This window comes from Rattus norvegicus, chromosome 2 (genome assembly GCF_021556685.1).
Source record: "Rattus norvegicus strain SHRSP/BbbUtx chromosome 2, alternate assembly SHRSP_T2T, whole genome shotgun sequence".
NCBI lineage: Eukaryota > Metazoa > Chordata > Mammalia > Rodentia > Muridae > Rattus > Rattus norvegicus.
Window position 1 is genome coordinate 223,963,251 of NC_141535.1, and position 144,179 is coordinate 224,107,429.

Below are 144,179 nucleotides of genomic sequence, written 5' to 3' on the forward strand. Positions count from 1 at the left end.
CGTGCGTGCATGTATGTATGCCTTTCATTGGCGAATCCAGAGGGCTCTGGCGGGTGGCTGGGAGCGCGACCCACCGAGAGCACAAAGTGGTTTAGCTAAATTTACTGCAACACCTTTGCCCATCAGTATGTCCAGAAAGGCCTGTTAAAGCGTTTACATCCTCAGCTGATGAGAAGAGACCAAGCGATGTTCACTGTCAGTTAACAGAGTCTGCTTTGGACTCTGTGTTGTTATATACTCTCCCACTCCTCCCCAACCACCCTCCACCACCCCACACACTTTACCCACCCCCCACTTCCACCACCCTACCACCCCAAATCCCTCACTCCCACCTCCCAACCCCCTCCCGAGCCCATGCTCTAAACTTCAATCCTCCTTCTGCGTTCCTTCAGTGTTCTTTACAATCTGCCTTGGAAGTGATCATCTCAGCACCTTCTCCTTTGTAGAAATCCAAGCTGAGGCAATGTGTATTTACTGCCACAAATGTTTTATCGGCAAGTATTTCTCAAATAAATACTGCCTCCGGACCTTTGTGACTTCTCTGTCCCATGGCTGCCTTTCCATTGGCCAACTACTGAAGTGGCATGTCCAAACAGAAGCCTCAGCCTTAGTCCAAACTGTCGGCTGTTCTGACAGCTCCTGAACTTTCTACCGTGACACTTAGTTCAGTTTTAAACTCTATTCATAGGCTGAAATGGTTATTTGTTTTAATGCCTGAATTCACCAGTGGACAGATTTTTTTTTCTATTTTTCCATTGTTTTATATACATTTGCTGTCTTACTTCTGACCAATAGTGATGTTTTCAAACAAATGTTAGTTAAATGAATGAAAATTTGATTACAGGAGGAGAGAGAAACTGTAATATTTTTTAAAAAATCATGTTTTTTTTAAATAAAGAAAACTTCCCAGTTACTTGGATTTTACCCTTCTCTTCATAAAAAAAAAATTGAAAACTTTACGACCCCTGGACTATTTCAGGGGCGTGGCTGAGGTTCTCTTGGGGTCAGCATGAGGTGAGGTCTGATATAAATTAATCCTGTCCACATCTTTTAATGTGTTACATAAAATTTATTTGAAAGAACTGCCTTTAGAACCCAGTTCTTCTGAATTCAATTTGAAACCCATTCTTCCATGTAATTAGAATATGTATAAGAAATGGGGGGGGGAGAAGTTCTGTAGTTAAATCACTTAAAAACAAAATTAATCCCCATTGCTCGAGGCCTAAAGGGAAAAATCTACAAAGTGGGCAGAGGAGAGGGGTTGTCTCATTAGATTTTGTTCAGGGGCCATTATTACCAATTTACTGGCTCAACCCCTGAATTGGATTGAAATATCCCTACGGTTTCTATATTTATTATAAGAAATTTATAATGTGTCACTGGGCTAAAATTTTTTCATGCTTACATTAGCTTAAAAGCAGTCATAATACTTCGTCAAGCAAAACTTTTTGTTTTTCTCATGCTGTTTAGTAGTATGTAGTTAGCGCACACGTGATTCGCATACGGTGGATAAATATTACTATGTCCAATTTAGTGGGGAGCCAGAAAGGCTGGGCCTTAACCACCAAGCACACTCTGCAAATCCCTGGGACGTGTGTAAAAGTAATGTCTGCTCCGTTCAGTTCTTAAGAGGTGTGTGAGCCTCAGGACATAGGCTTGGTATGACCCAGACGAAGTCTCTCTGGCAAGAGTTTCGACGTGCTAACAGTTCTCTTTCTGTCCCCAGATGGGAGGGAGAATTAAACTAATTTCTCAACTCCCAACCTGCTTCTATTTGCTTGATCAGTCTGCTTTGGGACTCACTTCTTTCCTTGAGGGTTGGGTCATAATCTTTTTAGCATAAGGAAAATAGGAAACTATTTATAGAATATGAACATAGGAACATTGTTGGATTTTCATGACCGTTTTTAGGAAGAAACCAAAGCATCAGTGGGGCTGCTTCTCTCTCCCCCTCCCCCTCCCCCTCCTTTCCCTCCCCCCTTCCTTCTTCCCCTCCCCCTCTCTCTTTCCATCTCATCTTTCATTGTTCTCTACTGAGCTCACCACCACTCTTACCGAAGCACTTCTGCATGTACAGGAGGAGCAGCCCTGGAGAGGTGGCTCAGTGGTTAACAGCACTGACTGCTCTTCCAGAGGTCCTGAGTTCAAATCCCAGCAGCCATGTGGTGGCTCACAACCATCTGTAATGAAATCTGATGCCCTTTTCTGGTGTGTCTGAAGACACTGACAGTGTATACAGATACATAAAACAAAGAAATAAATGAAAGAGCATATGTCCCCTTCCTTTAGTTTTTGTTTACAATTCTAGGAGGCTGGACAGAAAACTTAGATTTGAAAATGAATTCATCTTTGTTTTCATTGGCTTCTACAAAAATGTAGCATTTACAAATGGAGGTGACAAAGTATTGTAGTATTAGTGATTCCTATGATTTTTGACTGCATTATAAGTGTAACATTATTGTATCATGTATTCTTTGGTCTCTTGGGCGGTTAGAGGAACCAAACCTTTGGCATTCTTAAATGAAATATAAATATAAAATAAGTATATAAATATTTAAAATATAAACATTTATATATATATATATATATATATATATATATATATATATATATATATATATTTCGAGGCATCCAGAGTTACAGTCGAATAATAAATTGAGCCATCTTTTCAAGAATTTTCATGGAACTGAAAGACTTACAAGGCTTATGAAATACACAAAATGATTACTAATGAAATTACTGCCTCATTCAGAAGCATCCTATCTATATTTAAATCATGTAAAGTTGGAGCTAAAATTAGTTGCTATATAATAAATAGCTCTGTATTTTTAAAAATAAGTCTAATATTTTTAAGGTAGGGGTTCAAAAGGGGGGTTTAAGAGTTTAAGTTTCGTTCATTAAGAGAGGTGTGAATGATTAAGATGAGTAAAGATCTGTGAAATGAAAAATATTTGCTTAAAAATAAAGCTAAACGACTGCTCACCCCTGCCCACATCCCTGGCCCAAGAGGAAACTGTATAAGGCCTCTGGGCTCCCGTGGGGGAGGGCCCAGGAGTGGCAGGACCCCTGCCACAGACACCGCCGGACCCTGAAGGAAACAGACCGGATAAACAGTTCTCTGCACCAAATCCCGTGGGAGGGAGAGCTAAACCTTCAGAGAGGCAGACAGGCCTGGGAAACCAGAAGAGACTGCTCCCTGCACACACATCTCGGACGCCAGAGGAAAAAGCCAAAGACCATCTGGAACCCTGGTGCACTGAAGCTCCCGGAAGGGGCGGCACAGGTCTTCCTGGTTGCTGCCGCTGCAGAGAGCCCCTGGGCAGCACCCCACGAGCGAACCTGAGCCTCGGGACCACAGGTAAGACCAAATTTTCTGCTGCAAGAAAGCTGCCTGGTGAGCTTGGGACACACGGAAGCAGAATTTCTCTAGAACCGGGCACGTTCTGTGTTTACCGGAAGTCCCACACCCGCGGATCCTGGCCCGCAGCAGCTCTCTGCTCCCAGACCCGGTGAGAGAGAGACCCAACCGCCTGGTCAGGTGGGCACTCCTGAGGCTGCAGAGCGGAAGAGACCACCAACACTGCTCACCCCTGCCCACATCCCTGGCCCAAGAGGAAACTGTATAAGGCCTCTGGGCTCCCGTGGGGGAGGGCCCAGGAGCGGCAGGACCCCTGCCGGAGACACCGCCAGACCCTGAAGGAAACAGACCGGATAAACAGTTCTCTGCACCCAAATCCCGTGGGAGGGAGAGCTAAACCTTCAGAGAGGCAGACAGGCCTGGGAAACCAGAAGAGACTGCTCCCTGCACACACATCTCGGACGCCAGAGGAAAAAGCCAAAGACCATCTGGAACCCTGGTGCACTGAAGCTCCCGGAAGGGGCGGCACAGGTCTTCCTGGTTGCCGCCGCTGCAGAGAGCCCCTGGACAGCACCCCACGAGCAAACCTGAGCCTCGGGACCACAGGTAAGACCAAATTTTCTGCTGCAAGAAAGCTGCCTGGTGAACTCAAGACACAGGCCCACAGGAACAGCTGAAGACCTGTAGAGAGGAAAAACTACACGCCCGAAAGCAGAACACTCTGTCCCCATAACTGACTGAAAGAGAGGAAAACAGGTATACAGCACTCCTGACACACAGGCTTATAGGACAGTCTAGCCACTGTCAGAAATAGCAGAACAAAGTAACACTAGAGATAATCTGATGGCGAGAGGCAAGCGCAGGAACCCAAGCAACAGAAACCAAGACTACATGCCATCATCGGAGCCCAATTCTCCCACCAAAACAAACATGGAATATCCAAACACACCAGAAAAGCAAGATCTAGTTTCAAAATCATATTTGATCATGATGCTGGAGGACTTCAGGAAAGACCTGAACACACTTAGGGAAGCACAGGAAAACATTAATAAACAAGTAAAAGCCTACAGAGAGGAATCGCAAAAATCCCTGAAAGAATTCCAGGAAAACACAATCAAACAGTTGAAGGAATTAAAAATGGAAATAGAAGCAATCAAGAAAGAACACATGGAAACAACCCTGGATATAGAAAACCAAAAGAAGAGACAAGGAGCTGTAGATACAAGCTTCACCAACAGAATACAAGAGATGGAAGAGAGAATCTCAGGAGCAGAAGATTCCATAGAAATCATTGACTCAACTGTCAAAGATAATGTAAAGCGGAAAAAGCTACTGGTCCAAAACATACAGGAAATCCAGGACTCAATGAGAAGATCAAACCTAAGGATAATAGGTATAGAAGAGAGTGAAGACTCCCAGCTCAAAGGACCAGTAAATATCTTCAACAAAATCATAGAAGAAAACTTCCCTAACCTAAAAAAAGAGATACCCATAGACATACAGGAAGCCTACAGAACTCCAAATAGATTGGACCAGAAAAGAAACACCTCCCGTCACATAATTGTCAAAACACCAAACGCACAAAATAAAGAAAGAATATTAAAAGCAGTAAGGGAAAAAGGTCAAGTAACATATAAAGGGAGACCTATCAGAATCACACCAGACTTCTCGCCAGAAACTATGAAGGCCAGAAGATCCTGGACTGATGTTATACAGACCCTAAGAGAACACAAATGCCAGCCCAGATTACTGTATCCAGCAAAACTCTCAATTAACATTGATGGAGAAACCAAGATATTCCATGACAAAACCAAATTTACACAATATCTTTCTACAAATCCAGCACTACAAAGGATAATAAATGGTAAAGCCCAACATAAGGAGGCAAGCTATACCCTAGAAGAAGCAAGAAACTAATCGTCTTGGCAACAAAACAAAGAGAATGAAAGCACACAAACATAACCTCACATCAAATATGAATATAACGGGAAGCAATAATCACTATTCCTTAATATCTCTCAATATCAATGGCCTCAACTCCCCAATAAAAAGACATAGATTAACAAACTGGATACGCAACGAGGACCCTGCATTCTGCTGCCTACAGGAAACACACCTCAGAGACAAAGACAGACACTACCTCAGAGTGAAAGGCTGGAAAACAACTTTCCAAGCAAATGGTCAGAAGAAGCAAGCTGGAGTAGCCATTCTAATATCAAATAAAATCAATTTCCAACTAAAAGTCATCAAAAAAGATAAGGAAGGACACTTCATATTCATCAAAGGAAAAATCCACCAAGATGAACTCTCAATCCTAAATATCTATGCCCCAAATACAAGGGCACCTACATATGTAAAAGAAACCTTACTAAAGCTCAAAACACACATTGCACCTCACACAATAATAGTGGGAGATTTCAACACCCCACTCTCATCAATGGACAGATCATGGAAACAGAAATTAAACAGTGATGTAGACAGACTAAGAGAAGTCATGAGCCAAATGGACTTAACGGATATTTATAGAACATTCTATCCTAAAGCAAAAGGATATACCTTCTTCTCAGCTCCTCATGGTACTTTCTCCAAAATTGACCATATAATTGGTCAAAAAACGGGCCTCAACAGGTACAGAAAGATAGAAATAATCCCATGCGTGCTATCGGACCACCACGGCCTAAAACTGGTCTTCAATAACAATAAGGGAAGAATGCCCACATATACGTGGAAATTGAACAATGCTCTACTCAATGATAACCTGGTCAAGGAAGAAATAAAGAAAGAAATTAAAAACTTTTTAGAATTTAATGAAAATGAAGATACAACATACTCAAACTTATGGGACACAATGAAAGCTGTGCTAAGAGGAAAACTCATAGCGCTGAGTGCCTGCAGAAAGAAACAGGAAAGAGCATATGTCAGCAGCTTGACAGCACACCTAAAAGCTCTAGAACAAAAAGAAGCAAATACACCCAGGAGGAGTAGAAGGCAGGAAATAATCAAACTCAGAGCTGAAATCAACCAAGTAGAAACAAAAAGGACCATAGAAAGAATCAACAGAACCAAAAGTTGGTTCTTTGAGAAAATCAACAAGATAGATAAACCCTTAGCCAGACTAACGAGAGGACACAGAGAGTGTGTCCAAATTAACAAAATCAGAAATGAAAAGGGAGACATAACTACAGATTCGGAGGAAATTCAAAAAATCATCAGATCTTACTATAAAAACCTATATTCAACAAAATTTGAAAATCTTCAGGAAATGGACAATTTCCTAGACAGATACCAGGTATCGAAGTTAAATCAGGAACAGATAAACCAGTTAAACAACCCCATAACTCCTAAGGAAATAGAAGCAGTCATTAAAGGTCTCCCAACCAAAAAGAGCCCAGGTCCAGACGGGTTTAGTGCAGAATTCTATCAAACCTTCATAGAAGACCTCATACCAATATTATCCAAACTATTCCACAAAATTGAAACAGATGGAGCCCTACCGAATTCCTTCTACGAAGCCACAATTACTCTTATACCTAAACCACACAAAGACACAACAAAGAAAGAGAACTTCAGACCAATTTCCCTTATGAATATCGACGCAAAAATACTCAATAAAATTCTGGCAAACCGAATTCAAGAGCACATCAAAACAATCATCCACCATGATCAAGTAGGCTTCATCCCAGGCATGCAGGGATGGTTTAATATACGGAAAACCATCAACGTGATCCATTATATAAACAAACTGAAAGAACAGAACCACATGATCATTTCATTAGATGCTGAGAAAGCATTTGACAAAATTCAACACCCCTTCATGATAAAAGTCCTGGAAAGAATAGGAATTCAAGGCCCATACCTAAACATAGTAAAAGCCATATACAGCAAACCAGTTGCTAACATTAAACTAAATGGAGAGAAACTTGAAGCAATCCCACTAAAATCAGGGACTAGACAAGGCTGCCCACTCTCTCCCTACTTATTCAATATAGTTCTTGAAGTTCTAGCCAGAGCAATCAGACAACAAAAGGAGATCAAAGGGATACAGATCGGAAAAGAAGAGGTCAAAATATCACTATTTGCAGATGACATGATAGTATATTTAAGTGATCCCAAAAGTTCCACCAGAGAACTACTAAAGCTGATAAACAACTTCAGCAAAGTGGCTGGGTATAAAATTAACTCAAATAAATCAGTTGCCTTCCTCTATACAAAAGAGAAACAAGCCGAGAAAGAAATTAGGGAAACGACACCCTTCATAATAGACCCAAATAATATAAAGTACCTCGGTGTGACTTTAACCAAGCAAGTAAAAGATCTGTACAATAAGAACTTCAAGACACTGAGGAAAGAAATTGAAGAAGACCTCAGAAGATGGAAAGATCTCCCATGCTCATGGATTGGCAGGATTAATATGGTAAAAATGGCCATTTTACCAAAAGCAATCTACAGATTCAATGCAATCCCCATCAAAATACCAATCCAATTCTTCAAAGAGTTAGACAGAACAATTTGCAAATTCATCTGGAATAACAAAAAACCCAGGATAGCTAAAGCTATCCTCAACAATAAAAGGACTTCAGGGGGAATCACTATCCCTGAACTCAAGCAGTATTACAGAGCAATAGTGATAAAAACTGCATGGTATTGGTACAGAGACAGACAGATAGACCAATGGAATAGAATTGAAGACCCAGAAATGAACCCACACACCTATGGTCACTTGATTTTTGACAAAGGAGCCAAAACCATCCAATGGAAAAAAGATAGTATTTTCAGCAAATGGTGCTGGTTCAACTGGAGGGCAACATGTAGAAGAATGCAGATCGATCCATCCTTATCACCCTGTACAAAGCTTAAGTCCAAGTGGATCAAGGACCTCCACATCAAACCAGACACACTCAAACTAATAGAAGAAAAACTAGGGAAGCATCTGGAACACATGGGCACTGGAAAAAATTTCCTGAACAAAACACCAATGGCTTATGCTCTAAGATCAAGAATCGACAAATGGGATCTCATAAAACTGCAAAGCTTCTGTAAGGCAAAGGACACTGTGGTTAGGACAAAACGGCAACCAACAGATTGGGAAAAGATCTTTACCAATCCTACAACAGATAGAGGCCTTATTTCCAAAATATACAAAGAACTCAAGAAGTTAGACCGCAGGGAAACAAATAACCCTATTAAAAAATGGGGTTCAGAGCTAAACAAAGAATTCACAGCTGAGGAATGCCGAATGGCTGAGAAACACCTAAAGAAATGTTCAACATCTTTAGTCATAAGGGAAATGCAAATCAAAACAACCCTGAGATTTCACCTCACACCAGTGCGATTGGCTAAGATCAAAAACTCAGGTGACAGCAGATGCTGGCGAGGATGTGGAGAAAGAGGAACACTCCTCCATTGTTGGTGGGATTGCAGACTGGTAAAACCATTCTGGAAATCAGTCTGGAGGTTCCTCAGAAAATTGGACATTGAACTGCCTGATGATCCAGCTATACCTCTCTTGGGCATATACCCAAAAGATGCCTCAACATATAAAAGAGACACGTGCTCCACTATATTCATCGCAGCCTTATTTATAATAGCCAGAAGCTGGAAAGAACCCAGATGCCCTTCAACAGAGGAATGGATACAGAAAATGTGGTACATCTACACAATGGAATATTACTCAGCTATCAAAAACGAGTTTATGAAATTCGTAGGCAAATGGTTGGAACTGGAAAATATCATCCTGAGTGAGCTAACCCAATCACAGAAAGACATACATGGTATGCACTCATTGATAAGTGGCTATTAGCCCAAATGCTTGAATTACCCTAGATCCCTAGAACAAACGAAACTCAAGACGGATGATCAAAATGTGAATGCTTCACTCCTTCTTTAAATGAGGAAAAAGAATACCCTTGGCAGGGAAGGGAGAGGCAAAGATTAAAACAGAGACTGAAGGAACACCCATTCAGAGCCTGCCCCACATGTGGCCCATACATATACAGCCACCCAATTAGACAAGATGGATGAAGCAAAGAAGTGCAGACCGACAGGAGCCGGATGTAGATCGCTCCTGAGAGACACAGCCAGAATACAGCAAATATAGAGGCGAATGCCAGCAGCAAACCACTGAACTGAGAATAGGTCCCCTATTGAAGGAATCAGAGAAAGAACTGGAAGAGCTTGAAGGGGCTCGAGACCCCAAAAGTACAACAATGCCAAGCAACCAGAGCTTCCAGGGACTAAGCCACTACCTAAAGACTATACATGGACTGACCCTGGACTCTGACCCCATAGGTAGCAATGAATATCCTAGTAAGAGCACCAGTGGAAGGGGAAGCCCTGGGTCCTGCTAAGACTGAACCCACAGTGAACTAGTCTATGGGGGGAGGGCGGCAATGGGGGGAGGGTTGGGAGGGGAACACCCATAAGGAAGGGGAGGGGGGAGGGGGATGTTTGCCCGGAAACCGGGAAAGGGAATAACACTCGAAATGTATATAAGAAATACTCAAGTTAATAAAAAAAAAAAATAAAGCTAAACAAATTTGCTATTGGTACTAATAAAGGATGGTATATTAAAAACCTCTCGGAGAATGGAAGCACTCATGAAAGGACGCAGTCACATCGCTCCATTAACATTCATGGGTAATGGCTGTTCTCGGGTCGGCAGTCAGTGCATGGAGCTGAATAGACAGATGCTCATGAAAGCGAGTCTGAGTCGGAAGCAAATGTATGCCAGGGGCGGGGCATCTGACAATAACAGCATTAGGGGCTGTGAGTCAGGAAGCCACGAGAGTGCTGCTTACTAGGTGATAGAGCCAGACGTAGCAACTAATAAGGAAAAAGGAATGTAAGCATCTAAGCTTAAATGAGTGTACTCGCTACTGGTAATGCCAGCAGTAGGGGCGCCGCGGCCAGCCTAGGCTACACAGTGAGGCTCCGTTTGAAGACGCGGCAGAAGAAAAAGAAAGAAGGGGTGGAGAGAACAGTAGAAGGAAAAGAAAAGCGATTCTACAGTTTTCGAGACATGTCTTTTGCCATCACTGTCCAGTCGTGTGGCTTTTTTTTTTTTTTTTTTTTTTTTAGAAAACGGGCCTCTAAAAAAGGGGAGCAGTTTTCTGTTCACAGAAAACCTGAGCGGAACGCACAGACAATTCGGTAGTATATTAGACACGTTTATCCGTGCTGTGAAACTGAGAAAAGCCACTTAAGGAGGACAGTGGTGTTTCGGCTTAGAGATGTGGGTACAGTCTATCACGGTGGGGAGGGCTTGCAGGCATCTAGTCACAGAGTCATGCTTGCTGTCATGGCAGCAAGCAGAGATGAACGCTGACGGTCAGCTCACCTTCTTTGTCCCAAGACCCTAGTCCGTGGGATAGTGCCATTCACATTCAGGTCAGGTTCTTCTCGTTCTCCTCCTCTCCCTACTCCCACTCCTCCCTCTCCCCTCCCCCTCCTCTAGTTGAGCATCTCTGGAAATAATATCATAGTGATAATTAGATGTGTGTCTCTTTGGTGTTCTAAAACCTAGTTGACAGGTCAACTCTCAAGAGTCTGTTCCGCCTACACACCGTCCAAACGTCACTTTGAGATCATGATAGTCCACCTCTACCCCGGAAAAATAATCCCATGTTAATTTTATGACACGAAATGTATTTATTACATTTCATGAAGTACCCAACATATTAAAGTTCCAGGAGTATTCAAGAGTATAAGCATAAAGCTTGTCCAGGCTCAATCGATCTCTTATGATGAGGCCCTGTAAATGAAAGGTATGTATTTTTAATATATAATGGCACAAGGTTCAACAAAAAGAAATAAGGCACAGTTAGGAATGATGAGACCATAGCAAGTCCTACCTAAACCCAGGAGGCGAACTCCAAATTCTGCAGCCCCGGATCTGGCGTCATCCTAGAATTGTCTGGACCTTGTCTAGGGTGGTGGGTACCCCTGCCCACTCAGCTCTCCAACCTAGAGTACATATGACGTCTTACTTGGACCACCTTCTCTCACATTTAGTTGGAAAACTGACAGCATCTGCTCCACACATACTCCAGGAAAAGGAAAGTCATTTAATTGAAAATCTGAAGACCTAAGAAGTTATCTTTGATGTTAGCAACCTGGTATTTTACTTATTGGGAAGTGTCTGTAAACTAAATTTTGATAGACTAAAAGCTACTTAATATACTAAGAGTCCTGGGCTCTACATTGGACTGGTTCCTGGACATCTCACTACCCCTAGATACGTAATCAGAACGATGGCTAAGCTTGGCTACCTACCAGACACCCCAACCTCCAAAACCAATGAGTTTTGTATTTTATTTGTAAATTCTGGAGATGTGTTCAAGAGCTTTTTTTTTTTTTTTTTTTTTTTTTTGCACATTTGCCTTTATCCCCATCTTGTAAAGTCCTAGAATTAAGAATTAAAACACATACTCGTTGTGTTAGTTTGGGTTTCATTGCTGTGAAGAGACATCATGACCAAGGCGACCCTTTAAAAGTAAACATTGAGTTGGGGCTGGCTAACAGTTTCAGAGGTTTAGTCCATTATTATCATGGTGGGATGCATGGCAGTGTGCAGGCAGATGCGCTAGAGAAACTGAAGCCAAGAGCTCGACATCTTTATTGGAAGGCAACCAGACTGTGTTCCACACTGGGCTTGAACACCGCAAAGCCAAGCCCCTACAATGATATGCTTCCTCCGACAAGGCCACACCTACTCCGACAAGGCCACACCTACTCCGACAAGGCCACACCTACTCCGACAAGGCCACACCTCCTAACAGTGCTACTCCTTATGGTTAGCCAAAGATTCAAACACAGGAGTCTATGGGGGCCATTCCTATTCAAACCTTCACACTTGCTACATGATGGTCACAGATGTTCACCGAGGAAAGCCAGTGAGTTAGGCTCCAAACATCTACATTTGAGATGGGCAAGCATTGTTGAATAAACACCTTTGGAAATTTGTATTTTAAAGTTAACCAGTAAAGTCAACCTTGTTCTCATAACATGTATCGTATATTCGGTTTTGATCCACAAATATTGCAGCAAATTATAGAAAACAAAAGACGGGAATTTACACGGTTCCAAAACAAGCCATTTTTTAATGGCATAAAGTTATATACTCCTAAATCACATATCTGGAGTTTAAGAATCTTGACTAGTAGACGGCCCAGAACCTTGTTTCAGTAGGAATTTCTTTCCCAAGATTTGAAGTTTAAGTGAAATTTTAAGCTTTCTTTTTTACACATAAGCAAAATTACATAAATCAATGAGATAAAGGCAGGAAGGAAATGCCCCCCCCCCTTTTTTAAAAATAGGACAACTTAGCTTGCAGTTCAGTCTAATCAGGTTGACATGTTACAAAGACACTGTCAAAATGTTTTTAGGGACTAGGCTGAGCAATGTCTAAGTGGCTAGTGGCATTTCTAAGAGGTCCTTTCTGGAACCTAGGTAAAACCGGTTTTGATTTTAACTATCACAGTTTAGGTGCAGAAAGAATCCAGTAGGTGCCCAGGATGTAAGCCCTGCTCAGAGTTGGAAGGGAAACTGGTAGAGGTCTCCGGAAGCAGCTGGTCTACAGAAAAGGAAAATGGCAGCCCCACGGCTGGTTCCTTCCCCAGAACCATAGCTCCCATTGCTAGCTGGACCAAAGACTGCTTTAGTAACTAGTTGTGGCCACTGGACCGGACAGAAACACTTGTGATGTTTGCAACTGCAGAGAAGTTAGAAGTTACCTGTACTTGGGTTAAATATTAAAGGGCCTTATGGAGGAAGTGGCGTTTGAGGGAATTACAGATTTAGGATAAGTCTGTGTCAAATGTCTTCACAAGGAGGCTCAATCGTTATACATTAGAGTCGTGTGTGTGTGTGTGTGTGTGTGTGTGTGTGTGTGTGTATTTCATTAATGTATGAAATTTGGTTCGAAGATACTGTGTGAGTGGGTGCGTGATGGTGAATTCCTGGGGCTACCAAGGCCCTTATCTCCTTGTCTTGATGGTCTTAGGCCTCTGAGGGCAGTGGAGGAAAGTGGAGGAAAGTGGAGGTAGGTGGCCCCAGTAATCCAGAAGAGGGTGGGACGTGCTGCCACTTGAGGCCGACCGTGGAGGCAGTGCGGGCTCCGGGCGGCAGGGGGCGCCGCCGTGCAGTCGCGCCGGGCCCAGCAACGACCCTCCGGTTCCCCTATACAGTCCGCCATGCGCGCGCTGCTGCCACTGCTGAGCGTCGGCCGAGGGTGGCGCGTGGGGGCCGCCGCCCTCCCTCCGCGCCGCGTCATGTCCCTGTACCGCACGGAGGAGCTGGGCCATCCCCGCTCGAAGGATTACCGCCTGTTCTTCAGTAAGTCGTTCCACTACTTCCGCGCCGGCCCGCGGGGAAGCCCGGGCGCCGTGCTCTGCCGGACGGGGTCGGCAGCCCGCGCTCAAGCCCGGGGCGGAGGGGACCGGTCTCGGCGCGCAGGGCGGCGTGGGGCCAACCGCTCTCTGCAGCGACCGCAACCGGCCCGCGGCGCCGCGTTCCTCCCGCTGACCTCTGCGCCGTAGCTCGCCGCTCGCCCGCGCCGCCTTCCCGGGTGCTGCTGAATCCTTCCGCCTCCGCACGGACGCAGAACTTTAGGGACCGGGGTCTTCGCTCTGAAACCTCGTCTGCCTGCGACCTTGCTGTCAGCGCAGGCGTACGGGAGGGAGGAAGTAGGAGGGGATTGTGAGCCAGGCACTGGGATAGGCTTGTGTGCACACGCCATCGCATAACCTTTTGTTTTGTACGGTAAGTTAAAAACAAAACAAAACAAAAACAAAAACAAAAAAATAGTAAACTGATTTTTTACCTAAAAGTTTGCACATGAATGCTACCCAACAAGCAGGAGACTGGCTAGCGTTCTGGTAAAAACGTGGGACCACCTTTTGCACTGTACATTGAGCAAAACCTAGAGGGAGGTGTCTGGTGCTACCCTGGGCTGGCCACGAAAGACAGACAAGCTCCTGGCTACTCTTCTTTTCTCTCTGTAGGTCTGGTTAACAATAGCGTGAAAATAGCCAAGTGGGTGCTTAATTCCTGGTAGGGGAGCTGTAGCGATGTCCAGTCTTGTGCACACCTGTTAGGGAGGCTCCGCCCTGAAGGGGTGAAGCTGGAATCTTGGAAAGACAAACCTTTTCCTCCAGGACCCCATCCTGGGCGAATGTCTTAACTTGCTAAGCATTAGAATTTTTTTTTTCTCTGTAAAATAGGGCTGCAGAAATTGCTATTATGTGTTCAAAGTAGTCACCGGGCTCAGAGTGTAACTTGAAATCATTAATAACTGTTCTTTGATGATTCTAGTTACTTTTCTGGAGCTTGCGGTTGAGGGTGTGTTTTTCGATAAAGGAGCAAACCTAGCTTAGACTCTTGTCTTTCTGTTTTGTTGTGTTTTGAGACAGGGTCTCAACCGTGTACCCTGAGCACAGAACCCGAGTGGAATATGCACTTGCCTCTGCCTCCAGGATTGAACACACGGGGCACCTCAAATGGCAGTCTCTGTAGTTGTAATGCATCTGACACTGAACAGTCTCTTCACAAGTAGTTTCTCTTTTCTCCTCTACGCCCACCCTGTCTTGTTTCTCGTTTTTGGCAAGATGGATTAGGTCTTTTTAAAAGAGGGCGTGTACACAACTGGAGCCTGGATAGGCAACAGTCTCAAAACAAGAACAGCCATAAAAATAAAACAGCGAAGGAAGAGAAGCCTTTAATGAGTGTGCTGATTTCTGAATGGATTGTGTTTCCCACGGCTACAATGTAACAGGCACTGGCAATGTGTTTGGAAGAGTTCCTGTTATACAATGGCAAAAAGCCTAATATGGTGGTCGTGTCTTGGGTTTTCAATGTGCAGTAATCTGCCATGAATGTGTTCTGCTAGAAACACATTAGTCTTTCCTCAGTGTCAGAATTGATCGAATAACAGTACATTGAGAAGTTGCATGGGTTTCCTGGAGCCCCACTTTGCCCTGACCACTGGCCCCGGCAAACGCAGGGTTTTTTTTGTGCACGGGTACATGCGCACATGTGTGGAGTCTTTGGATGCTGTCTACTATATCTTTTGAGACAGCGTCTCACTGATCTGGAGATAGCTGAGGCTAGATGGTCAGTAGCAACAGAGATCTCTTGGTGTCTGTGTCCCCAACACTGGAATACTAAGTGGGCACCACCATGCTTGCCTTTGCTGCCTGGGTTCTGGGAAGTGAACTCAGATCCTTAGGCTTGCTCACATAGACAGCCGAGCACTTTGCCCACATCGTTATCCTCCCTAGCTCAAACCAGGCCAAGATATCTCTCTCTCTCTCTCTCTCTCTCTCTCTCTCTCTCTCTCACACACACACACACACACACACACACACACACACACACACACACACACACGCCCCGAGGTAAATACAGTTATTTGTGTCGGTTACAGAATAGCTGCAGAAGAGTTAAAGAGGCTGTCCCTGCTCTAGGGGTTCCCAGTGGCTGTACAGAAAGGCAGAAGCTGGCTGTTGCAGAGATAATCACATTCAGGGTGCTGGGAAATCTGATAAGTCATAGGTTTGAATCAGGCCAAGAGCCACGGGGTCAGAGTTGAGCTGAGCTTCAAGGTTAAGTAAGGTGGTCCATGTGAAATGTTGGGAGTATGGAAGCTTGATGTGCAGAACCAGGCCCAGTCAGAGGAGTGGGCTGGAAGAAGGCTGCCTCTGAAGCCCCAGGGATAGTGGGAGCTGTCTGTCTCCTGGTCCTTTGACCCAGCTGACGATCAGAGGACAGGTTGGTGGGAGTCAGTATCCTTCAGGGTCAAGTGTCCCTGATGAGGACAGGAGGTAGAAATACGTTAGGCAGTTTAGGACAGAGGATCCTGGAAGTAGACTTGGGGTTTTGTTGTTGTTTTGTTTTGTTTTGTTTTTGTTTGTTTTTGTTTTTGTTTTGCTTAGCTAGAAGTTGGAAATGTCCTTGGTTTTGACCTGGTCAGGAATGCTGGAAGGGAGTTCTGGTTCCTCGTCTCTTCTCCCAGCTTCTGCCCTGGCAGCTACATGTGAAGGTGTGATTGGAAGTCCAGTCCAGACACTAGTCCATTCTGGATCTCTAGATTTCTATGGTTAAAACAATGAGTTATTTCTACTTCCCACTCTCTGCCCATCTTCTAAGTAATTATGGAGACGGTTGAGGGGGGCACCATTCTTGGAAACCACTGATGGTGGATATTCAGCTCAGGAGAGGCTCAGAAAGGGGAAGCAGTTTCCTCCTGTCCGGAAGAATGCGCCTTTGTCCCTGGGTGGCGACAAGGCGTGCAGGTGTTCTCCAAAGATTAGAACATTAAGTCAACCAACCCCCATAAGAGTTTATCCATCTGGGCCTGTCAATCACCTTGCCAAGGCTGGCTGTCAGGGAGGCTGACACACCTAATGATATGCTAAGGAGATGGGAGGAATAATTATGCCTTTAATATGTAATAAAGATATGGTACTTCTCCTCCCTAGAAACCCTACCTCAGCATAGACGCTTACCGAACTTCTGCCTTTAGCACTGCTGAGCCCACCCACTATTCTGAGTTTCTTAGGAAATATAGTTCTTTCTTTTTTCCCAACCTATCTGAAGCTCTCCCTCCCCCTTTCACCACGTGGCTGCTTACCAACCATGGCTTTCTCTCTTCCTCTCCCTAGTCTTCCAGGGAGCTGCCAGGATTCATAGACTGCAACCCCTGGTGATTTTTCTTCAATTTCTAATAAGCTTGTTGTCACACTTCCTTTCAAGTCTTTTTCTAGATTCTTTTATTAATGAAACCAGAAACCCCAAAGAGGGGACATGGTAATCTATAGTGTGGGCCTCCCCACAGTTTCTGCGAACATGCTTTCCTTTGTGTCATCCAGGTGAGGATGTTATAGCGTGTGTGTGTGTGTGTGTGTGTGTGTGTGTGTGTGTGTGTGTGTGTATACACATGTGGGTCCTGGAGAACAAATGCAGGTTATATTATTAGGCTTGGCAGTGTCTTTCTGCACTGAGCTATCCTGCCAGTCACTGATAAGATTTTAATAGGCCAGGTGCTCATTTAGTCCCATTTTACTCTGGTAGTTTGGTAGAGTAGCACTGTGCAAACTTTTAGGGATGATATATTTATCGGTCTGTGCCTCGGAGTTGGGACTGGATAGGGCGGGTTATTTAACTGTGCACCAAGGTACAGAGTCCTCCTGCTTCCGCATGCATAACTCAAAAGGGAGTCAGTTCTGCTTGTAGAGTGGAGTTTCTCGGGGTGGGGCATAGCCTGAAACTACTGTTACAATGAGTTAAAACCTACCTAGATCCCGGCATAGTCTACCAAAAGTGTGCTGAGCAGTGCAGGGGGCACAGTACAGTCCCGCACTCTGCCCTCAGAATGAAATAACTGATTGGGAAGAAGGTGAAAACACAGAGGAAAACTGTTCAAGGTCCTGGAATCCACTGCCCAGTTGGCCAAGCGCTGGATTTGGGATGGAGGGGCCCGGATCTCAATCTTGGTCCTCCTGCTGTGTGCGGAGGACACTTCAGTCTTAGAAGGAGGCAGCCGACCCTGTCCTAATCCTCAAGCAATCCTTCAAGGCATCGAATACATTCACAGTTGAAATTCAAGTGCTCTGTGTCGGGCAAGGTCTGGGACGGCATCTCTAAGGCTACATTGTAACAGTTTTTTGGTTTTTGTTTTTAGCACCAAAGGTACCTAAGATTATTCTGAACCTAGGGTGCCATAGTAAAATTTATTTTTATTCAATAGAGCGAATAGGGAAGAACAGAAGGAGAAAGCGGACAAAATGTTTTACTGAAGCTAATGGCAAGAATCCAAATGAAAATGGGTGCTATCTGGGGGAAGGGTTCAAATGGCTTAATTCTTACTGGAAAGTAGAGTTAGACAATTCCTGTGCCTACCACCAGAGGGCACCGGTGGACCAGGACTGCTGAAGGGTGGATGACCAGAAGGCAACTGGAGGTGAGCTGGGGAAGAGGAGTTGAAGAACATTCTGCTTTTTATCCAGACAGTCACAATAACTCAAAGAGAGTTTGAACAGTAGCAGAAAGATGGAAATGCTAACTACTGGTTACATTTACTGGTTACAGTAACTCATTGTAAAAGCAAAAGTATAAAATAAAATAAGAGGAGCCCACCTGGATGCCTATGAGCAGTACAAGGGTGTTCTGCTTCAGCAGAAGAAAAGCCAGAGTTACGGATGAAAATCACCGTCGAGCAGTGGAAGCATTGCCCGTATTCCAAACGTATCCCAAGCCTCTGAGGTATCGATCCAGGCACAGACAGAGCATTTTTGAGCTTCAGCGGTGTTTTGGTTTTTTTGTTTGTTTTTTGCCTCCACAATTAATAAGAGTAATTGGCTGATGAAATGCTTTCTGAAAATCGGAATCTGTAGAACTATAGAGATATGAAACTGAATGATGACGGGAAGGCACGTTGGGGACTGTCCACCCCTCGCTGCCTTGTGGCCTCGCTTAGTGACTCGCTGAATGTTTTTCTCCTCCCTTTATGTTACTTGAGGTCACTTCATAAATCGTGAAGTGAGAGAGAGGCCAGTAATCCAAACTGTGCTTCCGTGGACACAAGCGTTCATTTGAGACATTAGCTCTGCTTTCAAACACAGGGGTTTGTGACTTAACTACAGCATTTCATCTCGTTGCCATCTTGGAGAATAATAATGTACACATTAAAGTTCTGAAAAATTCTGATGCACAGCAGGCAACATGTCCCAAACGATGAACCGTGGGACTTACTTCTTAGAACATTGTTAACGGCCTCGTGCACTGCTTCTCAACCTGTGGGTTGTGACTCCAAATGGCCCTTTCATCGGGGTCACATATAAGATATGCCACATATCAGATATTTACCTGGTTATTCACAGCAGTAGCAAAATTACAGTTACGAAGTAGCGCTGAAAATAGCTTCGTGGTTCAGGGTCACGACAACATGAGGATCTGTATCAAGGTGTCACGGCATCAGGAAAGTTGAGAACCACTGTCCCCGTGGCTCTAGACTTTCACGGAGCTCAGTTTGGGAAGTACCCTATAGGGTGGTTCCTGAAGCTTCCAGAAGCTGCTGTGCTGTGGTGACAGACGCAGGCCAGCAAGCAAGACATGAGTTTCAGTTCTGGCTTTATCACCTCAGACAAGCTACCTGGCTGAACTAGCTGTGGCATGACGTCTCTGACCTCACATGACGTCCTTCAGCTCGGCTTCTCTTGGGCATGGGGATAGCAGTAATCAAAGAATTGCCTTGGCTGTTCAGACAGGCGTGCATACAGATGTGTGCACGTGTGAGGTGTGCATCACGATGCTCAGTGTCTCAAGTGCACTACATACAAATCACTCCGTTTCTCTTTCTCATTTGATTTAAAAAAATTAGACATTTAAATTTTTTCTTTATTTTTGAGTCTTATATATAACAAAATCTTACATCTAGCCCTACTTTCCTTTTCCAACACACCCCAAATCCCTTCCAGCTCCCCACCCCCTCTGTGTGTGTGTGTGTGTGTGTGTGTGTGTGTGTGTCATTATATATCATTATGTCTATCATGGATGTGGAACCATGCACTAGAGCATGGGAAATCTAGCGGTGGTCCCATCTTCTGAAAAAGAATAATTCTCCCCCAGCGACTACCCACAGCCAGTAGCCCCTTGCTAAGGGATGGCACTGTAGGCCATCTGCCCCATCTGTCCTGGGATTTAGCCGGCTCGATCTTTCACTGGTCTTGTGCAGGTGAGCACAGACACTCTGAGGCTATGACTGCAGTAGCCACGGCATATGCAGAAGACAGCATTGCATGACACCCTATACCCTCTTCCTTGATGCTCTCTGAACCTTGGTAATAGTGGGGGTTATATAGATATCTTTTTTCGAGTTACACACTTTTTTTTTTAAACCAATGTTGGCAGCAGTCCACATCTACCAGTATAAACATAAACATGTTGGGAATGCAGTTTCCCAACATGACCTCTTAGCAAAACAGCAGTAACAGCTAGTCTAGGGCCTGTGACTTATCCCAGCCATGGGCTATCGACAAGAGTATAGTACCAGACATGAAATTCCCTCCTGTGGAACAGGCTTCGTCCAGTTTGAAAGCAGTCGATGACCTTATCAAAGCAGTGCCCCTGTTGTACCGGTAAGCACATCTTACCCAGCTTGTCCGGGTTCAGCATGAAGCGTCCAGTGTTAAGGAGGAGAAGGAATTTGTTTTCTTGCATAGCAAATTCTCTCAGTATGAAAGCCAGTCAGCAGGAGGCTGCTTCTTTGTTAGACATTAGTCTATGTCCTGCAGCCAGAGTGTGTGGTGTCCTCAGCAATATGGTTGTAGGATATTGCTCCAGAAGGGGAACAAGGGCTCTGACAATAGCCTGTGTGTTTGAAGACCTCTGGGGCGTCCATGACCAAGACACTCATAGCAGGGTGTCCCACGCCTTGCCCCGAGATTTTTATTTATAGCCGTCTTCTGGAAAAGTTGCTGTCCAATAAGGTAGGGTACCTCATTCAAACTCCCCTTTTAAAGGAGACTTTTAAAAGAGCTCACTAACCACTGGTTTTCCATGAGGCTTTTTCATATTCATAATTGTGGTTAACCTATTCACGACTCTCTTCTCCTGCATCTCTTTGTTCTATCGCAGTTAACCCTTAACCCCTATCTTTTCCTTTGTCTTCCATATTCCCTGTATTCGACCCCCCTCCAATTATCTATCTCCAATAAGTTGAGGAATCGTGGGTTTGTCTATGGCGTTTTCACGCATATTTTAGGGTAGCCCTCCCTGAAGCCTCGTTACCCCGTCCTCCCATGCCCGCCCATCCGTCCTCCAACCTCTCCACCTTAGTCTTCTACCCGACGGCTTTCATTTACTTGTACTCTACTGTCCTCCCTGAACATGTCTCCTCCAAAGGTCGTTTCCTGACTTCCATGTATGCCCCAAAAGATTAGAAGCCAGAATCTCCATTTGAGAGAGAACATGAGGAGTTTCTACAGTTGGGCGAGGCGTGACGTCACTAAATGTAATTTTTCCAGTTGCATAATACATTTACAAGTAAATTTCATTTTTTTTATATTCTGTACACTTTGCAGCTCAGTAGTATTCCACTGTTATATGTGCTATGCTGGACATGGAGTTGGATTCCATTTACTGGTCATTGTGAATAGAACATTGAGCATGGATTTTGAAGTGTCTCTGCGGTCAGATATAAAGTTCTTTGGGTTTATTAGCTAGATCACTTGACAGTCCTGTTTTTAGATTTTGTTTTGTTTTTTTGTTTTTTTTTTCTTTTTTATGTCTTGATTTTGTTCCTTTTCTTAAAGGAACCTCCAGATTAATTTCTAAAGTGGTTCTGTTACTTTACAATCCCACCAACAGGACATAAATATTCCCCTTTGCCACCACCTGTGACGGGCAGCCTTTGTGGTCCTGGGAGTTCCTGAAGGTGGGCATTCTTACCAGGCTAATATGGAATCTTAAAGTGGTTTTAACTTGTAGTTTCCTGATTGCTAAGAATGTGAGTATCATTTTAAGAAGTGTTCCTTAGACCTTAGACACTTCCACTTCTCCTCTTGAGATTTTATTTTTTTTGCTCAGATTTATAACCCATTTTCCAGTTGGGTTGTTTAATTTTCTTGATGTTTAAGGTTTTTCTCTTTTTCTGTATTCTAGACAAGTACTCCCCCAGTGGATGTGTAGAGACAAAGCTTTTCTCCCATGCTGTGGGCCGCCCACTCATTCACTTGAGTTCCCTTTGCTGGTCAGAAGCTCTCAAGATCCCGTTTGTGGATTGATAGTCACGTGTTCTGTGCAACCGGAATGTTCTTTCTAAAGTCCTCGCCTGCGCCTGAGTTGAAATCCACTCCCTACTTTTTCCTCGGGCGTTTCCATGTCTTCCGCTGAGAAACTTCATCCACTTGGAGCTGAGTTCTGTGCGCGATGAGAGATGAGGATCTATTTTCCTCCTTCTGTATATTAAATGTAGTTTTCCTAGCATCATTTATTGAAGATGCTGTATTTGCCTAAAGTTGGCATCTTTGTCAAAATCAGGTAAACGGAGTTGTGTTAGATCTGCATCCTTGGTTCTATTCCATTGATCTATTTGTCTGTTTTTGTTCTGATACCATGCTGTTTTTAATTCTAAATATTTAAGAGCTGGTAAATAATTTTAGCAAAGTGGCTGGATATAAAATTAACACACAAAAGTTAGTAGTCTTATATTTACCAATGACAAACATACTGAAAAATAAATTAAAGAAATAATTTTATTCATAGTATATACACACACAAACAAGCATACACACGCATATACACGCATACACATGCACACATACACACATACACACATAAACACACACATACACACACATACACACATACACACACATACACACACATACACACATACACACACATACACATACACACAAACACACACATATACACATACACACATACACACACATACACATACACACATAAACACACACATACACACACACACACATACATACACACACATACACACATACACACACATACACATACACACATAAACACACACACATACACACATAAACACACACACATACACACATAAACACACACATACATACACACACATACATACACACATACACACACTACACACACACATACACACACATGCATACACATGCATACATACACACACACACACACACACACACACACACACACACACCTGGAAATAAGCTTAACCAAAGAAGCAGACAGAAGACGTCTGCAATGAAAAATTAGGACACTAAGGAAAGACATTGAGCCCCTAGAAGATGGAAAGACATCCTGTGCTCATGGATTAGCAGAAAAGAGAATGTGGAAATAACCATCCTACCATTCAGTACCCCAGGGCCATTGGCAGACTTCGAACAAGTAATCCAACAGTTTATGGGGAGACACAAAAGACCCCGGGTAACCGAAGCAACACTAAACAGAAAGAACACTGTGGGAGGGATCACCACACCTGATTTCAACTCATGCTACAGCGCCATGGCGGTGGGGACACATTCTTATTGCTAGGTTACATATACAGTAATGGAGCGAGTTTAAGATTGGATGTTCGGAAAGTTGCAGTTTTCAGGATTTTCGGAGACCCAGCCTAACAGCCTCTCGTTAACCGTGGATGATAACTGATCCTGAGAAAGGATGCTGATAAGAAGCCAGATTGCTGGCACAGGAGCAAAGCTGCCACACTGCCTGTCCTGTCCCTCTGGCATCTCGGTGGCTCTGTCACTGTTGATAACCTGAAAGCTGCTTACTGTACATTCTACACTCTCCTTAAAGGGCGGGGAAACCCATGCTTTCCACAGTTGGGGCTTTGCTGCTCTGGGGTGGAAGACGAATCACTCTGTGAACCTGCCTTGTATGAATTCAGCTACCTTTAGTTATTCTAGGACTGAGTCATGCAGGCCTTCAATAACATGATTTTTTTCTTTTTATAAATAGGGCCTGAAATTACAATACATTTTCTTAATTACATCATTTGAGTGGTGGTGGCTACATGTTTGAACTTAGTAAAACTCCGCGTGACTAAGCTCCTGTAAATTGGCTTTTATCTTGGGACTTGAGTCAACGCATTTGAACGTAAGAACTGCTAAGTAAACATTTAAAGATGTACTCATTTGATGTTCGTCATAGACTCCAAGTGATGTGCTGTGGAAGGGAACTCAGGACTTATGTGGAGAACGGGCCACATTTTTACTGAAGCTCATCGCTGACACTTATTCATCTTGTCAGTAATCGTATCAAACTTCCGATGAGAGTCTCTGTGAACGGTTAGTAATGTGGTGAATGTTGGTGTTCGGTACGAGTGTGGCGATTGGGTGTCTAAGTGCGATATCAGACAGGGTTTCACAGTCTATCCAGCTTGCTCAGTTGCAAATACAGTGGATCCATTTTCAGCAACGTGAGGTTACAAGATGATAGCTTAGGCAGCCCAAGTGGACGCTGTACGCTGTGAGGCCGGAGGGCCTGATGTACTCTGAGGAACCTGGTGCGATTCATGAGCCTCTGTCTAGGGACGCGGACCGGCCTTGTCAGTAGTGAGGCACCGCGACAAGTGAGGTGGCCGCGTCATCTTCTCACCTACTTCCTGTAACTACCCTGTTAAAGTCACAGCGAGAGGAAGAAAGAGCAGTCCCGAAACAGCAAGGAAGGAGCCATCGGAGCTCAGGATTGCACAGCATTTGTCAGTTTCTTCTACAGAAGTATGGCCACGATGATGTAACTTAGGTGTGTGTTAGGTGATGTGCGAGTGGAGTTAGGAGGGAGCTAAGCAGAGCCTTAGGCACTGTGGACCCCTGGAGAGAGAGGAAGAGCGTGAGACGCACCTCTCAACGGTTCTGTCGTTACTCTGCTGGCTTTCCCTTCATACTGGCCTTCGTGTGAGCGTCCTCATTTCTGAACTCCAGCCTTTGAGGTGCCTCAGGATTCAGCCCATGTCTCCGCAATGTCTCTCTGCTCTGGAGTTGGCGAAGCTTTCTGTCAAGGGCCCCGTGGGAAACATTTTAGGACCTGTGAGCTGCCGATCTCTGTCGCTGCTGCTCAGTGATGCATTCTGGTACACCGCCATCAGCAACCAGAGTCAAATGGGCACGGAGGTCCCACTCGGTGCCTCAGTGTTGTGAGGTCATCCATGTGGGGGTCATGGGATCCACTTTATCACCTGTAGTCACTAGTGCTCTGTGGAGCCCGGTGTACCTAACTGCAGAGGTGGGCCTTCCACTAACCACCACTCTCCTTCCCCTGTACCTACTTGTCCCTTCTCTCAGCTTCGTCCCACATCTGGGTCATTGGCATCTTATCCTTTTGGGACATATCCCGCTCAACTTTATAGATTTTTTTAAAGATAGTTTTATTTATTTTTATTTATTTATTTGTATATGTGTGCTTTATTTGCACATATGCCTGTATGAATGCCTGCATGACAGAAGAGGGTGTCAGGTCCCATTACAGATGGTTGTGAGCCACCATGTGGTTGCTGGGAATTGAACTCAGGACCTCTGGAAGTGCAGTCAGTGCTCTTAACTGCTGAGCCATATTCTGGCCCCACTTTGAAACGTAGCCAGAAGACGTTTTCTCTCCACTCCCATCCTCATCACCTCATCTACGTCACCATCATCTTCAGCTCATCGATTGCGTCAGCCTCCGGGTACTTTCTCTTTGCTCTACCTTAAGTAGTGAAGAAGACACATTGTCCCTTTTAAATGCACAGGCTCTGCTGAAACCCAGGGGTCTTTCTCTTTTACTCAAAAGAAATCTGAAGGACCATGTTAGGATGCAAGGTTCCTTATGACTGGATGTCAGACATTGCCCCTGATTTCAACACTGACCACGTCCAGCCTCTGGCTGTTGCATGTCTGCCTGGCTGCCCTCGCTGGTGTTTCTCGGCATCTATGGTTCATTCATTCTCATTCTCTCTCTCTCTCTCTCTCTCTCTCTCTCTCTCTCTCTCTCCGTCCCTCCCTCTTGCTTCCTTCAGGCTGCCTGTGTGGGCAACACCTCCTGGCCATCCAGACTCACCCATGTGATCCACTCTTTACCTGACCTGATGTGTTCACTTTTTTACTTTTCTGGCGCTCACCCTTCGTGCTGTAGCTTACACGTGTTCATCACTTCTGTCTCCCACAGAATATAGTGTGCGTAAGAATTAGAATTTGTATTGCTAGCACATAGAATGGTGCTTGGAAATGGGAAAACAAAAACATCAGAAATATGAGAATTTGAATATTTAAACATTAACAGGGAGCGGAGAGATAGCTCATTGGTTAAAAGCACTTGTTGCTCTTTCAGAGGACCCAGGTTTACTTGGAGATAACTCATAACTCCAGTCCTGGGGAATCTGATGCCCTCTTCTGAGTCCCACGGGCACCAGACATTCATGTGGTATACACACATGGACACAGTACGCTAGGCACTCATGTCATACACACACATGAAAGACACCCAGTATCATAAAGATAATAAAAAGCCAAGCATTTGTGTTTGGGTATTCTCCTTCCCATGTAGAGAGGATCTCTTCTTCTTATGAGCATCACCTGTCAATAAAAAAGCTTATGGTCGGAGAGCCGAGACGGAATAGGATGTGGACATACAGAAGGGATAGAGAGAATTCTGGGGAATAGAGAGAAGCATGGGGGATTCATCCCGAGACGGATGTGACCAGCAGGCAGCCGAGCTCTGGAGAGAATCAAGGGGAGATCTATCCCAGGAACTCTGAGGAGACGGCTGTGAGAAGACAAGGAGAGGAAACCAGCCCCATAGCTGGACCAGGTTAGAGTAAAAGAGAGTGAGTTAAGAGCAAGCCCGAGAACAAGCCGGAGCTCATGGCCTAAGCATTTGTTAGTAATAATTAGCCTCAGAGTCGTCATCATGGGGGCGGGGCCGGGAGGAAAGACTTGGATTTACCTGTACATGTCACATGTCTTGCGGACATTACCCTGGGGTAGGGAGAAGGGAAATGAAGAGTACTGAGTCATTCATTTCCTAACTACTGAATGCCAGCGAGCTGTTAGCTACCTCTCCCGTGCAGGGAACTCAATGAAGTGTAACAAAGCAGACAGACACACGAGCCAACAAGAACACTTTCCCTCAGAAGTTAATCCTCGTACTGAGTGCTCATGGCCTGGGGAGGGGAGTGTGAGATTACAGTAAGGCGGCAGGCCAGGGGGGTGTAAAGCTGTGCACCCCCGCTTTTATCCAGATGAACTCGGGACGTATTTATTTGTTGTCTAGTCAGCTATTTTCGATAATTTTATTAATCATTTACTTTGGCCTTTTACCAGCCTCTAACCACCTCCAGCTGGACTTTTCTCGCTATGGATCGTAGGTGGAAATTTCGGGTTATGCTGTCAGTCCTCATATGAAAATGGATGTCAGTTTAGTCTAATTCACTTGGTAATGAGTCTCTTTTCCAAAAGTCAGATTTTTCCTCCTTTGTGCAGTGGGTGTGGATTGGCTGGCATCTATTTCTCTTGAGGCCGGAACCAGTTTTGAAAGTCAAAATCAACTTTTGAGGTGCAACGTTAGCTTTGCAAAAAAGCATACAAGTCGAAACGCAGACCGACCGTCTTGAGAGCACAGCGTGCGCGGCCGTAATTCTGTGGCTCTTTCCTTTGCAGAGCACGTAGCTGGCCACTACATCTCCCCTTTCCATGACATTCCTCTGAAGGCAGACTGTGAAGAGGTATGGTTCTTACTTGTTTGGGGGAGGAAAAACATCCTGCACACAATAGACTGGAAACACTTCACTCCTGTCCCCCAAAATGCTTCTGTAGAAAGGCCCTCAAAGTGAAGATGTGGTTGGCAGGCAGGAGAAGAAACCAAGGAGCTGGAACAGGGCAGTAAGCTTCCTTTCTAAATTAAAACTTGTGTGAGGCTAGAAGGAAGGGGGTATTTGCGGCCTACAAAGTTTAGGCTGCAGTAGGAGTTAAAGTTTCAAGGGTAGTAATATGGGAAATTAATTTGCTTACTTTGAATCATAATCTGGTAAGCATTTGCGGGTGACTTCTGTGTGCTGGCCACTGTGTGACCATGCTATTTTCTTTAACTCATGCAAGTTGCCATTATGATGTCCAAGGGCCGTAAGGCAGCAGCCCACAGCTGGCACATGTCGGAGCCAAGTTTGGAACTGGCCTTTCTGACCACGGACTTCCTTCCCCTTACCACTCCACAGCAGAAATCCAAGGCTGGAAAAACCCGCTGCCTCCTTAGCTTCTCTCTTTAAAATCACTTGCCAGTTGGAAGGATGTTGGTGAGGGGGGTGTGTCAGAGCCACTGCTGAAGGGAGAGCTGAGAGAGCCTGAAGTTTTAGGACATTTAGGCCAGTGCCCATTGCTTGCCATGCCTCGTTGTGGCACTGAGGGCTGCTACTGTTACTCCTTGGTCACAATTGTGAGTAGGAGTGAGTGTGGATCAAAGGTAGACTCACATCTGTGGGTGTAACTTTCTGCCTACAGACGTTGAGGATAACACAGGATAAATTATAAGGCAAAAGGCCAGTACCTTCTAGCAGAGCAGAGATCAACACACACACACACAATATTTATATAAATAGCTTTCCCTATCTTTGAGCCAGTCATGATTACAGTTTTTGCTCCTTATATTTTGGGATGTAGAGTTTTCGGAACAATGATAGTGTTTCGGGGCAACATAACTTGGGATAACCATTGTCTGTTTATTTTGGTTCTTTCTTAGTAGTTGTTTTGGTGTGTAAGTTTTGCATAGACCCAGTGAACATTTGTGCATGGCATAATCTTTCTTCCCACCCCACCATGTACTCTGGCTTAATTTTAAAGTACTTAGTGGAGGCACAGTAATCACACCTTGGTAGAATTCACAGGCAGGAGGTATAGCCAAGCACTTTCACAGCTTGTTAGCCAAGCTCCCGGGAGTTTCATTTCAATAATGAAATGACTGTTTGTGGCGCAGTCACTGGAACCTGCCGCTCTCCCCTTAAACACTCAGCAAAGCCTTTGCCTGGGCCAGGCAGACTTGGGAAGTTTCGAGAAAGAGCTTTAGATTTTCCAGTCGTTTACTTTTAAAATGCTTTGATTCTCTGTTCATTTGAGGCTGGGGGATACTGGGGGAGAGCTGCCCAGGCGTTACTGGTGGGTTCTCGGTTGAGTCCAGTTTCTTGACAGCGACTAGTAGAACACGTATGCAGTAGGCATGCATTTGTTGCTGTGCTTTGCATCCTGCGTTCCTTTATGAAATGATCCAACCATAATTATCATCTTTCCTCTTACAGGAACATGGCATTCCCAGGAAAAAGGCACGGAATGATGAATATAAGGTATATTTTAAGGTTTTTATTGTTTGAATCATTTAAAAATTCACTTTGTGACTATGCTATATGCTTGTGTGTGTATGCACACAGGGATGCAGGTCAGTACTCATGGAAGCCAGAAGAGGGCGCCAGTTTCCATTCAGCTGCCATTGCAGATGGCTGTTAGCCACCTTACCTGGACTGGGAAGCCAGCTTGGGGGCCAGCACTCCTGACCACAGAGCCATTCCTCCAGCCCCCTCTGCCACTCTCTAGAGTCTGTTAATGACCTCGGTATAGTTTGCATTCTTAAACTGCTTCTAATTTTCCTCCTACAAGACTTCCGTGTGGAATCTGATGGTTTCCTCCTGATGTCTCTTTAAGGATCTGGGGACGATCACCATTTAACCTTTTTTTTATAGTGTTAAAATATCCATAGCCTAAAATTCATTATTTTATCATTTTTTTAACTTGTATATAAACGGGCTCTCACCCACCGAGCCGTCCTTCCCCAACCCAGTTTATTTCTCTTTTACATTGAGCTAGAAAAAGATAGTTTGAGAGTCTCTTTTAGAATTAAGGCACAGCAGTGGAAGTAGAAAACAGATACAGTAGCTCCACGCTGCAATAAGTTGATTCCAAATGTGTCTTTTCACTCTGTGCCTCTTCAGCTACTACTTAGGACCCAAACATCTGATTGGCTCTTTGCCCATCTCTTGCTCTGGGTGACGGTTTCCCCGGTCACCTTTGCCTCCTCAGTCTTATTCCGGCTCCTTGCTACCACAGCTGAAGCTCCTGCCCCCACCCTTTGAGTTGACTTTGGAGCATAGCTACAGAGGCTGCCAATTCCTCCACGATTTGCCTGCTGACCATGTTCTCTTCTCCTAAAGCAGTTGTCAGACCGCCTAAGCGTCCACACCGAAACCCCTGCAGTGCTTAGTGAAAATGTAGAGTCTGGACCCTTTGCGTCCCTGCTGAGAGTCTGCTCCATGGGGTCTGGTTAGTCTGTGTTTTAGCAAGTGCAGTTCCAGTGTGAGGAAGAACCGTGCTCTAGATGGGAGGTCACACGCAGAGACTCGAAGCTTTATAGTTCCGAGAGACTGGGCATGCTAGTCCGAAATAGCCTTTTCAGTAGGGAAAAATATATTCCATGTTCAGAGTGTCAAATTAAAATGTCGTTGTTGTAACGGAGATTATATGTTGGTGGCTGATTGGTATTTATCTGAAAGTTCATCAGAGAAGAAAGAAGGGCAATCTCTTCCTGTTTTGCCCACACACATGAAGCTCAGTGACCGCTTTGTCCTGTGTTATTAGTGTTTCTTTTTTGTTTCTTTCTATGATGTGCCATCCCCGGGGGAAAAATGAAAAGAAAAGGACTAAAGGAGGGGTTAGGTTTCCCTGCCATATTTCTGAACTGAAATGATGTATTTTGGATTTTCTGGTAAATGACGGTAGGCAGCTGTGGACTTATAATTAATGCCAATCTTTGGTAAACAGGACTGTTCCTAGCTTTGATGAATTGCAGCGAGAACGCACTGCGGCTGGAAAGAAGAAAGGCCGGTGGCTTGAGCCATCGAGTGTCAATGGTGACAAAGAGTGTGGCTTGCAGGTTCACATGTCAGACCTATTCCTGATCTTTTGAGCCAAGTCAGAGTGTATAGCTGGTAACCAGCCTGGTCACCTCTGTCACCAGCCTGGTCCCCTCTGTCACCACCTATTTGTCCGTCTACACTTGTTCTTTTACAGCCAGGCTTTTAGGGATGAGTGAGTTGTGTAAACACCTGCTGTCTACTTAGGGTTTTTTTTTCCCTTCGAGAGCTTCTCAGACACATTGAAGCAGGCACAGGGTCCCTCCGGAAAGACCACAGAGAGCAGCAGAGCAGCAGGCCGTGTATGCGGCTGCTGTTGTAGGTGTGAGCCGTCAGCCTGAGCTTCTTTTACCTCCTCTGGGGCTCATGCTCTTACCTCGAAAAACATGTTCTTATCTAGAAACTTCTAATTAAAAAAAAAGCTGCTAAGTGGGATTCTTTAAATTAATAGCATGTTTCTCTATGGCAGTCCCAGAATGTGGGTGAGCTGTGCTTTAAGCCAGCTCGGATCTTATATTAAGATCCCTCAGAGAGCTTTTAAAAAATTAGCAGTTTCTTGGCTTCGCTGCAGACCAGTTGAATTGCAGGGATAGGGAGCAGGCCCTCAGCAGTCTGTTTTTGGTTTTGCCTGCTTGTTTGTTAAAGTTCACCCAGTGATTTTCATATACACAGGGCAGAGAGAGAGATACTAAACTTCTGCTTTCCTAATCTGTGATAAAAGACTAGGTTTGTTTGTTTGTACTTGTTTTAGCTGGATATTTTTTTAAACACATCAGGATGAACGATGAAATACATAATTCAAGCTCTAATATTTTTGGTTAATTTTTGAGATTGTAGTTACATTTCTCCCTTCCCTTTCCTCCCGGGAAACTCTCCTATATACCCCTCCCCACTCTCCTAAAATGTATGTCCTCTTCTTTCGTTAACTGATATTGTACGTGTGTGCATACATGTATGTATTTGTAAATATAGCCTGCTCAGTCCATGTACTGTCACTTGTATGTAACACTTTCAAGTTTCAGGGCTGACCATTTGGCACTGGACAGCTAATTGATTTGCTTTTTCCTGTGGGAGGGCCATCTCTCCTGTTCCAGTTTTCCTCAGTTGCCTAAGTTCCTTGTGTAGGGTCGAGGCCTTGTGTCATCCCCCACCCCACCCCCAGTCTCCTTTGTCGTGTTCGTTGGTGTAGCTCTTGTTCACCTCACACTTGGGCAGTCCATGTTGGTGAGACTTCATGCATTAGATTCTGGTGTTACTAGGAGACAGTTTCTCCCGGCAGACTTCCTGGGCCTCTGGTGCTTATGGTATTTCTGCCCCCCTCCCCCTGCAGTGTCCCCGACCCTTTGGCGTGGGAGCATTTTGTAGATGGACATATCTACAGAGCTCTGATTATTTTATTGTTATATTCAGTACACATTACTGTCAGTTAACTACAGATGCTTCTAAATTCTCAGTTAACAGTTACAGACCGGCCATGGGGCTGGCCATGCTTTGGATAATCCTGCTTTAAACTGTTGCTTTCCTGTGATTGTGATTCATTGTTGTTGCCATTAAACACAGCATCCTCACCCTTCGAAAGCCTAAGACTTTCTCTTTGTAAGGCAAGCGGTGAGAATTGTATTTACCCACCACCGACCTAGTCTCCTTTCAGCTAAGCAGTCGACAAGGTACAGAAGTGAGAGAAAGAAGCCACTGTCCTTTCGGAATGTTAAGGGATCAGAAACCACTACCTTTGTTTTAGAGAGGCCCATCTAAGTCCTCGCAAACTTTCTAGTAGCTATAGTGATGACTTGACTTTTGGATTGTGATTATAGCTTGCGTGCAGATGTTCTTTTCCTCATTTCCAGCCTTCTTGACTCCTTGATGTTGTGTGTGTGCTCCTTTAAATTACACGATGAAGTTTTAACCACATCGCCATGAGTGGAGCAGAGTGGTCTATCATTCAAGTTCAGCTGGAAAATAAATATCAAACTCATTTCCCGCCAGGCGTGGCCACGAGTGCTTTTTACCCCTAGTGCTCAGGTGGCAGAGGCAGGCAGATCTCTGTCAGTTTAAGGCCATCCTGGTCTGGATTGCAAGTTCTAGGCTGGCCAGAGTTACATGCTGAGGCTCTGTCTCGAAAGAAACAACTGAAGCAGGGCAATGTCCTGATTCCCAGTATCGTCGCTGCCCTGAAAAGGGCTCCCACTTTCATGCTGCGCAGTGGCATCAGATGTGGTTGCCTCCGTGATGAGGCAGCCTCACTAACTGCGAGAAGGGATTTATACATGTAGATGGCAGGAATGAAGCATTCCATGTGTGAGATGGAAACTCACACTGTTCTTTTATTAGAGGCCATACTGATTTTCATTTAGCACACAGTTCTTCAATGCCAAGTGAAAAGAAGGAAAGGGTGAATAAAAAAATAAAAAAAAAGGTAATGTTCTTTTTTTTTTTTAACTACAGGCTTCGTTTAATATGGTTGTGGAAATACCTCGGTGGACAAATGCCAAGATGGAGGTAGGATATATTCTCTTAGTGTAAAAATGAAACGTTAACGTAAAAACATAAAAGCGTCATTTCTAGCTACTTAGCGTATTTGATGGTGGATGGACGTCAGACTTCTCTTTGTGGGAGATAATTCGAAATGTTCTTGTGAGCTTAGACCTTAGTTTGAAAAACAAAATGTTTTGAACTGGATACCCCTTTGTAGAGTATTTCTGTGTTTTAAGGCTCGCATTTATGTAATTTTCCTTGCCCTTCCCTTGACACAGCGGCGGACACTTTCAGATTCTATTCAGACCCTGTTCTGCGTTTAGTTCATAGACAGAAAGGAAGCGTTTGGTCTTGTGTTAGTGGCAATTTCGGCTTCTGGGGATTTAATTCTTTAGGGTTTTGTGTTGCCCGGGAACAGCACTTTCTCCTGAGTGCGTGGATCTTATCTAAGAGCGCCCACTTCGTCCTTGTTAAGTTTTCTTAAAAACTTTATTTCAGGGGCTGGGGATTTAGCTCAGTGGTAGAGCGCTTGCCTAGGAAGCGCAAGGCCCTGGGTTCGGTCCCCAGCTCCAGAAAAAAAGAACCCCCCCCCCAAAAAAAAAACTTTATTTCAATCTTTTCTGTGACACACGAGCTGTCGGAGCCCTCTTGTGAGCGCCTCGTGCTCTCTCTCCCTCCCATCGGACGAGCCCTTCACAGTTAGGGGAGATTCTCAAGTGTGCCACCTTGATTCTTCACTGTTTATTTTATATCACATTTTTTTCACCCTTTCCCAATGCTAACATGAATATGTTTAGTAGAAAGATAGAACTTTAAAATGACGTCACTCAACAAAGATCTGAACTTGTTTTTGTTTAATTGCTGTAAATGAGCAATATATATTTGTGGAGTACAGATGTCATTTATGAACATAACAGAGAAATGAAGTCAAGTCAATCAGCATAGCATCTGGAATATTTTTCTCTGGTGAGGTCATCTCAAAAATTTACTCTGTTAGCACTGTGCCTTGCATAGTAGTTCTAAAAACACACAGCAGTTCTTCTTAGCTGAAGTGGTTGACCTCTGTGGTGATGCCCGCCCTGTGCAGATGGTACCAGAGCCCTCTGCCCCTCCACCCCATGGACTGACCGAGCTTCCCCATCCTTTCTCACCTCCTGCTCTTTCAAACCTTTGGTAACCACTGTTTGGCTCACACGCTCTAGGAGACCAACCTCGGAGCCCATTTTCTGTGTCTGTTTATCAGTTTCTGGGTCTTGTTTCCATCCCTTGGCTGTTGTTAACACCAAGGCGCCATCAGGTACCGTGCTAGCACGCAGCCGTCCTTTCCTTCGCTGTGTATTTGGGACTGAGTTGCTTGTGTGTCAGTTCTGTTTTCAGGTTCCTGGAGAACTTTCTGCTGTTTTCCACAATGGCTGTGCTAATTTATATCCCCTGGATTGTACCAAGGCTTCTCACCTCTAAGGGTACAAGGCTTAGCCCCTCAACAGTGTATAAGGCTTCTCCCCTCGATGGTGTAGGACTTTCCTTCTTGCATCCTTCCTTACTAGGACTTAGTATCTGAAGTCTTTTTGGTAATAGTCGTTCTTATTAGAGTGGAGTGAACCCTCCTTGTGCTATTTTGTTATAAGTAAGCATTTCTTCCCCCCTTCTATGACTGCATGCATTTGTGTGTGTGTGTGTGTGTGTGTGTGTGTGTGTGTGTGTGTGTGTGTCCATGGAAACTCCACAGTTCACCCTTCCTATATCTGTTCTTTTTAAATGACTTTGGAACTTCTCTGGATCACGGTGACCCTGATTCATGCTACTTCTTTTTTTTTTTAAATAGAAGTGATATGTTTAATTTTATAATAAGGAAAAGGTGACAAAAAGTTACCACTTGGTTTATTGTTAAACAGTTCAGTTGTATTAATTTGTTCATACCTACAGTGCTATCTTTTTACTTGAATATCTTAAACTGTATGCACATTCAACAATTTTCCAATTTCCTGTTTCCCAGCCCCTTCTGCTTCTTAGATAAGGTAAGTAGATACCTAATGTAAGTGGAACCGTAAGAGTATTTGTCCTTCGGTGACTGAATTATTTTACCACGTGCAGCTAGTGAGAAGATTGCCTTCCTTTTGGAGCCTCAACAGCATGCCACAGTATGTGTACTGCAGATTTTGCCTCTGTCATGGGCTGATGGATATCTAGACTGTGTCTTTTTACTGGTTCTTATGAATTGTACATCAGTGAATATGGCTGGACACATTATAAATTAGTGAACATGACTGTACAAATTATACATCGGTGAACGTGGCTGAACAAATAACTTTACATCAGTGAATATGGCTGGCTGTACAAATTATTTTAATAAAATGCTCTCAGTATGGTTGAAGAATAGATTGAAGGGTTTGTACCTAGATGTGAGTAAGCAGATAAGGCAAGTTCTGAATTCACATAGTACCATTTGTGCGGATGGACACCCTGGGATAGATTTGAAGGGAGGGAAAGTATACAGAATTTTAAAACTTTCAAAACCTAATAACTCACTGTGCTGAGAGGGGAATGAAGAAAATGAAGAGATGACATTAGCTTTGTGGACTGAAGACAAATGAAGCCATTTGACACTGAAGATTATGTAATCCTAGAGAAAGACCTTTTTTTTAAAAAAAACTTTTTTCTTTTATGGAATATTTTAAAATTTACATTTCGAAAGTTATGCCCTTTCTGGTTTTCCCTCAAGAAAACTGCTATCTCCCTATACCCCATATACCCACCTACTCCTTTCCACCTCCACACCCTGACATTCCCCTACAGTGAAGCATTGAGTCTTGACAGGACCAAGAGCCACTCCTCCCATTGATGCCTGACAAGGCCATCCTCTGCTACATATGTGGTTGGAGGCATAGGTCCATCCCTGTGTACTGTTGGGATGGTGGTTTAGTCCCTGGGAGTTCTGGGGTGTGTGTCTGGTTGGTTGATATTGTTGTTCTTATGGAGTTGCACACACCTTCAGCTCCTTCAATCCTTTCTCTAATTTCTCCACTGGGGACCCCGTTCTCAGTTCAATGATTCAGTGCAAGCATCCACCTCTGTATTTTTCAGGCTCTGGCAGAACCTCTCAGGAGACAGGTATATCAGACTCGTGTCAGCATGCACTTCAGCATCCACAATATTGTCTGGGTTTGGTGGCTGTATATGGGATGGATCCTCAGGTGGGGCAGCCTCTGGATGCCCTTTCCTTCAGTTTCTGTTCCACACTTTGTCTCCATATTTCCTCTTGTGAGTATTTTTATTTCTTCTTCTGAGAAGGACTGAAACATCCACTCTTTGGTCTTCCAACTTCTTGAGCTTCATGTGATCTGTGGATTGTATCTCGGGTATTCTGAGCTTTTGGGCTAATATCCACTTATTAGTGAGTGCATACCTTGTGTGTACTTTTGTGATTGGGTTACCTCACTCAGGATGATATTTTGTAGTTCCATCCATTTGCCTATGAATTTCATGAAGTCATTGTTTTTGATAGCTGAGTAGTACTCCATTGTGTAGATGTACCACATTTTCTGTATCCATTCCTCTGTTGAAGGACATCTGGGTTCTTTCCAGCTTCTGGCTATTATAAATAAAGCTGCTATGAACATAGTGGAGCATGTGTCCTTGTTATATGTTGGAGCATTTTTTTGGGTATATGCCCAGGAGTGGTACAGCTGAGTCCTCAGGTGTACCAATTTTCTGAGGAACCTCCAGACTGCTTTCCAGAGTCGTTGTACCAGTCTGCAATCCCACCAACAATGGAGGAGTGTTCTCTACATCCTCACCAGCATTTGATGTCACCTGAGTTTTTGATCTTAGCCATTCTGACTGGTATGAGGTGGAATCTCAGGATTGTTTTGATTTGCATTTCCCTGATGACTAAGGATGTTGAACATTTCTTTAGGTACTTCTCAGCCATTCATTCGATATTCCTCAGTTGAGAATTCTTTATTTAGCTCTGTAGCCCATTTTTTAATGGGGTTATTTGATTCTTTGGAGTATAACTTCTTGAGTTCTTTGTATATATTGGGTATTAACCCTCTATCGAATGTAGAGATGGTAAAGATCTATTCCTAATTGGTTAGTTGCCAGTTTTGTCCTAATGACAGTGTCCTTTGCCTTACAGAAGCTTTGCAATTTAATGAGGTCCCATTTGTTGATTCTTCATCTTAGAGCATAAGCCTTTGATGTTCTGTTCAGGAAAACAATGGGGAAAGATCCCCTGTGCCCATGAGGATCTTCCCCACTTTCTCTTCTATTAGTTGGAGTGTATCTGGTTTTATGTGGAGGTCCTTGATCCACTTGGACTTGAGCTTTGTACAAGGTGATAAGAATGGATCAATACGGATTCTTCTGCATGCTGACTGCCAGTTGAACCAGCACCATTTGTTGTATATGCGGTCTTTTTTTCCATTGGTTTTAGCTCCTTTGTCAAAGCTCAAGTGACTATAGGTGTGTCGGTTCATTTCTTGGTCTTCAATTCTATTCCATTGATCTACCTGTCTGTACCAATACCATAAAGTTTTTTTTTTTGTTTGTTTGTTTTGATTTGTTTTTTAACACTATTGGCTCTATAATACAGCTGGAGGTTAGGGATGGAGATTGCCTAGAAGTTCTTTTATTGTTGAGAATAGTTTTTGCTATCCTAGTTTTTTTGTTATTCCAAATGAATTTGCAAGTTGCTCTTTTTAACTAAGTAAAGAATTGAGTTGGAATATTGATGGGGATTGCATTGATTCTGTAGATTGCTTTTGGCAAGATGACCATTTTTACTATATTAATCCTGCCAACCCATGAGCATAGGAGATCTTTCCGTCTTCTGAGATCTTCTTCAGTTTTTTTCTTCAAAGACTTGAAGTTCTTATCATATAGATCTTTCACTTGATTAGAGTCACACTGAGGTATTTTATGTTATTTGGGATTATTGTGAAGGGTATCATTTCCCTAATTTCTTTTTCAGCCTGTTAATCCTATGAGTAGAGAAAGACTACTGATTTGTTTGAGTTAATCTTATATCCAACCACCTTGATGAAGTTATTGTCAGGTTTAGGAGTTCTCTTGTGGAATTTTTGGGGTTCCTTAAGTATACTATCATATTATCTACAAGTAGTGATATTTTGACTTCTTCCTTTAAAATTTGTATCCCTTTAACCATCTTTCATTGTCTGATTGCTCTGGCTAGGACTTTGAGTACTAAATTAAATAGCTAGGCAGAGAGTGGGCAGCCTTGTCTAGTCCCTGATTTTAGTGGGATTGCTTCAAGTTTCTCTCCATTTAGTTTTATGTTGGCTATTGGTTTGCTGTATATTGCTTTTACTATGTTTACTTGAATCTCTTATATTTCCAAGACTTTTTTTTACTATGAAGGGGTGTTGAATTTTGTCAAATGCTTTCTCAGCATCTAATGAAATGACCATGTGCTTCTTTTCTTTGATTTGTTTATATAGTGGATTATGGTGATGGATTTATGTATATTGAAATATCCCTCCATCCCTGGGTTGAAGCCTACTTGATCATGATCGATGATCGTTTTGATGTGTTCTTGGATTCAGTTTGTGAGAATATTATTGATTATTTTGGCATCAATATTCATAAAGAAAATTGGTCTGAAGTACTAGTTTTTTGTTGGGTCTTTGTACGGTTTAGGTATAAGCATAATTGTGGCTTCATAGAAGGTATTTGGTAGTGCTCCGTCTGTTTCAATTTTGTGGAATCGTTTGGATAGTATTGGTATGAGGTCTTCTGGTGAAGATATGATAGAATTCTGCACTAAACCCGTCTGGTCCTGAGCTTTTTTTGGTTGGGAGACTTTTAATAGCTGCTTCTATTTCTTTAGGAGTTATAGGACTGTTTAGATGGTTTATATGATCCTGATTTAACTTTGGTAAATGGTATCTGTCTAGAAAATTGTCCATTTCATCTAGATTTTTCAGTTTTGTTGAATATAGGCTTTTGTAGTAGGATCTGAAGATGTTTGGATTTCCTCAGATTCTGTTGTTATGTTTTCCTTTTCATTTCTGATTTTGTTAATTTGGATACTCTCTCTCTGTTTGTTCCCTCTGGTTAGTCTGGCTAAGGGTTTATCTATCTTGTTGATTTTCTCAAAGAACCAGCTCCTAGTCTAGTTGATTCTTTGTAAAGTTCTTTTTGTTTCTACTTGGTTGATTTCAGCCCTGAGTTTGATTGTTTCCTGTCTTCTACTCTTCTTTGTCTATTTGCTTCTTTTTCTTCCAGAGCTTTCAGGTGGGCTCTCAAGCTGCTAATGCATGCGCTCTTCAGTTTCTTTTTGGAGGCACTCAGAGCTATGAGTTTTCCCCTTAGCACTGCTTTCATTGTGTCCCATATGTTTGGGAATGTTGTGACTTCATTTTCATTAAATCCTAAAAAGTATTTAATTTCTTTATTTCTTCCTTGACTGAGTTATCATTGAGTAGAATGTTGGTAAGCATCCATGTGTATGTCAGCTTTCTGTCACTTTTGTTGTTATTGAAGACCAGCCTTAGTCTGTGGTGATCTGATGGGATGCATGTTATTATTTCAATCTTCTTGTATCTGTCTTGTGACCAATTATATGGTTAATTTTGGAGAAGGTACCATGAGTTGCTGAGAAGAAGGTTAGGATGAAATATTCTATAGATATCTCTTAAATCCATTTGGTTCATAACTTCTGTTATTTTCTCTCCGTCTCTGTTTGTTTCTGTTTCCCTGCTCTGTCCTTTGATGAGAGTGGGTGCTGAAGTCTCCCACTATTATTGTGTAATGTACAATGTGTATTGTGAGCTTTAGTAAAGGTTCTTATATGAATGTGGGTGTCCTTGCATTTGGAGCATAGATGTTCAGAATTTCAAGTCCATCTTGATGGATTTTCCGTTGATGAATATGAAGTGTCCTTTCTTATCTTTTTTTTATTTTTATTTTTTTTAAATTTATTTAATACTTAATAATAATTCTTTGGTTTCCGGGCAAACATCCCCCTCCCCCCTCCCCTTCCTTATGGGTGTTCCCCTCCCAACCCTCCCCCCATTGCCGCCCTCCCCCCACCAGTCTAGTTCACTGGGGGTTCAGTCTTAGCAGGACCCAGGGCTTCCCCTTCCACTGGTGCTCTTACTAGGATATTCATTGCTACCTATGAGGTCAGAGTCCAGGGTCAGTCCATGCATAGTCTTTAGGTAGTGGCTTAGTCCCTGGAAGCTCTGGTTGCTTGGCATTGTTGTACATATGTGGTCTCGAGCCTCTTCAAGCTCTTCCAGTTCTTTCTCTGATTCCTTCAACGGGGGTCCTATTCTCAGTTCAGTGGTTTGCTGCTGGCATTCGCCTCTGTATTTGCTGTATTCTGGCTGTGTCTCTCAGGAGAGATCTACATCCAGCTCCTGTCGGTCTGCACTTCTTTGCTTCATCCATCTTGTCTAATTGGGTGGCTGTATATGTATGGGCCACATGTGGGGCAGGCTCTGAATGGGAGTTCCTTCAGTCTCTGTTTTAATCTTTGCCTCTCTCTTCCCTGCCAAGGGTATTCTTGTTCCCCTTTTAGAGAAGGAGTGAAGCATTCACATTTTGATCATCTGTCTTGAGTTTCATTTGTTCTAGGCATCTAGGGTAATTCAAGCATTTGGGCTAATAGCCACTTATCAGTGAGTGCATACCATGTATATCTTTCTGTGTTTGGGTTAGCTCACTCAGGATGATATTTTCCAGTTCCAACCATTTGCCTACGAATTTCATAAATCATGCTACTTCTAATCCAGCACTGGGTGTCTTTTCCTTCATTAGTGTCTCTTTTGGTTTTTTTCTTTTCATCGTCAACTTATAGTTTTTCAATCGGAACAAATCTTTCTCTTCCTCCATTAAATGCATTTATTGTTGTTTGCCTGTAAATAGGGCAGCCTCTGGATTCCTGCTTTGAATGGTTCATTGTTAGTATGCAGAAATGCAATGGAATTTTGTGTGCTGATTTTTATATCCTAAAAATGTACTACATTCATTTTTTACTACATACATTCTGAATTTTAGAGGTGTGTGTGTGTGTGTGTGTGTGTGTGTGTGTGTGTGTGTGTGTGAAATCTTAAGAGCTTTCTGCATTTATGATTGTTATCTGTAAACAGAGATGATTCTACTCCTTCCTTTCCTGTGTGACTTTTATTTCCCTTGCCTGGCCGCTCTGGGAAGGACTTAAGAGCATTCTGCCAAGTCAAGGCAAGACTGTTTGCAGGTGCTGCAAAGGCCACAAGAGGGCGCTCGGTGTGCTTCTCCATCCCTTGGTCCTCTGAGGCAGTGTCCCCCTGACCTTAGAGCTTGTATTTCTTCTGTGCTGCGAGTGAGCACAGCCCAGTGATCCCCCTGTCCCCACCACCCCCACAGCTGGTTTCACAGGCGTTTGTTTGCAGAGCAGCCTGTTAGATGTGCTGGTGTCTGATGCTGGTCCCTTAACCTTGTAGCCGGCTCTCTAGAGCAGTGGCCCTCGACCTTCCCTAAGGCTACAGCTGTTCCTCATGGTGTGGTCACCACCCTGCCAACCATAAAATCATTATTTTTTTTTGCTACTTCATAACTGTAATTTTGCTACTGTTAAGAGTCATAATATAAACACCCGTGTTTTCTGATGGTCTTACGGGGGCCGAGACCCACAGGTAGAGAACCACTGCTCTAGACCCTCACCGTGGTAAACACCTTTGAGTTAACTATAATTCCATAAGACTTGGCAATAAAAGCCCTGAAATTAATTGCTGCAGCCAAAAAAGAAAAAAAATTGTCAATTAAGCCCTCCTGCCTTTCCTTTCATCCTTCTGTTTTTCTTAGAAACAGTGCAATGTATAAATAATTTAAGCCTAAATCTGGAATCAGGTACCTTCTTTCCAGACAGATTTTCTTACATGGTACTTGTTAATTAGTAATAAGAACTGACTTAATTTACTTGAAACCACCTTTGAACGTTAAGTTGGGATGTGGGTATTCGTTTGAGCTATGGTTCTTGGCATACAGGGCTAATGGTTTTACCCCCCTCCCTGCCTTCCCCGTGATCTTCCCAGATTGCCACCGAGGAGCCACTGAACCCCATTAAGCAAGACACCAAGAACGGGAGGCTGCGCTACACCCCGAACATCTTCCCCCACAAGGGCTACATATGGAATTACGGGGCCCTCCCTCAGGTAACGTTTCCTGCCATCACGGTAAACTCTAAAGAAATCACCTTGTGAATCCTGTGAACTCCCTGAATTTAAATGAGCTCCCAGAACACACCGGTTCCTGGGATCTGTGAATTTAAATTTTGGAACGTGGCATTCACTTGTCCCAGTAAACTTCAAACCACACATCTCGCCACTGCTCCTTCTCGGAGTCAGGCTCGGAAGATTGACAGCTGGCATTTGAACGCATCTTTGTGGGCTTAGCTGGTGTCAGTGAAGAATTTTCAGCAAGTCTTTATCTAACCTTTAAGTGTGCTTTTATATACGTTTCTCTACGACAGGATGGATTTTATTTTTAATAAACCTAACAGGCGAATTGAGTTAAGTTACAGATGGAGCTCACTGTAAGTCCAGAGTTCTGACTGGAGGCCCGGGTGACGGCAAGTCCTCATTCTCCATGTAGAACCTCATGACCATTCCTGGCCCTTCCTACTTCCTGTCAAGTTCCTCACTCTTTGAAGTAGCACGTCTGCCTGATTATTTTAGTGGGTAAAACTCTATAATGTCTGATCCAAACTCTGGGTTATGGAGAATGCTAGGGAAGCATTTTTCCCTTAGCATAAACTCCATTCTGACATCAGCTGTGTGGGGATTTAATGCTTATATTTCTATGTATTAATTTTTAATTATATGAGAATGTATGTGGGGGACCCTGTAGGAAATAGGACAGCAAAGAAAAACAGATGTCCGGTTAGGAAAATTGTTCTTTCGAGAGCCAGTTTCCCTTTGATGCAGCCAGACCACCCGCGTGGATGCACGCTAGGGTAAGACTGGCACTCTTGAAATGGTGATTAGAAACGAGGGAAGCGTACGCTCGAGCCATAAAGACAACCGTCTCTGCTTCTTGGGTTTCTAAGTAGATGATTCCGTTGGACCTAACAGGGAGAGGTTAAAAACAGCTTACGGGGTTTTGGGAGAGGAGACCACATGGCTGAAAGAAGGACCAGGGAAGCTACCGGTTCACAGCAAAACCAGAGATGGGCAAAGTGGAGCAGTTCGAGAAGACACTAATATCCAACTACTTCTTGGGATGATGTGCTGGGAATCAGGATGGGAATGGAGGAGAGCTAGGCACGAGGTTCAGCAGAGCGATGGGTGACTGACTGAGCATGTGAGCTCAAGGGCCTGTCCGTCACACCAGCGATGTGACCGGAACACGGCGCTTTGGGCTTCTGCCTCTGTCCTCCCTCACCTGTAACCTGGAGAACGTGAGTATCTACTGCACGTGGCTATGCTGAGGTGCACACGACTGTTTCGTTAGACACGTGCGACAGACAGCACTCTGTGACCACTGACAGTTGTTTTGTCTGGAGGATTGGCCCTCGGTATAGTGGTTTCTTCCTAATGCTGTGACCCTTTAATATAGTTCCTTATGTTGTGGTGACCTGTGACCATAAAATTATTTCATTGCTACTTCATAACTGTGATTTTGCTACCATTTAGAATGGTAGCATAAGTATCTGGTATGTAGGATCTGATAGTGGCCCCTGTGGGTGGTGACCCACAGGTTGAGAACTGTTGTCTTTGTATCATTTATTCCTTTGCCAAAGTTATTTACAATTTGACTAAAGCCATGGACAACTAAGTCAGTGGTTACAATGTAACATCACTAGTGCTACTAAGTCTTACTGATTCTATTTTCTTCTTTATTTTATTGAGAAAATAATAAAGCCAAGTTGGGTGTGGTAGCCCATACCTGTGATTTCAGCACATGGGAGGCTGAGGCAGGAGGGTTACTGCCAGTTTGAAGCTGGCCTACTTTATATATAGCAAGACCTTGTCTCACCTCTACCCGGCCCCTGAAATTAGCAAACGAACAGAAAGCAGATCTACTGGTGAGAAAAGAAGGGTGTGTGAGATTGAAAACGAAAGGTTAGGACCTTCTGTGGTTTTCTATTTAAAGAACTGGTGCCTTTTTTTCTTTCTTTTTTTTTTTTTTGTGCTGCTCTGGGTGTGTCTGAATTTTCAGGGTGTTCTTATGCTCCCTGCTTTCAGTCTCTGACGTACAGCTGCTCTTTCCTAATTCAACTGAGCTGAGCTGGAGCCATCACTTAATCTTCTGTGCGCTCTCCATTGTCTACTTTTCATGGTCCATCCTACGTCCAAAACAGTGTCTCAAAAATAAAGATCTGGGGTTGGGGATTTAGCTCAGTGGTAGAGCGCTTGCCTAGCAATCGCAAGGCCCTGGGTTCGGTCCCCAGCTCTGAAAAAAAAAAAAAAAGAAAAAATAAAGATCTGGCCAGGCGCGGTGGCGCACACCTTTAGTCCCTGCACTTGGGAAGTGAAGGCAGGTGGATCTCTGTAAGTTTGAAGCCAGGCTGATGTACTTAGAGAGCCCTAGGACAGCCAGGACTACACAGAGAGGCCATTTCTGCAACAACAGGAAGGTCTGGTAATGTTTTCCCATGTGAGAACCTTTCACTGGTTTCTTATTAGTAAGAGGATAAAGTCTGAAACTCTTAACCCGGCCCCTTGCCCTACGAGATTCTCCCCATGGCTCACTGGAAGAGCCCCTCTCCTCTGCTTCTTCCCCTGCAGCTCGTCCAGCATTGTAATCTCTGGGTCTCCACAGAGCCCCTTCATTCAGCACACACTCACTGGCGCTTCGTATTTGCCAGGAGTGCTCCTGCCCAGAGCGCGGGATGAGAAGCTGGGATAAAGTAATCGAATTCTTCGGGAACATCAGCCAATCAGGAGAGTGAAATGTCAGATGTTAAAAACATGAAAGAAGGGCTGGAGAGATGGCTCAGCAGTTAAGAGCACTGGCTGCTCTTCCAGAGGACTCAAACTCCATTCCCAGCCACCACGTGGTGACTCACAACCATCTGTAACTCCCAAGTCTCAGGGGATCCAGTCCCCTCTTCTGATCTCCTGGGACACCAGCCACACATACATATGTGTAGACAAAACACTCCTACACATAAATAAACAACATTAATTTTGAAGAAAGACTATGAAAGGAAAGTAAGGCAGGGAATTGGGCTACGGGGTGTGTAGGGAGTATTTCCATTGGGACATCAAGAAGATCCCATGACCTGGCATTGTCTGAATAAAGACCTCAGAGAAACAAGGGAAGAGGTAGGGTGGGCATTCAGAGGAGAGGCACATCAGTGGGGCGGGCGTAGTGCACAGTGAGCTAAGAGGAGGCTGGACATGGAGGAGAGGAGCGAGTGCATCTATCCTTGCTTCAGTTTCCAACCACAGAGCCTTACTATCTTTTAAACCCAAACTGATCTCAGCATGCACACACACATCCATGTATAGCATCACTAAAGATTTCATGTGTTCTCTCCCACATAAAAATAACTAAATGGGGTTGGGGATTTAGCTCAGTGGTAGAGCGCTTGCCTAGCAAGCACAAGGCCCCGGATTCAGTCCTCAGCTCCGGAAAAAAAAAAAAACCAAAAAACAAAAAAACAAAACTAAATAAAAAACTATGTAATATCTTTTGTGCATGATTATTGATCAGACAGCTTTTAGAATGGAAACCAACTACTGGCCCCTGTGGGATGCCGTCTCGTCTCTCCTCTGCACGCCACCTTTCTCTCCTCTCTTCCTCATTCCCATGCCCACCGTCCAGCTGGCTCTCTTTTCTGTTCTCACTCCAGCTGCCTTCTTTCTAGAATACCCCTTCCCAGTGTGCACACAGGTCACTGGCTGGGATGTTTGCACTAGGCCAAGTCTTTGTGATGCCTCTCGTCTCCTGTAAATCTTTTCGCCTCTTGAACTGTTATGACTGTTCCCCTGTGTTACTCCCCATTTTTCTAAATATCCACCAGATTATAACTGACTATAGTTTGTTTACAGATGGTCAGTTTCTTGAAGTTAGAATACAGATGTTATTAACTCAGGGATGTCTTGTTGGCGTTTAATTTCAGTGGGCCAATTTGCTTCTTGGCACACCGAATTGGTCATCAATTATCTTGTTGTGTGCGCTTGTCTCGTGAGGCTGGCCAGGTGCAAGGATTACAGCAGTGTCGCAAGGTGCGTAGCAGTAAACGGCTCGGAGAATGACTAAGTCAACAACATCGCTGGGGATGTGTTTGCTTCACAGACACACACGTACGGACATTAAGTCTATTTGATTGCCCGATTTTGTCTTGGTCAAGCGAGAAGTTCATTGAGAAGAATTAACCAAGCCAACTGCTTGGAAGAATATGTAAGCAGCAGGGCACTGAGTAGAAATCTTACTGATGAGCTTCTGACCCATCATTATGACCTCATTATCTTACGCCTCCTGGCTGTCCTCTCTCCCACGAAATGCTTTCCTCTGACTGTGACTCCTCCTGGAGCAAACATCATTTCTCCTCCCAGGGCACTTACGTTTAACGTACGTTTACCATGATTAACTGGGTCGCTCCAGCGTTCCCTTTATCTGAGTGCATATTTAGAATACTTGTCTGGAGAATATTAAAGAATTAGTGTCACTTTAAAGCCTCAGTCTGAATGCAGTGTTGACGCGTTTATTATTATTATCAATTTGAATCATTAGCCACGCATATCAGACGTTGTTATTTGTTGGGTTTAGAGCCTGAGAGACCGAATCTCCCTGGGTCTGTTTATTCATCTGAGCCTGAGTCCTACCCAGAAAGCTATTGTAATGGGCTGTGTTCTGGGCAGGGCTAAGCCTGTAAGTTAGCTCAGCAGCGAGCCCCATGTTAGCTGCTGGGGATAAGGTTGACAGACTATCAGGTGAGGCGCAGGGTTGGGGTGGGGGCTGGGGGTGCAGATGGGGATGTGTAGCTCCCAGTCCCTCTATGGTGTTAAGCGCTTAGATGGTCAGCAATTAGTCTCAACACTGTCTGCGTGTGGCTGTTCCTTTTCTTTTTCTGATTTTTAAAGAGACCTAAGGGCCAAGCATGGTGACTACAGCATCTTGGTTAACGTGGATTGTAAGGTAGCAGTCTCCAGGGCCGGTACAAAGGGATTTGTTTTAGGCCATGTCAATATGTATTCTGATTTCATGTTCATAGATTTACTCGCGTTTCCTGAGAGGTTGTTTGTGGCATTTTGGTAAGTTTTCTTGGTTCCATGCTAAGACTTTTTATTTCTCAAATGATTCATATAAGAAATTGTAACAATTTATAATCTTGCCAGCAATAAATAACAGGTTCCAGGCTATAGTAATTATTAAACAATAGAATCTTTTGTCCCGCGCTAGAGCCAGCATCTGTGGGGTTTTTTCATCTCAGCGGTGGCCGGTTCTAGGCACCAGCCACACTACCTCTATCTGTCCTCTAGCCCCAGCCTTCTCTCCGCCCCCATTGCTAGCCGCCCTCTCCTGGCTGTCTCTCTGCCAGCCAGAACTCTCTGGTTCCAGCAATCCAGTAAAATGAGGACTCCAGAAGTCCCAGCAGCGGCTAACCTCTCGCATCTATCACTGCTCTGTTTACTTTCCCAGCATCCTAATAGTTAAAGTATAAACTCCTAGCAACCTGTTAAAACCAAGACTCAATAAGCTGTAATTTAGCTATCAGATTTATATGTAAATTGTCCTCAATCCACAAAATGTTCGCACAATACACTCACAACCAATTGATGATATAAACCATCCTCCAGATATGATTAATTGACCTATAGAAATGCATCCCTTAAGAAATATTCATAACTACCCGTGGCCATTAAGGCCACCAGGATCTAGGTACCTTCTTTGCCTCCACCTTGGTTCTCCTCTTTCTCCTCTCTCCCCTTACCAAAACTCTGTGCCCACCCCAGTTTCTCTCTGTCCAACTACAGGCCCCGCCTTACCTTGTTCCCGCCCTCACCTGCATATAGACACCAACTGCACCAGGTGACCTGTGTCCTGTTATTTCAGGTTAACAGACCTCTAAATTCTTTGAAATAGTGTTTGAATGCAGTTTTAATTGGTGGTTCTCAGATCAGTTACTTTTCTTACATGTATAAATCATTCATATTTATTTTTCTTTCTTAAATTACTTGTGTCATTACCCGCCCCGTCCTGTTTGCTCCCTTTCTTATTTAATTGAACAGTTTAAATGTGTCCCTCCTGATACTCCTTCATTGGTCTGAGACTTTTTTCCTTTTGTCCTGTTATGCATAGAAACTTCCACTAGAGGGCATTCTCAGAGTTTTACATTGTTCTAAGTTTCCTCACCAGTTGAAATTACACTCTACTTTCAAGTTAAAAATGATTGACTTAATGTACATCTTTTTACAATAGAACCGATGCCTGCAGATGTAAAGTACGAAAGGCAAGGTGGGGAAGGGACCAGTCTGCTCTGGGTTTCGCTGGTTTTTGCTGGTACAGAAAAATCATAAAGAGACGCCCCTAAAATTAACAGTATCAAATGGTTTAAGACGATTTCATTGTATTCTTAATCCCTCAACATTAGGAACTGAACTGATAGATAATACTGAGAGTGAGTTCAGTCAGCCAATCAACAAACAGAAGAATTCACCAATGGGCTAGAGAGATGGCCCAGTGGTTAGGAGCAATGTTACACCTGCAGTGGACCCAGGTTCACTTCCCGGTGGCTCACAGTCATCTGTAATTCCAGTTCTAGGGGATCCAGCTCCCTTTTCTGGCCTTCACAGACACCAGGCACATGTGTGGTACGCATGTATACATGCAAACGAGCATCCACACACACAAAACAAAAGCAAATCTTAAAAAAATGGGGAAAAAATCTCCAAAGCCATACTGCATACAGGTTATGAAGAGACAGTTTTGTCTCAATATAAGGGACAGGGGCTGTAGAGATGGCTCAGCTGTTATAGGCTCAGCTCACAAGTCAAAGGACAATATGCGGGGAGAGCATGTCAAAATCGATGTTGCCCTACATAGGCTAAATTAGCTCTCTGTTCACTGGTGGTAAGCATGGAGAGTGTGAGTGAACACTGACAGTCAGGACGTGGCTGGCATGCACTTGTCTCATTCTATACATTTAATAAACATCCTTGTGGCAGAGGCAGGACTGGGTCATGGCTACCTTCCTTTAGGGCAGCATGACTTCTGGTTCATCTCCATGCATGTGGTGGTATTTGTGCCTCAGGAAAGAGGGAACTCATTGGTATGTCTAGCTGTATGATCAGATGTCTAGATGGTCAGCCCCACTTTGGTCCCGTGTTGGTTGCCTTGCACATCGAGACAAGCTTTGCACCGTGTGTTAATGGTGTGCACTCACTTGGTTACCGAGTCTGCCTATTCCAGAGTGGGTACTCAGCATCCAGCCTTGTGAGAAGATGAGGATGCCTGGTAATTGGCACAGGAAAGAAGCAGCAGGGTCAAGACTAGGAAAGAACAGCGGTCCCAGGAATGTGCACACACACTTGGAGAGTTAGGAAAGATGTGTCAGAGAGGTGACCCTGAAATTGAATGTGCTGCTATTACTGAAATTCCAGCATCACAAGTTCAAGTCACATGATGGATTCTAATCCTGCCTCTGCTACTTAGACCACTGTGAACAGTTTCACTTTATTTGTGCAACGGGCTGAGCAATAATGTATTCCTCACTGTGTGTGTGTGTGAGAGAGAGAGAGAGAGAGAGAGTGTGTGTGTGTGTGTGTGTATGACTATATGTGAGAGAGAGTGTGTGTGTGTGTGAGTGTATATGTGTGTGGTGTGTGTGTGTGAGTGAGTGGGTGTGTGAGTGTATATGTGTGTGTGGTGTGTGTGTGTGTGTGAGTGGGTGTGTGAGTAAATGAGTATGTGTATGAGTATGCATGTGTGTGTGAGTGTGTGCGTGTGTCGTGTATGATTGTGTGTGTGTGAGTGAGTATGTGTGTGGTGTGTGAGTATGCGTGTGTGTGTGTGGTATGTGAGTGTGTGTATGTGAATGTGTGTATGGTGTGTGCAGTGTGTGTGAATGTGTGTGAGTGTGTATGTGTGTGTGTGTGTATAAGTGTGTTTCAGAATCTGTCACCCGTGGCCAGTACGTAAGGTTAACAATTATATTGGTTGTTATTCTTGTCCTTCTTTACTTGTAATAGTATTGGGAAACACTTGCTGAACCTTATTTTGTTTTCGTCATGATTGTTGTTGTTTTTAAGTAAAGGTGGATAAATAGATGTGTTATAATCTAGACCAGAAGGAAAATGCTGGAGCTTTTCTAGGGTTGCCTACAAACAAGTACACATCTTAGTTATATAAAACAGAGAAAGTATATCTGGATAATGTAAATGCCAGGATAATAGCAGTGGCTGAATCTTGAGATGACAGCTTCTCATTCCTTCTAATGTCAATTTAAGGCAAATCATTTCAGTCAATTTCTGTGGTTTGATTCAGAGTCAAGCTGTTGGGAAGCTTCCGGGATGAGATAATGCCTAGGAGAGATTTTAAATCGATAGCAAATTCCCATTACACTGTTCATCTCCAAAACTGTAACATATTTTGTAGCCAAACGGTCATGGTCTTCCCAGGAGACTAGAAGAATTATTTGCATGATTCTGTGAGGATCTTGAAATTTAGTAACAGAGGTAGAGAAACTTTTAAGTGAGGGAAATGAGACAGATAGGTTCTCTTTCTGTAGTAAATAATGCCTTGCCCTTTGTTTTCGGAGGGAACACTGTTTCTGGCAGTAGGAGACATTTAGCCAATAGGAAGTTCATTTCAGATGTGAAAAGCTAGCCTAGCGGCTGCCACCGTGTTAGAAGGACAGTGAGTGACAGGACCCCCAGATAAGACAGGCAGGAGACAGGCAGACAGGGCACAGGCAGTGAGAACAGGTGACTGAGACTCCGAGAGGTTTGTGAATGTAGTTAGCCACTGACTAAGCTTAGAAAATGAATCTTCTGGAAATGCCACCCACTCTCAGATGTGATTACCCAGCAATTAGAGACAGGGAGGAAGTGCTGTAAATCTGTTTTCATCGTTGTGATGCTGTGGGGTGTGCTGACACGTTAGCCCAGAGCCTGAGTAACCTCAGATCATTCTTCCTTTGGGTCCTGGCTAGCTCTAAAGCTTCACGTGGTCGTGTGTGTGGACAGACTAGGCTACCGTGAATATCAGCCTGCATTTCTGCCTCACTTCTGTCTTTGTTTTGTTCCTCAGACCTGGGAAGATCCTCATCTAAAAGACAAGAGTACAAACTGCTGTGGAGACAACGACCCCATTGACGTTTGTGAAATAGGCTCCAAGGTTTGTCTCGAAGACGCCGTTAATCCTCACATGCATTTTGGTTTACTTGTGTCTAAAATTTCACTTTGCCCTCCAGTTCTCCCATTCTTCAAAGTCTGAGCGTGCTCATTCCCCTGACACTGGGACTCTTCAAATCTCTTTACTTCCTTAAGTCTGGGTGTGGTAAACCACAGTAGGTGTGATCCAGCTGCCGCGTGGCTGCATTCGTGTGCGTGCCTTGTCTAAGGCGCTCCGTCACAACAGCCAAACCGAGGGCTTGTAACAGGGACTGCAAGGCCCGAAGCATTGGCCATCTGACCCTTTATTGGGCGTTTGCCAAGCCCTGCCTTCAAATTCTTTGCCGTTGTCTGGACAGACTTCAGGACTGATGAAAAGCAACTGCTGGAGCTGGGGCGTGGCCTCGTGGTAGAATGCTTGCCTAGAAAGTGTGCTCCCCAGATCCAGGGAGAGCCAAGTACACTGACGCACACCTACAATGACAGTTCTGGGGAGGCAAAGGCAAGCAGACACCTGGACCTTGCTGGCCAAATAGCTGAGCTGCTCGGTGAAGGTCCAGGCCGTTGAGAGACCCTTTCTCAAGTGAAGGCAAAGGGAGCCTAAGGAATGACACTGGAGATTGTCCTCTGACCACACACGTATGCCTGCACTCGCACATGTATACAAATGCGCGCGCACGCACACACACACACACACACACACACACACACACACACACATACACACACACACACACACACACTCGCCAAGCAGAGCAAAAGCCCCCCTCCTCTTTCCTCCCATATTTACCTCCATGCTGCTGAGTCCTGTGGAGAGAAAGGAAGCCTGTAGGCCTATGGACTCGTACAGAGCGTCAGCCTTCTGTCTGTCCAGCTCCTGTGTCTACTGTATGCACCCTTGCTGTTCATTGTTGTTCTGTGCCCCTCTGTGGCTTGCGTTCCCAGGAGAGCCTCCAGTCTTTGAGGTCAAGCTCTTGTAGACATCAGCTCTCTCACTGGTCCCTCAGACCTGTGTATGCCGCCGTGTGCCTCCGACCCAACCCCACACCTCTTCTAGATTTCTACGCTTCATGCCTGTGAGTGGCGTTTTCTTCCTTCTCTTTAGTATCAGCAGCTCCTCTCTCATCCTTGACTTCTTACCACAGGCAGCCTCCCTCACCTGTACACAGAGCCAGGTAAGAGGAGCTTCGGTGCCCCTCCCTCCTACTGCTCTCTCAGCTGTCACTTCCTTGTGAAATTGGTCCGTCTTCCCTCCTGCCATCATTTCAGTCACACCCCCCTCCCTGTCCCCCCACCCCCACCCCAGTAGCACTGTAGAGGCTGTGGGTTTCCTTCGGTGCTCACTACTCTTCCTTCCTCCTCCTTTGAGGCTCGGGTGGTCCTGCACGGGACTTCCATCATCCCAGAGGTTTACATTCCCTCCGAGTATTCTGCCTCCCTCCCCATGGTTTCTGCTGCAAGCTTTCCTTTTGCCCCCTCAGTCCCGGGGAGCAGGAGCGTGAGCCCTTGTCAATTCCCGCCCGCCTCCCAAGGGCCCCAGGTTTTGCTCTTAAATTGACTTCAGGTCATATCGTTGCATTCAGTGGCCTATACTCTTATGTCTCCTGGGCCTCTCCAGCTCACGCCCCAAGTTGTATCCACTTTTTCTGTTTTTAAATTCACAGCTCTCAGTATTTGGGGGCAGGGGGTGAGGACAAAAGGTCAGCCACAAAAGGCATTAGTAACTAAGCAGAGGAGATACTGCCTGAAGACAACATGGCTGCTTCCTTTCACGCCTCCACTCTTCCACTAGAAACAGGCATCATCCCGACTGTTTGCTTCTCTTCACCCAGTTAATGATGCAATATTGATTTTATGTCCCCAAGAGCTTTCAAAACCAATTGTTTCCCTTCTCGCTGCCAGTAGCTTCATCTAGTTTGATGTTAATGTCTCACTTGACGTATTCCTTCTACTAACCCATTTTCTCGATGAGTTTTTATTGTGCCAAACTCATCTGCCTTGCCCCTTTTGGTACAACCTTTCCTGGCACTCTTTCTTACTACTTGTTTGCACACTGCCCACAGCTATAACCCATCTGCTTGCACTCTCACATGAACAGGCCTTCAGTCATTCTCTCTCTCTTTTTAAAATTTTTTATCAGTTATTTTATTTATTTACATTTCAAATGTTATCATCCTTCCCAGTTTCCCCTCTGCAAACCCCATCCCATCCCTACTCCCCCTGCTTCTATGAGGGTGCTCCCCCACCCATGCCTGCCTCACCACCCTGGCATTCCCCTACACTGGGGCATCAAGCTTTCTCAGGACCAAGGGCCTCCCCTCCCACTGTTGCTGACAATGCCATCCTCTGCTACATATGTGGCTGGAGCCATGGGTCCCTCCATGTGTACTCTTTGGTTGGTGGTTTGGTCCCTGGGAGCTCTTGGGGATCTGGTTGGTTGATATTGTTGTTCTTCCTATGGAGTTGCAAACTTCTTCAGCTCCTTCAGTCCTTCCCCTAACTCCTCCATTGGGGTCCCCATGTTGAGTCCGATGGTTGGCTGCAAGCATCCTCATCTGTATCATCAGAGCCTATCAGGGGACAGCTATGCCAGGCTCCTGTCAGCAAACACTTATTGGCATCAGCAGTAGTGACTGGTTTGGTGTCTGCAGATAGGATAGATTCCCCAGGTGGGGCAGTTTCTGGATGGTGGCCTTTCCTTCAGTCTCTGCTCCACACTTTGTCCCTGTATTTCCTTTAGACAGGAACAATTCTGGGGTAAAATTTTTGAGAAGAATGGGTGGCCCCATCCCTCAACCGTGCCATGTGTAACCTCTGGATATGGTCTCTACATGTTCTCTCTCCCTTTTGTTGGGTATTTCAGCTAATGTCATCCCTGTTGGGTCTTGGGAGCCTCTTGCTTTCCTGGCATCTGGGACTTGTGGCGGCTACCCTAATTCCTCATTCCCCATTGCTACAACCTCTGTTCAATTTCCTGACCCTCAGTTCATCTCCCCTGTCTCCCCGCACACCTGATCCTGCTCTCCCTTTTATCCCCTCCACCTCCTCTCTTCCTCCCAAGTCCCTCCCACCCTCTACCTCCCGTGATTATTTTGTTTCCCCTTCTAAGAAGGACTAAAGCATCCACACTTTGGTCTTCCTTCTTCTTGAGCTTCATATGGTCTGTGAGTTGTAATGGGTATTCTGAGCTTCTTTTTGTTTAATATCCACTTACCAGTGAGTGCATACATGTGTGTTCTTTTGTGATTGGGTTACCTCACTCAGGATGATATTTTCAAGTTCCATCCATTTGCCTATGAATTTCATGAAGTCATTGTTTTTGATAGCTGAGTAGTGTTCCATTGTGTAGATGTACCATATTTCTATATCCGTTCCTCTGTTGAAGGGAATCATGGTTCTTCCCAGCGTCTGGCTATTATAAATAAGGCTGCTATGAACAGTCATTCAATTTATGGAGAGAGTTGTACTTTCCCACTGTGCCCTTTGTTCTTGTTCAATTGGAAACCCAGTTCTGGGCAGTCGCTGGACCTCCACAGCCTTGGGTTGCCGCTCTTCGCTTGGCACATGCGCAGTCCTGCGCACACAACTGCTCTTCTCTAGGCACATGCGCAGTCCTGCATACACGCTGAGGTCGGCATCTTCACGATTTCAAGGCGGTAAAGCTCTGAGGACAGGACTGTCCACTGCGTCTGTCATCACTGCTGGGCTAAGTGCCTGGCATAGAGAATATGCGTAATTTAAAGAGTGCCAGGTGGAGTTTGTTAGTTGTCGCCGTCTTCTGAGTTAGCTGAAATGTATTGTTGGAAATGTACCTTCTTCGGGCCGCATCTTAGGATTCTTGTATCTCTCCTCGTTCCCAACATCCGTCATTCTGATTCCCGCCTCTCATCTCTTAATCGCCCCTGTCATCTGTTGCTTTTTCACGTCTTGATTTTTTTTCCTTTCCATTTTTCTCCAGCATTCGCCCTCCTTATTCCCACTCTTTTTGTGAGGTGAGAGATCCTTTCTGTCTCGAAATTCTGATTTTATACAGATTTGTTAGAATTCACGTGACTGTTATTGTTATTCTTGCCTGGCACATGAATTCAACAAAAATATGAAGGAAGTATTGATTTTCTTTTTCAAATTTACGGTGTAGTTTCCTGGATTTATGTTTTTAAGAATATTTTCTTCTAAGAGAAAAAAGAGATGTGTATAATATTAAATAGGCTACAAAAAAAAGGAATGATTAACTTTTGTAAGGAATACCTTCTGTGCCTAGATTCCATGCTGGGCTCCTTGGTTTCCTGCTTATTTTGTTATTTCATAACAAGTGAAGATCACGAAGTTACTTAAAATTTCATTGCAGGAAAGATTATATTTTTAATTTTTTTTTTATTCTTGGGATATAACTCTTGGGAGTAGTCAATTCATATTTAGTACAAAATATTCATTTAGCTTAAACCTTGTATAAGTAAAAATATTAAAGGCATCTTATTTTCACCCATGTCAATGTGTCATTGAACATGTAATTAGTGACAATGTAACTGGCAAAAATGTTAGCAACATTTGACTTAAATTGGCATGACACAGTCACACTTATCTGTAACTCGAGAATAATACTAAGAAAATTTAATGTGGGTTTTTTTTTGTGGTTTCTGCTTATTTGGTTTTTTGAGACAGACTTTATATAGCCTTGCATGTCCTACAACTAGCAATGTGGACAAAGCTAGCCTCAAACTCAAAGAGATCCATCTGCCTCTGCCTCAAAAGTGTATAATTGTTATTATACACCTTTTTTTACATTTTACATATAAAGTGTGATATATACTAGGTGTGTAGTTTATCATTATTGAAGAGTATATTAATTAATTATTGTTATATTTTGCTAGTTTATCCTAGAACTTACAATATTGTAGGCCTGCCTACTATTTAAACCTATTCCAGATTTCTTGGTCCATGTGATGGTTTGTATATGCTTGACCCAGAGAATGGCAGTCTTTGGTGGTGAGTCCTTGTTGGAGTAGGTGTGGCCTTGTTGGAATAGTTGTGTCACTGTGGGTGTGAGCTTTAAGACCCTCATCCTGGCTGCCTGGAATCCAGTCTTCTCCTATCTCCAGTCTTGCCTTTGGAACAAGATGTAGAACTCTGAGCTCTTCCTACCCCACATTTGCCTGGATGCTGCCACATTCCTTCCTTGGTGATACTGGATTGAACCTCTGAACTCGTTAACCAGTTCCAATGAAATGTTTACCTTATAAAAGCTGCCCTCCTTGGTCATAGTGTCTGTCTACAAGTAGAAAACCTATTTACACTGTTGTACACAGATCGACACACTGTTACCTTCCATTATTCTCTGTTGTTCACTGGGCCTGGTTGAAGTTTGTTCCCTTTGGGACTGAATCAGTATGGAGGTTTAAAGGCCACTCTTATAATTAATTATTCCAGGCTCCTGAGACCTTGCATTTGGTATGACTATTCTAATAAACCGATGTAGATCCCAGAGGGGAATACTCCCTGTAGAAGACTTTTGGAAAGTACATAGATGTAATACAGCATGGGACATAAGATGTGATCTTCAGTTTACTGGGGAGAAACTAAAACCTACAACACCGTGTGAAATTATTTGCCTCAAGTCATCTCTTAGGATTGTAGAGAACAAATTCAACCCAACATTTATGATGAAAGATCCTGAAATTTCCCCACAAGAGCTTGAAAAGACTTGCTGGTTTTACCTGAAATTCGGGGACAAACTTACTGTCTTGCTTCAGAATTTCAACCTAGTTTACAAACTGAATAGTGTTTGCTCTGACAGAAGTGGTTACACATGTCATGTGTTGCATCCAATCACTGCAAGGGTAGAGTGACAGCCCAGCTGGGGCAGCCCAGCCCAGTCGATGTCCTCTGGCAACGAGAGCCACTGATTCCTCCAGTCAGCATGAGCTGTGGAAGAAATTACTAAAGGAGAAGTAAATAGAGTCACCTTTGAACAAAGCAGTATCTACAAAATGCCCTTCAATGAGCTCATAAGAAAAATGGCAGTGAGAAGTCTTTGAACATGCATAGCTACTGGGTGATGCAAAGAAACAGGATCCTCTGTCATCCGATAGGAGACTGAGGGCCACAGGCAGAAATGTTTAACATGGTGAATTTCTTGAGAGACCACGTATTATTCATCCCTCCTTCATGAGAAGACCACACACACAGTCAACATAAACTCGTTGACGTGATTTTTACTGGAGTGTGGCAGCTTTTTTAAGGATTTTACCGTTTGTTCCTAAGCACCTTTGCAGTTTTGGATCTGCATTTCCCCCTCTGTTCTGAAGGTATTACAGCCAGGCAGTGCTTCATCTGAAGTAAAGCTCCCCTCCTCTCCGTGTTATTCTGAGATCAAAGGCTATTTCATCTGACGAAAGCTGACAATTGGCTCCACTTGCTTCCTGCTCTCCTTACAGTCTACAAAGCAGACTCACCGCTTGTTATGTTGTTGGAAAATAAGTCTTATGAGTAAGACAACAAAGCAATTGGGATGAAAATTCTCGAGAACTTCTCTGCTGCCTGCTTCCGTATTGAGTCCGGTGTTTGAGGTGGCGAAATCATTGTCAGAGCAGTGTTGTCTCTAGCGCATCCCTCACCTCTTGCACTGAGATGCTAGTAAGCTAAGCTGTCTCCAGACAGCCAGTATCTCCCAGAGGTCAAGCTGTCTCTGGTTGGAAGCAGCTCAGCCAGTGTAATCTGTGAGTTACCCAACTCTGTTGGCTTTTCACTGACAGCACAGGAACTTCAAACTCTGCATGTTTTACGAAGACTGTGAATTCCTTTGTCCCCTTGTCCATGCTCTTCAGAATGAAGCCTCGTCCTCAAGGGTTTGTACTCTAGAAACTGTAATTGCTTCTCCTGACAGTCCTAGATCCTTCTGCCTTTATCTGTTCTCAAGATCCTCTCTGTCCACAACCCTCTTTAGAATGGAGAATCGCTGTCAGTGAACACTGTGTTACCCAGCCTGAAATATTAGCTGTACCTACCAGCTGCAAAGTCACCCTGTGAGGTGCTCAGGCTTGAGATCAGGCATACTCCACATTAGAAATATCACCCTGTTTTTATAAGTATCTGTACGTCTTCCTTTTGGACTTTGAGGATCGAGAATTCGTTAGATGACAGGCCAGTCACAGGAGACCCTGTGTGACTGTGTCTGCTCTAAACAATGAGGTTTAATGATTGATACAGTCATACACCTATCTGCTGTGTCGTCGTCTCTTCATGTACACTTAGGCTAAGACTCGAGAGTTGTTTTGCAGATGTTTCGAATGGAATTGCTTGATTTTATGGTTTAACATCGTTTTCTTTCTCTAAACAAAAACTTCGAAAGTTCTGTACAAGTGACTTGTTTTTGCACACCTTAGTTTTGGAATGGTAAGCTCCATTTTGAATCATGAAGAAATTTGTTTCCTGAAACATGGTCATGGTGTAAGCTTACAGAGGAATTCAATAGCCAATTAAAGCTTTAAAAAATAAAAGAATATAGCAGAAATACCTAAGTGAGGAGGCGTCAATCACACCTAGAAGGGGGAAGGAAATAACCACTGGAAGTAGAGGGAGGAGGGACCCGGATAGGAGAGGTGAGAGGGAGGGGAAAAGGGGAGCTGGTTCAGGTATGTGGGGGAGGGGGAAGGAGAGAAGCCCAGAGGGCCAGGAGAATGAATGGAAATAAGCAGCCTTGGGAGAGGGGGTTGGGGTGGGAGGGGGAGGACCCTCTAGAAAGTACCAGAGACCCATGAGGTGAGACTCTCAGGACTCAGAGGGGGTGACCTTAGCCAAAATGTCCAACACTGGGGAGAGGGCACTCGAAGAGCTCACCTTCAGTAGACAGACATGGCCTCAAGCGGAGGCACAGGGCTACTAACCCACATCAAAATTCCTGACCCAGAATTGTTCCTGTCTAAAAGAACTGCAGGGACAAAAATGAAGACACTGAAGGAAAGGCAGTAGTGACAGGCCCAACTTGGGATCTATCTCAGGGGGGTTGGGGGGGACCAAGGCTGGACACTATTACTGATGCTGCGGTGTGCTTACAGACGGGAGCCTGGCATGGCTGTCCTCTGAGAGACCCTACCAGCAGCTGATTGAGACAGACACAGATACCTATACCCAACCATTGGACTGAAGTTGGGGACCCCCATGGTTGAGTTAGGGAAAGATTGAAGAAGCCGAAAGGAGAGAAGGACCCAATAGGAAGACCAGCAGCCTCAACTTACCTAGACCCCAGGGAGCTCCCAGAGGCTGAGCCACCAACCAGGAGCATACACGGGCCAGTCCAAGGCCCCTGGCACATATGTAGTAGAGGTCTACATGGTCTGGCCTCAGTGAGAGAAGTGAAGCTTAATCCTTGAGAGACTGGAGGCCGCAGGGAAGGGGGAGGTCTGATGAGGGAGGGCACACTCTTGGAGGCAAGGGGGAGGAGGAATGGGATGAGAAATTGTGGGAACGGGGATTGACAGGGTCAACGACTGGAATGTAAATAAATAAAATAAATTAAAAGATAGATAGATAATGATAGATAGATAGATAGATAGATAGATAGATAGATAGATAGATAGATAGATTAATAGATAGGTTATAAAAGGAATGCAGGCATTGACAACCTGAGGGTACTGAAATCACTTTCTCAAGCTGTAGCCCATCAGAGTCACCCTCTGGTATAGAGTATGTATGTACCTGTGTATACATGTGTATGTACACAGGAGAGGGAGTGTGCGTTTTCATCACATGGTATGGAGAACAGAAGTCACCCTCCGGTGGTGTTCCTGCTCGGGTGCCATCCACTTTGCTTTTTGAGGCAGGGTTTCTCACGGACCTGGGACTCTTGCCCGTTTGGCTGAGCTGGTGGTCAGAGACTTTGCTCTGCTCTCTCTTTGTTTCTGATTCCCAGCAGTGCGGTCCCAAGCACTACACCCAGCTTTTAACCGGAGTCGTGGGCGGGAATCGACCTGAGGTCCTCATGCTTAAGCAGCAACTGCTGTGCTTCTGAACCATCTCCCAGCCCAGCTTCTTACTCAGTCCATCCTAACCTCACTTCTCAGTATCTTTTGAACACCATTTTGTGTCTGTGTAGCATTAACAATTGCTCCGTTGTCATGTTGCTTACTTTAGACACTCTCCGGTGTTCTCAGGTATAAGAATACAGCACTTATTGGGGCTGGTGTGAAGTTACCTGTTCTTGAGGACCAGTTTAATCCCGCTTTCAGCCTCTTTCACACTGTGTATTTCTGGAGTAAAATCTTGTCTCCAGACTGTGACACACCAACTGTGGCTGCCTTATCCTTCCTGTGGTGGGGGTGGCTGTTGTTGATCTTTTTAAATTGTATCACATTTGTTTCATTTATTGTGTGTGTGTGTGCGCACCACACTTTTGTGCATGCTCACAGATATGCACCCATGCCACGGAACAGATGTGGAGGGCCGAGGACACCTGCTGGCTTCCCCTTCCATGGCCTGGGCTCCACAGATGTGTTGGGCAGAAAGCCCAGACAATTGCTGGGCCCTCCTCCTTGGGTAGCGTCGTTTTGGAGTCATGGTTCTACACTGCTCATTGTGTAAGGTCTGGTTTTCTAGAAGGATATAAAGGTTTTTGTTTGATTGATTGTTTTGTTTCCTTAATTGGCCATCCTTTCATGGGTGAAAGTAGGAGCTTTGAGGTGCTCATTCATGGATAGGCTACTTCCAGGCAGGCTTTCTGACCATTCCTACGCGGTTTATATGTCCTGAAACTGTATACGCTTCTGTTGTGGGAGGGCCATTTTGTGGTTAAACCTTCCCAAGCCTCGCCAATAACGGCCCTTTTCTCTGTGAAGGTTCTTTCCCGTGGAGACGTGGTCCATGTGAAGATCCTGGGGACTTTGGCACTTATCGATCAGAGTGAAACAGATTGGAAAATAATTGCTATCAATGTGAATGATCCTGAGGCTGAAAAATTTCATGGTAAGTCTGGGCCTTTCCGAAAGACAGAAGCAAATTGGTGTGTCCTTGGGATTCTTAGAACCGAAGGGGACATGTAAAGCACGATTCGTATATTTAGGGGTTACGCAGAGTTTTAAAACTCTCTCCTGTGCTCCACAGAGAGCCTAATATATTTTAGTGTGAGTTGTGCCGTATTCCTAGGAGGAGAAAGGAAAGGAAAAATTGGAGACAGACAAAGAAGTGGTGCAGTGTGTTTCTGCCTTCTGCTTTACCTTCCCCTCCCCTCCCCTCCCTTCCTTTCCTTCAGTCTTTCTGTCTCCCCTCTTCCTCCTCCTTAGTTCTTCCGCATAGCACTTTGGTTATACAAGCAGTGTGTTTATATGGCTCATTCTTAACTTGTTCATTTTCTTTTGGAAATGGCATTGTTCACCTATGCAGGGCACCACATTCAAACTTTTTAAGTTACGTTTAATTAGCTCACTAGCTGGTGGCCTCTTCACAGAGCTGTAGTTTTGACTAGCCCACTTATTACTCCTCCCCAACTCACTGCCGCCGCCCCCACTTAATACTTAACACCTAGTTCCCTCCCTCTCTTATGCTGTGCCCCATGTACATATCCTATCCCTCTGGCTATGGTTTGGAGTGGAGCGATAGTGGGTCTCCATAGGTTTTTTCTGTACTCCCCCTTTACGTTAATCCTCCCCTCTCTCTCCCATCCACCTGAGCCTTTTCCTTCCTGGGTCCTTCTGCCCTTAGTGACCTTGCTACTTTCATTTCACCTATAATCTCCTGTTTGTTCCTGCAGTGTACACCCCCATACACACCCAATAGTCTGTTTCTGGTTTTCTGGCTTCCACTTGTGCTCCAAGTTAACCACACAAAACTAAAAGTTGGAAGCTAGGATCTCTACTTGAGAGAGAACAGACAGAATTGTGTCCTGGTCTGGGCGACCTCACTAAGGATACTATTTTCCAGTTCTATGTATTTACACACAAGCTTCATGACGACGACCTTACTTTTCTGTACAGCTGAGCACTGGTCTGTTGTGTATAGGCACCTCGTTGTCTTACTCAGTAATCTGATGATGGGCGCCGAGGCTGATTCTGTCTCCTAGCACTTGTGACGAGAGGAGCAGTGAGCACGCATGAGTAAACGTCTGTGCAGTGGGATGCAGAGTCCATTCCGCATGTGCCTGCAAATGTTATAGCTGGGTCACACGGTACTCGCTAGCTCTGTGGTTAGTTTCTGATTCTCACAGCCCCACCCTGGTTTACACCCTCACCAGCAGTGGCCAGGAACTGCCCCTTCGCTGGGTGCCCAAGGCAACTGTTGTCTTTTGCGTTCCTGGTAATGGATAATGCCCATTTGACTAGAGACGGGCTCTTAAAGGGCTCACTCTGCATTTCTCTGCTAGCTAAGGATATGGAGGACTTTTAAAAATTCGTTTACTGAGGGGTTGGGGATTTAGCTCAGTGGTAGAGCGCTTGCCTAGCAAGCGCAAGGCCCTGGGTTCGGTCCCCAGCTCCGAAAAAAAAAGAAAAAAGAAAAAAAATGCGTTTACTGGCTGTGTGTGTTTCCTCTTTGGGACCTTTCTGTTCAGCTCTATAGCCCATTTTTAAAATTGGATAGTTTCTTTCCCTTTTTTCCCCCAGTTATTGCATATTCTAGACACTAATCTTCTGTCCCACGTATAGCTGTCTGGACTTTTTCCCGACCCGGTAGGATGCCTGTTGACTCTGTTGATGGCGTAAAAGGGATTTTAGTTTTGTGGGCTCACAGTGTTGATTGGTGGTGGTATTCCTGTGCTGCTGGAGTCCTGTGCAGAAAGCCCTCACCTGTTCCTGGAAGTTAAAATATGCTTCCTGCTTTTCCTCTCGTGGTTTCAGAGGTTTGTGAATTACTTACTTTTCTTGCCACAACCAAGGCAACTTACAGAAGATTGGCTTATTTTGGCTGACAGTTCCGAAGGGGTTAGGAGTCATCATGATGAGAGGTGTGGCAGCGTTGGGGGTTGGTCTGGTGCTATGTATAGATCTGGCTGCTGTCCAGATGAGTGAATTCTCACACATACCTGCTTTGCTTGCAAACCTTGCTTCCAGATTTAAAGTTGATTGGTTAATAAAAGGTTAGAGCCTGGGATTGGGCAGTAGAGAGAGGAAGGCAGGACTTGAGGATCGAGTGAGGGGCTTCAGGAAAAACCTGGGGAAGAAGGAGAAAGAAGAGAAGCCCGCCACAAGGCCAGAGGGATTATGAGCACATGGCTGGAAGTGCACCCCGAGGACAGGCCGATGCAGCGAAAGGAACTCAAGCGAAACTCCAACAGAAATAACAAGGGCAAATGGGATGGTTTGGATATCAGTGAGAATAGCATAGAGCCTGCCCAAACTAGGCTTACATCTTATAAATAAAATACCAGGTTTCTGGTATTTTAGAATACCAGCTAGCTAGAAGAAGTAATTATTTTATAGCAGCAGGCTTGGTGGCAGGAAGAGGAAGCTGACTTCAGCTTCCTCCTCGAATGCAAGCACACGGAAGAGAATTGGCAGTAGCAAGAGGCCTTTGATCTCAGTGACACACCTCCAGCTTTAATGATACCGTCTGTGGTGTTCTTTTTGTTCTGGGTTGCTTTGACTGTCTTTTGTGACTGGTTGGATCTTATAAAAATAAGAGGAAAGTTTTTTGTTTGTTTGTTTTAATTAGGGAAGGGAGGTTGTCTGGAAGCTTTTAAAAGTGTCCTACGTTATCCCTACCTACCAAGGCGAAGGCAGAGAGCGGGTGCAGACACGGTCATTGCAGGTGGTCAGGCAAGATGGCATCTTAAAGGAACCCAAGCACGGAGCTGTCTTTGAGGATGTAGACTAGCTGCAGTCTCCGTGGGCTACATCAAGCCAGGGCGTCTTAGCACAGGAGGTCCTTGGGATGTTGGAGTTGGGAGCCAACCTGTGGTGTGGTCACCCACTTGTCTAATGATGGACCAGTGGTTGTTATGTCCTCTCTTCTCCATGATGAAGGTCTTTGTGCTAGTGTTTGATACGTTCGTGGGCCTGCTTCCTCTGTATGGTCTTTTGGTCGTAGGGTGGGAAGTATATCTTGGTGATTTGGTAGTTAGTTCTATTTGTAGGATTTTAGGGACCTCTATTATAATTTTCACAGTGGCTGAACTGACTGTCCCAGGAGCGTGCATTGTTTTCCCCATGATGGGCATTTCAAGTGAGGTGACGTGCAGTTTGTTTCACTTGAGAGTTGTGCGTGCACGTGCACAGGTGTTCTCATTCACGTGATGGCCAGAGGCTGACGTCAGGTATCTTCTTTAACCATAGTCCACTGATTGCTTGTTTGTTTGTTTGTTTGTTTGTTGAGAAAGTTTCTCTCATTGAACCTGGAGCTTAGAGATTGGCTGGTCCGACTGGTCAGTGATGCCCAGAGATCTGCCTGGCCGGGGTTACAGAGAAGCATTGCGCCTGGCTTTCCCAGGAGGTCTAAGGTTCTGTACTCAAGTCCCTGTGCTTGTGTGGTAGGCACTGCACCTACTAAGTCATCAGTGCAGATTTCATTGCATTTGCTTCCCTGATGGTTAAAGACATTGACCATTGTTTCATATATTTATTGGCCGGGCTCGCATCCTCTTTGGAGAACTGTCTAATACGTCTTGATTTGCCTGTATGAGCCTCATTGATATTGATCAGTTTACAAGTAGTAGTTAAAATATATATTTCTTTTGCAGTTTTTTTTTTTGGTTCTTTTTTTTTCGGAGCTGGGGACCGAACCCAGGGCCTTGCGCTTCCTAGGTAAGCGCTCTACCACTGAGCTAAATCCCCAGCCCCCCTTCTTTTGCAGTTTTTAAGAATTAAAATCTAATTACATAAATTCTCCCCTCCAACTCTTCATATCACTGCTGCTCACTCTCAAATGCATGACTTCTTCTATACACACACACACACATACATATATACATATATATAGTCTATAGAGAATATGTACATATATGTTTATATATACATTATACATACATATTATACATACATATATATTATACACATATATATTATACATGTTATACATTACATAGGTATATATATGTATATAGCACATACATAAATACATAAATATAGTCTCTGTTTAGCATTGCTTGTGTGGTTTCAGGGCCGCCCAGTAAGTAGCACTTTCTATTGATGTAATTCAGTTACCAGTCCATGCCCTGTGCTGCGCGCTGTACAGGCCCTGGGGGCTTTCTTTCCAGAGAATGATGAAGAGTCATTTGTCTTAGCCCCGGCTCTCACAGTGGAGCCAAGTACTGCACTATAAAATGGCCAAGAAGCAGCCTGAAAGCTTTTGTCCCATACAGCACAGGACAACTTAAAGTAGGTCACATCCTGACCACGGCATATTTACCTATATCTCTCTTACTATGTTAATATAGACATAACTGTAGGTTTTCCAAGGAGATTCTTGAGGTATTCTGCTTGTAATGAAATTGCTTCTTTTATTCTTTCCCATTGAAAGCATGTGCAGACTTTGGTAAGGTATGGTGTCCACCTTTGTACTTATAGTTTTTAGCTTTGACATGACTGGGCTGAAATGAGCCATTGCATGAGAGAACATGTTTCACTTGCAAAATCTCCTGTTCCTGGCTGGATTTCTGTAATCTTTTTTTTTTAATTTTAATTTTTTTTTAACTTGAGTATTTCTTATTTACATTTCGAGTGTTTTCCCTTTCCCGATTTATGGGCCAACATCCCCCTAATCCCTCCCCCTCCCCTTCTTTATGGATTTCTGTAATCTTAACATTAATAGCTGGACATAGTAGTTTACATCTATAAACCCAACACTGGAGAGGCTGACACAGGACAGTCACCGTGAGTAGTTTCAGGACAACACAGTGAGAGCTATCTCAAAACATTTTTAAACATTACTATCAAGGTCCACATTCTGAACCTATATTGGATACTGAAATCTTTAAAAATCTAAATAAAGTTTGAAATGAAATACCCTGTTAGACTCCCCCCTCCCCGCCCCCGACTGGCTCATTAACACTTGGGAAGCACTGAGACCATTAAATCAACTGTAATTAGTTTCTAGTCCTTAATGCTTCATAATGGTACCCTAATGGTCTGAAAGAGTTAATAAGACTCCTGGGCACCTAATCTGTACTGGAGATGGCTAGGCCGTTAGAGATAATAGCTCTGGGTTAAGAAATAACCAAGCTGGAGCTTTTCAAGAGGATTGGAGTAGGGGGGCTCCCTTCACTCTCCTTTGATTTGATTAACTGCCCGAGGACCTCAGAGGGGCAGGGAGTGGGGATCTGTGAACTTGGCAGCCGTTTCTTCCCATTTTGTCTTTCACTAAGTGAAAACTGCTATCTCATGTCTTGTAAAAACTTTTGCCTCTCAGGTGATTTTATACTTTTAAAAAAATGAAAACTCGAGAACCAGAGCTTAAAATCAGAACAAAGACATTGGTTTTAGCACATGTATGTCACATGAGCCGAGCTATGCGGGACTTCTACATTAGGAAGTTGGGACCTTTTCAAAGGCCAGCATCAAATTGTCCTAAAGTTAGTTCCCAGAGGTTTTAAGTGTTTCAGGTGTGTAGAACTTAAGCATCAGATAGACTTCATACGTTCTTTTTTGTCTTCCAGGACAGGAAGGAACATGTGAAAAGTGTCAGTTCGCCTGTAATTTCACTTCCTACGTCTAGTGTCCCTGCCATTTTTAAAAATAATCAAATTAACATGTGCTTGGTTTTCCCCTTCCCAGAGTATAATTTAACATTGTCGTTGGAAACAAAGTAAAGAGAGGGAGGGATGGAGGTGGGGAGGGAGAGGATTTAATGGCAGTCCTAAGGCAGAATGTCCCTGCTGACTGCTGTAGCCAGAAGCGGACTGTTAGAAGAAGACAGTGGTTTGCTCTCTTGGGTTCAGAAGGGACAGACAGCTGAAGGGACAGACAGCTCATCACTGTATTCCTAGAGCTCCAGTGTATGCAGCACAGCGCCTTGTGTCTAGGAACAGTGCCAGGTGCCTCTTCCAGAGTTAATCTGTTTTATCGTTGCACAATTTCAATCAAGATGTGCTCTCCCCCACCCCACCCCCTTCTTTAAAAGATGCTAAGGTTGGAGATAGTAACATAACAAAATAAAACGTCAGCCCTTCGAATCCAGTCTAGTTCCAGAACAGGATCTTCTTCACTCCTCGTTCTTCCTAAGTATCAAGTCAGTCAAGTGTTTTGTAACTTCAGGGGAGTGGAGACCACCCCTGCCCCCAGGCGGTAATGAACCGGTTATAATTAGAAGGCTGCTAGAGATGTAGTTCTTTTGATGTCTGTCCTTTGATTTCATTAATGGTTTAGAGGCTTGGGAGGTGTGGGAGGAGGGCGTGGTGTGTATCATTAGGAACTAATTACTGGGAGTCTCCTGCTTCTATGCTGAACCTTGACCCCTGTAGGTTTTAGGGCTGTAGTCATATACCTGTGATGTAGTAACATGGGGGAGGTATAAGTTCTAAAATGTTTCCGGTTGCTTGGAAAAATTATATATCCCCAAAGCCCTAGAGCCATTCTACAGTCGAGTTGTGGGTTACCCTCTTATCCTTGGTCCCGGGAGGTTACTAAGTTCCTCTGAACAGCAATCTCAAGGGTCAATGCCAAAGGAAAGTGTGTTACCATTAGCAGTGTGGCAATTACACACATTGACAGTATTTGCTGTGGTGGGTTCACACCTGCACACATTTCGGAATTACAGCTTCAACCATGGGATTGTGAGACTGATGTCTTGTGAACACAGCACACTTTTAGATCTGACTTAGGGAGACTCATAAGTGTTAGAACTAGAGGTTCAGAGGCAGTTTTGACACCATGCCTGTCTGTCCTTATAGTCACTTTTCAAATAAAATTACATTAGAAAAGCATTTATATTTCTTTTTACGAGGCCAGGGTATAATTTTAATTAGGGGTGGAGGTCCATGCAAAGTTTCTTATTAACTAGTAATAAATGCCTATAGTTTAGAAAAAAATTACTATTTACTCCTTTTGAGATTGCTTTCTAATATATTTAGATTTATACAGAGACTTAAAGAATATTTTGCTGATTTCCATTTCTATGTGGTAAGTGTATTTTTTAGTGTAGGTTTGACCTGGTAAGAATAGAATTTGTGGGGGTTGGGGATTTAGCTCAGTGGTAGAGCGCTTGCCTAGGAAGCGCAAGGCCCTGGGTTCGGTCCCCAGCTCCGAAAAAAAGATCCAAAAAAAAAAAAAAAAAGAATAGAATTTGTGTGGCAGGGAGGAGCGTGGAGAACAAAAGGAGAACACAGAGTTGGCGCTGCGGTGATGGCGCGGCGGCCAAGCGCATGCGCATTAGACAAAACGTAGACCGGCCGGTAGACCTGAGTCTTCTGAGGTCCTGAGCAAGCATGGACAGTTAAGGAAAGTCATAACCAGAGTAGGACCCTTCTTGTGGTGCAGAAGGTGCAGGGGTACTAAGGAGTGACTGGTGTGGCTTGTGAGCATTCGTGAGCAGCACTAACACCACTAACTCTTGTCTTCCATGGGTTCTGTTTATACACACACGTCTCGCTCCTGTCATGGTGTGGTTATCCCCAACTCCCTTTCATTTACATAATAGAAGCAAAGAGGTGGCATTACACTTATTGTCGAGTTTTGTCTAAATATAAAAATTCCTCAGCGGGATATATACCTTCCTCTCCTTGTGGTCAGGTTTGGTGTGAATAATCTAGATAAAAGTTGCAGGGTTTTCCCTTCTGCGCTCTAAGTACGGATGGTTCCTAGTTGGTGAGAATGAGTGGCAGGATTCGGAGTGACCTTCTGCCCTGCCTCTGTGCACTGTTTGGCACGGCATGCCTACGAAATATCTTGATTTTTAGTTGATACATGAGGGCATGTATATGTGTTTAAAAACTAGACATTTTGAGTGAACTCTGAAAACATCTTCAAGTTAGATGTATTTTAATTTATTTCAATAGGAGAAAAACATTCAGTTTTGACATTTTAAATGATTATATGACATTTAAATGATTATAGTTCCATAGAAAATACTTTATTTTTATATTTGTGCCTTTTTAATCATAGTCAGCTACATGTCGTTGCTAAGTCGCCGACATGTAATCTATTACCGATTTTCTCATTTTAATCTCAGCGGTATCTCGGCTCTAGTCTTGCTTTTGCGTTTCCTTAAACGGCATATTTTGCTTTTCAGTTGAAATGATATTAACATTTCTCTGGTCTCAGCATCCTGAAACTAAAATTTACCTTCTTCATTGTTTGCCAAACATTTTGGAGAAATAATACTTTAAAGGAGGGTAGAAACCTCCCCACACTCATTCTTTACAAAGATTGTAAAGATTGTAAAGAGGGGATTCTCTCCCTTGGTAAAAGCCCTTTTACACTTTCCGCTCTGTACTGACATTTACTCTGTAGACCGGGCTCCCTCACCACCTGGCATCTCCCACCTCCTACATGTGCCGGGCTCTTCTGTAGGTTGGTGGCTTTGCAGGGACATCTCCATCATTCAAATGTTCCTTAGCTCCGAGAGCCAGTCTAAATGTCGTCTCTCCCCCAGTGACTTTGATTCTCTAAGACAAACATAACCCTTCCCCCACAAACACCGTTCTGTTTAATTTGGTTAAACACTGGATTTCACGTGCCTGCAATTTGTTTCTGGGTCTGCCCACTTATCTAAATTGTGAACTCCCTGAAGAGGATGGCTTTCACTTACTTTGTCTGATAATTTGAAACAGGGTCTCACTACCCCAGCTAACCTCAGGTTTGCTATGTACTGCAGATGACCTTGAACATCTGATCCTCCCAAACGCTGGAGCATCATGGATGTGCACTACCACACCCAGTTCGTATGACTCAAACTCAGGGCTTGTATATGCTGGGTGAGCAAATGAACACTTCTGAGCCAGATCCCCAGCACCCCATGTATGTACATGCAGTCACTTTAATGCACTTTAAACACAGAGTCTAAGGAGTTCTGACAACTGTATCTGCTTGTCCTGGCACCAAAGCCTTCTGTTATCCACAAACTCCCTCTTGCCTGTGTATAGCCAGCCAGTGAGCCCCATCTTTCTTTCCTAAGCCTGGAACAAACACTGTTCTCCTTTCTGACTAACAGTCTTCTCTGGAATTTGCATCAGAGTGGTTCGGGGTCAGAGAGCTATCGGGGTCTTGCGGGGTGAAACCTGGCCTTTAGAATATGACTTCTTGCTCTTGATCGTTGCTGAGTGGACGTTCAGATTCCTAATTTGGAGCTGATGTGAATGTTGAAGTTTTGGTGGGAATGTGATTTCACTTCTATAAGGAAGTGCCCAGGAATAGTATCATTAAATCAGATGTGATCATAAGCTTAGTGTTCTAGGCTACTGGGAGCTGCACCAGTGCCTTTTCACCAGCATAAGAAACAGCAAGTTACAGGGTTTTCAAAATAATAAAACACCTGTTAAAATTTCGGAGGCTCCACACACATGCACACGTGTGAGCATTGTTTCCTATTCACATGGTTTTCATTTCCATAGCCATTCATCCCTTCCAGAAGATTCTCCAGGTCTAAGTCCCCATCCTGGCCCCATTTCCCTTCTCATAGCCCAGGGCCGCGATGCACACCGTCGTCATCCTCATGTATCTGGAATTGCACTTTCCTTTATTTCAGAACCGTAGTTTTACTGGACACAGTATTTTGAGTTTTTGTTTTTTTAAGTTCCATAAACATCTCTTCCTCCCCTCTTCCCTGTCTCTTTTTCTCTGCTGTTTCTAATAAGTCAGTAGACATTTGTGTTTTAAAAGTATTGTTGCACAGGACTGTGGTGGCCCACACCTTTAATCCCAGCACTTGGGTGGCAGAGGCAGGTGGATCTCTGTGAGTTTGAGGCCACCCTGGTCTACAGAGCTAATTCCAGGACAGCCAGGGATACAGAGGAAACCTTGTCTTGGAAAAAAAATAACAATAAGTTTTGCTCTTTTTTTCCACCTCAGACCGATTTAAAGACGTTCTTCTTGCTTCTGGAGCCCAGCATGTCTTGTCTGTGCTCTGCTGCTATGGGTCCCTTTGTCCCTTTTGTTCATTTCTATTCTCTCTCTTCCTTATTTTTATTGTTTTATAGTTAGTTTCTCCTCCTCAGCTTCGACTTTTTCACATTTACATTTTGTGAGCATAGTTCCTAAAGGTCCTTAGATATATTCATAATAGCTACTTAATATTTTAAAGCAATGTAACTAAGGTATATGGGTGGGCGGGGCTCTGGACCATAGGCCTCCGTGCTCCACTGTGGCGGGATTTACTGTGATGGGTGATTACGTGGGTCATCTTAGGATTGATTTCTGTCAGCTGCTCAGCTGGGAAATATTTCGCCCTGAGGCTTCACACAGCCACAGATGCAGGCCCACAGGCCCGCTGCTCTGTTTCTGGAAGGCTGGGTCCTAGACAGCTTCATTTCTTTTTGCTGTTCCCTTCCTGGTTTGGTTTTGTCTCTCTCCTTATACATTATTTACTTTATTGTGGGTTCACTGGAGGAGGAGTGCTAAGATACTCGTTCAGAATCTTCTTTTCCTTAGCAACCTCTGCTTTTCCCAAAGTAAAATTCTCAGTTCAGAAATATTCATAATTGTGGTTGGGGATTTAGCTCAGTGGTAGAGCACTTGCCTAGCAAGCGCAAGGCCCTGGGTTTGGTTCTCAGCTCCTGAAAAATATATATGATATATATTTTATGAATAATATATATATACATATATATATATATAATTGCGGGTAAGTAGGTTTAAATACCAGAGCTGAGTAAAAGTCTTATCTGCTTTACCTGTGTGTGTGTGTGTGTGTGTGCATGTGTGTACACGTGTGTCTGTGTGTGTCCTTTGTTCTAAATGTGTTTTTTAAATGGTTGTTTCATTCAGAGACATGGGAGAGAAATAATTATAAAAACTAAGGTGAGGCTAGTGAGATACCCCGGGGGGTAAAGCCACTTCCCCAGCAAGCTTGATGACCTGGATTCAGCCTTGTGACCCACATGGGAAGAGAAAAGCAACTCCTGTTGGTTGTCCTCTGCCTGCTCTTCATTCCCCACTACGACCTGTGTAACACATGTGGTCGATCATGAAGTAATGAATTTAAAGTTAGCTAAAGGACTACCTTGGTGGTAAAGCGCCTGTCTAGCATGTATTCAGGAGATCCTGGATTCAGTTTCCAACACTATCTTTTTAGTTTAAAAATTAATTCTATGCTGGCACTTTATGTCAACAAGTAAAAGGTATGCTTAATAGAAAAAATATTTGAAATAAATTCTATGCATGCATATGTATGCTATGTGTACATATGCCCACAATCCTTTTGCATGTGGTTTTTTTCTTTTAGCCATTAGCCACGTTGAATTCTTATTATCATCTGTCTTAGTTAGGGTTTCATTGCTGTGAGGAAACACCATGACCAAGGCAACTCTTGTAAAGGACAGTCTTTAATTGGGACTGGCCTATAGTTCAGTCCATTATCATCATGGCAGGAAGCGTGGCAGTGTCCAGGCAGTCATGGTGCCATGAGTATTACATCTCCATCTGAAGGCAACCAAGAGGAGACTGGCTTCTGCAAGCAGCCAGGAGGAAGCTCTCTTTCCATACTGGGCAGAGCTTGAACATAACTGCAAAGCCTATCCCCACAGTGACACACTTCCTCTAACAAAGCCACGCCTCCAATAATGCCACGCCTCCAATAATGCCACGCCTCCAATAATGCCACGCCTCCAATAATGCCACGCCTCCAATAATGCCACGCCTCCAATAATGCCACGCCTCCAATAATGCCACGCCTCCAATAATGCCACGCCTCCAATAATGCCACGCCTCCAATAATGCCACGCCTCCAATAATGCCACGCCTCCTAGTAGTGCTACTTCCCGTGGGCCAAGCATGTTCATGTCACCCCACTCCACTCTCTGGCTCCATAGATTTGTTCAAACACATGGGTCTGTGGAGGCCATACCTAGCCTCAGCATACTGCAGAATACATTCAGTCCAACTTCCAGAGTCTCCATGGTCTGTAACGATTTCAACAATGTTAAAAGTCCAAAGTTCAAAGTCTCTTCTAAAACCCGTTAACTGTCATCCCCTATAAATCGAAATCAAAAGGCAGATTATATACTTCCAACATATCACGACACCAGATATACATGACTATTCCAGAACACCGCAGGCACACATGTTGGCACACAACTTTAATCTCGGCACTCGGCGCCACAGTGTTTGTGAGCCTGAGACCAGCTTGCTCTACATTGCGAGTTTCAGGACAGCTAGGGTTACACAGGAACACCAGATCCCAAAATCAAGGTTAAAAAAAAAAGGAAGGAAAGCACTTCGGCAACTCTTTCTGCTTTCCTGTTTCAGATCATTACCTAACATTATGGACTTTTTCTTCTCCACCCTCTGTTATTTTGGCTCTATTTTATTTCTGCTTCCCAGGGAGATCCTTCCTTCCCACCCAGTCCCTTCCTCTCTACATAGCTAACCTCTGTGGTTCTGTGGGTTGCAGCTTTGTTAATGAAGACTTAACAGTTAGCATCCACGTAGAAGTGAACACATAACCATGTATGTCTTTTGGGTCTGGGTTACCTCACTCAGGATGATTATTTTTGCCTAGTCCATCCATTTACCTGCAAATTTCATGATTTTTTGACAGCAGAGTAATATTCCATTGCGTAAATATACCACCTTTTCTTTATCATCCATCCATTGACAGAATATAGTCTGTTTCCAGTCTTAGGCTATTCTGAATACAGCAGTGAACCTGAGCAAATGTCTGTGTGGGAGGAAGCCGTCTTCGGGGTGTACGCCCCAGAGCAGTACAGCTGGGTCTTGAAGTTCAAATCCCCACGTCCTGAGGAGCCACCACACTGATGTCCACAGCACAGCTCTGCAGTGGGTGAGGGCTTCCCGTGTCCCACGGCCTTGTTCTCTTGTCTTGGCGGTTCTGACTGATATAAGATGGAGTCGTTTTGATTTGTACTTCCCTACTGACTGAAGACGTTGAACACTTTGTTAGGTGTTTCTCAGCCTCTCTCATCTTTTGGAACTCTGTTTGGGTCGGTACGCCATTTTTAATTGGGTTACTTGATTTTTTTTTTTTTTATGTCTGGTTTGTTTTTTGAGTCTTTTATGTAGTTTTGGTTTTAGCCCCTATCAGATATAAAGGCCCATTCCTTAGGCCACCACTTTCTCCAGATGATAATGTCCTTTGCCATAGGGAAGCTTTTCGGTTTCATGAGGTCCCATTTATTAATTGTTGATCTTAGCCTGCTCTGTCGGTGTCCTGCTCAGAAAGTCTTTTCCTGTGCCGATGAGTGCAAACCTAGTCCCAACTTTCTCTTCTGCCGTACCTGGAGTGTCTGTCCTTACCTTGAGGTCCTCGGTCAATCCGAGTTGAGTTTTGTGCAGGGTGATAGGACTGCTCTGTCTGCATTCTTCTACATGCAGCCATGCAGTTGGCCCAGCACCATTTGTTGACGATGCTGTCTTTTTCCAGTGTGTGTTTCTCTTGTTTTTTGTTTTGTTTTTTGGTTTTGTTTTGTTTTGTTTTTAATCAGAAATCAGGTGTCCTTAGGGCTGTGGATTTACATCTACCAGGGCCTTCGGTTCGACTCCAGTCACCAGCCCATCTGTTTTTTGCTAGTACCGTGCGTGCTAGTTTTATTATTATGACTCTGTAGTAAAATTTGAGACCATGGATGGTGATGTTTCCAGTGTTTTGTTTTTAGTTTATTATTTATGATGTAGCTATCCTAGGTTTTGTGATACGAAACTTGTCCTTTCAAGTTCTGTGAAGGATTATGTTGGAATTGTGATGGGGATTGCATTGAACCTGCTTTTGGTAGGATGGCTATTTTGACTATATTAACCCTACCTATCCATGAGCATAGATCTTTTCATCTTCTGATTTCTTCTTTAATATCTTTCTTCAATGAATATAGACATTCTTCTCTCTCTCTCTCTCTCTCTCTCTCTCTCTCTCTCTCTCCCTCCCCCCCTCTCTCTCCCTCTCTCCCTCTCTCTCTCTCTCTCTCTCTCTCTCTCTCTCTCTCTCCATTTCTCTCTCTTTCCCTTCCCATCCCACCTCTGCTCCCTGCCCCCATTTTTTTCTTTTGAAACAGTGTCTTTCTACATAGTCCTAGCTGTGTAGGAACAGACTGTGTAGACCAGGCCAGCCTCAAGGTCACAGAGATCCACCTACCTCTGCCTCGCAAGTGCTGGGATTGAAGGCCTACACCTGCACCACCATGCCCAGCTGTGTAAGACTCGTTCTGGGACTCTTGCTTCAGGTGTTACTCTAAGCAGGGCGATTGTTTCTCCATCTGGCAATGAAGATGGCTTCCTCCTACATGTGTGCTCTCCCTGAACCATTTCAACATGAGAGCCAAAGTCCTCACTGTGATTCTTAAGAGTTGTACGTGGTCTGGAGAGATGGCTCAGTGGTTAAGAGCACTGGCTGCTCTTCCAGAGGTCCTGAGTTCAATTCCCAGCAACCACATGGTGGCTCACAACCATCTGTAATGGGATCTGATGCCCTCTTCTGGTGTGCCTGAAAAACAAAGTTGTGTGTAACAAGTGTGTGGCTGCCCCTCTCCCCATCATTCACTAAGTTCTATCTCAGGACTTTTTTCTACCCATCCTCAGATCTTAGAGCACAATTGGACTGCCAGGTATTTCTCCTTTCTGTCTCTCCCCTGAAAAACACAAATAGCAGAACGACTTTGAATCGTAGTTCCTGCAGTTCATACAAGAGTCGTTTGAAGGGGCTGGAGAGGACGCTCAGTGTTTAAGAATACTGACTGTTCTTCAAGGGGACCATGGTTTGATTCCCAGCACCCACTTGGCAGCTCACAACCATCTGTAACCCCAGTTCCAGGCCTCTGCTCGCCTCCACAGACACCGGGCATGCATGTGGTGCGCGCGTAGGTGAACACTCATACATGCAAATAACGGGACGAGATAATCTTTTACAAAAAGTCCACTGAGGTGCATGAACCCTTGAGTTTTGCTTTTCTCACACCACTAGCCCAGCAGTCTCCATGCACCGGAGATGTTCAGTTTTTCTCAGTTTTATTACCAGTCCTAAATTGATGACAGATGGTTTTAGTCACTAGTTTTATTGGATTTTTTTTTCAGAACTTTCAAATTTAGTTTCACAGAAGCCAACACTTTTGTAATAACACGTTCACCTGCTTACATAAGGTTCAGTTAAATCCCTAACTACAGCCACAGGTAGCCATTGCAGAATGCCTTAGGCAGGAAGACACCCGATACTCGGCCAAGATAAAACCGAACTGCACAAGACAGTCAGGATATTGAACACAGTGCAGTCTTTGTCCATTGGTTCAGCAAAGTGATAAGTGGTTCGACTCAAAGAGCTTGATTGGTCCAGAAGAGAAACTGAGATGTATCTAGCTTGGTTTTATAAATAAGCACTTCCAGCTTCTCTGTGCTTGTTGTTGGAGCCGTCCATCTTTGCGGTAAATACATAATTGTCCACATTATAAACTTTCACATAAAATCCTAAGAATGGGAATAAATGGGGGCTAGAAAAAAATGTAATTTTCTTTAAAATAGCATAAATTATAAAAATGCATCTGACAGAGCAGGTCTGCAGGTGGACAGTTAGACATTATGGATGGGCACAATGCCAGCTAACCCCCTAAAACGACTATAGGGGACAGTATTACGCTGTGTGTATTTTACCATGGCGAAGGAAATGTATAGACACAGCTGCATTTATCTCTAACACCTTTGGCTGGACAGCGAAACTATGCAACTAGGAAAAAAAAAAAAAACAGGTTAAGAATTGAACATCTTGTGGTTCTGATTTATAGTTTACTCTCGTCACAAATCTTAGCAAGCCTGTCATGCTCTCTTAGCTGTGCTCTCCTTATGTTTAACAAAATGTGTTCTGTGCATCTTCTTACCAATCTTAAGTACAATGTTTCATGCCTTGGGAAAGGGCATGCGCTGAGCTGGATTTCTGGGTGGACATTTACTATTGAGATTTCAAAATGTTAAGATTGCATGCTTCTGGTTTCGTCTTAGCTTTGTGTCAGTTTTGAGAATGCAGCTGTTTCCCCCAGGGATGTAATTAATTGAGAATTGGCAGACTTAGCTTCTACTGGAGATCTGCACTTGTTTTTGGCATTATCGAATGTTTGACATTTTTAATTGATGGTATCTTAAAGGTCCCTCCATAAGTTCTGAGCGGAGGGCTTCCTTGACTGAAAAGGGCACTGACTGGATGGTCAGCCTCTTCTTTCTTTGAAACTGATGTGTTAGGTAAAGATAGTAAAATGTGTTAGACAGTGGGATAAAAAAAAAAGACCAATGGATTGGATGAAGTACAGGGATAGAGTCATCCATCAGATTGAAGTATAAAAATTATTTTGGAAATTAAAGAGCATTTTTAGTGCAACACTAGTATACTATTTTCCCAATCGAACATATAACATTAAGTTGGAATAAAAGGACTTAGTCAGTTTCCAAGGATGCTTTGTGAGAATACAGGGATATAAGAACATGATACTGGAAAATCCACCTTAGAAAGAACCTCTCAGATGAACAGAAAATATGAAGATAAAAAGAATTTGGAGAGGAAACAACATTGTTTTAGGTGAAGAGTTTGTGGAATTGCGGGAGTCTGTAAACCAGGGCAGAGTGCGCCTTACTGGGAGGGTTCTGTGTGGGAGCCCCACTAAGTCTTAAAGCATTTGCCATCAGTTACAATGGCTGCATCAGTATGACGTGGCTTTTGTTAACACACTCCCTTTTAATCAAGTTTCTCTTTGCTCTCCCCACTCCCTTTGGTTAATTGGAACAGTGATGCTTCTTGTTTCAAAATATTTTGGATAGATGTGTAGCCCTTAGTATCATGTCAGACTTTAAATCAGAGGCAAGTTGTCAGAAAACTGAAGCTCTCTCTTGCCCTGGCCTCTACCCTACCAGGCCCATCTCGCTTACATGAAGCTCCCAGCTCTGGAGTTGTGCGACCTCTCTCTGTATACCAAGCAAGGGGCAAGTGTGAGCAAGCCAGGAAGTAATGCTTTGTGTGTGTGTGTGTGTGTGTGTGTGTGCAGAGCCATGTGACAGGGCGGGGCTTCGACAAGACTCCACACCAAGCAGTTTCTGGACTCTCCCTGCCTGTGTGTCATTCCCTGTTTTTATTTACAGCTGTCTAATTTTTCAGGCTTACCACATCTGTTATTTGCTGCAATAAATTGTACATCTCAGGATGGTTCTAACTTCTCCTTTAGTTGCAGTATATTGGCAAGTAGTTATTATACTTGTAAATTGAATATTAGAAAGACCGCCTCCTGCGGGCCTCACTGAACAAGGGTTTAAGCAGTAATTTTACTTCCAGTTTTATTCCAGCGTGTGTCACTAAAAGTAAACCCTGGAAACCAGGGCTGAGTTTTTTGTACCCTTCCGGTCCTAACCTGTTTAAGTCCCTCCGACTCACAACCGCCTTCTTTATTTGGTTTCATTCTTCTTTATGGGGCTTTTGCCCCTGAATTGCTGTCTGCTTCTTCCTGCAGTGTCAGCCGTGACAGCTTCTGGCATGCATCCTCCCTTACGTACGTCAGCTTTCACATAGTAAGAGTTCATGAAATACTGGATAAAATTTCCCTCAGCCTTTCCTGTCCATTGTCAGTATACTGCCTTCTGGGTACTACTTGTTTATGTTCTTAATTTTTAGGCTAGTTTAAAAAACAAAAAACAAAAAAGCTGTGTCCTGAAACTGTGGTTTTACTAGTTTAACCCCACCCACTGCCTGTCAGATGAGACGAATCCGTGTCTTAGTTTGTGTGCCTCACTGACCCTTCCGTCTCTGAGGTGTCTCCTCCCTCCACCTCACCTTAACACACCGTCCTGGCCTGTGTTTTATTACCTGTGGCTTTCTCCATGGCTTCCCACATGCTGCTGTTCCTTCTGCCTTTTCCGCTCCTGTCTGACTACTCACGGGACTCCTCTGGTCCTTCTTTCCCTCCCTCACCTGATATTGCCATCCCGTGTCTATCTGTGACGCCTCCTTACGCTTTACAATCATTTGGAATCTGTTGCTTCTTCTCTTATGTGACGTTTCAGACAAAAAGAAGCCTATATCCCGGCTCAGCATGGTGGTGCTTACCTTTTATCTCAACAGTAGGGAGGCAGAGAGGTGAATCCCTGAGTTCAAGGGTAGCTTGGTCTACAAATCGAGTTCTAGGGCAGCAAGGGCTACACAGAGAATCCCTATCTAAAAAAAAAAAAAACAAACCAAACCAAGAAACCCGAATACTGAAGGGTTAATGTTTGTAGACTGAAGGAACAGTATTTTACATAGGGAAATAGAAGTCTTCATGCTACCTGAGAGGAGTCAACGATTGCCATGGTTACGGTGTAAACCGGGCTAAGCCCCGCATTTCCTGCTTCCTCAGACCAAGGCTAACTGTGGTGCTATGTTTTTAACAAAATGTTTTTGTTTCTTCCCTCTCAGATATTGATGATGTTAAGAAGTTCAAACCAGGTTACCTAGAAGCCACTGTCAATTGGTTTAGACTCTATAAGGTACCAGATGGAAAACCAGAAAACAAGTTTGCTTTTAATGGAGAATTCAAAAACAAGGTAAAGATGAGGACCTATATCTGAGAGCACACCTCTTGGTGTCTGATAGCGCAGGCCTCACTTAGATGAGCTAATGTGGATGTTAATATCAGATACGAAAGGAAGGAATAGCGAGCGCCCTTTACTGATGTCTGTATTTAAGGGCGTTAGCATTCATGTTTTAAGGAATATTTAAGTGAATCATCAAAGCTAATCTACTTGAAAGTGAAGGAGTTTTGGAGTTAGTTTAAACTTTGCAAATGGTATATGAAGAAAAATGCTTCGTTTCCTGGTTTGAGGAGGCTGTTTTCCCTTAATGTAAATCCCTCCAGTGTTTCCTCTGATCTAAACCTTACTATGACTGGATGAAGTTGCTTAACAATTAAGAGAACACTTGAATTGCCTTACTGGTAAAGAATGCTCCCATTAGAATGCCACAAAGCTTCCATAAGAATATTTCTAATCTAGTATGACACAAATGGAGAAAACCAGCCAAGGAGCCGAGTCTAAAATATGGATTATGTTTTTAAAGTGGTTACCACTAGATAAATTGCACACTCTTCACCAACTTCCAATAGGGCACAGGAAGTATGTTGTATAAGTGAAGCAATGCATTCAATGAAAGCCTAAAAATGACAGGAAGTATTTCACTGCAAGATTGATTGCTGGACTCAGAGCTTTCTTAAAAGGCTTGTTAAGAGGATCCTTAATGTCACAAGGGTTTTTAAAAATATAAAAAGTATTTTATACTTGTCTTAAAAATGCAGTGCTGGAAATTTTTGAAATAAATTTTTCTAATCTTTTCTTTCTCTCTCTCATATATATATATATATACACACACATATATATATACACATACATATTAGAGAGTATATATACACTAGAGAGTATATATATCTATTTCTTCATTTGGAACTTTACAAATCTCTCTGTCTCTCTCTCTCTCTCTCTCTTTCACACACACACACACACACACACACACACACACACACACACACTTCTTCATTGCCTCAAAGCCAGCTTGGCAACTTGTGAATTTACGGAGTCAGGTGTCTTCTGTGTTCTGACTCTTTCTGTATTATGACTAGGTCATTCTCAGATCAGCAGTCATTTTATGAATTGCTTTTTGTGATCGCCATTAAAATACTCAAAAACATTTAATTGAGCCTCCTTGGTGAGGTTTACAAATGGCTACCATTTTTAATTCTAGGGTTTGCCATTTCATTAAGCAGGTGCTAGAATTTACTACAACCAGAATTATCTGAATAATTTCGTCTAAGAACCCGTCCCTGTACTATCCACATAATTATCCCCTACCTAGAACAGTACCCCAATGCCACCTCATTGAGAACAACACCGTTCTCCTTTTTTCATCTGTAGACTTGAGAGAATTGTATTTCACAGGTTAAATTTCTCATTATGATTCAATCTCAGAGCCCAAGATTATTTCTTCGGTATGATAGTTATTAGTTGTAATTGAGGAGCATAAAGCTAGTATGAATCAGTTAACAAATAAGGATTCTCCTTAAAGAAAAGAAGCAACATTTAGTGGGGAAAGATAAGCAACATACTTCTCTTGTGCCCAGAGAGCTGGCGCGTGGCTTCTGAGGTCTCACTGCTTTGGCAGAGGACTCAGGTTTGGCTTTCAGCATCCACAAAGTGGGTCATATCTCCTGTGACTCATTTTCAAGGGCACCTGATAGCCTCTTCTGACCTCCAGGGCTCCTGCCAACATTCAGTGCCCATAAATAATCTCAGATGCACACACATACACATAAACTAAATTTGAAAAAAAATAAAATTAATTTTCTCCTTTGAGTAGAGATTTTTGTTGTGTAATGTTACTAAATATACACCTAGCCAAATGCCTGTTCATTTGCTGATTATGAATTAGTACCAAGAAAAAGTTGGGGCAGTGCTTTTAGACAGTGAGTTGTCCAAAATTACAGTTAGACTGCGTGTAGTCATGCAGTGATGAGATCCACATGTGCGTTCTCCCTCCCAGGTGCACACACATGTGCATTCTCCCTCCCAGGTGCACACACATGTGCGTTCTCCCTCCCAGGTGCACACACATGTGCATTCTCCCTCCCAGGTGCACACACATGTGCGTTCTCCCTCCCAGGTGCACACACATGTGCATTCTCCCTCCCAGGTGCACACACATGTGCGTTCTCCCTCCCAGGTGCCAAGCATGGCACTGCAACATTTTATTTATTCATCATTAGCTCTGTGGTTTGGATCCAAGACGGGCAAACTATGTCTTCAGACTGCAGGTGTTTTACACTTTACAGACATAGTATGACTCCCTAACCTCTCAATACTGCCATTGTTCAACTAAAGCATCCATGGGCCAAAGGCAGGTAGCAGCCCATATCTGACCCACAGGCTTTCATTTGCCTGCCCCGTACACAGGTTGTACCTACCCCACCCTCATTCTGTGTTGCTCCTCTGAATAGGAAGTTGAGGCCTAGTGAAGGTAAGTGCACTCCTGCATCTCGGCTGGTAACTAGGGAAGGTTTTCCACTTGTTGCCCAATTCCAGAGCTCATGCACTTTACAGTTCTATATGGATAGAACATGACTTTGGTTGGAACTAGGTCATAACTAGCTCTGTCTGTTTTTGGTTGAAACTAGGCTTTTGCCCTCGAAGTTATTAACTCTGCACATGAACATTGGAAAGAGATGGTGATGAAGAAGTGTGACAAGGGAGCTATCAGTTGGTAAGGACGCGTCTCCTGGTCACGTACAATGCTAATTCACTGTCAGTTTCCTGAGTGCTCAGGTCCCAGAGTTTCAAAGAAGGGAGTTCAATTCTTTTTCCTAAAAATTCCTGAGTGTCTCTTTGGTGGCTTTGCCGAGGGTTGGCTGTCACTGACAGCTAGGAATCCAACATGGTTCATGTCTATCAAATGTTCTGTCTCTGAGATATACTGGCATTTGTTTATTAGTAAACAAGTGTTTAATGCATTGTTTTGCGATGGGTGCAGGATGGAGCAAGGAGGTAATTTTGATGAAAGAAACATATTTTCAGTTATCCCAAAATATTTATGTCTTGGAGTTATTGTGTTTTGTGTTGTTCTTCACTTCCAGAATCAGAGAGCATCCTCTTGTAGTGCCAGTGTGGTGGCGGCAGACACACACACACACACACACACACACACACACACACACACACACACGTGGTTCTTTTACATGCCAGTCAATACCACCAGTTCTGTCTAGTCCTGCATCTATTTGCCCAGGAGCATCTGGTGCAGATGCAGCAGCAGCCTCACGCCCTTGTGTTATCTTCCTGGTTTTTCTTGGTTGTGCCACTTTAAAGTGCAAAGCCCTGACAGCGCGTACCCTGGACACTGACTTCGATACCTCATGACGGTGAGCCTCTGTCCGAGGAGCCTCCGACTGACTTGGAGACAATAATTTTCCATTGATTAAAATCGTATATTCTTAACCCTATAACTTTTCTTCTGTATGTTATTTTCAGATAATCATTTCTTTCCTATTTAATCTGTAACTTTGTTCTGTTTAATTTCTGTGTATAATTTGTGCTTGGTACGCACAGCATTTCTGATATTGGTGATTTTTAGCTGCAATGCTGTGTCTCCTTGGCTCAGTCCCTGACATTGTGCATGCACTGTACAGCATTTCTAAACTATTTATTCAGTCAGTTTTGCAATGCTAGGACTTTTATAAATTTAGTGCAAAAAAAAAATTCAGTACCTTAAAATTTTTTTAAAAGCCCACTCTTTTGTGCTGTTTTCAGTCATTTTTTGCACTGGGTACCTACACTGTAGTTCAACCATTTAGTGATTATCAGCTCCTCCCGAAAACCGTTGAGAGTTTGAGAGCTGAACGATCTGGAGATTGCAAGTTATACGAAGAACTCATTGACTCTGTGTTTTATTTCCAGCATCCAGAACAGCCCTTGACACACAGTACATTTTGAACTCGCAAGTGAATAAAAATCAATGTTGGATAAACTTTTCCTCTCTTTCCTTTTTTGTTCTGAGACAGAGTCCCACCATATCGACCATATTGGCCTTGAGCTTCTCTGTGCTGGGCAGGTCGTGAGCTTGCCCTCCCTCCTCAGCTTCCCCAGCAGATGGGATTACAGGCCCACACCACCAAACCCAGCTAAGCAAGTGTGGAGCAGTTCAGTAATCACGTTATACCTGCAGGCACCCCCAGTACAAGTTACTTTAGAAAATCCTGGTAGAGGAGCAAGTGTACACGCACACATGTATGTACAAGCACACATGTGTGTACATACATGTTCTTATATTAGAGATCAACGGTTCTCAACCTGGGGATCGCCCAACCCCTTCACAGGGATCACCCAAGACCATTTGAAAACACAGACATGCATGACGATTCATGACACTTTTAAAGCAAAATTACACTTAGGAAGTAGCAACAAAACGGTTTTATGGTTGGGGGACAGCACAACATGAGGACCTGTGTTAAAACTCACAGCGTGAGGAAGGGTGAGAGCCACTGCTCTAGACGACACACTTTACTGACTAAAATACATGCTGACTTTTTGACTAATAATAACCCAAGGTGAAAAAGGTCATGGAGCCAGTCGCTGTATACTGGTTACCTGTCCAAATATTTAATTGAAAAAATTTTCAAAATCAGTATTCCAGAGTGATCTAATGCTGGCTTTAATGTTGCTCGTTTCTAATGCCGCCGTTCCTGTCTTCCTCGGTGCTGATTGTGCAGTCCTTTGCTGTAGGAGTGGAGGCTCACATTAGAGACAGGATTATCAGATTAACACATTAAAACTGCATCCAGTTCAATTGAATCCAGTTGAATTTTAGAACAATTAGTTTTTAAAATCATGCGTGTTCATTTTTATTTTCGGGAAAATAAAATTAAAAGTTCCTATGAAGTTTAAATGATATTGGTCATTTGGTTTGACAGTCCTAATTATGGGAGCTCTGTCTGTGTTCTCACCTCCTTTTGCCCGGCAGATACAGGGTATCCCACACTATGCTATCTCTGGAGGACGAGCACTTAAGACCTTGAAGTGTCTAGTTGTTTTGCCTGTGGCCTTTAATTTTTTATTACTTTATTATTTTTTATGTGTATGGGTGTTTGGACTGCTCGCCTCTGCACCATATGTATGCATTGCCCAGAGTCCAGAAGAGGGAGGGTGTTGGATCCTCTGGAACTGAAGTCACAGCTAGCTGTGAGCCTCACTAGAGGTGCTGTGAATCTGATCCTGGTCCTGTGGAAGAGCAGCCAGTGCTCTTAGCTGCTGGGCCATCTCTCCAGCCAGTGCTCTTAGCTGCTGGGCCATCTCTCCAGCCCTCTTACTACTTTTACTCTCATTGGAGACACAGCTCAGCCCCTACTGCTCTCAGTTTCCGAGCTATTCAGACAAGAGCTATGGAGACAGGAAACGTAAAGAAGTTATAACTTCAAATATGACCAGCAGGTGTCATGAAGCCTTTTCACAGAGACCTGAGTGCCATGTGCACACCTGGGGGCCTGGAGCAGGAGAGGCTGAGGAAGGGAGATGGAAAGTTCTGTTCCACCATGGGGCACATAGCACAGACTACCTCAAAACACTAAAACAAATAACAAAAAGATCTGAACCAGCGAGATGGCTCAGCAGGTAAAGGCAGTTGCTCACACGCCTGATGGCCTGAGTTCAATTCCTCAGACCCATCTGGATAAAGGAGAGAAGCAGCTCCTGGAGGCTGTCCTCTGGTTTCCACGTGCATGCTGTGGCAAAGTGGACACACACACACACACACACACACACACACACACACATCAATAAATACCTAAATAAATACTATTGTTTAAAAATCTACAGATGATTTATAAATTAAACATTGTTCGTGGCAAAAGTGAAGCTAAGTTCTACCCTGCGTTATGATGCTAAACAGGATGGGACCTGTTAATGGGACCATAGCCACCATTGCGGGTTACAGACGCATGGAGCCTAAAAACACACCACACACACACACACACAGTGGACAGGTCTTCGCACCACAGATTCCCAACACGTTTCAAACATAAAGCAGTAGTGAAGATAAGTTTGGTGTTGTGTAGCTGTTAGGTCCTTCTGAGAGAAAATGAGTGTTTGTGTCTCCCCTTCATCTCTTAGGAGACCATCATTGCTAGTCACTTTTTCCTTTGATTAGAAAAAGTAACTCAGTCAGAGCTCCCTTCTTTGATATCTACACCCATTCCAACCCGCCAGCTTTTCTGTGAAACTTAGGAATTGGCTTTACTGTATGTAAGTCAGTGGTGGCCTCTGCTGTCATCTGGGGAGCAGGGCCTGGGCCGTGGGTTGGATCTGATTTTAAATTTGTTATAACCTCAAGAGTGCATTGTGGTGCGTCATTCCCTCTTCACAGTAGCTTTCCTTGTCCAGCTCCATTCCCCCGTCACCGGCTGACGTCATCGCCCCGTGCCCTGTTTGAGGTTGGTCTCCTTTCGGCTGTGTTAACTGGCATTCCTTTTTCTCCTGCAGTGTGAACGTGCACATCTGTGATAGCCCTTTCCACTGCACTACAGAGGAAGCAAGGTCACTAGTTGAATCGGTAAGGGCCTGCATCCAAGGTGTCTTCTAATCGTGTAGATACCGTAAGACGACTTACCAAGGTTCTGAAATATGTAGCAGCAAAACATGTCAAGACCCTTGGGAAGCATAAAATGAAATAATGCAATTAAAGTTAGCTTTTATTTTTTTCTTCTTAAATTCTGGGTTCCAATTGTCTTCATGTTCCCAGGCCATCACGGCCATCTGCGTGCATTTCCTCTCTGTGCTCTGCTGTCCCAGTCGGTTGTCCCTCCAGGAGTCACCTTCATAGAGAAGGTGCACTTGGCTGAAGAGATTGAAGTTCCTAGAGCCCTCCTGTCATTTCATGCAGACCTCCCAAGTCACAAGCTTTGCTTCCTCAGAGGCTTCAGAGCCCTTCGCCTTCGTGCCGCTTGTCAGCAACTGGCTTTACCAGTGTATCAGTTCTCAATTAGAGATCACCAAAGAAGAACAGTAATATGTGGATAATTAGGTATATAAAGTGTACTTAACAGAGATCTCAGGCTTAAAAAATCTCCCTTATAAATTAAGGGCTTTTAACTAATTATGAGGTAGAATCTAGTAAATTTAGGTCTTTATGAACAACTAAAATGTTCCTAAATGTTATTTGTTAATTATGGCTGCTTCTAATTTGGATTTTCTGACCTCTAATTCATCAGCCATTCAATTATAGCCTGCTCTGTGGTAATTAATCAGTGCTAGAGTGCATACCAAAAAAAAAGAGATACAAAAATGAGCATCCTTTTGAAAGTTACATTTTAGTGGAAGATAAATAATAAATATAGATGGGTAATAGATAGGCTTTCAGTGGACAAGAAATACCATGGTGAAAAATAGGCAGGAAGAGGGGATACAATGGTAAGGAGAGGATAGGAATTGTAGTTATGGAGTCTGGAGCAGCTCCACAGGAAAAGGGCGGCACACGTGAGACTGGTGTTGTGGACGGTGAAGAGTGGCCAGCTGAGCATAATGGGGGAGCCTTCGAAGTCCAAGGCCGGAGACAGAAGGATGCCTGTGTCTTAGTCTGTGGGACCCTGAGGACTGCTGTGAGCTTAGGACTGACTCAAGCAACATACTGAGTTCCAAGGCAGCCTGTGTGAGGAAGTAAGACCGAGTCCCACAGAGCTAATAACAGATGCCGTGCAGTCTCACAGTCGTCAGATCGCCAGAGTTTAAAAGTCTGATGATGCTGCATGCTTTCCAGTCCATGGGAAAAGAAAGGCCCCTCACTCAGTGGTTAGCTTGGCAGTGTAGATGGTTATGATTCAAAGAATGCTAAGTAATTCTTACGGAGACGGAAGATGCGTCTAACTCACTGTTCTGAAATTGGCCTCTAGATTTAGAAATACTAGTGTATGTGCCTATAAGACCAGACACAAGAAGTTTGAAACTAGTTGTCAGTCGATAAGATTAGGAAAATAAACTTACACACTGTTGCCCTTGTCATGGGTCAGAATCAGAGCAAAAAGAAGATATGGAGCCAGTAGGTAAGGAGGACCTGGAGTAGTTCAGGGAAAACATTATCAGAATACATGGTATGAAAAATAAATTTTCAATTAAAAAAATCAAGAAATAATTGCCAATATTGAAGAGTTAGATATCTGGGGCTTTGCATTAAACCATGGCTGTTACTTTCAAACTTAAATATCATCCTCTTCTTTAATGTGAAGGTGTTTCTTAACTGTGACAAAACTCCGATTGTCATTATCTGGTGTCCCATAACATTTGATTTCTTTTAAATAGAGGTTTATGTGTTCTAAATATATTTAACCAGTCAAGAAATCTGACCTAACGATGGAGAAATAACATTCTTGAGATTTATTTATTTTTGTGTTTCGTTTTGTTTTGTTTTGTTTTGTTTGTTTGTTTGTTTTGATACAGGTTTTTTCTGAGTAGGCCTGTCTGTCCTGGAACACACTCTGTAGACCAGGCTGGCCTCAAACTCAAGAGATCCACCTGCTTCTGCCTCCCAAATGCTTGAGATTATTTAAGTAATGTTTTAAGAGATAACATGCTTGCTCCTCTTTTGCAATTCTTTTTAGGCTAACAAAAAATTGCTTGATTATTTTATATTTTTGCAACACTCTTCTCTCTCTGAAATGGTTGGCAGTGCCAATTAGAAACAGATGTTAATTTTAGACAGGAAACCTAGCCAATGAATTTTACAAAGAATTTTGTAATGTGAGCTTAAAAAGATACAACGGTGTCAAAAGAGGAGGAGTTTACAGTCTGCATATTCTTAAACTTGTTTTAACCTGCTGCCCCAAAACCAGCCTCGTTAAACATGTTTTTGTGTGTGAGAGAGAGGAAGATGTATTGAATAGTAATGATAATCCTCTGTCCTCCTCCTCCCCCTCCTCCTTCTTCCTCTCCTCTTCCTCCATATATTTCAAGGGAAATTGACTAAACCATTGATAACCTGGCAAATGTATTAAGGATCTACCTATAACTAACTGATCAAGAGCCTTGCTTTGGTAATGCAACGGGAGAGTGTGACAGGACAGCTGCTTAGAGGTGGTCCCAGGTATTGTTGTTTGAGTATGGCTTGAAAGAAAATGTCTTCACACACTCAGCTACAGGGTAGGGGACGCAGTGGGCTACCTGGGTTACTGATAGAAGGTATTTCTGAGCGTGTGTTGTCTAATTTGACTCTACTTCTGGGGCCTCATTTCTTAGAAGGAGTGAGCACCCCAGTAAAGCAGAAGGAATCTTTACTTTTTTGAAGTCAGAGTCAATTTTATTCTATAATCTCATAAAAAATACTGTTGTGTTCACTTCCCATGTATAAACATTAAATACATGAATTCTCTCTTGTCCTTGCCTTTAGATCCCAACACCTTCAATGAGTAAAGAAAGCAGTGTAGAAGGTACGTTTGTCTCTTTTAAACGTTATTCGTCCATTTCAGAGAGAGACTGAGAGTGAGCGTGCACTTCTGGGAGTCGGTCTTGTCCTTCTGCCATAGACTCTGGGCGTAGAATCCAGGTCATCAGACTTGGCAGCAGGTGCCCTCAGCCTGAACTGTCTCAGCGGCCTTGTTATGGTTCCCGAGAGCAAGAATGTATACATTTGTTTATAGCAGGAGAAACCAATAAATAATAAAACTATCTTAAAATTTATGTAAATTAAGTAAGATAGATTTCAGATGGTCATTAAATAAAATATCATTTGTCCTAACTTCAACAGAAGAGGAGCACAGTTGTTACTTTGCGGCTAGCTGGTTTGCTGACACGGTGACTCCCCGTGGCTGCTCTAGTGTGCTGCAGTTGGCTCAGTCACATGACTGATGGCTCTGCGTGAAGCAATGAGAGAGTCCAGCCAGTTCTGGTAAATTTAGGACAACCCCAGAAACTTGAATCTAAAAGATTTATTATCTGAAGGCATTTTAATAACTCACTTATTTTAACTGAAAGTCTTAAAAACAAAATATACCTTATGGCTAAAACTAAGTTCCGTGACCTTGGTTATCTTTATTTGAAGCTGTTTTGAGAAGGAAGTAAATAGTGACAATTCAGAACATAGGCACACACACACACACACACACACACACACACACACACACACACACGTATACCATGCGTCTTCAAAATATGACGCTTTTGGCCTTTTAATACAAAGTGTTAGGAGATTCAACTTTGCGAATTTTGAGGAAAAAATGAGAACAGTTGACTGCACTCAGCTGCTAGACTAGACGTTTAGAGGGAGGGCGTCCCTAGACATGGTCCCATGGGAGAGCAGGTGTGGCCCTCATCTGCCAGCCAGCCAGGCTTTCTTTGCAGTGCATCTCTTTTTGGGTATTTAATGAACAACCAGATTTTACAGCAAAAAGGGTTTTCTAAACCTTTCCAATTGTTGCTAGAGGGCTAACTTCTGTACTCTTCACTAGAGACTAACATGCCCTCAAAGGGGGGCAGAAAATACTGTGAGAAGGTTCTAGAATTCTAATGTAGTTTTATATGAAGCGTGAGTCAACTGGAAACACGGAAGAATTGGAAACAGTAGCCAATCTTAAGTAGAGAGATGGCATGACAAGACTGTAGAGACGTTTACTAAAATCTTTCTGGACACTTTCTGCAGATCTAAACTAAACATGTCTTATTCTTCCTCCCTCCCCTCTTGTCTTTCCCTCCACCCCATCTCCCCATACTTTAAACAGAAGAAGTGTGGCACTTCCTCCGCAACTGATGGGGACTCTGGGGCTTCTGCACTGAGACTTTAAACCTCCGAGGACCCCGGGGACTCCTTTTCCTTTAGTGCTCTTGTGAAGCAAGTGGATGACCGTCTGATAACTTCCTGTCCGACATCATTGTTAAAACTTTTTAAATAAACTTGTAAATAAATACTAACATTTTGAACTTCTCTTTTATATATTAAGAAAAGAAAGAAAAGGTTCCACTTAATTTCATATTTGAATCTAAAGGCATCGTTTAGCTAATTATTTCATTTACTTTTCTGTCTAATTGGTTAAATGTCAAAATCAGGAATTTAACAGTAAAATTTTTACCAGTTACTATTATTTTCATAACTTCTAGACTCTCTTCAAGTCCATCATTGGCAAAGGCTCTTTTAACCAAGCTGTCCTTCCTTAGTACTGTCTGCACAGTTATTTGCCTTAAGGCTCTTTCCTCTGATTGGTTGTTTTAGAGGCCCTTATACCTTCCAGCTTTTCTCTCAGTCCTTTCGATTTTAATTCTCATCTCCATGGAGATTTCAGATCCTCAGAGGAAGAATGCTGCTCTGGACCCCACTTTATTCATAAGTGAGGACACTCCTGTACACACACACACACACACACACACACACACACACACACACACACGCGTGCGCACTGCCCCATCTCACTGGGCACACTCCACCCTCCCAGGTCCCCTCTCTCTGCCTTGCCCATATGGCCCTAGCTCAGCTTCCCGCTCAGGCCTCCATACTATTGATTATTCTGTCCCTGGCTTTGTTCCAAACCCATACTCCGTATTTCTAGAGTTATTTTCTCAGTTTTTTCTCAAAATAGATTCAATAGCTCTTGTATTCCAGAGAATAAAACCTAAATTCCCATTTTCTCCAGACATTCATGCCCTGTCCTGAGGTGCTGCCCACACCACTGTAGGCATATACTTTCACACTCTCATGACTGTTAACTTGGCTGTCAGTCCTGCCCCACCGTTTTCTTTTCCTTTCCATTGGTCTCATGATTGCATTCACTGATAGGTTCTTGTGGTTGGCAAAATACTATTAACAATACTTTTTCCCACTTGCCAAGCACCTTTGGTGATGCTACCCTATAAAGTAGATTTCGCTCACTCCATATTTCAAGTCCTGAGATATCCTGTAACTAATAATGTTCAGAGCCAGGATTAGGACTATTGACTTGCAAGCTCTACGTCCCATGGGTTTTCCAGCCTGTTTATGCAGGATGCTTCTCACTTACAATGTAGGCAAAGTTCATAGCATCCCTCTGCATGAGGATAGAGATAACATAAACATTTTCTATGCACGTGTGGGGGTTGCATGTGGAAGTCACAGGATAGCCTCAGGTATCTATCATTCTTCCTCAGGCATCAGGCACCATTTTGGAGACAAGGTCTGTTGCTGGGGTCCAGGACCCACTGATTTGGTTGGGTTGCCTCAGTTCTGAGATGCAAGTCACATGCTAGCATGTGGGTGCTGGGGATGGAACTTGGGTCCTTGTGCTGACACACAGCAAACACCTTACCAACTTAATCTTCTCCCCAGCTCAGCAAGAAAGCAAGACTTTCTTGAAGTCTTTGGGACAGTGTAAGCAACTTTGAGGGGTAGAAAAGAGCTCAAGGGAAGATTATATTTTTAGTGCTATACTGACTGTCCTGGATGGTGAGGTTTGTGAACATTTTTGGTTGGTTGGTCGGTTGGTTAGTTGGTTGGTTAGTTGGTTGGTTGGTCGGTCAGTCGGTTGGTTGGTTGGTTTTTGTCAGCTTGACACAAGCTAGAATATTAATTCAGAAAATGCCCTCATCAGGCTACCTGTAGGCAAATCTGTGGTGCATTTGCTAGTTTATGAGAGTGAGGCAGAGGTTGGCAGCCCACTGGGGCTGTGCTATCTTGGATATGAGTAGTATAAAAAGACAAGCTGAACAGGCCATGAGAGTGAAACATGACGCATCACTTCTCCATGGCCTCTGCTTAAGCTCCTGTCCTGACTTCCCTCACTAATAGTGTGATCTTAGAGTTGTAAGCTGAAATTTTTTCTCCTAAGTTCCTTTTGGTCACAGTATTTGAGCACAGTAGTAGAAACCCTAACAAGGCACTGACTTAAATGTGAAAATAAAAAGAATGTACGTAAAATAAAATATGTATAAACATTTTATTTATATGTCATATATATTTATTATATAATACAAATTATCTATAAATATATTATTTATGTTTATGTTAGTTATGTTTATATAAATTATATATAAGTAATATTTATATAATATGTGTAATTTAATAGATAATATTTAATTATGTAATTTAATAGATAATATATAATTTGTATAGTATATATAAAATGTATAATATATAATGAATATAGAATACTTAGCCTTGCAATTTAAAAAAATTAGGCTGAATTTTCAAGGAAGGGCTAGATTAGTTGTGGTGGATGTGGAAGTCAACTTTGTGAAGGAAAAAGTGGGATGAAGAACAAGGCACCACAGACTTCTGCAATCCCTTGAAGAAGCCTGATCTATGGTACACGACATTAGATCTAAGATGGCTCCCAGAACACAGATAAGACCGTCTAAAGGACCCAGGCGAGGGCGGTGACTGCATTTTCCCCTGTCTTCACGGAAGTCCTCACTGGTGATGCTACTTCCCCCACTCCTGAGTTACCTCATCAGGCAGGGCTTTCACTGGAGCATGGCGATGCTGTAGTAAGATACGAATGGCCAAGGACTTAGGGGCTTGGGATTGTCTCAAACACTGTAAATAAGGGTATGGGCTGTGGCAGTCAGATCTGCACCTGATGCTGGTCTGGGAAGTCGTAGTTCCCGGGATTTGTCACGTGACCCGCCCCGCTTCCCTCCAGTCCTCAGTCCTGTTCCCACAGTGTTTTTCTTCTGTGTATTGAAAGACTTGTGTCTGGGTGCGCCTGCTTCCCTTTCCACTGGCAGGCAGTACCCAGAAGCCGTCCATTTATCCAAGAGTTAACACTTCAGTGATACAAGTTTGCTTCATAGCATGTGATCTTTTTCATAAATAATACATAAAATTGAATTAAATCGTCACACTTGTGGAGCCAGGGAGAGAACTCAAGGTTTCTCTGTGCCCAGCAAAAATGGCCTCTGAGCTGCCACCCTAAACCTAGTTGTCATTATCATGGTGACAATTACATTTTGTTGAGTTGGCCTTTGGTCATTATTTTAGAATGTCTTCCAGCTTATCTAATTTAATTTTCCCCAGCCCAATCCTGTGGGGCAGTTGAATAAATTTTATACTAATACTTAGGAAAACTATTGGGAAATAGCAGGTTGTAATCATTTTTAAAAACTGCCTCAAACAGATAAGAAAACCAAAACTGACCCCCCCCAGGGGGCTGTCAGGTAATACGAAAGCTAGTCCCACGAATAGAGTGAATCAGAAGGTTGCGATCCAAGATTCATCTTCCTCAAAGTTGCTCCAACTGTCAAGACTTTCCCAGCTCCTGTTTACTTTTCCCGTCCTCGTGGTTCTCTCCTGCTTGCTGCTGTTAGCACTGCTGCTCTACGGAGGGCCCACCCCTTACGGTGAACACGTCACTATTAGGAGCCGGTGTGCTCATTAACTATATTGATTTACTCTGAGGAAGGAGCCTGTGGCTGTCAGCATGGTCGGGGCATGCCTCGTGCCTCTCCCTTTGCCTTCTGTTACCAAGGTATTACACCGCGAATCCAGCCGGTCAGTTCTGTTGAGCTTCTGCTGTCTCCCTCTTCCGGTCAGTGTCTGGGTAATTGGCAGTGCGGTCTGTGCAGCTCCCAGTCAGAATCGCCATTCGTTTTACTAGTGCTATTCGCAATAGATTGCATTTCGTCTACGTGTTTTCTTTGCCTGCTCCTTTATTAGATATTTGATGTCTTTTTCTATTTCTGTGACTTCTTTTAAGATTTGAATATCAGCTCCAAGTCTCACTTTCAAATTAAAAAAAAAAAATCTATATGCAGGCTCTGAAGATGTACGGGCTGAACTAACTGGTGGGGGTGTGATAGCCTACCTCAGATCGGGGGAGGGCCTGCCGAGGAACTCAGCCCTTCCCATTGCCTGGTGAAAGCTTAAAGTGCAAAGATTATATTGTAAAACTTTCAATGAGATATTACATTAAAACGGGAATAAAATAGCTGGGCAGCTGTGGCGCACTCCTTTAATCCCAGCACTCAGGAGGCAGAGGCAGGCAGATCTCTGAGTTCAAGGCCAGCGTGGTCTACAGAGTTTCAGAACAGCCAGGGCCACACAGAGAAACCCTGTCTTGAAAAATCAAACAAACAAAAAGAATCAAATAGATGGGGACACTTTTGAAAGAAGTTACCAAAGAATGCTAAACGGTCTGAATTGGCTAACGCCTCAAACACTGGGCAGCAGATGTGCAGCTGTGGTCCTGCCGGGATCACTTTCCTGACCTTCAAAACCAACCACACCCTCGGGGAAGCCAGCAGGTCAACTGAGCTGGCCGTCCCTTCTTGTCAAAATCACACTGATTTGTGTAGAGCAAAACTGTCCCTCGCTGCTTCTGTGTGAGGTTCCCATAGCTTCTAGTGATGGAGTGGAACAGAGCTCTGACTGCAGACACCCAGACCAATGCACTCTCATGGTGTCTCCATGCTGCTGCTTGAGCTGGTCCCAATTCTGAAACCCAGCTAGAGTGTGCCCTCTCCTGAGACCCCTTCCCCCAGGCCTCCTGGGGAAATCTGTTTTTCTGTTCTGTAATCGATGCACAGTATTTAGATTGGTCTGGCTTGTTCAAGATCTATTCCTATTATCTATCCTATTATCTATCCTTCTGAACTTTAAAATCACTGAGACAGGCTGTATCGTGACAGTTTTGAAAGCATTTGTTTTATACACTAGCAATTAGTATTTGTTGAGTCACACTGATAAGGTGCCTTATGAGAAAGGCGGATGTGTTTTCTGTTTTACTTATCACATTATATAGTTTATAGAAGGTAAGCAGAGTCCTGGAAGTTACAGGCCCTGGGCACCTGGTGCATCTTGCGATGCTGCTGTTCAAAGTATTGAGAGGAGTTTTCCTTTCATTCCAAAAGCTTATGTTAGAGCTTTGAAATAGAAGAATCCAATCACGTTAAGAGCCCCTGACCCCCAAAATGGACGCTAAACTAAGTATCAGGGTTTAAGTTATATTTATTTATTATTTTACTTATTTATTTATTTGTGTGTGTGTGTGTGTGTGTGTGTGTGTGTGTGTAAACAATGTAACGCCAGTGCGGACTTCAGAGGCCCCTGTGGGCTATGGATACCCAGATGCCGGTAGTTGGGTTTGGTAGTAAGAGTCTTTACACACGGAGCCATCTTGCCAGCCCTGTATCAGTTGCTTCAAGTTGGCTTATTATCTTTTAATGTGCATGGATTCCATCCCTGGAGTCAGGATACTCATTTAATCTTAAGATATGGTTCTCGATATTACTTTTCCTTTTTCCCCCCAAAGTTGCCTTATTCCCACCCAAAATCCCACTCACCGTCCATGGCAACCTGTGCTAAAAATCCTTTCTAAATGATCTCCTGCTGCTGCTGCTGCCTCAGTGGGTGTGAGCAACAACAGCCTAGTGTCAAGACAGAAGCAGCCCAACCCCCATTCTTCACACATCCCTTGGACCTTCCCAATGCGACCTAGAACATTCTGTTGCCTTCCCAGTAAGTGGTTCCTGCTATCCATCTGGGGGGTTTTTTCCTCTGGAGGAATCTGTCCAGCAGTCATTTTGAGAGTTCTCACACAAGATTCCTCCAAAGCTCCTGGGAACAAAGCTAACATCCAAGCCTGATCTCCCTGTGTCCACTGCTGCCTTTTGTACAATAGGAGACAAAAATAAACACAGAATCCTCGACAATAAAAATAGACTCCAGGCTCGGAGGCCAACATTCTTCTTCCAGAATGGCTTCCCTCATGGATTTTTGGATAATGACCAGTAATAGCTTCCATGTTTAAAATGTGCCCTCCTGACCTTGAGAGGAGCTTTTCAGACCAGAAATAACAGGAGCAGCACACTGCCAGGAGACCACGAGTAACCCGAAGAGAGTGAAGGCACAAGCACTAAGAATGCCCAGGAAAACAAAATGAGAGGAACATAACCCATGTGGATCTAATTGAAACGGCTCAATTGATAGTCTCATAAAAATAGTTTTAAGGGCATCTGTCCCACTTAGAGCTGCTTCGTCCGGGCTACTCTATTTCACAAATGTTTTTCTCACAGACAAAGTCACTTTTCTCTCTCTTTCCCACAATATCAAATGTCATTCCTCTGATATCCTTGCCCCATTTGCAGAAATACTTAAAAATCCTACTAGAGAAGATTTTAGAGCTCTTGGCTTTCACACTGCAGTTTCATTTTCCAGCCCTCACCCCCTCCACCTTTTAAAGCAGTGCCCTACCCATGAAAGTCATAGGAGTACATCTTTAGAACAGATAAAGTTTAAAATGTATGGTATTAGACATTCTCCCTCGTGCTGCCAGAAGCACGCTCACACAGGGGCTCATGCATACGCACACGCATGCCAAGGGCCCAGGAACTGTAGACTCTAAGCTGCAGTTTCTGTTGGGTTTTGGAGGTACCATGTAGCCCGAGCTGGTCTTGAACTCACTAAGTGGCTGAATATGACCTTGAATTTGATTTTTTTTTAATCCTCCTGCCTCCATTTAAATGCTGCTATTAACGGGCATGTGTCCCCAGGCCTACTTCTTGTAGTTGCTTTTCTGAAATCTGAAAGAGGACTTGGGATACAGAACTTGCTCAAGCAATGGGGACGTTTGTTTGTATGAAGAGGAATACAGCACACACCAAGGTTGGTTGCCCAGAGCCAATGATAGAACTGGCTTGAAAGGGGGTGTTCAACCCCAAATGTGGCTTCCTGTTTGTTTTATCCGAGCTACACGTCCTTTGTGCAGAACATTGTGTGATGGCCACAGGCGATGTTCTGTACCTAAAGTTCCTATCCAGAAATTGTTCAGAAGGCACTTGATAACGAGCTTGGGCAACACATTGAGACTTTATTTAAAGAGAAGAAAAAGTACTGTGTGTGGTAGCACATGTAACTGTCACTCCAGAGACAAAGAGGGAATCACCACAGGTTTACACACACAGCAAGCTCCGGACCACTCGAGACTCTCCAGCACGTTAGCCAGGCGTGGAGGGACTGGTCTGCACTCCCAGCTACTCCAGAGGCGAAGGCAGAAGGGTTAGAAGCTTAATGGCTGCTTGGACTGTGTAGCAGGAGATCACCATGCACATCATTAATAATTTTTATTTCGTGTCCTTAGTTTCTGTCCTACTGAAATCTATTGACAACATTGATGGTTTTAGAATCAAATGATATTCTTCACGTGCAGACTCCTTTCAGTGATAAGAATTTCTTGGCGGGCTCTCATTCAAAAAATTAGTTTTTACTGTGGACCAGTCTGGTAGTGTCTCCTGCAATTGTGACCATGACTTTAAAGATTGTGTGCAAATCTGAAGATATTATGTATGCCTTAACATTTTCCACTGGAAAATACTCACTGTTCAGCAACTTGTAACAAAGGGAATACATTGGGGTTTTTTTTTGTTTGTTTCTTTGTTTGTTTGTTTTGCTTTGTTTTGTCTTACAGTGTAGCAGACCTTTTGCTCATCTGAGGACTGCCTGCCTTGGCTCCCAGGATCCTATGGGGGGGGAGGGATATTGATGTATGCAAATCTGTGTCTCTCTTTTCCATAATACATCAAACAATGAAAGTGGGTGTTGACCATGACATGCAGTGAATTTTAATAGTGTGTTGTTATTTTAAGCAAATGGAGGAACTTTTTTAAAAAAAAAAAAAGTCAATATTTTAACATCTGTTTTTGTGGCTATTTTCCCAGGGTATACAACAGATTAGCTTCGGACTTTCTTCCTAGCTCACACTGAATGAAAAATTTAAAACAGCACAGTTCCAGAGAAAACAAGGATGTGGGAGCTGGAACTGATGTTAACCAAATACGCAATGGCCGATTCATTCCCTCTTGACCACTTGGCCATTCCATGAAAGCCTTTCACAATTTATTACTGAGAGCCTACAGGTATTTGGAGTTGGTCTTTAGTGGAATTATTGATACAAACCTAGCAAGGAATTTACTGATACTAACAAACAGACAAAGTATTTGACTTATTATTAGTTTCCACATTAGACTACTGTTACTGTTTTTTGGAGAAGGGAGAGTCAAACGCCATTGTCTCTCATCTTCCTTACCTCCCGAGAAGGACCATCTGACATGAGCGTACTTGATAACTTATGTGTGCATGCCCATCTGGATGGCTGAAGGTGGTATTCATTGGAGATAGAAATGTAAAAGCCAGGGTATAGAGAGGAATACTGTAAAAGACTGTCCTCTGGATGTGACAATGGCTGTTACCCACATGAACTCAAAGCAGCTGTGGTTACTGGCACAAGATCTATGCAAGATGAGTAAAAATTTCCAGCGTCAAAGTAGGGGAGCTCCTGAAGCCCCACCCAAACAGAACTGAGTAGCTAATGGCACTTGAAGGCTTGGAGGACAGGGGGTCACTTTTGCTTCGGGAGTGTGGCTGTTGTAGGTCATCTAGGAGATGAGCATATACACCTGCATGCATGAGCACCACTAGTTGATCTCAGTGAGTTATAAACAGCAAAAATGCACATGTAGTCAGGAGAGAGATGGGAGATAAGTTGGGGGAGCCGGAAGTGGAGAAAGGAAGCAGAGGATGGACATTGACCAAGATCCATTGTAGAAGTGAAAGAAGTTTTCAAGAAATAAAAAAATTAATAACTTTAAGGTAGAGAAATAGATCCATGGTTAAAGGTGCTTGCTGTTTTTGAGAGAACAAGGGATAGATTTGAGGGCACCCACATAACAACATAGCATTGTGTGTAATACCAGTTACAGGGGACCTGATGTCCTCTTTTGACACAGCTCACAGATATACATATATACATACACATTTATTTTTTAAAAAAGGAAAAATAGTCACTGGGCATTGGTGTATTTGCCTTACCTAGCAAGGGTCACTAGGAGCCCAAAACACTTTGAGAATGAGCTCAAATACCCTCATAAATCACATAAAAAGGTAAACTAATTTCCTGGTATAAGTTACTTTAGCTTTATATTTAAAATCTTGTTACTTTATCATCTATCAGTGAGTAACAAATTAAAAGAAAAATGTGACCACTAGAGACGACACTCCTCTTAAATCCAGCTCGAGCTTGGTCCCATAGTTTAGCTTATGCCAAGGTTTGACTGGGTAAGGCCTTCACTCCCAGGCTTAAATGGTAGCGATGAAGAGAATCTCTGCTTGTTCCTCATTCCTCACACTGGCCTCTCCATGGGTATCTCGCTTTACCAAAGTATAGTAACCAAGACAGTTAAAGAGTCTCCGGGCAAGATATCAAGTGCAGCCCTTACATCCTGATTGCAGACATGATTTCAGATCAGCTTGGCTGCATTCTGTTAGTTAGAAGCACCAGGAAAGCAGAGGCAGGCAGATCTCTGTTAGTTGCTGGAGAGCCTGGTCAACAAAGTAAGTTCCAGAACAGCCAGGGATATGTAGAGAAATCCTGTCTTAAAAAAACCAAAACAGCAACAGCAACAACAACAACAACAAACAAAGCCAGTAGGTTCAGCCTACAGTCTAGGGGAGAAATTAAACAAGGGTGGAAACCAGGAGACAAGGGGCTCTGGGAACCATAGTAAGTGACACTGGTTAGCATAGCCAGTGGGATCCATGTGGCTCAGCGGAAGCTTGTGTTTGAGAGATCAGTTACCGTGCTTTGAAAGAACTCGTGAAATTTGCCAGTCAAAACTGAGATACATTACTTTTGCTTTTCTCTGAATCTTCTTGAGGTAAAGACCATCTGGCCACGGGGAAAATATGCTACATTCAAAACACAGGGAGATGATGAGAAGAGTCATTTGGTAAGGAGTTACGCCATCTGAAGCATGAATTTTTGTAGGCCTCTTGAGTTATGGAGTATATATAAGATACAGTGGTGTAGAATCACACAGGTAAATACCTTCCTTTTTAGGGAAAAAAAAAGTCTGAACCCAGTAGAATGCAGTGACAAACGTCTGTGATTCTAGCACTCTGAAAAACTGATGTATTCAAAACCTGAGTGTTAACTGAGCTGGTCGCTATTTTTTGTTAATCACCTAGAATTAAGGGCTCAGTGGTAAAGGGCTTCCCTTGTATGACCGCAGCCCAGCCCAGTGTTTTACCCCTCTCAGTACCAAGGAAACAAAAGGGAAACTCAAGAAAACTGATCCAAAGGGAAATGAAACATACAGAAAAACAAAGTCCCAAGAAATACCAAGAAGTCATTTACAGGGGCCTGTAGGTGTTTGGCTAGTGTGCATGTCCTGGGGAAGAGGAAGTGGCAACTGTGACGAGAATAGGCAGGTACTGTGAGAAGAAAGAGAATCTGGGGTGGGGGCGGGGGTCCTAGCTTGGTCAAAAAGACTGAGATCAGGAGACTTTAGTTATCGGAGTGGGGAGAGGTCAAAGGTCTATTCCATCCTCAATAGACTAATTATACTGAAATCTGTAACGCTTCCCTGAAGTTTGGCGCAGTCTTATTCCTAGTGAATGCTGGCACACTTTCTCCTCTGCTCATGCTCAGTGTGTACCTGCTGGTTAAAGCTGTTGACTACATTAAATCTATGGTAGTTACAGTTACTAGTCTAATCTGTGGCAAATCAGAGACAACGTAGAACATAACATGTTTTTCTATTCACTAGAACTTGATTCAGAAAGGCTAAAACGGGAGGATGAGGAGTACAGTAAGAAGCCCTGGGTGCCTCTTACCCACCACCTCCACATGCCACTTCTACCCAAACCTTATGCTTGTCTGATTCTGAAGGTCCATGTAGTCGTACTTGATTTTATAAGAAAATGCACTTGCATTTTATAAGAAAACAAACATTTGGGTGTTTTAAGTGTAAGTGTTTTAAGAATAAATAGTACATTTTTGATTCCCCAGATTCACATTTCTCAGGGCTTAAATTACCATTGAGATGCCTGGTCTAGAAACACCAGAGACCAACCATCTCACAGACAGACAAGATGCACAGAGCCAGAAAGACATGGATTTCTCCTGAGTCTCAGCTGATACTGGACAGGAGAAAATAGTACCTAGATCCTATTTGGTGAAAAGATGTAGACATAGAAGTTTGAGCAGCCAAAGACAACAGCTGTTTCAACTTGTGCTGCATTGACGCTCTAAGGCCTGAGTTGTTCCAGGATGCAAAGGCATGTCAGTGATTCTCGGCTGAGTTTTCTGTTGCTTTCTGGATGCTATGCATGAAGAAAGCTCCCTTCATCTTTGGTCTGAATTTCTGTCAAGAAAGTGATGGACTCATGTGGAATCCCTGCCAGGTAAAATAGCAGCTGGTTATATTGTGGAACCTCCATTCTTGGCTTTGCAAGTGGCCAATGCTTGTTGACCTTGTCTCCAGAAGACTTGATGATTCTTAGATTCGGAAGTCACTGGGGACATCAAAGGTTACCATCTAACCTTGGCCACATGAATTATAATGAAAAGAACTGGCAACACAGAAAGCTGGATTTTTTTTTTGTTTTGTTTTGTTTTTTTTGTCATGAGTAATCCAGGTAAAGATCACAAGCAATAGGACAGGTGGTTTGTCAAAATAGTAAGATCCAGATGTGGTTTTATTTGTTTTCATTCTTGCTGATTTACAAGTTATTGCCAGTAATATATTGTTATAAGTTTATTGCAAATTACCAAAACTGATGTGGTTTATGTAAAGAGAAATAGTTCTCCACTGGGGTTATAAGCACTTTAACCTAAGCTGTGCACATAACCATGAGTCAAAGTGTCCCAGGTCCATGTGAGTCAAGTAGTTACATGGTGGGATACAGTGGCAAGCTGTCACATCCAAATGAAAAGTCAGGGGAGCTTAGACATGACAACGGGACCTCTTTTGTGAGCTTGCTTCCTCAGGAAAGGAAGGCTGGCTAAATGGTGGCTGCACAAACTGGGGAGTCCCATGTGTTACTCTGGCTTGCGCACGATTAGGAAGTGAAAAGCCCACGTCAGTTTCTGCTGGGAAACAGCCCGTGGAGATGAACAATACAGATGGTCTGGTGGTGGCAAGTCATGCATAGAGAAGAGGCTCAGAGAGCTCAGAGTTTGTCCTTGGGAAGAGATGAGTCTAACAAGCTAGAAATGAGTAAGGTCTGCAGATGCCATTAGACTTGGGGTTTTCGAGAAGATGCCGACTCCGCCAGAGAGCAGGAAGGGTCGGGTCTCAGACTGAAAATAAAAACACTTGACGCCAGGAGAGATTGTTTTGAATCTTAGTTCTAACAAGATAGTAATAATGTTGAAAGTCACGAAGTTTCCAGTGTGCTGTACTGTGGTGGCTTTAGCAGACTACTGAAAGTTTGGCTCTAAGCCATGCTTGTCATTGAAAAGCACAAACTCTCAGCCATATTAGACATGGATTTTAATTTGTCTTACTCGCGTGCTTGTATAGATTCTCTATTTTCTTGTCAATAAAATGAGGATAAGAACATTTTCTTGGAGACCATTGTATTGCACTGAATGTATTAAGTGGCTTCCTTTGGGGTGTTCCAGGTAATTTAAGAAGAAAGGAAAACTCACTGTAAGGATACAGAATGTCTTAGAAACCCTGCAAGGACAGAAACCATTGTGGGCCTCAGAAGCAAGTGAATCCAGAAACTGCAAAGGAATGGCAATTCTGAGTCAGTTCGCACCACAGCCAAATTATCTTTGGACTTCGAGTAACTTCATTCTCTGCAGAAGCTTGCAAATAGATCCCACATGGTTTCTCCCTTAGGATATTTGATGGTTCCAATGTTTCATCTACAACTAAGTATGAATCCCAACAAATTTAAATTTGTCATGGCTTACCTGTGTCCATCACCAATCTACTTAACTGACATTTAGTGATGTACTGGCTGGTGTGTCAACTTGACACAAGCTGGAGTTATCGCAGAGAAAGGAGCCTCTCTTGAGGAAATGCCTCCATGAGATCCAGCTGTAAGGCATTTTCTCGATTAGATCAAGGGTGGGAAGGCCCATTGTGGGTGGTACCATCCCTGGGCTTTCAGTCCTGGGTTCTATGAGAAAGCAGGCTGAGCAAGCCAGGGGAATCAAGCCAGTAAGCAGCACCCCTCCATGGCCTCTGCATCAGCTCCTGCCTCCAAGTTCCTGCCCTTTGTGAGTTCCAGTCCTGACTTCCTTTGCCAATGAACAGCAATGTGGAAGCTGAATAAACTCTTTTCTCCCCACTTGCTTCTTAGTCATGATGTTTGTGCAGGAATAGAAACCCTGATTGTGGTGGTGGGTCAGGCTTTGATCATGTGATGTTCTACTCTTGGCTGGGGTGATTGGAGAGATGCAACTAGGGCAAAGTAAAAGTGATGGGAGTCTCCATAACTGAACTGACCTAAGAGTCAATGAGAGAGTGTATAGAAAGCATCATGGCCAACACCTGCCTGATATGTGCAAAGAGTCTAGAACACTGTCCACATAGCTCATAGCTAAAAGCCATGGCATGACAAGGCTGATGGGCAAAGGCCATACATCTTCAACCATTTCATCTTTCAAACCACTGTCTTTCTGCACCTGTCAGGGAAGGGCCATCACAGAACTAGCAATTATGTGATATTTATGAAAAAAAATCTCCTTCCAGACCCAAGTGACCAGAAGATGAAGAAAGTGTTCCAGTGGCTGGCGTTTCTTTGACTCCCATTCTTCACAGAAGGATTCTGGTCTTGTCTCATTTATGCTCATTAACTGACCATGTGTTAGTAACTAGATGGTGATTTGAAAAGCTACCTGGTACAGTGTCTACATACATCATTTGAGCCTTCTCCATAAGTTTATGTAAAAGACACATGGCTACTGACCAACATCTTAAATTAAAATGTTCATCACCTCTTTCATTGGTCTTGATGAGGTCATTGGTATTAGGGGCTAGGAGTTATTAGTGATGAATCATAAGTATCCTTAGAACCACTTGTCTGCCCAAGAAAAAATGCCTTACATCAGCAAGTAATTGGGTTTCCATATACCCAAACTCAGGAAAAACTCAAGCCAGTACCAAAGAAGTGTGATTTCCTTCCTGCTTAAATTGGGCTTTATTTAGAATCCAAATGCTCCCATTTAATTAGAAGGACAAGATGAAATGGGCTTGAGGACGGCTTTGATTTTTATGCTGCAGTTGATGTGGTATCTATCTAGAGGTGATAATGTCTACGATGGAGTTATCCCAATAAGCCTTGGTTCTAAAGTTGTTATAAAAAAAATAATGCCAGGCAGTTTTCCTTTTGGTATCTCAATTTATGAGTGTATCGAGATTTTACATTTCTTCACTTGCTAGAAGATTTCAAAATCAAAAGTTATAAAGGCAAAAATAGAACTTTTTTGTCATTTTTTTCTTTTTTGATTTTTTTATTGGAGATTTTATTTATATATATTTTAAATGTTATCCCCTTTTCCCCCTTTCCCATCTCCCCTCCCCCTGCTTCTATGAAGATGCTCCCACTCCCACCCACCTACTCCCACCTCAACACCCTAACATTCCCCTACACTGTGTCATCGAGCCTTCACAGGACCAAGGGCTTCTCTTCTTATTGATGCCAGACAATGCCATCCTCTGCTACATATGCAGCTGGAGCCATGGGTCCCTCCATGTGTACTTTTTGGTTGGTGGTTTAGTTCCTGGGAGCTCTGGGAGGTTTGGTTGGTTGTTCTTCCTATGGAGTTGCAAACCCTTTCAGCTCCTTCAGTCCTTTCTCTAACCAACTCAGATGCTAAAAATCGAACTTCTATCTGAAAGAATTTTTTTAATGATTTCAAATGGTAGGTGATGGTATTACATATGTATTCCTAATACATATTCCTCTCTTCTTGCTTGCAGGTTTTCACACGTTACTCTGTGAAGCTAATTTCTACTTCAGTCTCAAATCAATACTTTCTTTAGTGGTGAGAGCACTAGTGTTGTTGTTATTGCAAAAACAAGGCAATGTCCCTTACTTTAGGCATTATGGGAAGAAAGATAGGGTTTATTTAGGGTTTTATTGCTCTGAAGAGACACCATGGCCGAGGAACTCTTACAAAGGGCAACATTTAATTGGGGCTGGTTTACAGGCTCAAAGGTTCAGTCCCTTATCATTAAGGCATCCAGTCAGACATGGTACAGAAGGAGCTAAGAGTTCTACATCTTGATCTGAAGGCTGCTAAGAAAAGACTGGTCAAGCCCACCCCCATAGTAACACACTTCCTCCAACAAAGCCACACTTACTCAAGCAAGGACATACCTCCTAATAGTATCATTTCCTGTGGACCAAGCACTAGAACACATGCCTTCCAGCAAGTTGACTGACCACCACTGCTATTTAGCTGAAAAGCTGACAGTGGGCAAGTCTGGTCTTCAGCCAACTTAGCATAGTATCAAAGATCTATATTCATCCTTTCTGGATCCAGGCAACTCTGCTATTGACTTCATGAGAGTGCCCCAGTGCGACTTGATGAGACTGATTCCTGGTCTGAAGTCATGGTAAACACAGCAGTTCTCTCTGAGATGTGCCAGTCTGTCAGTTGCATGGATATTGTGCATCTGGACAGCAGATCTCTGATGGCAAGGGTTGGGGAGAGGTGGAATACTGCAGATACTGGAGAAGACTTCGCTGGCCCGTGCATAAGCATTAGTTCATTACTCATTTTATGACCTCCCTTTAGCTCAATCCATGTATCCTGCTCTCTTTTAGACATCTAACCAGTAAACTACATAGGCATTAACATCTCCAGCTGTGAAACTCGTGACTTTTTCCTTCCCAAACTATCTTCCATCTGCAAATGGGCTCCAGCTGTGTTCTCCTACCTGAAACAGAAGTCTAGTTATCTGTAGTAATTCCTTCTCTTTGCCTTCATGGCTAATTCCATTGGAATGTGTCGACTGTGCCTGTCAGCAAATCTTTGCCCTTGTGTTTGTACTAATCCTATACCTCCTAGAAAGGACATCTATCTCTTTCAGTATTTTTCCTCTCTCAATCCAAGCAATGGTTAGTTTATGCATTATCTTCCTTAGTGTTGCTGAGATAAAATAACATTAAAAAGACAAATTAAAGGAGGGTTTGTTATGCCCAGATCTCGAGGTCCCCATAGACCACCAGAGACTACCAGGAGTCCAACTCTTATGCAAAAGCAAAGAGTCTTTATTCAAGTACAAGTTTGGACCCTTCACACTCCCCAGCACAGTGGAAGTTGTGGAAGGTGCTGAGCTGGCACAAGCCTTGCCTATTAATCATAGTAGCAGGGTGACCGACTTTCCAACTTGGCAGTTAAATGATTGGTTGACATTTACTTGGCACATTTCTATTGGCTAGTAATGATTTCAGCTTGGTATGAACAACGGTTGCTAGCTTAATCAATCTATTTAGACATTAAGTACTTTCCCCTTAAGATTGGTTATTGCTAGGAGTGAAGTGGCTATTTGCCCAGTGGAACTGTGATTGTTAGTTACCAGGGTGGCATGGCTCCAAGAATGATTTGGGGTTTTTCCAGTAGCTGAATTCATTCACAGGGCAAGTTAATCATAAAATGGAGCCTGAAAGCAAAATTAAGTTTGTAATGTTAAGCTGGGCCCTTGAGGGCTATTTGAATTATAGTTCTAGATGGGTAGAGTACGTTAGGGTAGTGAAGATATAGTGCCAGGAACAGGAAGCTAGCTGATCACATCTCCTCTGTACTCAGGAAACGGAGAAAACAGGAAGTGGAGCCAGGCTATAAAACCTTAAAATCTACTCCCAGGAACACACTTCCCCCAGCAAGGCTAACCTCCTACAGGTGCCATGACTTTCCCAAATACCACCTCCACATGACTCTAAGGGAAACATTTCTTAATCAAAACACAGCAGTTTGTCCCCTCCAATTGTTAAAAAATATATGACAATAAATGAATGTTCTTTAAGAAAAATGGCCATCTTAGAAATCCACATTCAACCTAGCCTCGTTGAGTGTGTGGCCTGTGCATGCTTATCCTATACTTTATAACTTATATCCACTTATAAGTGAATGCACACCATGTTTGCCTTCCAGGGGCTGGATTGCCTCACTCGGGATGATATGTTCTAGTTCTATCCATTTGCCTGCAAATATCACTATGTCATTGTTTTTAATGGCTGAGTAATACTCCATTGTGTAAATGTACCACATTTTATTTATCCATTCTTCTGTTGAGGGACATCTGGGTTGTGTCCAGTTTTTGGCTGTACAAATAAAGCTGCTATGAACTTAGTTGAGCAAGTGTTTTTGTGGTGTGACAGAAATCTTTTGGGTATATGCCCAGGAATAGTATAGCTGGCCTTAAGGTAGATCTATTCCCAATTTTCTGAGAACCCACCGATTTGATATGCAAAGTGGTTTACAAGTTTGCATCCCACAAGCAATAGAAGACTGTTCTCCCTGTCCCACATCCTTGCCAGCACAACCCATGGAACCAATGAAGCTAAATAACAAGAAGTAACCAAGGGAGAATGCTTGAATCTCACTGCGAAGGGAAAATAGGTTAGACATGAGGTGGGTGGAAGGAGATGGGGTGGGGGAGGGATGGGAAGGGGAACAGGAGAGATCAGGCAGGGAGTGGGATGGGGGTGGGGAGGACAACTGGAATCAGGAAGCATCTCTGGGATGAGCTAGGACAATGGAAACTCCCAGGAACCTATGAGAGTGATCCTAGCTAGCTCAGACTTCTAGAATGGGGGATATGAAGCCTGAAACAGCCATCTCCTGTAACCAGGCAAGACTTCCAATACAGGGATTGGGACCCGAAGCCAGCCACAGAACCTTCAACCCACAATTTGTCCTGCCTACAAGATGTGCAGGGGTAAAGATGGGGCAGAAATTGAGGGAAGAACCATGCAATGACTGGCCCAGCTTGAGACCCATGCTATGAGAGGGAGACCATCCCTGACACTATTAATGATATTCTGCTATACTTACAGCCAGGAGCCTGGCATAACTGTCATCAGGGAGGCTTCACCCAGCAACTGATGGAAACAGATGCAGGGACTCACAGCTAAACATTAAGGGGAGCTTGGGGAATCCCGTGGAAAAGGGGTCAGAAGGATTGAAGGAGCCAGAGGAGTCAAGGACATCATCAGAAAACCTACATAATCAACTAACCTGGGCCCACAGGGGCTCTAGAGATGAATCCCACAATCAGAGAACATGCATAGGATGAACCTACATAACAGCCGTGTAGCTGGGCCTTCATATGGAACGCCTAACAGCCAGAGCAGGAGTTGTCTTTGACTTTGCTGCCTGCCTGTGGATCTCTTTTCTCTAGTTGGGCTGCCTTGTCTAGTCTCAATAGGAGATGATATTCCTAGTCTTACTGCCACTTGATATGTCAAAGTTCATGGATATCCATGGGAGGCCTCCCCTTTTCTGAGGAGAAAGGGAGGAGGGGTAAATGGCAGTGGAGAGAGGGAGAGACAAGGAGGAGAGACAGGAAGGGAAGCTGCAATCCAGATATAAAGTAAATAAATAACTTAATAATAAGAATAAAAAGAAATACACAGTCAAATGGCTCTGAGTGTAATTCATGTTGTAGAGTGCTTGCCCAACATATGAAAAGTCATGTGCTTAATTCCCAGCACTCCATAAATCTGGCCATGATGGGACACACCTGAAACTCTAACACTTGGGCAACAGAGGCAGAAAAGTTAGAAATTCAAAGTCATTGTCTTAGTCCGGGTTTTATTGCTGTGAAGAAACACCATGACCACAAAGTAAGCTGGGGAGGAAAGGGTTTATTTGGCTTACACGTCTAGATCAGAGTCCGTCGTCATTGGTGAAAGTCAGGAAGGAACTCAAGCAGTGTTGGAACCTGGAGGCGGGAGCTGATGCAGAGGTCATGGAGGGTGCTGCTTACCCTAACTTGTTCAGTCTGCTTTCTTATCGAACCCAGCACCACCAGCCCAGGGATGGCACCACCCACAGTAGGCTGGGCCCTTCCCCACTGATCACTAATTGAGAAAATGCCTTACAGCTGGATCTCATGGAGGCATTTCCGCAACTGAGATTCATATATTTTGTGGTAACTCTAGCTTGTGTCGACACACAGAACTGACTCCCCAAACCAACCCCTGTCAACCAGACACACAAACACATCACCATTAAGATAGAACCCTTACGTCCCCAAGATCTAAATAAAAGTCCCTGTCTTTACAAATTCATACACATAAAAATTTCAGTTCCTTTAAAATATCTCATCTCTTTTAAAATTCTTTTACAATTTAAAATAGCTTAACTGTGGGCTCCAGTAAAACACTGTCTTACTTCAAGAGAGAAAAATATCAGGGTGCAGTCTCAATCAAATCAAAGCAAAATCAAACTCTAATTGTCCAATACCTGGGATCTACTCACTGTCTTCTGGACTCCTCCAAAGGGCTTGGATCACTTCCCCAATCCTGCCTTCTGTGGCATACACCTTGTCTTTTGGCTCAGGCCGACTCCATTCCACTGCTACTGCTGTTTTTGGTAGTCAACCCATGATACTGGCATCTTAAAATGCTGAGGTCTTCTGCTGCAAATGGGCTGCACTTTCAAAAATAGCCTCTCATAGGCTCTCTTCCTGAAGACAAATCTGAACTTCTCTACATGAGCCTTTCAGTTCTGGGCCTTCAACAGCCACTGAGGATGCACCTTCACCACTGGCCTCTCCTTTCTTCTCCGAGTGGGGTCCTCCTCTCCTCTCCATGGGCCCTTTGTGCTTTCAAAACTGGTAGTACCTGGGTGACTCTTACAGTACCAAGTCTGACTGTCAACACGAGGTAGAATCTTGTCTGCCTGTGGAACACAGCTTCTCTCAACTCCCAGAAAACATTTCCCAGGAGATTTCACCTCAGAGATGCTGGTCTCTTCTTAATCACCACTAATTTCTTAACTTCAGCTAACCAGCCTCAATCATGCCAGTAATGTAAAAGTTTCACTTTGGTAGTTCTCATATCTTTCTAATCACAGCTGATTGTTCAGCACCTGCAAACCAGAATCACAAAATCTTAAATCAAAATACCAATGGCCTGATAGAGTCTTTAATCTTCCCTCTGAAATGTCATAAACCGGGCCTCCATTTTCTGCACTGCTCTCAAATTTCTTATCTTCCAAAGTTCGTAACTCCTACAGAACATCCCACTGAGGTCTCAATACTCAATGGCTTTTCTAGCCCGAAGTTCCAAAGTCCTTTCACAATCCTCCTTCAAACTGGTCAGCTCTGACATAGAATTACCCCTCTATGTTGGTACCATCTTCTGTCTTAGTTAGGGTTTCATTGCTGTGAGGAGGCACCGTGACCCAGGCAACTCTGATAAGGATGACATTTCCTTGGGGCTGGCTTACAGGTTCAGAGGTTCAGACCTTTATCATCATGGTGGCAAACATGGCAGCATGCAGGCAGACATGGTGCTGGAGGAGCCGAAAGTTCTACATCCTGACCTGCAGGAGCAAAAGGAGACTGTCTCAAGCAGGCAGCCAGGAGGAGACTGGACTCCATACTGGGCAAAGCCCTCCCCCACAGTGACACACTTCCTCCAACTAGGTATTACCTCCTAACAGTGCCACTCCCTGTGGGTCAAGCATTCAAACACATTGAGTCTGAGTCTAGGGGGCTAAACCTATTCAAACCACCTTCAAGTCGTCTTTGACTATTTATCAAGTTCAAGGCCAGCCTTGACTACATGAGATCCTATCACGAAGAAAAAAAAAGTATACATTCAAATCGCTAAATTAGCAGTCACATGGTAATAAAGGAAGTGATAAGTGAATGCTTGCAGAAATATGTAACAGATCTAGTTAGCCTCAAACTTTAATGTGCTCAGAAGTCCCATGTACTCAATCTGTTAGAATACAGGCTCAAGCTCATTTTGATGGGGACTGGCGTTCTGTTTCTAAACAACCTCCGAGGATACCCATCTTACTGGTCACAAGTTTTCAGGAACAAGACCTTAGCTTAAGAGCTTTCACTTACGTTGATCTGTTTCTCGAGGATCCCTTGCCCTAAAATGTCTCTCTCTGAAAGGAGTTTCAAATCTGGTCCTTTAGAAAACAATTATCTGTAGCATCGAGGTGAGGAAGGGATGTGAAGGAACCTTTCAGAGAGATGACCCGTCCCCATCTGTTCTTTCTAGGTGATAACCTTTATTTTTATACCAGACATAAGAACTTCAATTTGCAAGAATCCTCATGACATTAAATGACCTTTGATAGACATGTAAACTTTTGAAAGGTTAGATGAAGAGAGGAAAGGCGAGGAAGAGACAAAATGACACTGGAAATCTACATTTGCAGGGTATGAGCCCAAACATCTCCACATTTGAAACATCATACAGCTTCGTGCTTAGCCAGGGTTAGCATGTGCTTCCAGCAAAGGACAACGAAAGAGGCAGGCTCTGTTAATCGCATTATCCTCAAAAGAGTTCATTTGTTTTCTGAAGAAAATTGGACTTTAAAAAAAAATCATTTAATTTTTAAAATCCAAAGAAATATTCTATAAGCTGTAGAATTTCGTTATTTTCTGTATACCAAACTATTCATAAACTTTACGTGAGATGCATTGTGTATGCGAATTGCTTTCTTCTCACTTTATGAGAGTTTTGAGGTGCATCATGCAGTGGGCTATATTGTTCCATTGATATTAAAATGCAGATAAATCATTTGATGCCTGCATGGCTTTATGTTATTCTGTAATACTAACAGTTCTTGAATGCTACCTCTATACGGTTACAAGCTGTTTTATAAGCCTTATTTCATTATACACTGGGACACAATTTAATATAGTGGCATGATGATTTGTGAACAAAATGCCATTTGAATTGAATGCTTTCTTGTTTCTCAGCTTGTGGTATTTTAGAGGAAACTGGAAACTCTAGGAGGTAGTCCCTTGCTGGAGGAAGCTGGCTACCAGGGCTATCATCATTATCTGGTTTATTGTCTCCGGCCTCCTCCTGTCCCTCCTTCTGCTTCGGCCACATGTTCCCATCACTATGGCGGTCTCTATTGGTATAGACTCAAGCAGCTGCCCATCACAGGCTGCCCTCATCCCATTCCTTCTCCTCCCACCCACACCCCCAACCCCTGTCTCCAGAAGGATGTCCCCACCCCACCCTGCCAGGCCTCCCCACAAGTCTCTTGAGGATTAGGCACACTGAGGCCAGACCAGGCAGTCCTCTGCTGTATATGTGTCAGGGTCCTCAGACCAGCTAGTTTATACTGCCTTGGTTGGTCACAGCCATTTTCTTTAGGTTGGGGATAGCCCTGCATCACTGCTCACTGCTGTCCAGGCCTAACTCACTATACACGCTGGTAACCAAATCCTTACTTAAAATGCAGATCTGACTCAGGGTGTCAGCTACTTTGCCTGGTGCTGTGAGAAAACCTGACAAAAGCAATTTTAGGAAGGAAGAGCTCAGTTTGGCTTACCTCATGGGGTATAATCCCTGAGAGTGACAGGACCGTGAGCCAGTTCGTCACATTCAGAGCCACATTCAGAAAGCAAAGCGAATATTCAGTTTGCCTTCTCCTTTCATTTAGTCCAGGTCACCCACCCACATCATGGTATCCCCTGCACCCCCCGGCCCCACATTCAAGGTGGCATTCCCTCTTCAGTTAGCCACTTCTGTCAACACTACCATCAACACACTCCCGGCACCTGTTTCCATGGTGATTCTAAATTGGTCAAATGGACCATTAATCTAACTATCACCCTTCATCATTGTCTTACAATCATATCCTTCTGTGATTGTGCCGCTTTCAAAGGCTGAACCCCATTCACCCCATTCACAGGCTTTTGTGGGGGGGGCAAGCAAATTCCCCTACAGCCTGTCCTCTCTTCCCACTTCACTCCTTCTGTTCTAGCCTTTGACTTTGTTCTCCAGAAATGGCATAGTATATTTAGATCGTCCTAGACATAATCGTCTGCATCTCTGCCAGCCAATGCATATAGACTGTCATCCTTGTTGAAGCCTCTAGACTACTGTGGACATTACCGCTGTAAGCACAATCTGTCTCCTCCTCCTCCTCCTCTTCTTCTTCCTCCTCCTCCTCCTCCTCTTCCTCATATGTGAACTCAGCACAGCCTTTAGAAGTTTCTATGCAACTTGTACTGAATAAATAAATAAGTGCTCCATTATTTCTTCTTCCCCTTCCTGTGGTACTCTTAAGGTGTTTTCTTTATTATCACAACTGCTACTACTACTACTACTACTACTACTACTACTACTACTACTACTACTCCTCCTAACTATTATTATTCTTTAGGCCTCTATTTTTCCTCTCTAGAAAGTGGAGGGAATGAAGTTTGTAAAAACAGACAGATAAACAAACAAAAATCCCCACATTACTTCCCATATTTGTAAGATGAATATTAAGTGAAGAGCTGAAATAGTATGCAATAATTTTTATGATGATGGTGTGTGTTCGCTTGTGTGTGCCTGTCTGAGTTTATGTGCACCATACATATGCAAACTTGACCACCGAACCAATCTCTCCAGCCCTTCAAGTTTTACATAAATTCAGTCTATGCCTTTCTATTTACTTGTGATTAAAAAAAATTCCTCAGGATGGGAATCCCTCAGTCAAAACATGTGAACATACTTTTGGTTCATAACACATACCCTCTGTTTGCACTTGGGACCTCGTCACTTCTGTGGAATGCTGTACAGTGGCTGTAGCCTGCGAATGTGTTTGACTTTCCTCCACCCCTCACAGTAGTTACATCATTTGAACATTCATTATGTCTAAGTAATCCAGCAGCACTTGCAGGTGCCAAATGTTGGGACAGGTTGCCTTAAGATATATTTTCCCATCTTTTCTAAACTGCTATTTCCAAAGGAGGAAGGAAGAATCTGAGTGCAGAGGTAGGAAGCTCCAGGTCTGCTAGGAAGGGACTCTAGCTCTACCATGCTAGGCTCACTTTAACCATTCAATCCATTGGTCCATAGGTAGATGTGAGAAGAGTCACTGGTCCAAACCAAGCTGAAAGTTTTTCACAGAGAAGTTCAATTGAGGGAAAAAGTTAGCCTTCCTTGGACAACTGATTTGAAAACTTCTAGACTTGCCTTGAGTGTATCAAGCTGCTTTGTAGTTTGCTAAACAAGTCCTCTGGTTTAAACCAGTTGCCATGCCTCCTGGGTGAAGTGTCGCAGCTGGTTAATCATCTACATCTCTTTACTGTCATCTGCTCTGTCAATCACATGTGGTACAAAGCTGTCACACAGGTGTCACATAGACATTACTAAGAAATGAGCTGAAGCAGCCTGCAGGGGCAACTTTGCAGGTCCCCTGTGAAGGGGTCCTGGGCTGTAAGAAGGTAGGACATTTGGGACCTGCGCTGCCCAGACAGGGGAAAGAGAAGTGCCAGCATCTGTTATTTTAAATCTCATCTTATTCTTTCTGTTTCAGTCACACATCAGGTCTGGCTTGGCCATTGAAGCAACATTCTATATTTAATGGTCAATAAAATGCCTGGAGCAGTAGGGACTTGGACGAAGGGTAGGAGCTTGACTTTCTACTAAGCTAAAAAGCCCATAATTGAGCCTGTGTGACCCGTGAAACCTGGAGATTTCTGCTCAAAGAGTCCCGGCTTTAAACTGTTCTCCATCGTTCCTCTCTCACAAACAGCAGCTTCCAAAGGAGACTCAAGGCTCCTTCTCCAGAGAGCTAACTGCCATCGCCTAAATTGGTTTTGATAACCCTTAGCTCCGAGAGTCTCACCTTACCGACATCTCACATTGACACTGATCCTCTTGGGTAAATGATGGGAAAGGGGACAGTAGTAGGCCCAAGGCTGGGGGCAGGGCCTGAACCTCCTCTGATAGGTATCCCTGGCTTGAAATGGAAACAAACCTTTTAGCTTCAGAAACGCACAGGGAGAGAAAAAGGTTAGCAGTGAGAACCATGTTGTACTATTCAAATTAATCTTAAGTAGCAGGTTTAATGGCTACAGTGGGGATACATTTAAAACTCATTGAAGGGACACCCGCCCCGCTATCACAGTCTTAATCATTATCAAACCCTTAAAATGAATGTCTAGAAACCTCGGTGACGTAAAACATTATGATTGCTAGCTTAAGTAAAGTGTGGACCAATGTGACCAGCACTGTGATCCGGTTGGGGTTTGAGACACTATGGAGGGAGGTATGACAACAGACTCAATCACGTGACCATGCTTCGCTGAGGTTGCAACCAAAATCTTAAGATGCACGCAATCTTATTTTTAAAAATCATGATTCCTACATCAGATATATAAACTAGTGTAAGTGCTCTGCCCAAAGTTTCCAAACATTTGTTAAGTCTAAGTGAAGACAGGTTATCTCGAGGAGCTAATGAAGCATATTATACTGTGGGTTAAAATAGCTGCATTCTATTTTGCTATTGTATTTGCAAGAACAGGTTCTGCCCCCTCATTCTTTATGTAGCAATGGCATTAAAGCACCCAATAATTATGTGGTTCAACAGGTTTGAAATGGACAGGCAGGAAGCGATCCCTTTGGCCTGCGGTTGCACCATATGAATGTGCTATCTGGCTAGCTGGGAGATGAGCCCTGATTTGTTTCCATGGCAGCACCTTGGTTTCTCTCCTCCCTTTGTCCTTTATTTACCACATTGTCACAGCCTTGGTCTTAGGGTTCCCATTGCTGTGAAGAGAGACCATGACCAAGGCAACTCTTATGAAGGAAACCATGTAATTGGGGCTGGTTACAGTTTCAGAGGTTCAGTCCATTATCAACATGGTGGGAGACATGGCAGTGCCCAGGGAGACATTAGTGCTACATCTTGATCTAAGGGCAGCCTGGAGAGGATTCTCTCCTGCAGGCATCTAGGAGGAGGCTCTCATCTGCACTGGGTGGAGCTTGAGCATAGAGCCCTTGAAAGCTCACCCACCCAGTGACACACCTCTCCAACAAGGTCACAGCTACTCTAAAGGCCACACCTCCTAATAGTGCATCTTCCTGGGTCAAGCACATTCACTCCACCACTGTCTTCCACACGGGTCTCATTTCACTTGGGAGCTACATGGTTGGAGCCATGAGAAGCAAAAGAGCAAAGCAAGAAGGCGAATGATGAATTCTACAGGAATGGCCTCTAGAGACCCCTGCTCAGATCTTCAGAGCTTTCGGTCACTGAATGAGTTCCAGCTCCACTGTGGACTTCCTCATGTGCTCTTCTTGTCTCCACATTTTTTCTTTTTTGTTTTTTGTTTTTGTAGGGGTTGTTGTTGTTGCTATTGTTTTGTTGTTTTGTTTTTTGAGACAGGTCCTTGTTATGTAGTTCAGCCTGGCCTCAAACTCTTGATCCTCTTGCATTACACTCCCAAAGCTGTGATAGCAGATCGACATGTGATGCCACACCTGACTTCATGTGTAGGAGTTATTCATTGGTGTATGTATGTGTGCAGTGAATTGAATGAGCTTGTTTGTGTGAATGTGTTCAGGTGCATGGTCTGGGGTCAACGGTAGGTGTCTCCCTCTGTTACTCTCCATCTTTTTTTTTTTGAGACCAGGTCTCTTACTGAATGTGAATCTCACCAATTGGCTTAACTGGTTTGCCTCTGAACACTGGGGATCAACCTGCCTCTGTTCCTCTAAATTTCTGGCTTTTATGTGAGCGCGAGGATTAAAATTCAGGTCCTCGGCTTGCACTGCAGGCACTTTACCAATGAAGGGTAAAAACACCTGAGCCCTGTTGGCCATGATTAAGTACTGTTTCTTAGACTCCTTTTCCAGAAGGAACATATAATTATTTTTGCCTTAAGAAACAACATTGGTGATGGCGGAAATGGTCCCACAGTTAATAGCACTGGCTGCTCTTCCAGAAGACTAGGGTCTGGTTCTCAGGACTTTTTTTTTTTCTTTTGGAATTTTTAAAGAAATATTTATTTCATGTATATAGTACACTGTAGCTGTTGTCTTCATGCATACCAGAAGAGGGCATCAAATCCCACCATGTGGTTGCTGGGATTAGAACTCAGGACCTCTGGAAGAGCAGTCAGTGCTCTTAACCACTGAGCCATCTCTCCAGCTCCCGATTCTCAGGACTCTTAAGGCAGCTCACAAATGTCTACAACTCTAGTCCCAGATGATCTGGCACCCACTTCTGTCCTTTATGGTCACCATAAAGTGGTACAGAGACATACATGCAGGTTAAACTCCCACATATAAAATAAAAAATGATTTTAAAATATAAGTAAATAAATATATAATAAAATAAATAAAATTTTTTCACTAGTGCCAATTAAAAATCCATCTGAATCTCATCACCGCTAACATTAAAATTACTAATAATTGATAGTTATGCCAATATATATGGGCAGAATTCTAAAGCTAGCCTACAATTAAATACCAATTAAGGTGCTGCTATCGTGTGATTTTGCAGATGGCAGTTAGTCCTTTGTCAGCTGCCTATAAAATCATGAGCATGCCCTGACTGTGCATGTGTGCCCAATGAAATCACCAAGCCTTCCAAAACAGGAGAGGTAGGCTGGACTGGTGAGAGGGGCAAGAGACCAGGGCAACAGAATGGAGGAGGAGAAGTCATATTGTTCTTGCTGCATTAGAAGATGGAGAAGCTGAGAAGCTAAGAGATAGAGTCAATCCTTAGATACAAAAGGTAACCCCTTTAGGACTCAAGAAAACAAACCTTATTTTTTTGGGGGGGGGGATTCTCTTTTTTTTTTTTTATTAACTTGAGTATTTCTTATATACATTTCGAGTGTTATTCCCTTTCCCGGTATCCGGGCAAACATCCCCCTCCCCCCTCCCCTTCTTTATGGGTGTTCCCCTCCCAACCCTCCTCCCATTGCCGCCCTCCCCCCACAGTCTAGTTCACTGGGGGTTCAGTCTTAGCAGGACCCAGGGCTTCCCCTTCCACTGGTGCTCTTACTAGGCTATTCATTGCTACCTATGAGGTCAGAGTCCAGGGTCAGTCCATGTATAGTCTTTAGGTAGTGGCTTAGTCCCTGGAAGCTCTGGTTGCTTGGCATTGTTGTACATATGGGGTCTCCAGCCCCTTCAAGCCCTTCCAGTTCTTTCTCTGATTCCTTCAACGGGGGTCCTATTCTCAGTTCAGTGGTTTGCTGCTGGCATTCGCCTCTGTATTTGCTGTATTCTGGCTGTGTCTCTCAGGAGCGATCTACATCCGGCTCCTGTCGGTCTGCACTTCTTTGCTTCATCCATCTTGTCTAATTGGGTGGCTGTATATGTATGGGCCACATGTGGGGCAGGCTCTGAATGGGTGTTCCTTCAGTCTCTGTTTTAATCTTTGCCTCTCTCTTCCCTGCCAAGGGTATTCTTGTTCCCCTTGAAGCTCTGATTCTCTGAATAAACTTCCACGTGCACTCATCTACTGAGCATCTGAAGAAGAGAGCTGCCCCTCGCAGACTCAGACTGAGACCGGAGGCTTCAGGCAGAGACCCACAAGACTCCTGAGAAACGGGGAGGTAATCCCTTTGTGTTGTTGAAGTCATTGTGCTTGTGGTAATCCACCAGAACAAGAACAGACAAGCTGTACTGTCTACTGCTGGGTTCCAAGGCCTCAACCGTACTTCCACCATGGCCTCGGTTGTGCTAAGGTCTGGGGCTCGGTACAAGAACAGGGATGGGTCCAAGTAACCCAGGGCAGCCTGGAACACAATATCTAGCAAGGATGACCTTGAACTTCTGTTCCTCCCATCTCTACCTCCCAGGTGCTGTGATTATGGATGTGGGCCACTGGGTGCTAAGTCACCATGTCAGGCACCTGGTTATATGCAATGATGAGGACAGAATCCAGGCTTCTGTGCTTGTTAGGCAAGCACTCTGGCAGGTGAGCTACAGGCCCAGCTTCTTGTACAACATGGCTGAAGTGACAAGGTTTCAGAAACGGACTGTCAGGGGCTGGGGAGGGAAGAGCAAGGAGGAATTATGGAGTCCTCCTACCAGATATCAAAAGGTGACATGGGACCCTTGCAATGAAAGTATGCTCTGCTTATGGCATTGGACTATAGCTTGGTAGACTATCAGTACTGAGGGAACAGGATAAAGAAATACTTCTTTCTTACAACCTAAAAACAAAAAGAACACATAATCCACACACCCGGGAATACTGATGTGCTTGGCGTACAATTTGAAAATCATTGCCTAGGTTGGGCTTTTGCAAGTGCTCTGTTATTACCAATTTACAGACTTCTGGAAAAAATGGTTTGGTTTGCTGTCTTGGTTTTAGTTTTCTGCGGTAGAGAAAAGAGGTGGATGGATGATGTTAACGATTGTTTAAAATATATTTTTAAAAAACCACTTGGGATGGTGAAGCTCTTGCTAACTGTTCAGTGAATAGCATTCATCTTGAATTCTATGAGTAGCTGTCACTTGCTAAAATGCTGTGTGCCAGGTGCTATGCTAGCTGTCTACTCACTGTTTCATCAGGGTCTGTAGCAGCCTTGTGAGGTTGATAGAATCATTCTTTTTTCACTTTGTAGATGTTCAAAGTGAGACTCAGCAGAAATATCTAGAACCAGGAAGTCACTAAATTAAAAAGGTAGAGGCCAGGGGTGAACTTAAAGGGGCTAATTCTACTGCTGATGCATTGAGATGGGTTTTACTGCATTATGCAGGCTGGCTTTGAACTCCTGAACTGAAGCGATCCTACTGCCTCAGCCTCTTGCGCAGTTAGGACCATGCACACCAACATGCTCAGCCCACTCTAGACCTGATTGCTAATACCTCTCTATATACTTCATGTATGATTATCTTTTCCCATTGAGTTAAACATCCATCACAGTTTGACAAAATAGTACAGTGAAAGCAAGATGATTGTGTCAAAGTTTAATGAACTTTGTTAATAAATCATAACTGTTTATTCAGTTGATGCCCACTGGGTTCATACTGTAAGCCAGATACATTTCTATGGCTGCCTTTACAATAATTTCTGATTTTGCTTAATTTACAGAATGATAGATCTTAAAGCAATTGGGTAAAATCTGAGCTAGTATAGCATCACCATGGTCATTATTTGGCATGATATCTGCAAAGTTAGAGATGCCAAACCAAAGTAGACACATACAGCCAATTAAAAATGCAATTTGGGGGCTTGGGGATTTAGCTCAGTGGTAGAGCACTTGCCTAGCAAGCACAAGGCCCTGCGTTCAGTCCTCAGCTCCGGGAAAAAAATGTATAAAAAATGCAATTTGGGTGTTAGCAAATCAGGTGTGTATAGTAAGGCATATATCTCAAAAAACACAGAATTTAAAAAGATCGTCATCCTTTGAGGCACCTGGAAAAATAGGTTCTGAGGGTCTCTATTCTGGCCAGAAATAGCCAAAGTGTTAACAGCTCTTAGAAGGGGATCCAGGAGGCTTGTGCAGCCAGAGCAGGGCAGGTAGCCAGGGTCCCAGGTCTCATCTTCTACCATGACATACAGTTCTAGCAGCAGAGGTGGTGGCAGTGGTGTGAGCATGACCATCCAGGAGGGTCTGAGGTCTAGCCATGAAAGCTTCGAGAGAGAAAACTCTTCCCCAAGTGTTTACAATCAGTAAAGCAGCCGCTCTCAGACAATTCTCTCAGACAATTCTTGGGGAAGTAACTTAGACACTTTATTCCATATGCATAGGGACATTATGAACATTGAGGAGTAGGGTGGGGGTAGATAGTTACCACTGGCTCAGTTTGAGAAACTTGTGATGCTCTATTTGCTTGGAGAAGGACTCCAGGTATCTCTCCTACATGACTGGTTGTCATGGTCCTCTCCGAGGGGTGTCATGGTTCTGTGTTCTATAGCAGATAGAGTTAGGCAATGAGTTGGCCCTACTACTACTGTTCTCAATTCTGAGATTCCTAGGGTTTGGGCTCGATGAACCTTACCAGTCTTCTGTCTGATCCACTTGTCCCACAAAAGATGACTATTGTTTATAACTAATCAACTGAAAAGGTTCAGCAAAAATTAAGTTGAATGGTTGACTATAAAGTATAATTTCTATATGTTTCTGGGTTTTTGTTTGTTTTTAAAGAGAAAGGGAAAAGGAATATAGAGTTGAGTGTGTAGAGTGGTAAGGAGGACCTGAGGAACTGGAAAAAACATGACCAAAATGTATGAAAAACAACTTTTAAAAATTTTTTTATTATATATTTCTTTACTTATATTTCAAAGGTTATTCCCCTTCCTGGTTTCCTATACATAAGCCCTCATTCCCTCTCCACTCCCTCCCCATACAGGTATTCTCCCTATACATCCCCCTTACTGCGCCCCCACCCATATTCCCCTGAGCTGGGGGATCAGGCCAAGGGCTTTTACTTTCACCTGTGCCTCAACAAGGCTTTTCTCTGCTACATACGCAGTTGGAGCCCTGGGTCAGTCCATGTATAATCCTTCGGTAGTGGTTTAATCCCTGGAAGCTCTGGTTGGTTGGCATTGTTGTTTTTATGGGGTTGCAAGCTCCTTCAACTCTTTCAATATTTCCTCTAGTTTCCCCCAAGGGGGTCCTGTTCTCAGTTCAGTGGTTTGCTGCTAGCATTGACCTCTGTATTAGACGTGCTCTGGATATGTCTCTCAGAAGAGATCTATATCTGGTCCCTTTCAGCATGCATTTTCTAGCTTCATCAATCTTATCTAGTTTTGGTGACTGTATATATATGGGCCACGTGTATGTCAGACTCTGAATTCCTTGAGTCACTGCTCTAAACTTTGCTTCCATATTCCCTCCTATGGATATTTTTCCCCTTTTAAGAAGAAGTGGGGCAATCCCACTAAAATCAGGGACTAGACAAGGCTGCCCACTCTCTCCCTACTTATTCAATATAGTTCTTGAAGTTCTAGCCAGAGCAATCAGACAACAAAAGGAGATCAAAGGGATACAGATCGGAAAAGAAGAGGTCAAAATATCACTATTTGCAGATGACATGATAGTATATTTAAGTGATCCCAAAAGTTCCACCAGAGAACTACTAAAGCTGATAAACAACTTCAGCAAAGTGGCTGGGTATAAAATTAACTCAAATAAATCAGTTGCCTTCCTCTATACAAAAGAGAAACAAGCCGAGAAAGAAATTAGGGAAACGACACCCTTCATAATAGACCCAAATAATATAAAGTACCTCGGTGTGACTTTAACCAAGCAAGTAAAAGATCTGTACAATAAGAACTTCAAGACACTGAGGAAAGAAATTGAAGAAGACCTCAGAAGATGGAAAGATCTCCCATGCTCATGGATTGGCAGGATTAATATGGTAAAAATGGCCATTTTACCAAAAGCAATCTACAGATTCAATGCAATCCCCATCAAAATACCAATCCAATTCTTCAAAGAGTTAGACAGAACAATTTGCAAATTCATCTGGAATAACAAAAAACCCAGGATAGCTAAAGCTATCCTCAACAATAAAAGGACTTCAGGGGGAATCACTATCCCTGAACTCAAGCAGTATTACAGAGCAATAGTGATAAAAACTGCATGGTATTGGTACAGAGACAGACAGATAGACCAATGGAATAGAATTGAAGACCCAGAAATGAACCCACACACCTATGGTCACTTGATTTTTGACAAAGGAGCCAAAACCATCCAATGGAAAAAAGATAGTATTTTCAGCAAATGGTGCTGGTTCAACTGGAGGGCAACATGTAGAAGAATGCAGATCGATCCATCCTTATCACCCTGTACAAAGCTTAAGTCCAAGTGGATCAAGGACCTCCACATCAAACCAGACACACTCAAACTAATAGAAGAAAAACTAGGGAAGCATCTGGAACACATGGGCACTGGAAAAAATTTCCTGAACAAAACACCAATGGCTTATGCTCTAAGATCAAGAATCGACAAATGGGATCTCATAAAACTGCAAAGCTTCTGTAAGGCAAAGGACACTGTGGTTAGGACAAAACGGCAACCAACAGATTGGGAAAAGATCTTTACCAATCCTACAACAGATAGAGGCCTTATTTCCAAAATATACAAAGAACTCAAGAAGTTAGACCGCAGGGAAACAAATAACCCTATTAAAAAATGGGGTTCAGAGCTAAACAAAGAATTCACAGCTGAGGAATGCCGAATGGCTGAGAAACACCTAAAGAAATGTTCAACATCTTTAGTCATAAAGGAAATGCAAATCAAAACAACCCTGAGATTTCACCTCACACCAGTGCGATTGGCTAAGATCAAAAACTCAGGTGACAGCAGATGCTGGCGAGGATGTGGAGAAAGAGGAACACTCCTCCATTGTTGGTGGGATTGCAGACTGGTAAAACCATTCTGGAAATCAGTCTGGAGGTTCCTCAGAAAATTGGACATTGAACTGCCTGATGATCCAGCTATACCTCTCTTGGGCATATACCCAAAAGATGCCTCAACATATAAAAGAGACACGTGCTCCACTATGTTCATCGCAGCCTTATTTATAATAGCCAGAAGCTGGAAAGAACCCAGATGCCCTTCAACAGAGGAATGGATACAGAAAATGTGGTACATCTACACAATGGAATATTACTCAGCTATCAAAAACAACGAGTTTATGAAATTCGTAGGCAAATGGTTGGAACTGGAAAATATCATCCTGAGTGAGCTAACCCAATCACAGAAAGACATACATGGTATGCACTCATTGATAAGTGGCTATTAGCCCAAATGCTTGAATTACCCTAGATCCCTAGAACAAACGAAACTCAAGACGGATGATCAAAATGTGAATGCTTCACTCCTTCTTTAAATGAGGAAAAAGAATACCCTTGGCAGGGAAGGGAGAGGCAAAGATTAAAACAGAGACTGAAGGAACACCCATTCAGAGCCTGCCCCACATGTGGCCCATACATATACAGCCACCCAATTAGACAAGATGGATGAAGCAAAGAAGTGCAGACCGACAGGAGCCGGATGTAGATCGCTCCTGAGAGACACAGCCAGAATACAGCAAATATAGAGGCGAATGCCAGCAGCAAACCACTGAACTGAGAATAGGTCCCCTATTGAAGGAATCAGAGAAAGAACTGGAAGAGCTTGAAGGGGCTCGAGACCCCAAAAGTACAACAATGCCAAGCAACCAGAGCTTCCAGGGACTAAGCCACTACCTAAAGACTATACATGGACTGACCCTGGACTCTGACCCCATAGGTAGCAATGAATATCCTAGTAAGAGCACCAGTGGAAGGGGAAGCCCTGGGTCCTGCTAAGACTGAACCCACAGTGAACTAGTCTATGGGGGGAGGGCGGCAATGGGGGGAGGGTTGGGAGGGGAACACCCATAAGGAAGGGGAGGGGGGAGGGGGATGTTTGCCCGGAAACCGGGAAAGGGAATAACACTCGAAATGTATATAAGAAATACTCAAGTTAATAAAAAAAAAAAAATAAAAGCAACAGCCTTTTGGAAAAAAACTGGAATAAAAATGAAACAAAATCAAGTTTTTTGTTGCTAACAATAAACAAACTTCCAGCAATTCAAGAAAATTGGAAACTTGGAACTCAAAGGGTTCACAGAGGCCCCGAATTCAGCCAGATCAACTGCTTTGAACCCATATTTGTTATGGGATTGGGGACAGCTCAGTTCTTTCCATGGCAACCACCCCTGCTGTCATAAACACTACAGGACGGTCTCTAAATGATCCAGCAGTTGCTGGCCTATGAGGGAGATAAGATCTTATTAAAAATACGAAAGCTGGAGCTGGTAGACTGAAGTATGACATGATGACATGGGGATTTGCATTATCCATATAAACAGTACCTTCTCACTGACCCCCAGAGGTCAAGAAAGGTCCTTTGGTGAGAACCAACTTTTCTTACATAAATGACCTCATGGGACAGGTCATAGGGGGAGGAAAAGCAAGACAATCAGTTCCTGTTGAGACTTGTTTGGTGTCTGTCTCATAACACCAAAGCACTGGGAAAGGTGTCCCACCATGAATAAAGGACATTAATATCTTCTCTTATAGACAGAGCCCATTTTAATCTTTTATCATTCTGAAACACATTTCCATTTTATAAACTTAGAAATGCATAAAATGTAAAAAACAAAAAATCAGTTAAAAATATTATGTCACCCGAGAACTCTTAGAATGGAGTAATGCAAAATGTGTTTATAATTTCCCTTTACACATGGGGCTGATCATTATTATTGATATACTGTATTATTAAAATGCTTCATAAACACGATATCTTAACAATTGTCCAGAAGTTCAGCTTATGCGTGACCCAGGGTCACCATTTCCATACTGTAGAGGGGATGTTCCAATGAGCCTAATTTGTCCATATCTTGAATGCTGATCATCCTGTAAACAAGTTTTTATTCAAGTTTCAAACTACTTTACTTAAATTTACTTTAACATATTGCTACAAGTGAAGTTACTAGGGAAAGTTTATTTTGAATTTTCTGATTTTTAACATCTTTTCAGACATTTTCTCCACCTTTGCTTGGTTCAGAGGAAAAATCCTTTAGGGTTTTATTGGGATCACATTAAAACCATAAATTCAAATGCAAACAATTGACAATTTAAAATTTTTCCAAAACTTAATATGTGAACCCAGTTATTCAACTATTACTTTGTGCTGCCACACACTCTGTGCTTTCAAGTGTTTGTTGGGTTATAAACACAGTCTTCTCATCTTATTGTTTAATTGGAAATTGTTGTGTTATATGAGATGATGAATAATTATAAAATGGTTACATTCTAATCTGCTTATTCGTTATGCTAGTTCATTAGTTATACATTTAGAATCGGCTGGTGTGTGTCTGAGGGGGTGATTGTGTGGTATGTGGCGTGTGTGTGCTACAGTCACACTATTAGAAAATGTTAGGGGGAGGGTTGGGAGGGGGACACCCATAAGGAAGGGGAGGGGGGAGGGGGATGTTTGCCCGGAAACAGGGAAAGGGAATAACACTTGAAATGTATATAAGAAATACTCAAGTTAATAAAAAAAATAATAAAATAAAAGAAAAAGAAAAAGAAAAAAAAAAGAAGAAGTGGGAGCATCTGCATTTTGGTCATCCTTCTTCTTGAGCTTCCTGTGGTCTGTGGATTGCATCTTGGGTAATTTGAGCCTTTTGGCTAATATCCACATATCAATGAGTGCATATCAAGTGTGTTTTTCTGTGATTGAGTAACCTCACTCAGGATGATATTTTCTAGTTCATTGAATTTGCCTATGAATTTCATGAAGTCATTGTTTTTTGATAGCTGAGTAGTATTCCATTGTGTAGATGTACCACATTTTCTGTATCCATTCCTCTGTTGAAGGGCATCTGGGTTCTTTCCAGCTTCTGGCTATTATAAATAAGGCTGCAATGAACATAGTGGAGCACGTGTCTTTGTTGTATGTTGGAGCATCTTTTGGGTATATGCCCAAGAGAGGTATAGCTGGCTCCTCAGGTAGTTCAATGTCCAATTTTCTGAGGAATCTCCAGACTGATTTCCAGAGTGGTTATACCAGTTTGCAATCCCACCAACAATGGAGAAGTCTTCCTCTTTCCCCACATCCTCGCCAGCATCTGCTGTCACCTGAGTTTTTTATCTTAGCCATTCTCACTGGTGTGAGGTGGAATCTCAGGGTTGTTTTGATTTGCATTTCCCTGATGACTAAGGATGTTGAACATTTCTTTAGGTGCTTTTTGGCCATTTGATAATCCTCAGCTGAGAATGTTTTGTTTAGCTCTGTACCCCATTTTTAATAGGGTGACTTGGCTCTCTGGAGTCTAACTTCTTGAGTTCTTTTTATATTTTGGATATTAGCCCTCTATCAGATGTAGCATTGGTAAAGATCTTTTCCCAATCTGTTGATTGCTGTTTTGTCCTATTGACAGTGTCTTTTGCTTTACAAAAGCTTTGCAGTTTCATGAGATCCCATTTGTCGATCCTTGATCTTAGAGCATAAGCTATTGGTATTTTGTTCAGGAAATTTTCCTCAGTGCCCATGTGTTCGAGACTCTTCCCCACTTTTTCTTCTATTAGTTTGAGTGTATCTGGTTTGATGTGGAGGTCCTTGATCCACTTGGACTTAAGTTTTGTACATGGTGATAAGAATGAATTGATTTGCATTCTTCTACATGTTGACCTCCAATTGAATCAGCACCATTTGTTGAAAATGCTATCTTTCTTCCACTGGATAGTTTTAGCTCCTTTGTCAAAGATCAAGTGGCTATAGGTGTGTGGGTTCATTTCTGGATCTTCAATTCTGTTCCACTGATCTCTGTACCAATACCATACAGTTTTTATGACTATTGCTCTGTAATACAGCTTGAAGTCAGGGATGGTGATTCCCCCAGAAGTTCTTTTATTGTTGAGTATAGTTTTCGCTATCCTGGGTTTTTAGTTATTCCAAATGAATTTGCAAATTTCTCTTTCTATCTCTATAAAGAATGAGTAGGTATTTTGATGGGAATTGCATTGAATCTGTAAATTGCTTTTGGCAAAATGGCCATCTTTTCTATATTAATCCTGCCAATCCATGAGCTTGTAAGTTCTTTCCATATTCTGAGATCTTCCTCAATTTCTTTCTTCAGAGATTTGAAGTTCTTGTCATACAGATCTTTCACTTGCTTGGTTGGAGTCACACCAAGATATTTTATGTTTTTTGGGACTATTGTGAAGGGTGTTATTTCCTTAATTTCTTTCTCAGCCTGTTTATTCTTTGAGTACAGTAAGGCTACTGATTTGTTTGAGTTAATTTTATACCCTGAAACTTTGCTGAAGTTGTTTATCAGGTTAAGTAGTTCTCTGGTGGAACTTTTGGGGTCACTTAAGTACACTATCATATCATCTGCAAATAGTGATATTTTGATTTCTTCCCTTCCATTTTGTATCCCTTTGACGTCCTTTTGCTGTCTGATTGCTCTGGCAAGGACTTTGGGTACTATATTGAATAAGTAGGGAGAGAGTGGGCAGCCTGTCTAGTCCGTGATTTTAGTGGGATTGCTTCATGTTTCTCTCCATTTAGTTTGATGTTAGCTACTGGTTTGTTGTATATTGCTTTTACTATGTTTAGATATGGGCCTTGAATTCCTGATCTTTCCAGGACTTTTTTCATGAAGGGGTGTTGAATTTTGTCAAATGCTTTCTCAGCATCTAATGAAATGACCGTGTGGTTCTTATCTTTGAGTTTGTTTATATAGTGAATTACATTGATGGATTTTCATATATTAAACCATCCCTGCATCCTTGGGATGAAGCCTACTTGATCATGATGGATGATAGTTTTGATGTGTTCTTGGATTCGGTTTGCAAGAATTTTATTGAGTATTTTTGCATCAGTATTCATAAGGGAAATTGGTCTGAAGTTCTCTTTCTTTGTTGGGTCTTTGTGTGGTTTTGGTATAAGAGTAATTATGGCTTCACAGAAGGAAATTGGAAGTGCTCTGTCTGTTTCAATTTTGTGGAATAGTTTGGACAGTATTAGTATGAGGTCTTCTATGAAGGTCTGATAGAATTCTGCACTGAACCCATCTGGACCTGGGCTCTTTTTGGTTGGGAGACTTTTAATAACAGCTTCTATTTCTTTAGGAATTATGGGGTTGTTCAGATGATTTATTTGTTCCTGATTTAACTTTGGTATCTGGTATCTGTCTAGAAAATTGTCCACTTCCTCCAGATTTTCAAGTTTTGTTGAATATAGGCTTTTATAGTAGGATCTGATGATTTTTTTTAATTTCCTCTGATTCTGTTGTTATGTCTCCCTTTTCATTTCTGATTTTCTTAATTAGGAGAGTGGACACACTCTCTGTGACCTCTGGTTAGTCTGCTAAGAATTTATCTATCTTGTTGATTTTCTCAAAAAACCAGCTCCTGCTTTTGTTGATTCTTTATATAGTCCTTTTCATTTCTACTTGGTTGATTTCAGCTCTGAGTTTGATTATTTCCTGCTTTCTACTCCTCCTGGGTTAATTTATTTCTTCTTGTTCTAGAGCTTTAAGGTGTGCTGTCAAGCTGCTGACATATGCTTTCTCCTGTTTCTTTTTGCAGGCACTCAGAGCTATGAGTTTTCCTCTTAGTACCACTTTCATATAAGTTTGGGACTGTTGTATCTTCATTTTGATTAGATTCTAAGAAGTCTTTAATTTCTTTCTTTATTTTTTCCTTGACCAAGTTGTCACTGAGTAGAGCATTGTTCAACTTCCATGTATATGTGGGCTTTCTGTCATTATTGTTGTTATTGAAGACCAGCCTTAGTGTGTGGTGATCTGTTAGGATGCATGGGATTATTTCTACCTTCCTGTATCTGTTGAGGCCTGTTTTATGACCGATTATATGGTCAATTTTGGAGAAGGTTCCATGAGGTGCCGAAAAGAAGGTATATCCTTTTCTTTAGGATGGAATGTTCTGTAAATATCTGTTAAATTCAATTGGTTCATAACTTCTGTTAGTTTCTCTACATCTCTGTTTAATTTCTGTTTCCAGTGGTGAGAGTGGGATGTTGAAATCTCCTACTATTATTGTATGAAGTACAATGTGTGCTTTGAGTTTTAGTAAGGTTTCTTTTATAAATGTAGGTGCCCTGGCATTTGGCCATAGATATTTAGGATTGAGAGTTCATCTTGGTGGATTTTTCCTTTGCTGAATATGAAGTGTCCTTCCTTATCTTTTTTAATGACTCTTGTTTGAAAGTCAATTTTATTTGATATTAGAATGGCAACTACAGCTTGTTTCTTCGGGTCTTTTTCTTGGAAAATTATTTTCCAGCCATTGACTCTGAGGTAAATGTCTTTGTCTCTGAGGTGTGTTTCCTGCATGCAGCAAAATGCTGGGTCTTCTTCATGTATCCAGTCTATTAGTCTATGTCTTTTTATTAGGCAATTGAGTCCATTGATGTTGAGAGATACTAAAGAATAGTGATTGTTGCTTCCTGTTATTTTCGTTGTTAGAGGTGGAATTATCTTTGTTTGTCTGTCTTTTGGTTTCATTGCAAGGAAACTATATTCTTGCTTTCTGTATGTTGTTGTTTCTCTCCTTATGTTGGAGTTTTCCATCTATTATCCTTTGTAGGGCTGGATTTGTAGGAAGAGTCCATAAATTTGTTTTTGTCATGAGATATCTTGTTAATTGAAAGTTTTGCTGGATACAGTAACTTGGGCTGGCATTTGTGTTCTCTTAGGGTCTGTATGACATCTGTCCAGGATCTTCTGGCTTTCATAGTCTCTGGTGAGAAGTCTGGTGTACTTTTTATAAGTCTGCCTTTATATGTCACTTGACCTTTTTCCCTTACTGCTTTTAATATTCTTTCTTTGTTTTGTGCATTTGGTGTTTTAACTATTATGTGATGGGAGGAATTTCTCTTCTGGTTCAATCTATTTGGAGTTCTGTAGGCGTCTTGTCTGTTTATGGGCATCTCTTTCTTTAGGTTAGGGAAGTTTTCTTCTATAATTTTGTTGAATATATTTACTGGCCCCTTAAGTTGGGAGTCTTCACTCTCTTCTATACCTATTATCCTTAGGTTTGATCGTCTCACTGTGTTCTGGATTTCCTGTATGTTTTGGGCTAGTTTTTTTTTTGTTTTTGTTTTTTTGCATTTTACATTATCTTTGACAGTTGTGTCAATGTTTTCTATGGTATCTTCTGCCCCAGAGATTCTCTCTTCTATCTCTTGTATTCTGTTGGTGATGTTTGTGTCTATGGCTCCTTGTCTCTTTCTTTGGTTTTCTATATCCAGGGTTGTCTCCCTTTGTGCTTTCTTTATTGTTTCTATTTCCATTTTCAATTCCTCCATCTGTTTGGTTGTGTTTTCCTGTAATTCAGTGATTTTTGTGTTTCCTCTCTAAGGGCTTCCACTTGTTTATTTGTGCTTTCCTGCATTTCTCTAAGGGAGTTCTTTATGTCTTTCTTAAAGTCCTCCATCATTATCAAAAAATGTGATTTGAAATCTAAATCTTACTTTTCTGGTGTGTTTGGATATCCAGTGTTTTCTTTGTTGGGAGTACTGGGCTCTGATGATGCCAAGTAGTCTTGGTTTCTGTTGATTAGGTTCCTGTGCCTCTAGCCATTGGGTTGTCTCTGGTATTTGCTTGTTTTGTTGTTTCTTGAAGTGACTTGGCCCTGCTGTAGGCCTCTGTGTGAGCACTCCTATAGAACTCTTTTCTTGTTTTGTTTTAGCCTTTCCTGAGAACAGGTGCTCTGCTCTCAGCTGTGGCAGTGCTCCTGGAGACTGTCTTCCAGCTCTAGGTGCAGGCAGGATCCTGCCCCTGATTGCTCGTGTGGGTCCTTGCATCCCTTGGGCACAGTAGGCACTATGTGATTCCCTCTTGGATCTGGACTGTCCACAGAGGTATTCTCCTCTGACTTCTCAGGAGTATCCACACTTCTGAGGTTCCAGCTCTCTCCCCCACAGGATTTGGGTGCAAGGAGCTGTTTATCCGGATCATTTCGGTCCTGGGCACAGACCAGAACCACGGGTACAGCTGGCTGTCTGTTCCTATCGGGGGAAAAAAAAAACCTTAATTAAAAGAGTGGTTTATAAGTAGCATGAATGTGAGGGATAAATAATTGCTTTATATATGCTAGATTATAATCATATAGAACATTATATAGGAACTTGAATTTGAATGAAGTAATTTTTCAGAAAGCAGAAAAAACACCTAATGGTCTATGTTTTTTTGTATCTATTGACTGAAGCTCATTAGAAACTACAGTGAACCAGATACAAATGAAATCTAAGGATGAAAGTTGCTCAGAAATGCATGTTGTAATAAGTGGAAAATCATGAGAAGTGAGAGATGAGGGAGGATTCATGAAAACAAGTGTAGACACATGCTAAATTCAGATTTCAGTGTGCGTGTGTGTGTGTGTGTGTATGTGTGAGTGTGTGTGTGTGTGTGTGTGTGTGTGTGTGTGTGTGTTCGGGGTAGGGCATTGGATGTTTGTGGAGGCCAAAGAACAACTAATGGCTCTCTCCTTCCACCACATAGGTCCAGGGGATAGAACCGGTTAGACTTGGCAGCCAGTTCCCTGGCCCATTGTTATGTCTTATTGCTGGAACTGTATATTTATACCCCCTTGCTCAATCACTGAGGTGGATGATGATGGAGTCTGTAGCTTCCTTTACTGGCACCTACCCTGCTCTGCCTCTCCTAGGGATGATGGCTTTCTTGGCTGATGGATCTTTATCAGTTGTGGTTGAGTTTACCACAGCAACTATGTGTGATACCGGCCTTCAGGTAGCCGCTGACCTTGTGTCTCATCTTGACTTTCCTTGACCTTTCATGGACACTCTCGCTAGGCTTCTTTGGTGAGGAGGATTCATGGCATTGTGATCTTGTAGCCCCGGAAATTCTGACTTACTTTTGGTACCTGCCATCACTTCTTCCTGCACAGGGTAGTTTGAAAACCCTGGGAGGGTTCCCATATGCCACTGGGTGGGAACATTGACGTGCAATAGGGCTGGCTTTGTTGTGCCTTGCCTCAGGGAATCTCTCCAATACCGTCTCCTTCCCTGCACTATTCTGGGCATTTCCTAGTAAGTGTTCCTCAAGAGCAAAAGGGATTCCCAGTAGATACAGTTGACCGCATAGTGACTGCTGTGAACTGGCATCATTAGGGCCACACCGTTTCTTCTTCACTAACACTGAGCCTGAATACATTTTTGTCAATGTCATTCCTGTTGGTGAAACTATATCCATTTATTTCATCGGGCAATTTTACTGTTCAGCAACATTTCTTTGGAAGGATGACCCGCTGGGCATGCAACGTGAACAGAAGTACTGTCGTCTGCAGATGGTGCCAGCCGCAGTGGCTACACCCCTGAGGTGGTACGGGAGTAATAGACAGCTGCTGTGCCTCTGTCTTGTGGCTCTGCACGCAGTGACAGTGACTGGGGCAGCTGCAGCAGCTGTTGGATCCTCCTATGGTGTAACGGTAACAAGGTGGGGTGCCGCACATCTGTCCCTATTGCTAATCACACTGTATTAGGTGTTGCAGGCACTCCCGGGATATAAAGCATATGGACAGGAATGCGTAGGCTGTGTCCAAATCCAATTAAATAAGGGACTTGAACATATTGACTATTTAAATGTCACTGAGATTCTAGAACTAATCTCACATGGATAATAAGTGAATTTAAATATCTACTCGACCTTAGTAGGAAAGTGTTGTGGGCTTATTCTTTGAAGGGTTAACTTCTGATGCAACTGTACCATTTGGCAAAAGAGCCCTTTTGTCAATGGCATTACATGAAGAATGGTAGCTTCCGTGTAGGACTTTGTATTCTTGTAAGAAGGGACATCAGAATATCTCTTTTATATTGCTTTATCTTCTAGGACAGAATATGCTTCTTTTATATTCAGCGAGAAACCCGGTAAAGTTTTAATTTGGGGGCAAGAGGTACTCTTTGAAGCTACTCTGAGAGCAGCTTCGATTCTTTTTAACTTTGGCTCGCCACTTCTAGCTACACTGTGTGGGTGGGTTGGTTCTCACTTGATGATCTCACTGGTAAGTTAAGTGCGTTCTGAGTTGTTGGGCTTAGATGTTAAGGAAAGTGGCCTCTGGGGCAAGAGTAGCTCATTGGTTAAGAGACTATGCTATTCCTACTGGGGTTGTTCCAACCTAGTGGATGAACACAGTAGGTGCAGAGCTGCTCTTCTACGAGGTAGGTTGAATTACTTTACCCCACTCCATCTCTGACTCAAAACAATGCTACTTTTTAAGTTCTCTCTTATTAACATACTTGATTTAGATGCTATTGAATTTTTATAAATTAGAGATCTGAAGGTACTTTTTAAACCTTTAACATTTATCTTTTACTAGAGTTAGTACTCAGTGTAGGTATAAAGGCAAATATTTTCCCCACCAAACTCATTAAGGCAAATTATCTTCACGTAGAGAGGAGGTGTCTCAAGACCTATGTCACCGTCTGTTGTAAAAGAAATATTTCCAATTTACTGGGTGTTGGCTTAGTGATAAAAAACAATGGGGAAAACATTTTAAAAAATTTTTATCTCAGGGTCAACACATTAACTTTTTAGAGGTCATTATGTCTGTCTTTTCGTAGATCAGGGATGCACCTGAGTCCCAGTTACCCACAGGGGAATAGATATATAATCAATAAGGACCAGTAAAGGGGCTCCTGGGCTTTTGAAGGTTTGGGTGAATTTTGTTGCAATTCTATTTGCCCGTTGGTGTGCCTTCAGATGCTCCACAGAGTTCCAAAGACTTCCAAAAGTTCTTCTCTTACTATCACTTTATTCATCAGTCTTAGCGAGCTATTATAAGCTGCTCCCGTCTTCCTCAGCTCAAATGTTTCCAAGTAAAGTTCTGTTAGACAGGATGTTCTTGACAATGTGAAGAGTCATAGAAAGAAATCTAATCCTAGTCTCTCCCATCTTCCCTGCAACCTTCAGGCTCCCCCACTTTTTAAGAACCCAGGCCTCTGACACAAGACTCTCTTGTGGTCCTCAGACCCCCAAAAGTAGTGTGGTCCTCTTCATTTGACCTCTTCTACAAGGAATGTTCTTTCAGTGTTACCTGTTTCCTGCCACCTGGGATCACGGAGAATGCAGTCTCCATTTCACTACATGGGTGACAATGTAACTTTACTGATGTTCGTGCAGGAGGCAGTAATAGTCCCGATTTATTAAATGCCTTCTGAGTACCTATTATCATATTAAGAATGCAAATATAAGACAGAAGAATGGCACATGAATGCTTGAGAGACTTTTCCTTTTGGGAGGAATACTATAAAGTTAAAGAATTGGGGGGTTCTTGGCAATCATCTATTTGAATTCTTCATCTGTATCCAGATTTAAAAAAAATAACACCAGTAACAAAAGAAAATCAAGAAACAAAACCAAATCAAACAAACAAAAAAATGTAGGGGTAAGTTTACACCCTGATGTAGCAGAGCTGGGATTCATTCTCGGGCCTTCAATCTCAGTCTGGTTCCTGCACATCACTGGTTATGGAAGATGCTGGTGAAGCTGAAGACGTGGGTGTGAGAGGTTTGTGTGCTGGAGGCACGGCAGGGGTGGGGTATATCAGGGGTATGTACACATGAAGGAAGAAGTAATAGAAGCGTGCCTCATAAGGAAGAAAGTAAAACAGCCTCATGCCAACGTTCAGCTTCTTTAGGAGGACTTGTTTGCCGGCTCATCAAGGTGAGTTGTAGAGGGAACGAATGTGGACATGTTCGTTCCCAGGTAAGAAAAACAGAGTATTACTCTTCCCTAAGCCTGATAATGTTTCACCTAAATTGTGCCTTCTGATTTCACTTGCTGTCCTGTGTCAGTAGGCATTGATAGATAAAGGGGAACTAAGAATATTTAGGAGTCCCAAGTTCTGAGAAGATGAAGAGAATAATAGAAAAAGAAAAATGTTTTACGCAGAAGATCCATTGGAACCACTGGTGTAGGCTGACTAGCACGAAATAGCAAAATGAAATATGGTGGGGTTAATCCAGGAGCCTACACTACATGCGATTTCTGTTGACTGGAAGTTATGTCACCATTGGGTTTGAGGGGTGACAGGGAGAAAATGGGGCTAAGGAAACAGCTCAGGGGTAGCACTCATGTCTAAAATTATGGGGCCTGAACTCCCCATTACTAGTACACCCACCTAAAGGGATGTTTTCTTCTCTTACATGTTTAAACAAAAGATACCTATCATGATTACATGAGACCAGTAAGTTCTCTAGTACTTTCCCCATTAATCAGAGTACTGCATATGCATCATTGTTAACTTGGGGAGCTTATATCCTATGTTTTTTTTATTTTTTATTAATCATTCTATTCATTTACATCTCAAATGATATCCCACTTCCTGGTTACCCCCTCCACCAACCCCCCTCATCCCATGATATCCCACTTCCCAGTTACCACTCCACTACCACCCCCATCCCTCCTCTGCCCTCCCCTCTCCTCTTTGCCTGTATGAGAGTGCTCCTGCACATACACTCTCCTGCCCCACTGCTCCAGCATCCCCCTATGCTGGGGCAGCCTCTACAGGACTAAGGGCCTCCCTTTCCATTGCTGTCTGGCAAGGCCATCCTCTGCTATATATGAATCTGGAGCCATGGATCCCTCCAGGTACTCTCCTTGGTTGGTGTGCTAGATTCTGGAGAACAGGTGGTCAGGCCAGCCTATGTTGTTCTTCTGATAGGGTTGCAATCCCCCTCCACTCCAGTCCTTCCATAAGCTCCCCCACCAGGTTCCCTGAGTTCAGTCTGATGGTTGGCTCCAAGCATCCACATCTGCATTGGTCAGTTGCTGGCCAGGCTTCCTCAGGAACCACCACACCAGGTTCCTGTCAGCAAGTGCCTCTTGACCACAGCAACAGTGTTGGATTTGGTGTCTGCAGACAGTATGGATCCCCAGGTAGGGCAGTCCCTGGGTGGCACTTCCTTCAGTCTGTGTTCCATTTTTTTGTCCCTGTTCTTCCTTTGGACAGGAACATTTCTGGGTTAAAAACTTTGAGATAGGTGGGTGGTCCCATTCCTTGACCAGGGACTGTGCCTATCTACTGGAGGTGGTCTCAACAATTTCTAAAGTCATCCTGAGAGCCTCACGTTTTCCTGGTGTCTGGGACCCTTCAAAGGCTATCCCCAATTTCTTATGCTCCCTGCTACATATTTTTGTTCCATTTCCTGACCTTCTGTACCTCTCTCACATCTTCTCCAGTTCCTGATACTGCTACCCTTACTTCCTCCCCTCCTTTCCCCCTCCTGGGTCTCCCTCTCCTCCACCTCTCATAAGGGTCGCTTATGTACACTATCATTATCTGCAAATAGTGATGTCTTGACCTCCTCCCTCCCAATTTGTATCCCTTTGATCTCTTTGTTGTCTAATTGCTCTGGCTTGAACTTCGAGTACTATATTGAATAGGTAGGGAGAGAGTGGGCAGTCTTGTCTCGTCCCTGATTTTAATAGGATTGCTTTGAGTTTGTCTCCATTTAGTTTGATGTTGGCTACCGGATTGCTTTTACTATATTTTTACTATATTTTATAGTATTACTTTTACTATATTTAGGTATGCGCCTTGAATTACTGATCTTTCCAAGATTTTTTTTAACATGAAGAGGTGTTTAATTTTTCAAATGCTGTCTCAGCATCTAATAAAATGATCATGTGGCTTTTTCTTTGAGTTTGTTTACATAGTGGGTTAGATTGATGGATTTCTTTATATTGAACCATTCCTGCATCCCTGGGATGAAGCCTACTTTATCATGGTGGATGACCATTTTGATGTGTTCTTGGATTCACTTTCCAGAAATTTTATTGACTATTTTTACACCAATATTCGTAAGAGAAATTGGTCTGTAGTTCTCATTCTTTGGTCTTTTCGTGGTTTAGGTTTCAGTGTAACTGTGGCTTCATAGAAAGAACTCGGTAGTGTTCCTTCTGTTTCTATTTTATGGAATAGTTTGAGGAGTATTGGTATTAGATCTTCTTTGAAGGTCTGATAGAATTGTGCACTAAAACTATCTGGCCCTGGGCCTTTTTGGTTATAAGACTTCTAATGACTGCGTCTATTTCCTTGGGGATTATGGGGCTGTTTAGATGGTTTATCTGGTCCTGATTTAACTTTGGTACCTGATATCTGTCTAGAAAATTGTCCATTTCATCCAGATTTTCCAGTTTTGTTGAATATAGGCTTTTGTAGTAGGGTCTGATAAGGTTTTGAATTTCCTCAGATTCTGTTGTTATGTCTCTCTTTTCATTTCTGATTTTGTTAATTTGGATACTCTCTCTGTGCCCTCTGGTTAGTCTGTCTAAGGTTTTATCTGTCTTGTTGATTTTCTCAAAGAACCAGCTCCTAGTTTTGTTGATTCTTTGTATAGTTCTTTTTGTTTCTACTTAATTGATTTCAGTCCTGAGTTTGATTATTTCCTGCCATCTACTCCTCTTGGATGTATTTTGTTTTTTTTGTTCTAGAACTTAAAGATGAGCTGTTAAGCTGCTAGTGTATACTCTCTACCATTTCTGTTTGGAGGCACACAGAGCTATGAGTTTTCCTCTTAGCACTGCTTTCATTGTATCCCATAAGTTTGGATATATTGTTCTTTCATTTTCATTGAAATCTGAAAAGTCTTTGATTTCTTTCTTTATTTCTTCCCTGACCAAGTTATCATTGAGTACAGCATTGTTCAGCTTCCATGTGTATGTGGGCTTTCTGTTGTTTTTGTTGTTGTTGAAGACCAGCCTTAGTCTGTGGTGGTCCAATAGAATACATGGAATTAATTCAATGTTGAGGTTTGTTTTGTGTCTGAGTATATGATGGAATTTTAGAAGGTACCATGAGGTGCTGAGAAAAAGGTATATTCTTTTGTTTTGGGGTAAAATGTTCTGTAGATATCAGTTGTATCTATTTGGTTCATAACTTCTTTTAGTTTCACTTTGTCTCTGTTTAGTTTGTTTCCATGATCTGACAATGGTGAGAGTGGGGTGTTCAAATCCCCAACTATTATTGTGTGATGTTCAATGTATGTTTTGAGCTTTAGTAATGTTTCTTTTATAAATAGGGGTACCCTTGCATTTGAAGCATATATGTTCAGAATTAAGAGTTAATCTTGGTGAATTTTTCCTTTGATGAGTATGTAGTGTTCTTCCCCATCTTTTTGATAACTTTTGGTTGAATGACTATTTTGTTGGATATTAGAATGGCTACTCCAGCTTGTTTCTTGGGACCACTTGCTTGGAAAATTTCTCCCCATCCTTTAACTTTGGGGTAATGTCTGTCTTTGACTCTGAGGCGTGTTTCCTGCATGTAGCAAAATGCTGGATCCTGTTTATGTATCCAATCTGTTAGCCTATGTCTGTTTATTGGGGAATTGAGTTCATTGATGTTGAGAGATATTAGGGACCAATGATTGTTGCTTTCTGTTATTTTTGTTGTTAGAGGTGGAATTATGTTTGTGTGTTTCTCTTCTTTTGAGTTTGTTGTGAAAGATTACTTTCTTGCTTTTTCTTGGGTATCGTTTCCCTCCTTGTATTGGACTTTTCCTTCTATTATCCTCTGTAAGGCTGGGTTTGTGGAAAGATATTGTTTAAATTTGGTTTTGTCTAGAATACTTTGGTTTCTCCATCTATGGTAATTGTAAGTTTTTCTTGATATAGTAGCTTGGGCTGGCATTTTTGTTTTCTTAGGGTCCGTATGGCATCTGTCCAGGATCTTCTGGCTTTTAGAGTCTCTGTTGAGAAGTCTGGTGTAATTCTGAAAGGTCTGTCTTTATATGTTACTTGACCTTTTCCCCTTTCTTTCTTTCCCTCTTTCTTTCTTTCTTTCTTTCTTTCTTCCTTCCTTCCTTCCTTCCTTCCTTTCTTTCTTTCTTTCTGCTGTACATTTGATGTTTTAATTGTTATGTGATGAGAAGACTTTCTTGTCTCTTCTGTTTAGTTTTCTGCATGCTTCTTATATGTTTGTGGGCATTTCTTTCTTTAGGTTAGGAAAGTTTTCCTCTTTATCTTGTTGAAGATGTTTGCTGGTCCTTTGAGTTGGGAATCTTCACTCTCTTCTATATCTATTATTCTTAGGTTTGATCTTTTCATTGTGTCCTGGATTTCTTGAATGTTTTGAAATAGGAGCGTTTTGGTTTTTGTATTTTCTTTGACTGTTTTGTCTTCTATCTTCTGCTGCTGAGATTCTTCTATCTCTTGTAGTCTGTTGGTGATGCTTGCATCTGTGACTCCTGATCTCTTTCCTAGGTTTTCCATCTCCAGGGTTGTGTTTTCTTTATTGTTTCTATTTCCATTTCTAAATCCTGGATGGTTTTGTTCAATTCCTTTACCTGTTTGGTTGTGTTCTCCTGTAATTCTTTAAGGGAGTTATTATGCCCTTTTTTTTTTAAAAAAGAGAGATTATTTGTTTGTTTGTTTGTTTGTTTAATGTTTGTGAGTACACTGTCGTTGTCTTCAGACACATCAGAAGAGGCATCGGATCCCATTACAGATGGTTGTCAGTCAAGTCACCATGTGGTTGTTGGGAATTGAACTCAGGACCTCTGGAAGAGCAGTCTGAGCCATCTATGTCCTCTATCATCCTAATGAAATGAGAGTTTAGATCTGAATCTTGCTTTATGGGTGTGTTGGGATATCTAGGACTTGTTGTGGTGGGAGAACTGGGTTCTGGTGTTGCCAAGTCAAATTAGTTTCTGTTGCTTATGTTCTTATGCATGCCTCTCAACATCTGGTTATCTCTGGTGTTATCTGGCCTCCCTGTCTCTAACTCCCTGTCCTTCCTGTGATCCTGTGAGCCTGTGAGCCTGTGGGCCTGTGATCCTGTGATCCTATGATCCTGGATCTGTCAGAATGCCTGGGGAGTTGAGCTGTAATTGGGGTGTTGGCTATGTGGGATCTGGTCAAGTGTGGGGGCCCTGCTTCTGGCACAGTTGGGAATCAGAAGGTGCATGGATGGGGAATCTACATCCCAAGGTCACAGGGGTCCTGGTATGCCAGGAATTGGGGCAGGGTTTAGGGTCTTACCTGGGAAACTGAATGTGTCAGGATACCTGGGAAGTCAAGATCCAACTGTGGTGTGGGCTGTGTGGGATCAGGTCCATTGCCAGAGCTCTACTCCTGGCACAGGCAAGAACAGAAAGGTGCCATATTCTATGATTTTAAAGGAGTAATACATACAATGAATAAAAGCCTCTGTAAGCTAAAGTGAAAAGTAGACATTTATAAATAAATAACAAAACAAAGCAATGTCACCTAGAAATTAGAGTTGAGTCTTCATAAAGGGAAGAGTTTCCTCTGTTGTTTAAATCTGAATGGATGTTTTATCCTGACTTTATTTTTGTTGTTGAAAATAGATTCTTTTCTTATACATTATATCTTGTTGATTACAGTTTCTCTTTCCTTCAACCCCTCTTCTCCTCCTCTCCAGACCTCTTCCCATTAGAAAAGGACAGACTTCTAAGAGAAAATAAGCAAACATAACAAAATAAAATCGAATAAGATGAAGCAAAAATTTTTATATCAGAGTTGGACATGGCAACCCAACAGGAGGTGTAAGAGCCACAGGAGTAGACAAAGGGTCAGAGACCTACTTGTTCTTACAGTCAGGTGTCAGGGTCCAGCCTCGACACAGGATTGGAGTTCTTAACTGGAAGCAAGGACATCTGGAAGGTGTATAATACATAAACACAGACTACTTTTTAAGTACAGACAGGCAATTTTTTATGGCTTAAAGTTACTCTTTCTTCTCTCTCTCTCTCTCTCTCTCTCTCTCTCTCTCTCTCCTCTTTCACTCTCTTGTAGCTTGAGACTGCACACACTTTGAATTCTCTTGTGCACTCTGCTTTTTTCCTTATGCTTTTCCCCATCTCACAGTCCTACACACCTCTGTGCATTCCCCTTTTCACTCACACACACACACTCTTCACACTTACCTCACAAACACTCACCCTCCTCTCACTCACATACACACTCTCCATACACACCTCACATTCTCTCATTCTTCACATGATCTTCTCGTGCTTGCGCGCTCTCTCTCTCTCTCTCTCTCTCTCTCTCTCTCTCTCTCTCTCTCTCATACACACACACACACACAGCTCATGCACACTCACTCTCTCTTTTCATTCACTTTCCACTCACTCTCCACTCGATCTTCACATACTCTCCCTTCTCTCTCTTTAGCCTTTCTCTTGCCCCAGTCTTTTTTTTTTTTTTAATAACTTGAGTATTTCTTATATACATTTCGAGTGTTATTCCCTTTCCCGGTTTCCGGGCAAACATCCCCCTCCCCCCTCCCCTTCTTTATGGGTGTTCCCCTCCCCATCCTCCCCCCCTTGCCGCCCTCCTCCCAACAGTCTAGTTCACTGGGGGTTCAGTCTTAGCAGGACCCAGGGCTTCCCCTTCCACTGGTGCTCTTACTAGGCTATTCATCGCTACCTATGAGGTCAGATCCAGGGTCAGTCCATGTATAGTCTTTAGGTAGTGGCTTAGTCCCTGGAAGCTCTGGTTGCTTGGCATTGTTGTTCATAAGGGGTCTCGAGCCCCTTCGAGCTCTTCCAGATCTTTCTCTGATTCCTTCAACGGGGTTCCTATTCTCAGTTCAGTGGTTTGCTGCTGGCATTCGCCTCTGTGTTTGCTGTATTCTGGCTGTGTCTCTCGGGAGAGATCTACATCCGGCTCCTGTCGGCCTGCACTTCTTTGCTTCATCCATCTTGTCTAATTGGATGGCTGTATATGCATGGGCCACATGTGGGGCAGGCTCTGAATGGGTGTTCCTTCTGTGTCTGTTTTAATCTTTGCCTCTCTATTCCCTGCCAAGGGTATACTTGTTCCCCTTTTAAAGAAGGAGTGAAGCATTCACATTTTGATCATACGTCTTGAGTTTCATTTGTTCTAGGCATCTAGGGTAATTCAAGCATGTGGGCTAATAGCCACTTATCAATGAGTGCATACCATGTGTGTTTTTCTATGATTGGGTTACCTCACTCAGGATGATATTTTCCAGTTCCGACCATTTGCCTACGAATTTCATAAAGTCATTGTTTTTGATAGCTGAGTAATATTCCATTGTGTAGATGTACCACATTTTCTGTATCCATTCCTCTGTTGAAGGCCATCTGGGTTCTTTCCAGCTTCTGGCTATTATAAATAAGGCTGCGATGAACATAGTGGAGCACGTGTCTTTTTTATATGTTGGGGCATCTTTTGGGTATATGCCCAAGAGAGGTATAGCTGGATCCTCAGGCAGTTCAATGTCCAATTTTCTGAGGAACTTCCAGACTGATTTCCAGAATGGTTGTACCAGTCTGCAATCCCACCAACAATGGAGGAGTGTTCCTCTTTCTCCGCATCCTCGCCAGCATCTGCTGTCACCTGAGTTTTTGATCTTAGCCATTCTCACTGGTGTGAGGTGAAATCTCAGGGTTGTTTTGATTTGCATTTCCCTTATGACTAAAGATGTTGAACATTTCTTTAGCTTTTTCTCAGCCATTCGGCATTCCTCAGCTGTGAACTCTTTGTTTAGCTCTGAACCCCATTTTTAATAGGGTTATTTGTCTCCCTGCGGTCTAACTTCTTGAGTTCTTTGTATATTTTGGATATAAGGCCTCTATCTGTTGTAGGATTGGTAAAGATCTTTTCCCAATCTGTTGGTTGCCGTTTTGTCCTAATCACAGTGTCCTTTGCCTTACAGAAGCTTTGCAGTTTTATGAGATCCCATTTGTTGATTCTTGATCTCAGAGCATAAGCCATTGGTGTTTTGTTCAGTAAATTTTTTCCAGTGCCCACGTGTTCCAGATGCTTCCCTAGTTTTTCTCCTATTAGTTTGAGTGTATCTGGTTTGATGTGCAGGTCCTTGATCCACTTGGACTTAAGCTTTGTACAGGGTGATAAGGATGGATCGATCTGCATTCTTCTACATGTTGACCTCCAGTTGAACCAGCACCATTTGCTGAAAATGCTATCTTTTTTCCATTTGATGGTTTTGGCTCCTTTGTCAAAAATCAAGTGCCCA

At 43.1% G+C, this 144,179-nt stretch overlaps 1 protein-coding gene across 2 annotated transcripts; it reads left to right on the forward strand.

Annotated features, from left to right (window-relative positions):
* Nucleotides 1–13,498: 13,498 nt before the first annotated feature.
* Nucleotides 13,499–90,945, forward strand: Ppa2 (inorganic pyrophosphatase 2). 2 transcript variants are annotated; one of them, XM_087624955.1, is made up of 12 exons: nt 13,499–13,690; nt 27,502–27,566; nt 29,130–29,174; nt 33,180–33,233; nt 42,248–42,367; nt 51,414–51,500; nt 61,327–61,453; nt 79,937–80,064; nt 82,680–82,765; nt 86,533–86,602; nt 89,429–89,468; nt 90,759–90,945. In XM_087624955.1, exons 1-12 carry the CDS (start codon nt 13,549–13,551, stop codon nt 90,782–90,784), a joined length of 990 nt encoding a protein of 329 aa, XP_087481081.1. In that variant the 5' UTR covers nt 13,499–13,548; the 3' UTR covers nt 90,785–90,945.
* Nucleotides 90,946–144,179: the final 53,234 nt, after the last annotated feature.

What these genes read in the sequence shown, in the direction of transcription:
- Ppa2 (XM_087624955.1), top strand. Translation starts at nt 13,549, where the DNA reads ATGCGCGCGCTGCTGCCACTGCTGAGCGTCGGCCGAGGGTGGCGCGTG. An exon ending in TGAAGGCAGACTGTGAAGAG is followed by an intron (nt 27,567 to 29,129) that starts GTATGGTTCTTA and finishes TTCCTCTTACAG; the next exon opens with GAACATGGCATTCCCAGGAA. An exon ending in CACGGAATGATGAATATAAG is followed by an intron (nt 29,175 to 33,179) that starts GTATATTTTAAG and finishes TTTTAACTACAG; the next exon opens with GCTTCGTTTAATATGGTTGT.